The sequence below is a fragment of the Halichoerus grypus genome, chromosome 14 (assembly GCF_964656455.1).
Source record: "Halichoerus grypus chromosome 14, mHalGry1.hap1.1, whole genome shotgun sequence".
In the NCBI taxonomy this organism is placed as follows: domain Eukaryota; kingdom Metazoa; phylum Chordata; class Mammalia; order Carnivora; family Phocidae; genus Halichoerus; species Halichoerus grypus.
This window is the reverse complement of record NC_135725.1, coordinates 59,618,795-59,762,973: the sequence shown is the minus strand read 5'-3', so window position 1 is coordinate 59,762,973 and position 144,179 is coordinate 59,618,795. Positions and strand designations below refer to the sequence as shown.

At 41.1% G+C, this 144,179-nt stretch overlaps 1 protein-coding gene and 2 pseudogenes across 1 annotated transcript; all 3 read right to left on the bottom strand.

Annotated features, from left to right (window-relative positions):
- Positions 1 to 20,950: 20,950 nt before the first annotated feature.
- LOC118525417 (proteasome subunit beta type-5 pseudogene) lies at positions 20,951 to 21,974 on the bottom strand (annotated as a pseudogene).
- A 21,400-nt stretch (positions 21,975 to 43,374) lies between these two features.
- On the bottom strand, positions 43,375 to 124,822 carry MELK (maternal embryonic leucine zipper kinase). Its single transcript, XM_036076146.2, has 17 exons — positions 124,735 to 124,822; positions 122,437 to 122,522; positions 119,790 to 119,906; positions 117,222 to 117,365; positions 115,285 to 115,353; positions 113,447 to 113,539; positions 107,332 to 107,430; positions 88,605 to 88,673; positions 87,052 to 87,150; positions 74,743 to 74,829; positions 66,173 to 66,304; positions 60,950 to 61,072; positions 58,494 to 58,725; positions 54,958 to 55,054; positions 53,776 to 53,944; positions 46,043 to 46,146; positions 43,375 to 43,880 (listed from the first exon to the last, which is right to left on the bottom strand). The coding sequence occupies exons 1-17, from the start codon at positions 124,790 to 124,792 to the stop codon at positions 43,703 to 43,705; spliced, it is 1,956 nt and encodes a 651-aa protein (XP_035932039.2). The 5' UTR covers positions 124,793 to 124,822; the 3' UTR covers positions 43,375 to 43,702.
- On the bottom strand, positions 115,824 to 116,397 carry LOC118525407 (interleukin-1 receptor-associated kinase 1-binding protein 1 pseudogene; annotated as a pseudogene).
- Positions 124,823 to 144,179: the final 19,357 nt, after the last annotated feature.

The following is a 144,179-nucleotide window of genomic DNA, read 5'->3' as shown; positions in this document are numbered from 1 at the left end:
ACCAACCACAAAACTCTGCGATTCCACCAGGAAGTGGAAGTTGATGTACTTCCGGGTCGGTTACCTTTGGTCCCTACAAGTTCCCTGGGTTTTTCCCTTCCTGCCTGCTAGGTGTTCGGTGCTTGTCTTAGCTGACTTCTTTAAGCCGTGTGTGTGTGTGTGTGTGTGTGTGTGTGTGTGTGTGTGTCTAAAATCCTCTAAATTACCCAGGACCAGCCACCCCATCCAGGGGCTCAGGTCCTGTTTCTTAATGATGATTGATGGCTTTGAAGATGCAGTGGATCAATAGGGTCTGAATTCCTAAACCCTTGACAAGAACTCACACACATCTCGATGCCTGCCACACGAAAGCAGATGGGAGCCCTGTCCCTCAACCTTTTGCTTCTTCCATGGTCAGATCAACCAGGACGGGGCCTCGTGCCGTCAGAGAAATAGTTCCCAGTATTTGGTCTGCAGTGTGGCAGCGGTTCCTTCATTCACTCAACAAACACTTTGTCGAGTTATCTGTAAAGGATTGTACTTGGTGTTGGGGGTGGGCAGAGACGGGGGAGGGCGTGAGATGGTGAAGGCCTGGCTCCTACCCTAATGGACCTGGGAGCAGGGAAGGAGGTAATACCATCCAGCACTACCTGATACAGAGTAAGACAGATGCTGAGCACAAAGCTCTGCTGCACACCGGGCATCACGCCCAGCTTTCTACGCATATTCTCTCACACAACCTATGTCCTCACGACAAACCCGTGAGGCACGTATTGTTATCATCCCTGTCTTCTTACAGAAGGGGGAAAGGCCAAGGTCACAGAGCTAGGAAGTGGTGGAGGCAGGACGGGGGGCTAGAGTCCTCACCCTGGCACGAAGTTTTACAGGAGGGAGAGATTACCTGGGCATAGAGGGAGGAGAGATGTAATCAGGGAGGATGAGGCTTGTGAGCCATATCTCCAAGGACAAGTTGGATCTGGAAAAAAAAGAGGGAGAGCATTCTAACTAGATCCCATAACTGGAGCAAGGGCCAGGGGAAGCAGGCAGAAGGATTCAGAGAAGGAGGAGAGTAGATGGGTTTGCACAGAGCAGAGGCCACCGGGGAGAGCCACCAGCGCGGGACGACGCTGGAAAGGAGGTTCGGGGCCAAATGAGGCAAGACCCAGGAGCAGGTATTTTCCTGAGTGGGGAAAAGGGAGCCACAGAAGGTAAAGCTCCGGTGCAGGGGAGGAGCCCCACCAGGGCTGTGAATCCAGGAGTGCACCTGGAGGTGGCCTCAGCAGCTAGACCCGGTGAGAGAGCAGGGGCAAGGGAGAGATGCGGAGCCTCGCGCTGGTGTCGCTCGGAGGGCCCGGGCCTGTGGCCCGCAGCTCCCGCTCGGGGGCGGGCAGGTAGCAGGGGCCCCCGCGGGCGGCGGGCGGGGGCGGGAGGCTCCCCCTCGACAGGTAAGTGATTGGATTAAGAGGCCTGTCTGACAGGATGTCCGTTCAGCCGCGGAGGCTAATCAACTTCCCCATCCTGTCTGCTAATAAATCCTGCTCCGGGGACCACTCTGCCTGATGATCTCTCCTCGGGGACCGCCGCAGACTTCTCCCGGAGAACACTCCCGCAGTCTATTAAGGAGCCGCCTCGCGCCTGTCAGGCCCGCAGGCCCGGGGAGTCTCGGGAGGTGCCCATCACCCAGGTGCGCCCGCTCCGAGGCGGGCCGCCGGGGGCCGCGCGCTCGCCACCGCTCGGCCATTGTTCTGCCGCCGCGGGGTTGGCGGCGCCGGGCCGCCCGGAAGGGGCCGCCCGCCGCGGGGGCCTCCGCCCGCTCCTGCCCGCGGCCCCGGACCCGCGCTCGACCGCCGCCGCCGCGCGCTCGGGGGCTCCGCGCGCATAAATTAGGAGGCGGCAGTTGTTGGATCTATAATATCTATAGAGAAGATGTATAAATAAATTAAAGCTTTGATTATTTTCTTGGATTCGCTGCAGCCCAAGAGAGCTCGCGGAAAGCTGTCGGGGAAGGCTTGACTCTCCAGAAGCTGCTCTAGTTTGCTTAGCTGCAGTGATTTCTTCCCCCCACCCCCCAAAAGGCACCAGGAGGGGCAGAGAAACAATTTGCTTTGTTGCTCACATAAAAAGTACAGGCCTTTTGACTTGTAGACCCAGCTGCTTCCAAAATAGGATGGGTCCCCACCCCCAACACCACACACACACACACACACACACCCCTACCACCAGCGCTCTTTTCTGTGAATAGTGTCTATGGGCAGAGTTCAATCCCACATTTCATCAGATCTGGAAGAACCTCCAAGGGCGTTATTAAATATGTGAAATACGCCAGAAATATTCAAGCAATCCCCATCTGGCCCTGGGAGGGAGGAAGAAAGGACTGGGAAAGTAATAAAGTGTGTTTATTTTTTAATCTAGATGACATGTTTTACATCATTAAAAAGGACAATTATTTTTAAAATTCAGCCTGCACGCTTCAATGGTTCAGGAGGCCTGCCGCCTTGGAATCCATCAGAACCTCCCTCCACAGCCAGGCCTGGGTCCACCCTCAAGGCCAAGCTGCATTTTTAAACATTCAAAACCATGGACGCGATTGTGAGTCCTTTAAAAAGCCGTCATCTCTAAATCACCTTTCTCCGGGAAAAGGGGGTTTCTGATCTCAAGGCTCAGAGAGTCCTAAGCTCAGGGAAAGAGTTTCAAAGGTGGATGGAAGTTGGACAGTGTTCAGAATGCCCAAGCCCTAGGCAAACCACCCATATCGTTGACCAAACACCGGCAGTCCCATTACGAAAACCCTGCTGATTGCTCTCCAGAGTGGGTCTCACCTCGGTGCTCTAACTGGTCCAGGGTCACCCCTAGTGCGGGAAGCCGCTGACGCTTCTGCCCCATCATCTGAAGCCAAGCCCAAGCCCCTTTCCAGGACATCCAACAGCTGGCTCCTGAAACTCTTCCTCACCCTCATCCCTTGGTTGTCTTGGTCTGCTTTGGACACATGCCTGGAGGTCAGTGTATTAAAGTGTAGGTCTGCCTAAATGTATGCATCCTTTTTGATTCAGCAAACCCCTTTCTAGGAATGTCTAGGAATACAAGCAAGTCATTGAAACCACTATGCGAAGAGTAGTCTTAAGGATGTTCATCATAGTATTATTTACATCACATCAAACCAAATGAAATTGCCATTTCTTAGGTCAAAGACAACCAAATGTCAGAAATTTCATACTGTTCAGTTTAATAATATAAAAAAAAAATTAGAAATACCTAAATGTCCAATAAAAGGGATGGTTGGCTACATTTCAGAGCCTACTGGAATACGATGCAGCTGTTGGAAATGGTATCACAGAAGTATATTTCGTAGAATGTAAAGACTTCAAGATTGTATTAAATAAAAAATAATGCATACAGTCCAAACCGTTTTCTGTTACAGTGAAAAATAAACATGCAGAGATAAGGATAGACCCCAAGGGGGCGCCTGGGTGGCTCAGTTGGTTAAGCTAAGCGTCTGCCTTCGGCTCAGGTCATGATCTCCGAGTTCTAGGATGGAGCCCAACATAGGGCTCCAAGCTCAGCAGGGAGCTTGTGCTCTCTACTCTCTGTCTCTCAAATAAATAAATAAAATCTTAAAAAAAAAAAAAAATACAGACCCTAAGATGTTAGAAGGGTTTTCCCTTGATAAAGTGTTTTTAAAAACCACAATAACAAAGTATGAGGCCCAGAGCTGAATCGGAGATGCTGACTGAGCGAAGCCGAAAAGAGGAGACGCGCCTGGCGCAGCCCCCCCTGCACACTTGCCTCCGCACTTGGTTGCTGCCTGGAGGCAGGCCGGGGAAGCGGGTCGGGACTCTGAGGAGCGCCAATAGACTGGGGTGGTGCCCAATCTACCCTCTTGGGCCACATGATCTGGGCAGTTTCCAGGACTATGGGAGCTGCCTGGCTGCCCCGGGTTTGGCTTTAGTTCAAAAGCAAGAGGAATAGGAAGCCCATGTACAAGGATGGTTTTCATGTGAAGAAAAGCTGGATTTCTAGCATCTGAGTGTGGCTCTGAGAAAGGCAGAGTGGGTAAACCAAGGTCAGTCACAGATCTGCTGCCAGCTCAGTACGACCTCTCATCTCCATGCGGCCAGATAACATTCGGGCCTTTCAGTGGGGCGTTGGCTTCCATATTTCCTTATGACTTCTGCTCTTGCCTCACTCACACTGCACCATAGGCAAGAAGGTGGTCAGAGAGCAATTAAAAAGAACAAGAAAAAAGTATAAGACAAAAAGATTGAGAATGATGCCTCATTTGTCGGAGTCATTCTTTTTTTTTCCCCCCCACCCCTAAGGACATTAAAAATTGCCTGGGCTGGGGGAGAGAAGAGGGTCAGAGGTCAGATGCTGGAGGGGTCCCTGAGAAGGGCCTGGAACCCAGCTAAGCCTGGGCTCAAGGGATAACAGAAATCTCAGGTGGATTTGCAGAGATCTGAAAGTGAGGGTGGCCTGAGCCTCTTCTCAGGAGGATACCGGGGAAGCAGGAGCCTGGCAGAGCTCCTACATGGGAGTGGGGATGGAGGGACAGAGCAGACATGGCTATGTGGTGTGCCTGAGCAGAGAGGGCCTTGGGAGGCTGGGGAGCTTCCTGCCTCATGAGAGAACAGCTGGATTTTCCCAGGCCCCCAGCAGATTCTAATGTAGCTGAGGTCACACCACTTCTGGAGAGATCTGCCCTGGGAGAGAGGGCTGGTGCAGCCACAGTCTGTGGGCATCAGCGCTGACACCAGTAGGACCATGTGTCTCAAAGACTGACATCTGGGATGGGTGTCTCTCAGAACACAGACAGCCACCAGCTCTCTTATGCCAAAACACTAAGTGAGCCCCACCCCAAATTTAAACACAGTCTAATGGATGAAGAGTGGGGAGAGAGACCCCAGATTAATGAGATTGCTTGGAATTCACTGAGATTACCTTCTATTCGTGCAGCTGAATGACAGCTCAAAAGAGAAAGTAAGCCCTGGAGATAAAAATAGTCACTTTTCTTGCCAACCAGAGTTTGTCACCTGAGATTCGGTGAGCGGAGGTCACTCACTGAGGTCCCACTGAGCACCATGTTTGTATGTCTCCATCTTCTCAGGCATTCGGGAACCCAAGAAGCAGGAAAGGCCAGGCAACAGATGGACAGGGCAGGCAGACCTACAGACCTGGAGGGGCCCTTGGAAATTATTATGCCCAATATCCTGGCTGGATAAGTGGGGAAACTAAGGCAGAGAGAAGCAGGGAGGTGCTTAAGGTCATAGGTAAACCTACGGCAGAGCCAGGTTTGGGACCCAGCTCTTTCTAACTTCAGGCACCACAAGTGGCCACAGTGCCAACAGGGGAGAGTGGGGTGGATGTACGGGCACTGCAGAGCCGCCCCCAGGGGGCATGGCTGGGCGGGTGAACAATCCCCCCCATCCAGTCAGCTCTCAAAGTCTAACCCTGACTTGGGGTCTCCAGGTGCTTGCGTGCGTGCTGAGCCAGCTGTCTTCAGCCATGGTGTCCTGTTAATAATCGTGCTAACTGTCCCCACACCCGTCAGCACTAATCTCCCACACAGCCTTCCAGGACCTGATTTATCAGAATGGAGGGCACGCTCTTACAGGGTCACAGCCCACCGCGGATCTCCAGCTCCTTCAGCAGTAAGTGGCGGAACATATTTTCTCTGCTAACACTACTGTATGTTACAGGATAGATTATTTTAAGAATCAAGACTAAATTGAAACAAGGCATGCTTGATTTTTTCCCCCAGAACTATAGGAGAGGGTCATCTATCAGCAGACGCAGTGGGCACAGTGCTAGAAAGTGACTCAAAGCCCAGGATGGAGGTCTCAGCTTCCAGCACTTAGGTGCCCAAGTGACCTTGGGCAAGTCACTTATCCTCACTGAACCTCAGCTTCCTCACCAATAAAAGGCGTCACTAGTTCCTGTCCTGGTATATCAGATGGTCTTACAAATATACCAAAGAAACACAAACCAGACATTTTGCCAGGAAAGACACACAGATACACATATACACATGGCCTATAAACCCAGGATAAAAATGTTCAAAATCCCAATCATCTTAGAAATACAGATTAAGGGCGCCTGGGTGGCTCAGTTGGTTAAGCGACTGCCTTCGGCTCAGGTCATGATCCTGGAGTCCCTGGATCGAGTCCTGCATCGGGCTCCCTGCTCGGCGGGGAGTCTGCTTCTCCCTCTGACCCTCCCGACCCTCCCCCTTCTCACGCTCTCTCTCTCTCAGTCTCTCTCTCTCAAATAAATAAATAAAATCTTAAAAAAAAAAAAAACGAAATACAGATTAAACCAGCTGGGGGACATTTTTGATTATCAAATTGCAAAAATCAAAAGATGAGAAAAGCCAGCATTGGTGAATGTGGGGAGATACTCGTGCTTTCAAACACTGTTGCTGAGAATTTAAATCAGAACGACCTTTGTGGAGGGCAAATTTGGCTGTTACAATGAGGTTCCCCTCTGACACAGCAACTCCAAACCCAGGCATTCGTCCTGAGGAAATAATGAACTGAGTGAACAAAGAGGTAAGAATTTCAAGAATTTTATTCCAGAATCTGCTTTTAATAGTTTTAAAAAAGGAAACAATGTATCTGATTGTTGGTAATCGGTTAAAGTATGAATTTTATGTATCCAATTTAACATTTAGCTGTCCAAAACCATTAGTGACACAAAATTATTCATTGTCTAGTTTGGTAAAAAGGCAGGCTACAAGACAAGAGGTAGCACGACATCCATGTAGAAAAAAAACACTATGGGGTGCCTGAGTGGCTCACTCGTTAAGTGTCTGCCTTCAGCTCAGGTCATGATCCCAAGGTCCTGGGATCGAGCCCCACATCGAGCCCCGCATCGGGCTCCCCGCTCAGCAGGAAGCCTGCTTCTCCCTCTCACACTCCCCCTGCCTGTGTTCCCTCTCTCACTGTCTGTCAAATAAACAAATAAAATCTTTAAAAAAAAAGAAAAAGAAACACTAAAAGAAACATACCAAATATTGACAATGGCGAGTCAGTGGGCAATGGGCTTGTAAGCCATTTTTTAATTTCTTCTTTGTGCTTATTTGCATCTTCAACATGTTCTACAGTGGTCATTACATTCTTAATTTGAAAAGAATCAAAGTTTTTTATGGTACTAATAACTATCCCTACTCTGTCTCCCCAGGGTGGGAGTGAGGTTCAAACTGCAGATGTAAGGGAAACTGGACCACATGGAGGATTAGGAGTCCACTGTCCCCCCTGCGGCCCCTGCGCTGAGTCAGAGTTGATCCATTATTTCTCAGTGTCCCCCATTCACCTGTTTCTGTCTCTCTCCTGGTTCTGGACACTCACTGCCTTCTCTTGCCTTATTTACATACCCATCCCTCCTCACAGCCCAGAGGTCACTGAGGTACAGAACACCACACCTTGCCATCACCACCCACTCAGAGCTTGTCCTAAAACCACTACCCAGTGAGCACACGTTGAATTAATCTAAGTGACCACCAGCTAGAACTAGTTCTCCTTGGATACACCTCCCTGCCTGCTGGCACCTTCCAGAGGGGTCAGTTGCCCTTATCTGATATGCGCCAAGCCCAGAAAAGGCCCACGTGCAGCCCCTGTCCTCACCTCCATTCATCCCGAAGGCTGCCTCCAGCTTGCTGGCCCATTGAAATCTCACCTCCAGCCCCTCCTCTGTAGGCAGTGGGGGTAAAAGACATGATTTCCTTGGAACCTCATAACAACCCAGCAGGGTTAAGGGTTCTCAGCTCCATTTTACAAACAAGGAAACAGAGGCTCTGAGAACTGTAATGACTTGCCCATAGAACTACTTAGAAAAGGAGCTTGTGCTCCCAGACTCAAGTCCAGTGCTCTGACCTCGTGCTCAGAGCATGCTTTCTTAGATCAGGGCAGCAGAAACCCAGACCTGAATGGATATTCTGAAGCCTGTCGATAGATAATGTCTCAGAGGGTTGTGAGGGATTACATCAGAGGGGGGAAGCTCCGCACACAGGACCGAGCTCATGCAAGTCCCTCCAGACACTGCTGCCCGGCTGGGCCTCCTTCTGTGTCTCTCCATGGGAATGGCCCTGCCTCCCACGTGCCTCGAGTTCAACAAGAAGCTGATGGCAGACAGCCTCTTCCTCTACCTGTCACCCAGAAAAGGGCTCCAAATTCCTTCTACCACTTCTTTACTGAGCAGAGAGGGAGCATGGGAATAATGAGAACAAGAGAGGAGGCGACTGACAGAGTGTGTCTCTGCCACTGACTCGCTGTGGACATGTCACTTCGATAGTGGGATGAGTATGACCCCCTCAAAATATCAGATCTAACCCTTGAATTAGATTGCAAATCTTACCTTGCATAGCAAAACAGACTTTGCAGATATGACTATGTTAAGGATCTGGAGATGGAGAGATTGTCCTTGATTATCCAGGTGGGCCCTGAATGCAGTCCCGAGTGTCCTTATAAGGGAGATTTGACAGATAGGAGACAAGGCAAAGTGACTGCAGGCAGAGATGGCAGTGATGCAGCCACAAGCCAAGGACTGCTGGCAGCCACCAAGAACTGAAGTGGAAAGAACAGGTTCTCCCTTAGAGCCTCCAGAGGGACTGTGGCCCGGCCAACACCTTAACTATGGCCCGGTGAAATTGATTTCGGACTTCTGGCCTCAAGAACCATGAGAGAATAAATGTTGTTGTTTGCAGCCGCCAAGTTTGTGGGAATTTGTTACAGGAGCCACAAGAAACTAGTACACTTACCTTCTCTGAGCCCATGGGAAAGTTCTGGGATCCCAAGCTTTTAAACCCAAAGGGCTAAATGAACCTTCCTGTTAAGTAATGAAGAAAGTGACTCACTTCTGGATTGTTATCCACTTGACATCGAATGTACCCTTCTTGACACCAGAGGCCAGTACAGGAATGAGCAAAACCTCAGTGTCCTAGAGATGGGTTAGGAGTTCTCAAAAGTGCTCCACCCAGCCCGGGACCCCATGACTGGCCCAACTTACCTGCATTCTTTTATATGTGGGCTGCTATGTTTACTTTTGTTTAAGAAAAAAGTTCTCATCTCAAAAAAACACAAACAAATAAAAACAGTTTTGGCATAGTCCCCGAGAATGTAATTTTAGGAGATGAAACAGCAGTGGAATGAATGTAAAAGCCACTGGTCTACCCGATGCCTTCCCATACAGACCAACAAACCAACACCCAGAGAGCTGAAGCAAGGGACTCACCCAGGGTCCCATGGCCAGTCAGCAGCCTCCTGGGGCTACGACTCAGGCCTTCCAGCAATTCCCACTCACACACATTCATTCTTTCTCTCTCTCAGTCAGATTCCTAGTTCTCCTGGGCATGCCACCTGTCATCCTCAGGGAGCCATTGTAGTATTAGTTTCCTGGGGCTGTTGTAACAAATTACACAAACTGGGTGGTTTGAAACAACAGAAATGTATTCTCTCAGAGTTCTGGAGACCCGGAGTCCCAAGTCAAGGTGTTGGCCAGGGCCGTGCTCTCTCTGAAGGCTCCAGGGGAGAATCCTTCCTTGCCTCTCCCTGGCTTCCGCTCATGGCAATCCTTGTCAGTCCTTGGCTTATAGATGCATCCTTCCAGTCTCTGCCTTCATTGTCACAGGGCCTTCTCCCATGTGTGTGTGTGTTTTCTGTTCTTGGAAGGACACCAGTCGCTGGATTGAGGCCCACTAGCATGATGCCATCTTAACTTGAATACATCTGCAGAGAACCTATATCCCATTCACAGGTTCTAGGACAACACTATTCAACCCAGAACAGCCATCCATTTGGGCTCTTTATCCAAACAAATGAATATCAGGGGCTTGAGAACGCAGCAATAGCCAAATAACTAAGCATCAGAAGCACTTCCTGCCCATCTTTCTCTCTGCTCTGGATGGTAGTACCGTGTGGCCCGTTCTGCCCTTTCTAAACTGTGTGCTCCTCAAGGGCAACATGAGTTCCCAGCTCGGGCATAAAGGAGGACCTTGGGAACATTTGCTGAACAAACGAATGAAATGAGACATTTGGAAGCATAGCCCAAAGTATGTAATTTCCAATGAAACAGCAGCCACTTCACAGCCTCTCCTAACTTGCTGGGTTCTCAGCGGGCAGCTGACTTGCTGTGAGCCCTGCAAGGTTCCAGGGCCTCTCCCGGCAAGTCATGAACGGGACTGGCATCTGGTAACTGGCCAGCAGGGGGCAGTGTGGCCTAATGGATGGAGCCCCAAAGGGTTGAGCTTGGCTCCACGCACACCCAGCAAGCAAAGGGTTGCAGAATCTCAGTGCTTCTGATTGCAAGGACTCTGGGGGGAAAAATCTAGTCCAACTTCTCTCTGTACAGATAGAGAAACAGGCCCAGACAGAAAGAACCTTGCCCAAGTTCACAGAGTGAGTGAGGATCCAGAGCTCCAGACTCCATTCCCTGGGCTGATTCTCATGCTGTCAGTCTTCCTGTGACCCATCCTTAACACATGATAAAAGAGCTTATCAGTTTAACATCTGACTTTTAAAGGGGCCCCTCCTGATTTAATTCTCTGTACACAATGTATGTCCCTTTGACCTAGTGATGCTTCCAGACATGTACCCCATATATGCATAAGGATGTTCATTGTGGTGTTGTTTATAAGAGAGAAAAATTGGAAAACAGCATAAATTTCAACAGTAGGGATCTGGTTTAAGAAATGGTGATAGATCTGTTGTATGGAATATTGCTAAAAATAAATACTTTCAGAAGAATATTTATAAAGAAAATGTTCATGACTGAAAATTGGGGAAATAAGACACACACTATATATGTATATTATTATACATATATATCCTTGGACTTTATACCTGAGCAAGGGTGATCCCTGCCTTGGGTCCCACAATTGAGGGTGTTCTGCCTCTCATAAACACACACGTACACACAAATAGTTATTACAGAAGACATGGGCACTTCTGTTACTTAGGATCTGGTGCCCAGCATTGCATACATAGCATGACCCGAAACATCAACTCCCCACTAACATCACTCAAGCCCCAGGAAATGTGTCTGCACCTCTTGCCCTTTGTCCTTGAAACAAAAGTGCCACAACACTGGGTGGACCGTGCTGCCGCTGACATCGGAGACAGACACCACTGCAGAGTGCAGGGAAGATGTGAGCGGTGGACGTGCTGAAGTAAGAGAAAAGACAAATGAATTTGTCAAACATTTTCTCTTAGATAGCATGAAATGCAAACCTTTCTTGCATAACCTAGTATCATCTCCCAGTAGTGCCAAGTGTCCATCTCCTTGCTTTTCTTCATGTTCTAATTCATGGTTCCAGACATACTCACTAATTAGCACAAGACTTGCAACAGCTGTACATAACAGCTTAGGAATATTTTGCAATATCAAATAATTCATTTTACCCTTAAATTTGTATATATGTAGATTTAGACAAATATGGATGAAGCATAATACCAACCCTTTACATTGACAACTAGATGAATGTTGGCCATTAAAAGAGCAGAGTTTTGGGGCACCTGGGTGCCTCAGTCAGTTAAGTGCCCGACTCCTGATTTCAGTTCAGGTCATGATCTCAGGGTGGTGAGATGGAGCCCTGCGCTGGGCTCCACACTCAGCAGGGAGTCTGCTTGGGATTCTCTCCCGGTGCCTCTCCCTCTGCCCCTCCCCTGCCCCCCCGACTCTCTAAAATATATAAATAAATCTTTAAAAAAAGAGAGCATAGTTTTAATATTTTTAATATTTAACTTAATCAACTGTTTAAAAATTTAAAACCAGCTTTATTGAAATAATTTTGATCTAAATTTTTAATATTTACTAATTATAATTTGAATTTTGCCTTTTCATCCTAATAATTTTGCATATTTTAGAATTAAAATAACTTTTTTTTTAAGATTTTATTTATTTGAGAGAGAGGGAGAAAGAACATGAGCAGGGGGAGTGGCAGGCAGAAAGACAAGCAGACTCCCCACTGAGCAGGGAGCCCAACTCGGGGCTTGATCCCAGGACCCTGAGATCATGACCTGAGCCAAAGTCAGATGCTTAACCAACTGAGTCACCCAGGAGCCCAGGCCTGTGTTTAGAAAAAGATCCTGACAGAAAATACACCAGAATTTTGAAGGATGGCTTTGGATTGTAGGGGTTGCCAGATTTTTATTTTATTTTAAAATTTATTTTTCTATTGTATTTTTTCCAGATTTTCTATAGTAAAAACAAAACAAAACAAAAACAAGAAAACATCAGGGAAAAACCCCACAGTAAGTGTATAGTTTCAAGGGTTGCCTCTTTACCAGGGCAGCTCTCCAACCCCACCCCCACCTGGAACGACTTTCCACCCTCAACCAGGATCCCGGTGTCCTGGGACGGGCTTCTAATTCTGTCCCTCTGCTCCCACAACCACCCCAGACTTTCAGCAGGAGAGACCCAAGGGTGGCTCCACTCTCAGGCCACACTGAGCGCTTTCCCTCTTTGCCAGCATCCGTGTCCGTTAATGAGACTACATAAAGCCGCCCCTGAATGCCTTGTGCCGCTCTCCTAGCAAACAGCATTCTCAGCCTGGGGCTCCCCCCACCCAGCAAAGCATTTAACTCAGAGCTACAAGGTGAAACCCAGCACCCTCCCTGACATCTCCCTCATGACAGGGCCAAACGCCCCAGCACCTGACCTTCCAGGAGCCTCTTCAGGAAGATGATCAGCACACTAGGGGGAGGGGGGTGCTGTTAGGGTTCTACGGATCAGTTCTTGAGGCCAGCTGATGCCATTTCCCCATAAAGAGACCAGACAATGAAGGGAAACACCTGCGTTTCTCCAGTGACAACCGCCGTGGGAACAGAGAGATGGAGAAGGCAGGACGTTCTCACTGGTTCCCATCCAATCCCAATGGAGCTCTGACACCTGTCGCTACCCTCCCAGTCTGGGGGCTGGCAGTGAGTGCGGGCTGCACCCCCCAGCCAGGCAGTCTCACTGGTAGAAAGCGCTTCCTGGAATTGGGAAGGAGGCTGCTGTGACCCTGTAACCAGCCTTGGTAAACTTGATAAACCAGCCTCCAGGAATGGAGGCCAGACGTCTGCTTCTGAAGTCAATTCCCCTGGTGGTTCTGGTACATGCTGAGTGATGAACCGCAGCTGAGGACAGGGACAGAAAATCTCACGGCCCTGCTTCATGGCACCTCACGCCAAGCTCTCCTGCAGCTGGGCCCCCACTCAGGTGGGTCCAGACTCCGAGTGCCCCAGCCCGTGGGACCCTTGACCCCAGCTCTTTCCTCCTGAGTCTATCAGCGCTTTCCCCACGGTTGGACAGGAGCATTAAATAGCTCCTTTCCCACTCAGGGGGCAATAGCTGTGGCCCCTGGGAAGCCTGCAGCCACAGTTCAAGTACTCAGGAGAGCGGCTACCCGAGCTGAGCGCTACTTTACTTGTGACGGGAGGCCTCTTCGGTGCTCTGTCCCACCAGCTTCCCTGGGACCTGGGCTCCCCGCGCTGTCTGCCCCGCAGCCACACCTGCCTCTGCCTACCGTGCTCTCCCCTCTCCTCACCCGGTACACCCCCAGGGTGCCCCGAAGCACATCGTGGACTCTCTGCAGTCCTGGTAAATTTTACATGAGTAATGAATATGTTGATATATGTCACCCCACCCTGAGCCCAACTCCGTAAATACAAGGATGGGGCCTGGGGTTTGCTCCCTACTCTCTCCTCAGCTCTCAGTACAGTCTGCCACACTGCAGGAACCTAAGAAATAACTGAATAAATGGATATATGAATAGATGCCCACATTAACCTACGAAGCAAGAACTATTATCCCCACTCTTACAGCTGAGGCACTGAGGCAGAGGTTAAAGGCATGGACTCACACTGCCGAGCTACTAATTGGCAGAACAGCTCTGGACCCCACTTTGCCGGCCCCAAGCCCTCAAGCCCTCAAGCTCTACCTCTGCCTCGGGAAGGCTTCAGGAGCAGCTAGACCCGGGGCTGCTTTGGGAACTGGTTTGCCGCCTGTCCTGAGTCCAGGCAGTGTCTTCACTTGCAAATTCTCTCTCTTGTTCTTGCTCCTAGAGTTCCGTTTCTGCTTCTCTTTTTCTCCTCTCTCTCTTCTCTTCCCTCTCAGACCTCCCTTGCCCACGGTGTCTGCAGCCCGAGAGAGTTATAAAGACCCGGTGAGCCCTTAATGGGGAACTTCTCAAAATAAAGGCAGAGTAGTGCTGGAGAGAGAAAAAGCCCACCATCACACCCAGGTGATTTGCTAGCCCTGGTGAGTCAGGGAAATAGAGGCACAGAAATATTGAAAAGAATTAGTGCTTTTTTTGTTTAAAGTCTGTCTTTGGGATAAAAGAAAAATAAAATTTTTAAAAAAATTTAAAAGAGCTCCTGAAGATGAAGAAAAAGTATATTTGGAAAACTTGGAGAAACAGATATAATAATGATAATTGGAAACTGGCTTCTACCCTTTATAGCAAATCCTGATGAGATGCATCCTGAAGTGTAAACAGATTTGAACAATAAACTTATTGAACCATATACAATTATTTCTGGAGAGAAATGGATGAGCGGTTGGTTAGACAAATGGAAGAGGTGTGAATGATTCTTAACACTCTGATCTGGCAAAATGGTCCTTGGAAATTAATGGAACAAAAAATTATACCGGGGAAGAGAAGCATCATCAGGAGAAAGCACTAAACATAGGAACCATGAAATGAAAACGCATTCTTATGAATAAGAGAACTAATGAAATGAATTTAAGAAAAGGTCAAATTGGGGAGACTATCAGATGGGCTGCAGCTCCACAAAGCCCCTAAATTTACTGTGGCATTTGAAGCACAGGATTTTGGAAGAACAAAGTCCCCTGAGAAATCATCCATTCCTTGCTCTTTTTCTATAGTTGAGGAACCTCAGGTCCAGAGAGGGTGAGTGACTTGCCCAAGGCCACACAGCAAGGTGGCTACCGGTCTTTATGTTGCATTAATGCCACATGTGGATCTAATTGCGGTTCCATCTACTTTGAGCTGTGTTTAGTGATAGATGCTTTATTTTATTTTTTTTAAAAGATTTTATTTATTTATTTGCAAGAGAGAATGAGAGAGAGAGAGCATGAGAGGGGGGAGGGTCAGAGGGAGAAGCAGACTCCCTGCTGAGCAGGGAGCCCGATGCGGGGCTCGATCCTGGGACTCCAGGATCATGACCTGAGCGGAAGGCAGTCGCTTAACCAACTGAGCCACCCAGGCGCCCTAGATGCTTTATTTTAGAGGGTGCTGGCAGGTAGGAGACAAGCCTAGTTCAAGACTCTCTGTGCAGAAAACACACTTTCTAGAGTTAGTCACTGCTTTAGAGTCAAATTCTCACCCTACCACTTACCAGCTGTGATCTTATAAGTCATTCCATCTTTCTGAACTTCAGTCTCATCAGTGAAATGGGGACAACACTGCCTACTTCGCAGAACGAAATGCGATATCCCAGGAAAAGTACCTAGTACTTGGTAGGAACTCAATAAATGGCACTAATGTCATAGGCATGACCAAAATCCATTACCTTACAATCTACAGTTACCCAAAAAGAAAAAAAAAAAAATTAATGGCAATAAAAGGAAAAAAAAATCATGACAGAACTAGAAGTTTGACAGAAAGAAATTAAGAATGAAGTGTGGTCCAACACTTTATCTTTCCTCAGAGAAGTCAAATAACCCAGGATTGCAGAAAAAATACACTCAGACAGCGGGCCTTGCCTGAGGAAGTGCTAGCATCTCTTTCCCAGCTAGGTTCTTGAGATACTCCTGAGGACTAGGACCTCCATGAGGGTGCCTCTACAGAACTTGGCCCCTGTAACTGGCCACTCCCACTCTGCAGGGGATGGGGCTCACTTATCTGGGTGTGGTTCACGGAAAAAGGGCAGGAAGGGCCCTGGTGAGGAGGCTCTACTTCCCACCACAGGGGGCACCAGGGAGGCACCATCCTCCCAGGGCTGGCTCAGGAGCAGTCCTGGAGGGGCTGTCTGGCTAGGGCATAGGATTTTGTGGAGGTCAAGTGAGGTAACACTCTGGGGCTCCTGAGGTCTGCAGAGCCCTGAAGTGACTCCACTCGGCAGAGGCCCCTAAGTAATCCGACTTGCAAGGGAAATGAGGAGAGAAGCCTAGTCAAAAATGAATTCTTGTCCTATTCCTGTGAGAAGCCAAAGTATATTTAGCTGAAATTATTTTCACAAAATAATACCGTGAAGAGCTTCATAGTATACTGCCCAATGAGCTATTATGCTCAGCACTCTACACAGACATGACCTAGAAACTCCCAGTCAGCACGTCAGAGAGGCTCAGGCACTCCAGGCTAAGACCATATGGCCACATCTCTCTAGATTCTTCAGACCTTGTCGCCTGTTTTGACTGAATTAACTAGACAGCAGTGATACCCCAGCTCAAGTTCCGTCATGTTCATACAATCTTCCCGATACCCCCATCACAATCAACTGCCTCCTCCACCTCCTGTGACCCCATGTTGACCACTGTCTTTATGGAATTTAAGATAAGACTGAGTGTCAAGTGGCAATAACTGAGGTCAGGGACCACTTTTCCCTTCGTGCCCAGTGTCTTTAGCAGCATCTAGTTGGGTACCTGGCACATGGCCAGGGTTCAGAAGCATTCTCAGCATTAAATTAAATAATCGTGGAAAATGCGGGGCTGGGCCAGATGGACTCAGAGGCCAAATTTTCTAACAGTGGTTTTATTGTCTTTATATCCCTTATTCTTTGTAGGGAAATTCAAGGTAGTTCATACCAAGGAGCTTAGAGGAAAGGTAATGGACTCTGTTCAGTCATGGGCTTGGCAGTGGCTGGAGAGCTGGCATCCCAGCCCAGGAAACTGCCTCCAGGAGGGGAAAGAGGCTATTCCTTTGGGATGGACAGACCCAGAGTCAAACTCCAGCTCTCCTGCTTATTACCTTGGGCTTCATTTTCTTCATCTGCAACAAAAAGATAACAGTATTTACCTTGCAGGATGGTAGTGAGATTTAAATGTGATAATGTGCAAAGCACCTGGCTCCTAGTAGGTTCCTCAGTACAATAGTTCCATTCTCTTTTCATGCTTTAAAGAGACATGGTGGGATAGGAAAAGGCTCAGGCTTCAGAACTTCGCTGACCTGGACTAGGTCTGAAAGCTCCCTTCTCCATGTATATGTGTGTGACTTTGAGCAAGTTATTTCATAGATGTAAGCCTCTGTTCTCTTGTCTGTAGAATGAGAATAATAGAACTTACTTTATTAGGTTTGAGGGAAGATTCAATGAGATTAGTAAAATGCAGAGAATACTGCCTGGAATTTACTCAGTTCTAAACAAGTGGGTACTATATTATGCTCTTCCTTAGGATGGTATGAGGCATCTACCAGGCCCACAGACAGGGTTGGGCTTTGTGGTGGGCTCAATGGAATTGGGGATCCTGGCTGAGAGGGCCTGCCAAGACCAAGAGGCAGAGTTTCTGGTTAATGGCAGAATGCCTCCTGTCTGGCCAGCACAACAAAGAGCTCTGCAGGCACCATTGGCTGGACTGTGGAGATACCCCAGAGATTCACAGCCCCCTGGGGGTATAAAAACTTTCCAGGGAATATCCAGCAGGGAATCAATTTCCTGGTTCCCACCTTCCATGTGAATTCTTTCCTGAAACTGATCTGCCTTTGGTGGAAACATCATGCCAGTTTTCCATTCCCATCCTCCCTTCTATAATCCTTCTTCTACTGTATAAACAGACTCATGTTATCTTTTCACCTGAATATTACTATGGTTATGTTGTCCTGTTGAGTCAAAAATTCTGGGGCATCAAATAAAGGGACAATTCAACAAATGGTGTTCTCAATGTCACCTTTAATCAAGGCACTATAACCACCACAGTCCAAATCCAGGCCCACCACATACAGTTGTGCAGGTTGTTCACTGCATAATTCCAGGGGTTGCCATCTACATCACAGTCTATGTGAACATCTCTCCCTGGAGTTTTGTAGTGCACAGACAACAGGGCTATATGCCCCCACCCATCTCATTAAGAGAAGCTTTTCTGATAATTTTTAACTCTTTAATAATTATTTATCAAAATTTGCAGTACATTCATGTTATTTTTATCAGGTTTGTATTACTGATAGTTGAAATGATAACTCAATCCAAAAGAATTTTTTTTTATTCTTAGAGGCTTATGGCCATAGGAAATTAAAAAATTCAATTTATATACATCTTTTTTGTTGCAGAGAAGTATGATAGGAAAATCAATAAAAGACTTTCAAGCATAAAAATACATTACATTAGAATAAAATTCTGTGGGGGAAGTGGATTGGAAATACAATTTCCTACTGTTAAATAAGAGCTCATTCGTGTATTTTTTAAAAGGATGGTGGTGGGTATCAAATTGCTATGATATGTGTATTTTATTGGACACATTTAAACAGCGATGTGAGAGTTTTATCTCACAATTTATATATTTATAATATACCAGACATGATATCCTTTGTAATTATTTAAAACTGTATATTTAAAATTATTTAAAATGCTTTATTATATTCTAGATGTCAACATTAAAATGTTCAAGTAGGGACATAGATTATTTTAGGGAACACTGAGCAAAAATGGTTAACCCCACTGATGCCAACCCCATTTTATTTATTTATTTTTTTAAAGATTTTATTTATTTATTTGAGAGAGAGAGAGAGTGCACAAGCAGCGGGAGGGGCAGAGGGAGAAGGAGAAGCAGACTCCTCGCTGAGCGTGGAGCCTGATGCAGGGCTTGATCCCAGGACCCCGGGATCACGACCTGAGTCAAAGTCAGACGCTCAATAGACTGAGCCACCCAGGAGCCCCTCAACCCCATTTTAGACACCAGCCTGCTCCAGCAAGTGGATGCATCCTCTCCACAGCAGAACACATAACACCTTTTGGAAGGGTGAGGATGAAGGGGTTCCATCAGGCCTCTTCCCACACAGACCCTCAGGACTCAGGTGTGGTTTAGAACTCTGGTTTCTCCTCCACACTGTGCCTGGCACATAGTAGGCCTAAACCCCAAGTATAGAGAGATCTGCCTTTTGCCAACAGAAAGTTCCAAAACAAAGCTTTGACCAACTTGCATGTATCAACTTTTAAGAATATAGATGGGATAGTCAAAGGTCTGCCTATTTAATAAATTTAAAACTTTAATTTCACATAAAGTAATGTATATAAAATATATTAGTATACCAGTGTAGTAATTATAAGTCATATGTTAATTGAAACTTAACATACTAATATAAAGTCTCATATTAATTGGAAGGATATTTAGAAACATTGCCTTTTTTCATGCTCACATGGAATCCATGAAACAATGATACTCATCCTCTTCACATGCCTCTTTGACATTGGTATCTTTGTCATCACCAGAGCCACTTCGCAAGTCACCTAACACCACTTTCCAGAGCACATCACCTTCACTTCCATCCAAATCATTTAAGTTACAGGATGTTTTGCACCCGTGGATGATGCTGTCACTGGAAATTACACTCCTAGCCCCAAGTACCCATTCTCTATTCATGAGCTCTGCAAAGGAAACACTTAGTGTATTGTTTTTTAAAGTGATCTTTAAAAGGCTTGTTTATAACACCCAACACGTGCAATTACATGGAAAAATGACTAAATCTCTGCTTAGTGTTTCTGTCTCCATTTTTACTCCAGGAAGGGACCTTTATAAGCACTGGAAGCCTAGCATTGATTGAAGTTATTGGGGATGAATATGTCATCCCCAAATAGTGCTTTTGGGTCAAAATTAAATGAGAACAAGCCCCATAACATGAGAAACTTAGGAAGGACTTGAACAGAAAGTAAATCTCCCTTTTCTGAGAGATGATAATGGGTGAGTGGCTGGGTGGATGAACAGTGCGATACTGGAGTCTTTAGAATTCAAGACCCCCCCCCCAAGGTCGGGGCTCAATAGGGGCTACCCTCCAGGTCCCTAGTTTCTTTCACTGGAATCTCCTCCAACTAACCCATCAGCATGATGGGTTCCAGTTTGGGCAGAGGGAGATGGGTGGCAGGGCTGTAATTGCAACACTGCCCAAAGCCAGAGAAAGGAAGTCATGTGAACCATGTCCTTCCTCCGTACAGAGGACTGCAGCCTTCTCCTCCAACACCCTCCTGTCTCCCAGCCAGGCTGTGAGGTGGGTGTTTACCAACATTGAGCCAACAGAAAATAGAAACTCTAGGCATTTTTCAACTGCATTTATAGAGACACAGAAACTTGTCTTGCCAATAGTTAATCTCCCAAGTGGTTACAAATGTCTGCCCAGTGGCTCAGAACTAGAAATCCCAGGTTGAAAACTTTGTCCTTCCACTTAGAAGATATATGACAAGTGGTGATTCATTTAATCTTCTGGTCTTACTTTTCTTACCTATAAAATGGAGGTGATAATATCTACCTCATAGTTATTGTGAGGATTCAAATAATGGTACCCAGCCCAGAATCTGGGACATCATCATAAGCTCTGACTATAAGAACCTGGAGCTGCCTGACTCAAGCTCTGAGGGTAGAGAGGGTAATACAAAAAGAGAACCAGTTGCTCCTGGACACAGCTTTCCCTGGACAGCAAGCGGCCGCAATGCTTATCTCTTGTGAAATGCCAAGAAAGACAGTACCCTGGCCGCCCAGCCAGACACAGCACCAGTGATGCTAGCATGGGTCTTGGTGTGTGACAAGCATCTTAAAATCCACATTTGTGGCTTGGTTCTCTTATTACAAAAATGATACAGTTCATTATACAGTGGAGCAAAAAGAAAATTACAATCAACTCTAATTCCCAGAGATAACATCAGTTAGTACTTTGGTATACATCCTTCCAATTCTTTTTTGTTTGTTTGTTGGTTGTTTTGTTTGCTTGCTCTTCCTCTTCTAATTGCAAACAAAGGAGCATACTCTCCGTATCATTTTGTCACTTGCTTTCTCACCCTGTGGACATCTTTCTGCACATTAACTATTATTTCACAACATTTTAATGATTACATAATGCTTTCTTTTTTTTTTTTTTTTGAGGTCGAGTAGTGTAATGTTAACATCCAAGAAAGTAAAATCACCTCTGCAGCAGGTCATTAACAACTAGTAACACATAGAGGTCAACGGCACCAGAGCTTAAAAAAATTATCAATACAATTGAGGACCCCTCCACTAGAGGATAGGGAGCTGTATCCACATTACCAGCAACAGTCCCCCCATGAAATGCAAGCAGCCACATCCACCCTCCTTCAAGGGGTAGAACCACTATATTTGTCATGTAGGTCAGCTACATTGTCACTGGAGACTTGGATCCAGCCATCCTCCCGGACATGGTAGAGGTTGACTGCACCTCCTGAGTAGGCATCTCTATAGGTGGCTTGGTAGATGGCTCGATGGGCCAGATCATAGGCCTCTTCCACCTCTAGGTCATAGGAGTAATCCTGATCCATGACCCCATAAGCATACACAGAGCCAGAACCTACAGAGAAGGTGGCCCCCGAGATCCAGTTTCCTTCACTGTCCACATAGTAGAGGCCAGGGCCTCTCTTATCCCAGCCACAGATCATGGTGCCCATGGACAGCCCCATGCCTTTATACTGATACACCATGTTGGCAAGCAGCTTGGAGGCAGCTGCTACTGAGATGCGTTCCTTGTTTCGAAGCTCATAGATTCGACATTGCCGAGCCAACAGCCGCTCCCAGAAGCTGCAGTCCGCTGCGCCCCCAGCCATGGTGCCCAGCAGGTAGGGATTGATCTCTATCACCTTCTTTACTGTCTGGGAGGCTATATAGGCACCGGCTATGGCCCGAGAGTCCGCTGCAACAATGACTCCATGTTGAAACTTGAAGGCCAGGGTGGTGGTTCCATGAAGCATTTCAATTCTCAGCTCCTCCGCGACACCCCAGTTGGGCATGGCCAGGCTCAGCCCATCGCTGGGACTCCCTGGACCCAGGTCCAGCAGATCTGCACAACCCCCGAGTCCGAAAAACCCGAGCCCGTTCACCGGTAGCGGCCTCTCCAACACGCTGGCCAGTGCCATGTCTAGTAAGGGCACCTACATAATGCTTTCTTAAGTGATTTGCCATGCCTTTGTTTCCAGTCCCCTTTCTTTGGAGGTTTTTGAGTAGTTTCCAATGTTTCCCATCACAGACTAAAGTCTGTTCAAATTTTATGGTGTACAAAGCACTTACTCCCATCACTTTGGATCTTCTCATTAACTTGGAAAGAGGGCAATGAGATCATCACTCTTTCCATTTGACAGGTGAGAAAACTGAGGCTCATGAAGAAAAAAGTGGCTTGCCCAAGGTCGCTCAGTAACTGATAGAGCAGCTCCCAACCTGGGTCTTTTGGGCCTCCGGCCAGACCAATTTCCTGATACTCTTTTCCCCACCGCTACCCCCATGGAGTAATGAATCCTCCAAAGGATGATTGTGTCTCTTCTGCCTCTTGTCCCCCAGGAACATCTGGCCTTAGAAGGACCCCTTAACCCAAACCAGAAACCCTGGCCTCCCAATCTGAGTAGTTCCTCAAATACTCTCTAACCCATCACCTAGTTTTATTTTGATTGTTGTTATCACGATTTATTATTTTCTTGTTTATTTACTTGTCTTTTATATAGTCCAGTGATTCTCAGTGGCGGCAGAACCAACCCCCAGTGAGGAAAGGCATAGGTTGTCTTGCAAACTTACAACATCTGAATCTTAACCAGACATCTGTGTGGGTCAAAAAACGTTTATAGTCCTCTAAATCTAGACTCAAACTCACAAAGGACAGCATGCTTGGTTTTAATTTACACTGACTTTCCCAGGAATGCAACCATTATTGAAACACAAAGATTATTTTACTTCCTTCAATTCGGAGTTTTCTCATTTCAGAAATGACATCACCCACGGTGGCACCGTTCATGGTATCTGAGTCTTGTATCAGTCTGCACTTGGAGCTTTCACATTCCAAGCAATTCTAAGTATATTGACCAATATCTTTTTTTTTTTTAGCCCTATTTCAAATTGTCAATGAGAAAGAGAAAAAGTCGTCAACAGTTGGACATTATCTCTTTTTTCTTAAATTCAAACATTCATTATAAGTAAGTATGAGCATCTGAATGTTTCATGATGCTTTCTCATGTACTTATGACCAAACATTTGAATAATGAAATACATATTATTTTATTACAATTACTTTCATTTCTTCATTAAATTACAGTGAAGATGCTATACTGATTTTTTTAATTATGCAAATAAGTGTAATGTATTATCTGTGAATTTAATTTCAGGATGATAAAGGAGCCATTCAAAAGATTGGAGTTACAAAGGGGCTTTGGGTCTGATTGTATTGAGAATTGTATTGTATTGGTGTGGTCTGTCTCCCCCACTGACTCCCCCCTCTGACAGATCAGCTCCATGAAGGCAGGGCCTGGTCTGACTGAATCTCCACTCTGGCCCCCAGCACCCAGACCAGTTGAGTAAAGCAACGATAGAGGCATTTTGGGCATTGTAAAAAAAAAAAAAACAACACAAAACAAAACAAAAACTGGGGTCAGGGAGAAATTTATGGGCAGAATTCAGCCTTCAACAAGTTGATTAGGTAACATTTCTGAAATTCCTTTTCTCCAAGTACCAATTGGGGTAGGAACCCTGACATGCCTGGATACTAAGAAGGTTCAAAGAGATCAAAGATCTGAAGACTCCTCGCACAGTGCCTGGCCCAGGGGAGGGCTAAGTAATTGATTGTTGTTATTGTTTTTGTTGTCCTTAGATTTCTCAGGCAGTAATCCATAACTCTCTTGCCCCCTTCTCTGTTCAAAATCTGGCAGTTGTTATTAATACATTTTCCTAAGAACCTCCTATTCCCATTTATTCCCTCCCACCTCCCCCACCCCAGGCCGAGCTCCCTTCAATAATCTCAGTCTAATTGGAATTGGGACTGTCAGGATGACTTTCCTGTCCCCTCCCCAATTCTCACCTTGGTCCCATCTCTGACAGATGCCACCATCCCCATGGCTCCAGGCAGAAGCCACGGGAGCAGGAAGGTGCCGTGCTGGCCAGACTCCCCGCAGGTGCCATGGCGGGGCAGGTCCAGTGCCCCAGACTTCAGCTGCCACGCGGGCAGTGGACCTGGCACCCCTGCCAATTCTCCATGATGAAACGCCACCACCCCGGGGGAGCCATCTCCAGCCTTCCACGGTGGCTCGGCGGCAGGTTTATCACACTCGCTGAGAGAAGACATAATCAATTCCCCAGCTGGCACTTTGTGCTGAATACCCACTTTTTCAGCTTGATAGCAGGACTAAATTAGTTATTTAGCAACTAGGCCCTAATTTAGAGCGAGCGAGAGCCTTGACAAGGATCATTGTTCAAGGCCATCCCCCCTTTGCCTTCAGATAGGAGGCCCACAAATCCCCAGAAGGTGATAAATAGACAATTAGAAAATAGATATATTTGGTTAGATCTACAAGGCTCCCCGGTGCTGTCAGGCTCACAATGAAGGGGGCCGGGGTAAATTGGTGGCCAATGAACGCCAGCTGCATGGCCATCCGTCCTGCAGACACTCAGCCATATGTGGCCATTTACAGGCCGTCCTGAAGAATAGATCGGACCAATAAGACCAGAGGGAACTAGAAATACTTGACAAAGTTGGCTGCTCTTCATTTAACAAGAATAAAATATCTAATGGGGTGTAATGGAGGCCATCAATCACCTACTGCCAGACCCGGCTTAATACCACACTTTTAACTATTAATGCAACTTTTTTTTTCCTCTAATAAGTGGGACAGGCACATCCGCTTTGTACACAGGGTGGATGTTTGGGGAGTGGAGATGAATGGGAGATGCTGGAGGCAGAGGATGAATTCCGGCTTAAAAATAGAAAAGGATGATGGGAATGTAAAATGGGACAGCCACTAGGGAAACAGTATGGCGGGTCCTCAAAAAGTTAAATAGAATTACCACACGATCCAGCAATTCCACTCCTAGGCATATACCCAAAAGAACTGAAAGCTGGGACTCTTAACAGGATGTACACATGTTCACAGCAGCATTATTCACAATAGCCAAAAGATGGAAGCAACCCAAGGGTCCATCAATGGCTGAATGGATAAACAAAATGTGGTGTGTACATACAATAGAATATTATTCAGCCTTAAAAAGGAAGGATATCCTGATACATGTTGTAACATGGATGGACCTTGAGAACACGATGCTAAGTGAAATAAGCCAGATACAAAAAGATAAATATTGTATGATTCCTCTTATATGAGGTACCTAGAATAGGCAAATTCATAGAAAAAGAAAGTAGAATGATGGTTGCCAGGGGCTGGAGGGAGGGGAGGCTGGGAGTTAATGTTTAATGTACAGAGTTTCTGTGTGACACGATGAAAAAGTTCTGGAATTAGAAGTGATGGTTGTATAACATTGTGAATGTACTTAATGCTACTGAATCATAAACATAAAAATGGTTAAGATGATAAATTTGTTATGTTTTTATTTTATTTTAAAGAGTTTGTTTATTTGACAGAGACAGAAAGAGAGCGAGAGAGAACACAAGCAGGCGGAGTGGCAGAGGGAGAAGGAGAAGCAGGCTCCCCGCTGAGCAGGGAGCCCAATGAGGGGCTCGATCCCAGGACCCTGAGATCATGATCTGAGCCACCCAGGCGCTCCATGTTTTTATTTTATTTTTTTATTTTTATTTTTCTTTTAAAGATGTTTATTCATTTATTTGACAGAGAGAGACACAGCGAGAGAGGGAACACAAGCAGGGGAGGTGGGAGAGGGAGAAGCAGGCTTCCCACTGAGCAGGGAGCCCGATGTGGGGCTCGATCCCAGGACCCTGGGATCATGACCTGAGCCAAAGGCAGACGCTTAACCATCTGAGCCACCCAGGCAGCCCCCATGCTTTTATTTTAAATAGGAATAGGAGAGCAGGAGAAACATTCCAATTTGGCTTAAGAACAGAAAAGTACTGTGGATTCAGTTAATTTAGGAACATTAAAAAAATAATAATAAGTCGCCCAGAAGACTGATCTTCTCTTGGGCAAATCATGCTTTCTTGGGGTCTCGGTTTCCCTGTCAATAGATGATAGATAACAACCCTTGACCCCTCTACCTCCCAGAGCAATTTGTGAGGCCCCAGTGAAATGAATGGGAAGGACATGGGCACCCTTTGTAAACCATTAAGCACTGTTGTCTAACTTGTCAGTCCATACCTGTTTCCAGCTAATAAACATTTCAAGAAACCTACTAAAGGAACCTCATCCATATGGACTGAGCCATCAATCTGAAAGACCCCACAGATAGGAAAGTCGGGTCCCCACAGATGGAGACCAGACCCTGTCCTCAACCCACCACCCACTTGGGGAGGCTCCTCCTTGGCCACTGCTGGTTTCATGCATTATTCAGTCACCAGAGTCACCCTACAGCGGCCCTAATAATGTCCTTCACACAGTCTGAGTGTCTCCAGGTAGGGCAGATAAGGAACAAGGAGCGAAATGACTTTGAACACACCTGCAGAGTGCAGATGAGCCAGGTGCTGTGGCAGCGTGGGACTGAGTGCTCTTTGCAGGGAAGGCAGGAGAGGTCTGGGTGTTCGAGGGGATGATGATGGCTGCAGAATGATGGCCATCAGATTTCATGGTAATGCCTGTGGTTTGGCTTCTTGTAGGCTTTTACCGCCCCCCATCTCCAACTGCATATTTTGGGTTTATTGAAAAGATTCCTTCTATTTCAGTTTTTAAAGCACATTTATGCCTCCTGACTCATTTGATCCTCAAAACCACTTTGTACATAAATACAAGTCCATTGGCAAGACAGATCATATATACTCATGATAACAAATTACAAGTTTTTGCAATTGAGGTATCTATACATTACAGGAGGAAGATAGGATATATTTATACAGGATACATGCCAAAATAGGTCAGGAAATATACATGTGTATCTTCTGTCCTAGTTTGGATGGATGAGATGTCTTCCCTGAGGAAGTGAAGTTAAAGCCTTGATGAAGGATGAGCAGTGTGTATCTGGAAACTCTGCTGAGTACTCTGAGAAATTTAAAGATGAAGACCCTATCTTTAAGAAACTTCAATCTAACAGGTCAGTGTTTCCTGGAGAGTTCCAGAATACTGGATGCACAAGTTCCTGGTTTATATAAAAGGTTCTATGGTCAAATACATCTTGGGAACACTGGGTTGGATAGATAAACTGTTCTCTTTGCTGTAGAACTTGTTAGCAATTTTTATATGCCAAGGTGCCCTGGCAATCTCCATAGACATTCTCTTTTCCAATCAAGACAAACCTTTGTAAGTAACAACTTAAAATGCAAGCAGAAGTGTTCTGTCAGAAAACCCTATCAATTTATGGAGGGCAAGAGACCTGCCCAAGGACACACAGCTCATTAATGATAGAATCTAGACTCTATTGACCTTTCCACCAGCCTTTCTTCTCCCCCATCGGATTCCCTGCATGATGGAGGTTGTAGATGCAAGATAACCATTCTTCCAGCCTCCTTTATAGCTATGGATGGCCATATAGCCCATTTCTGCTAATGAGATGTTAGAATTCTGCTTGAAGGCTTGTGAGAAGGACTTTGCTCCTGATATAAAGAGAGACTGAATAAGAGGAGTTCTCTCACTGCCATCCCTTCCTACTTCTGGACTCTGTTGACAGAAGGCATGGTATCTGGGCTGCTGCAGTCATCTTGTGACCATGAAGGGAGACAACACCAACACCATGAGTTGAGTAAAGCATCAAGCAGGTGGGAATAGCTATAGCCCTTGATTACAACATTACGCTGCTGGACCAACTCTGTGACCATCCACCTCTGGACTTCTTGCCACGAATACCCACTTTAATGAGGGAGGGTATTGTGTTACTTGCAGCCAAAAAATATCCTTACTAATTCAATTCTCAAGCCTGGTTATCCACCTTGGACTTTTTAAATGCATTTTTATTTTTATTCTTTTTTTAAGATTTTATTTGAGACAACAAGAGCAAGCAGGGAGGGGCAGAGAGAAGAGAAAGAATCTGAAGCAGACTCCGCACTGAGTGCAGAGCCAGACGCAGGGCTCGATCATAACCTGAGCCAAAACCAAGAGTTGGATACTTAAGCGACTGAGCCACCCAGGTGACCCTAAATGCATTTTCATTTTTTTAAAGATTTTATTTATTTATTTGAGAGAGGGAGAATGAGAGAGAGAGCATGAGAGGTGGGAGGGTCAGAGGGAGAAGCAGACTCCCCGCTGAGCAGGGAGCCCGATGCGGGACTCGATCCTGGGGCTCCAGGATCATGACTTGAGCCAAAGGCAGTCGCTTAACCAACTGAGCCAACCAGGCACCCCCTAAATGCATTTTTAAGTAGAATATCTCCCTGTTTAGCATTTCCCTGCTAGAATGCCCCTCAGAATAGGAATGACCAAATATCATAGAATACACATATCTTTCAATATAATATTTAAGCCAATATTCACAAAGGAAAAATTTTTCATTCATTAAAAAATATATCACAAAAACTGTGACATTGTGTTTGAGAAAAGCCTCAAGTTTCTTCCAACTATAATTGGTAGACCATCAGAATTGAACAAAATTTGAACAGCGCATCAGGAAACAATAAAAAGGAAGTGTGTCTCAGATGGGGCTAGTCCTAAAAGAAGCTTTGTCACTGAGCACAAATGACCGTTAAAAACCTATGTATCATTTAATGACAGGAAGGAATGTTGTAAGCCTTTTTACATCCTAATGTGGTAATTTGTAACTTAAGTTTATAAAGGAATTTGACTGTCTCAGTAAAATTTAGTTGAGGGATTTGGGTTGCATTTAATACATTGTAATTTTTTCCTATTTAAAATAATAAAAATTGGGGGTGCCTGGGTGGCTCAGTCCTTAAGCGTCTGCCTTCGGCTCAGGTCATGATCCCAGGGTCCTGGGATTGAGCTCCGCATCGGGCTCCCTGCTTGACAGGAAGCCTGCTTCTCCCTCTCGCGCTCCCCCTGCTTGTGTTCCCTCTCTCGCTGTCTCTCTTTCTCTGTCAAAAAATAAATAAAATCTTTAAAAAATAAATAAATAAAATAAAATAATAAAAATTGGCTCCCAGCTAGCATGTGTATGCAAAATGTCTGGTTTTTCAGGAATGGATTACTCAAAGTACAGATGCCTGTAATTTTATGTGGCAGGAAAACTGGATTTGAATTGTTTTAGAAATGCCTTCACTGAACTACAAATCAATACTCCTCTTATATTAAGAATCAATATGATAATTGGTTGTATAAAGAGTTTCTGTATCTTCTGCTGAACAGCGATTAGTCATTTGTTCTCTGTAAGGTTCTACACCACTAACCCACAAGCCTGGCTGTGCATCAAACCCACCTGAGGAGCTTTTAAAAAAAATATTGATGCACACGTCCCATCCTAGACAAGTTAAACAGAATCTCCAGAGGCCAGATAATTCTTAAGTGTACTCAAGTTTGAGAACTACTGCTCCAAACAACAAATTCCTCCAAGAACTTAGGAACAGGAAGACATTGATATGACAAGATGTATGAAACCTACCAATTTCCTTTTTATCCGACTACCTGGAAGCTCAACCAAACTTAGTTATAGTAACTCTCTTGCACCTGGTTCTTACTTCAGTTAACTCTCTCCATTATCCAGATGTCCAGATACCACTTCTTTTATCTATAATTCACATGTATTACAATAAAATCCCAAATCTCCTGTGTTCTACCAACCACTCTGACCAGCCATTCTAGCATACACGACCACACACACACACACACACACACACACATCAGGATTTAGCCTACTCCAGGTAGCTACATCTCCTGCTTTTGACTTTAATCTTTTTTTCCCCTCCAGAAGTTTTTGATTGCCTTAAACATGTTCTACAGTGGTTAAAACCTTGACTAATCCAATTTTCTATGAACCAGGGCTATCAAATATTAATATCAACCTACTTCCTATGGCTAAAATTTTTTTTACATTGGGAACAAAATATATGGCCTCATTTATGCCTGAGTTCATCAACCAGTTAAAATTTTTTGTGTTGTTCTTTTCATCAGCTCTGACAAAGTGATACGGAATTAGACACCCTATGAACTGTTTCTTTGCTCTAATGTGTGAGCTGCGCTTCACTAGAGGGAATAAAATAATCCACTGTCATTTCTGTTTTTATCATATTCATTTTTGGCAGAGAATTTATTCACTCTTCTCTATACAGTTATTTATGTGCTACAATCTTGCATTTTTGCATTCCCCAGAGAACGCACCATTAAAACTCTTAATGTGACACCTCATATTTTTAGTAGACTAGAAAATAGTTACAATTTTAATTTAAATTGAAATGACTATGTAATAGCTGGACAAATCAGTTTGAGATCCCCAGAGCTCTTAATTGTAATTCTCCATTGTTTTCTATGCATAAATTTCTTTTCCAAAGTGCTCATTCTGAAATACTCACTCATTTTTTTTTCAGCTGTTCCATGCTCATTCCAAACTCACTTATTTAATAATTTTCTATGGTTAACAACTTCATGATTAAACTTTAATGTTAAATATAAATGGTTGAAATAATAAGCATATTAGAGTGTTTTAAAAAGAAAGAGTACTGGACATTTAAGGAATGATGAATTTAAGTATCATGTATAAGAGAGATTCAGTCTGGCCAAGAACAAAGCAGAGACCTGGATTTTGATAGCGTAAATGTATCTATATTAGATATACCTATGGTAGATATGAATGTCCAAGTCTGTTCCAAGCAATGGGCAGAGGACCCTTAACATGATGGGACTCAGGGCTAGACACAGCGATGAGAGTCTCTAGCCTACTTATTTTACAAATAAGGAACACAAAGAGCAGAAAAACGGATCCTTTTTTCAAAATCAAATGATTTCTTCGCCAAGACCAGGCTAAGAGAAGAATTGGAGGTGAACTAAAAGAAGGAGGAAAGACTCCACTGAAGGCAGGTGGCCTCTTTTTCAGAATCCCCATGTCCAGCAACAAGATGTCAGATCGAGCAGTAAACGATATGCTAGCCTTCCATGACCCGCTTGCTGAGGCTGTGTTTCACAGCATCTGATTCTCATCTTGATTTAGAAACAATAACAAAAGACACCACCTGAGTTACTGTCAGATCAGATTTTATTTTAACCTGGTCTGGCAATGTTAAGAAGGTGAAAATGTCTCCAAGAGAAAAGTGGTATAATGCCTCTCAAATAAGCCTTGACGGGTCTCCTCAGCTTCTTTGAACACTGTTGGAAACAAGAATATCGATTCTTCCCCTCCATACCACATCCCCAAACCCTCAGGGGACACACACACACACACACACACACACACACACATATACACACACTAAGGGTCTAATGAAGGCAGACTGCTGAGTTGTCCCTCTACTTAATGAAGAAGATTTAAAACACCTAGAAAAGAGCCTTTGATAGGTTTTGGCAGATCTGGGGTCCAGTACTGACCTGTCACTAACTGGTCATGACTTTGGTCAAGTCCATGCACCATTCTGGGCCTCAATTTCCTTATCTATAAAACGAGAGGATAGGCCTAAGGGCCCACCCTTTCCAGCTCTAATATTCTATGGTTTCTAATTCCATCCCTTAACTCCATCTTCATGTCCTTTACTTGACATTTATTGAGCATCTTCTATAGACCAGGTTCTGTGCTTGGCACTAGAATATCACAGTGGATAAGACTCTGTCCCTGCTGCCCAGGGGCTCAGTCCTCTGGAATGAGACAAACAATACAGAATGTGGGAGTTAAGCAAATTTATCCTAAGTGTAGGATAAATATGAAATTTCTGGCATGGGCATTTAAGTGACTGGTCATGCTACCGTCCAAAATGGATAAAGTGATCTTATAATGTATCATTCAAACCAGAACATTTCTGAGAGGAAAAGGGAGATTATTAATAATTATGTTGGGACAACAGGCTTAAACTGAGACTATTTCAGCAACCAGGGATGTATGGTCACCCTAAAGATGGGAACAGTGGGGAAAAAACAGTCTGAGGGGGTATAAGTTTGGGTCTAGATATGTTGCCTTTTGGGTGCCTATGGGACATCCAAATGGAGCTGTACAGTGAAAGTGGACTGAGTAGAAGGACTTAGAGCTGAGGAGAGGTCTGGGTCAGAGATGCAGATTTGGGAGCCATCATGAGCCACAGGATAGATGAGAACATCTAGAGAAATGTGAAGAGCAGGAAGAGAAGTGGGCCAGAGTCAGAAGCCTGGAATTAACATCTAAGGGGCAGACAGAGGAAGAAGCTGAGGCATGGTTGGAAAACCAGAAGGGAATAAAATCAAAAGCAGAGAGAGTTCCAAATGGAGGAAATGGATAACAGTGTCAGGGGCCAGGAAGAGCTAACACAGTCATCGAGTTCAGCTACAAGCATGACAATGGTACCCTTAGAGACTTGACCTCTGGGCAGTTCCCTCTACAGCCACACTTCAATATCCCTTGTAAACCAAAGGATTTCTCACCTTCTATTTAAACCTAGTCCCATCTGCATGGAGTCTATTTGTGGATCTGAGAAACAGAGATGCGCTCGCTCTCTCTCTCCCTCTCTCCCTCTCCCCTACCCAACATCCTTTCTTCCTCCAACATCAGCTATTTCTCCTCATCTTTATTCCCCTCCCCATCTGCCTTCGACCTTCATCTTCATAGGTCTTACCTGTCTAGCCTCCATCCCATCATTCTTGCAGCTAAATCCACGAGCATGGAATCTGACCTTTTTGCCTCTACTTCTCAGCAATTCTCTTGTGTTCCTGAGGTCAAGCTTCTGCCCCAGCACACTCTTGCGTTCCTACTTGAAAGATCCAATGCCACCTCTCATTCCTTAGCCTCCTTGACCTCTCAACAGCCTCCAGGACTGCTGTCTATGCCTCTTTCAAAGGCCTCCTCTCTTAACTTTGATGACTAATTGTTTCCTCTCCTGTCTCCAGCTCCTTCACCTATTCCTCAGATGTTGACAATGGCTGAAGTTTGCCTGGGGCTTAGAGCCACTCATATAACCCTGGGGCCAGCTGGAGATGCTGGGCCATTGGAAAAGGCCATTTTCCCCTTCCTAAAGCCAGATCCTAGACTTGAGCTTTCTATCAAGAAACCCCCGGGACTTCCACTCTACAATGTAGAAATGGGATCAAGGATTCTCATATCAAGAACCTTATAGAATTATTGCCCCTTGAGGTTAGAAAGGAGCCTCAAGTGATTCATTTCAGACATCACCTAATCTTTACAATCCCTCCTCAACAGTCCCAGTTGGGGGACTCCCCTGCTGCTGCTGGAGCACTCCAGGGATAGGGGATTGGCCACTTCCTGGGCAAGCATGTTTCCTTCTTAGACAGCTAAGAAGGCCTACCTCATATCAAACCAAATCCAGCTTATTATACCCATAAATTTGGTCTTCTTTATACCCGATAGGACTACCCAGAAAAGTTCAAATCCCTCTTCCACGTATCCTCAGATTTGTGAACATGCCTGTCACATCTCCTCCTCAGTCTCATCTCCTCCTGCCATTCCTCACATCACACAGCTTCAAATCTCCTCATGATCCTGACTCACTTATCCAGGTGTAACCATTTCCAATAGTGAAGGGGTGTGTGTGGGTGTGTGTGTGTGTGTGTGTGTGTGTGTGTGTGTGTAAGTGAACAAAGGGAATTTCTTCTGGTTTTCCTTTAAGTAGTTCATTTTTGCAAACATCAGGGAACAATTTCTGAGAGGCAGCATGACATATGATGACATAGGAACAAGGTTATCCAGAGCCCAGCACATCAGACAGTCTGGAAAACCCTTAAGTGAAGAATGCTTGTCTCCATGAAACCTTGATAATTTAAAAGGGACAATGACTATCTGAAGCAGTCAAGGTCTCCGTTAAATCCAGCAAAGCTAGGAGACTGGAAGGGGGGGCTTCTCTGCAAGGGGACCCTTTGGTCTTTAGCGACATCATTATCTGTGGGTTATTATCATTACTACAAATACTAATACACTTTTATTAAGCACTGGCAATGACCCAGGGCAAGTGAGTTTAAGTTCATATTATATCCATTTTCATTATCGAGAGAAAAGAGGAGAATGAACAAAGGACTATAATGTGAAATTCTAAAGTAGGAAAAATGAAAAAAGGTTAATTAAAAAAAAAAAAACACAGAGTAAAGAGAAAGGCTCCAACTGTTCGTGGTCAGGAGCCATGATGGATGGTGGATCTTGTCACCCTGGACTTGTCCCCTATGATTTCTTTCCATCTCTCTCTCTAAAAAAAGATCCTCCTCTCAGCTAAGGACATGGCAGGGACAGGGTGGGGTGGAGAGAGGGGCAGTAGTCTTTTATCTCAAGGGCCCTTTTCAGCTCTGAAATTGTATAAATCAATATTTCCTCATTCTAATATCTAGCCCAAAACAGAATCAAATTTAACATTAAAAATACATTAAAATATAAAAATAAAAATATTAAATCCTGAGAGATATCCCCTTCCTCAAAGGTCTTTTTTTTGCACCTCTGACACGAAAATATCAAAGTGTATCACTCTCACCTCTGACTACACCCTGGCCTTCTGGATGGTTTAGGTCTTTTAAGACAAATGCAAGAAATTTCCCATTAACCACCAAACTTCATTGAAAGTCTCCCTTGGAATTAAATCTTCCTGCTCTGTAACTCTGCTTGGTAATTCTAAATATTTTTCTGTGCAAGTTATTTCTCTCCATCAAGTGAATGCCTGAGGCTTCTCAGAGTGTATAAACCAGACTGGGAATTCAGAACACCAAGCAGATCAGCAGATCAGCAGAATGAACACCTAAATATAGAGGAAGTGTTGTCCAGGCCAGTGTCCTTTGTAAGGAGTGTTGTATTTTAGGTATATACTTATGTCACATGGTGAGGTGTTTGTAGCTACTCTGTTGGAGCTACTTATCTTAGCCAAAACTTGAAACCATCACTCCTAATTACACATCAAACCTCGACATCATTTGTCGTATCAGCTAGGAGAGACCCTAAAAGAGGTTTGTATATGTTTGCATGTGTGTGTCATGTTTATAGAAACAAACCCAGAGATGGCCAGTAACTTACCCAAGGTCATAAACAGAATCAGCTCAGGAGTCCAAAGGCCTGAGTCCCAGAATCCAGCACTCTTCCTGCTCAAGTGCACAGTCTTTCTGATAGTGATACAAAAAGCTACAGCTGGACTTAGCTAAGTCTTCACAGTGCATTAAAGTAGGAATAAGAGGTCATACCCTAGACCCTTTTTCTCATATGCTATGAGAAACAGTTGCCTCTTGGAAAGTTGGCTTAGAGGATCACGTGGAAAAGTGACCCCCCCCAAACCCCATGTGTGAACTTCAATGCATCTTGTTGCTGCCCAACAGATTTCTCATTGAGACCCTAAGCACCCTGATGGCAGGAAAATACATGTATTCTTTCCCATATCTCACCTAGCACCAACATGAAGTTCTAATTCAACAAGTGTTGACTGAGTAACTGAACTAAATGAAGTTAAAAGTAAGTCAAGAATGAACACATATTCAACAAATGGCCTTGTGTCAACTGGCTAATCATTTGGGGGCATACATACCAGATTTGTGTCTTGACAAGACCACTCGACATAGAGCCCAGTTAGAAGGATACTATGAAGCTCATCTTCTGGGCTGACTTTGGACAGACCCAGTATCATGAGTGCACACATATTCTGACAATTCTTACAACTTGCCCCTGAAGAGGGCACTGTTTTTTCTGTTTAACAGCTGAGAACCTGAAGCTTTCAAAGGCCAAGCAAGTGCCCAAAGTCTCTCTGCTCAGACACAACGAAGCTTTTACAATAACTACTATTTCAAACAACTTAGATTTTTAAAAATCTGCCAACAACTCCAAGTTCTCTCCACTCGACGACATATTCCCATCAATGTGAGTGTGGCTGTTGTTAGCACTTCCTTACTTCCTGGCACTATGCTTCAGACTCATCTTGCATATTTCCTGTCCCAGTCCTAGATAGAACCAGCTATTTCTCCAAGGAGTCCTGGTTCCTTTTATTGGAGAATGGTAATGGTATTAGAAACAAGATCCGGGCACTGCGTCCGCTTATTGCTACCAGGGTATCTTTCAGACCTTCTCAGCTGACAATAAAAGAGAAATATATGTGCTGATACTAAGTTGTATATATATACATATCTATAAACATTTCTATATGTAACCATCTGTATCTATATTAAGGTAAATGAGTTCTGGGAAGCCTGGGTGGCTCTGTCTGTTAAAGGGTCTAATTCTTGATTTCAGCTCAGGTTATGATCTCAGGGCTGTGAGATTGAGCCCAGTGTTGGGTTCCTCGCTGGGCGTGGAGTCTGCTTAAGATTATTTCTCCCTCTGCCCCTCCCCCACTCTCCCTCTCTTAAAAGAAAAAAGTAAATGAGTTCTTACTGATGTCTCCTTCCCTAATCCATCACCACATGGACATGGATCATTCTAGCCTCCTTCCCCTGCTTATCTGTAAATTCCCACTCCAACAGTTAGAGATCTAGCTTCTACCATCTACCATCCATTTACTTCAATTCCAGTATACAAGCACCGGAACTGTTAACTTGTCCTCTCAAGGGAAACAATTTTATTACCTAGAGTACAATGCTTATGTGTGGTTCCTTTTGTTTTGAGTCTTACACACTCTCTTCATTTCCAAAGTTACTCAGGTCAGCAACTTTTCCCCCTCCCCCTTCAGTGAGGTTATTTCATACATTTTTTAATAGCTAGATTCTCTTGTCACAGTATACATTCCTCCCTGAGAAATCCCAACTTCTTAAATGATTTAATTCACGAACAATAATACTGCAGATTGAATGTTTGTGTCTGCCCCCCATCCCCAATTCATATGCTGAAACCTAATCTCCAATGTGATGGTATTTAGAGGTGGGGCTTTGGGAGGTGATCAGGTGGAGGGATGGAGCCCTCATGAATGGGATTCGTGCCCTTACAAGAGAGACCGGAGAGCTCCCTCACTTCTTCCACCATGTTACATCACAGTGGGAAGAGAGCTGTCTGCACCAGGAAGCAGGCATCTGCCAGTCCCTTGATCTTGGGGAGTTCTCAGCCTCCAGAACTGTGAGAAATAAGTGCTATTTAAGCCACCCAGTCTGTGGTACTTTGCCATCGCAGCCTAAACAGATTCAGACAACTAGAGTTTATGCTTTGTGCTGTCAAGTTCTATAGGCTTTCACAAACGCATAATATTCTGTACCCACCATTACTGTATCATAGAGAATAGTTTTACCACCCTAAAAATTCCCATGGGCCATTTATTCAACACTCCTTCCCATCCCACTGGCAACCACTGATTTTTTCCATGTCTCTTTAGTTTTGCCCCTTCCAGAATGCCATATTAATTATAACCGTACAGTGGGTAGTCTCTTCAGACTGGCTTCTTTCACTTAGTAATATGCAGTTAGTGTTCCTCTAGGTCTTCTCAAGGCTTGATGGCTCATTTCTTTTTTACTGTTGAAAAATATTCAACTGTATGGATGTACCACAGTTTAACCATTCACGTATTGAAGAATATTTTTGTTGCTTCCAATCTTGGGCAATTATGAATAAACATTCACACGTAAGTTTTTGTGTAGACCTAAGTTTTCAAATCCACTGGGCAAAGACCTAGGAACACAATTACTGAATTATATGGTGAGATTATGTTTAGCTTTGTAAGAAACTATCAAACTGTCATCCAAAGTGGATGCGCTATTTTGCATTTCTACCAGCAATGAATGAGAGTTCCTGTTGCTCCACATCCTTGTCAGCATTTGGTATTGTCAGTTTCTTGGATTTTAGCCATTCTAATAGGTATGTAGTGGTATCTTGTTTTAATTTCAAATTCTTTAATGACAAATGATGTTGAGCATCTTGTCATACATTTATTTGCCATCGGTGTATCTTCTTTGGTGAAGAATGTGTTCAGATCTTTTGCCAATTTTTTAAATTGTGTTGTTTTCTTCTGGTTGAGTTTTAAAAATTCTTTTTATATTTTGGTTACAAGTCATTTATCAGATATATTTAGTAAATATCTTCTCCCATTCTGTAGGTTGTCTTTTCATTTTTTTGTGATGGTATCCTCTGAAGCACAAAAGTTTTTAATTTTGGTGAAGTCCAGTATATCTATTTTTCCACTTGTTGCTTGTGCTTTTCATGTCATGTCTAAGTAACCATTACCTAATCCAAGACTGCATTTACCCCCACACGTTTTTAAAATGAATTTTATCATTTTAGCTTTTACATTTAGGTTCTGATCCATTTTAAGTTAATTTTTTATATGGTATGAGGGAGGGGTCCAACTTCATTTTTTGCTTGTGGATATCCAATTATCTAACATCATTTGTTTTTGTTTTTTTAAGATTTTATTTTTAAGCAATCTCTACACCCAATGTGGGGCTCAAACTCACAACTCTAAGATCAAGAATCACATGCTCTACCGACTGAGCTGGCCAGGCGCCCCTGAACACCATTTGTTGAAAAGACTATTCTTTCCCCCACTGAATTGTCCTGGTATCTGTCAAAAATCAGTTGATCATTGTGATAGGCAGAATGCCCCCACACCACAGACATCACATCCTAATTCCTGGAATCTATGAATATGATATGTTACATGTCAAAGGAGAATTAAGCTTACAGATGGAATTAAAGTTGCCCAACAGCTAACCCTAAGACAGGGAAATACTCCTGCATGACGTGAGTGGGCCCAATGTAATCATTACAGTGTTTAAAAGTAGAAGAGGGAGGGAGAAGAGTTCAGAGTCAGAGGGAAATGTGACTGTGGAAAGAGTAATATGATGTGAAAAGGACTCAACTTGCCTTTGTGTGAAGACGGGAGGAAGAGGGCCATGAGCTGAGAAAGGTGGGCAGCCTCCAGAAATTAGAAAAAGCAAGGAAATGGACCCTAACCCAGAGCCTACAGAAAGGCTTTTAAATATATAATTCTATAGGCCTATATTACATAATAATCATAGTCATAAAAATAAGCTCTTTAAAATGTACAAAATCACTGTGGAACCAAGAAGCTGGCAGTCTTTCAATTCCTATTTCCTTGGTAGACTATATTCTTCTTATGCAGAGGAAGACACTTTGAATTTCTTATTTTCATTAGGAATCACACAACAAACTCAACTGTAATAAGGTCTGGATTAGTGAAGTTTTCCTACATCTTAACCAGTTTGTGTAAGATTGCTGCTTTAAAAAAAGCAATCTTTTGATGAGTATAATATATAATCATGCTTTTCTATATGGCACAATTTCAGGAGAGAGGTATTACACCTATTTCTAGTATAGGAAAGAACATGCACTTTGGAGCCTGTCATGCCTGATTCAAAGCCAATACACTTACAAGCTTTATAACCTTGAGAGAGTTATTACTTTGCCTCTCTGATACTCAGCTTTCTCCTCTGTAAAAAGGGATACCACCAACCTTGCAGAATTAGTGCAAAGACTAAGTGAGTTAATATGTATATGATTTGAAAGCACTTATTTAAATCTGGGGTCAGCAAACTTTTTCTGTAAATACTTTATAATAGTAAATACTTTATGCTTTGCAGGTCATACAGTCTCTGTCAAATTTACTCAACTCTGCCACTCTAACACAAAAGCAGTCATAGATAATATGAGCACAGCTGTGTTCCAATAAAACTACCAAAAAAGACTACAGGGCTACAGGGTGGTCCACAGGCCGTAGTTTGCTGATGCCTGATATAAATCATCCAGTGCAGTGTCTGGCACACAGTGGGTGTTCAATCCTAGGTAGTTACTATGATCATTACTTTATTTCTCTCTATCACAGCCAAGAAACACAACCTTTTATTGCTCCTTCAACTCACTCACCATTCTATCATCCCCAATTTGCAAAATATACAAAATTACCTAAAATGCTGCTGCTAAAGCTTCTGCAGTCACTCTACTCCCAATATCCAAACAATTGATTATCTTCCACACTGTTACTGGACAGATAGGAGCTTTAGGACTATTGGTTTCAGTTCAGTACTTAAATCCCTTCTATGACGTTTCCTATGAATGGCTGTCCAACATGTCTGAACACCTCCAATGACAGGGAAGCCACTATATTCCTGGGCACCCTCTCTTGTCAGGTAGCTTGGAGTTTTTCTGAAAGCTCTTTATCGTGAGCTTAACTTCAATATGGTTCAACTTTATAAGTATATACTGAGTCCCTGCTGTATTCTAGGCACTACTAAATGCTAGGAACACAAAGATGAATAAGATATGACCTCTACCTCCAACTTCTCACTGGACTTTCTTTGCCTGCTACTATCACCAAAACAAGTCTCCTATTTTCCCCTCATGATAGACCTTCAGGTATTTGAGGGTTAACACCTTAAGTGTTCTCCAGGTTCCAAACTTTCAATTCCTTCAACCATTCTTCACAAGTTCCTTCATCACTTCTTCACACTGCCATCCTCTGGACATAAAATTCACACACACCCTCCAAAGAAGTCCATGTGTGGCTGCACAATGGAAAGGGAAGCCAACTTAAAACTATGCAGATTTAGTTTAGTGTCAACAATCTAAACCATATTTGCCTCTTAGGAACTACCCCAGCCTCATTTACAACTCCCAACTATACCCCTTTAATTTTCCAAATGGCTCTATAAAATTAGAGCTAAGTGATAGATTTTAGATGCTATAGCAACCATTAACATTTATTTGTCCTTAAAGGAAAGCAAGATAGGGGCACCTGGGTGGCTCAGTCATTAAGCATCTGCCTTTAGCTCGGGTCTCGATCCCAGAGTCCTGGGATCGAGCCCCACGTCAGGTTCCCTGCTCAGTGGGAAGTCGGCTTCTCCCTCTCCCACTCCCCCTGCTTGTGTTCCCTCTCTCGCTGTGTCTCTGTCAAATAAATAAATAAAATCTTAAAAAAAAAAAAAAGGAAAGAAAGAAAAAAGAAAAGCAAGATTTAGCTTAAATAGCAGTCAGGGTACCTATTTTTACTTGATCCAGTCTGATGGGTAGTAGAGCCAATAATAACATTTCTAGGCTGAATTAATCCCCAAAAAAGAGATTTAAATTTTTTTAATTTTTAAAGTAAGTATACTAAAAACTCCAATGTAAAGACTGCAATTGTCAGACTAGATGTTTACAAAAGGAAATAGAAAATAGTATCACATTTATAGTAAGGCTAAGCAGTGTTTTATATTTATGTGTGATGCATCCCAAAGTAAAACGGACTTCTTACTGTGGTTCATGGTCAAAAGTTTTTGTTCCAGACTCATCTGACACAGGAATACAGGAGTGATTCTTCTCTTATGTTTTATAAAAATAGCCGGATTGGGCTTTAGAAAATTAAAACTTTGTTTTTCTTTTTTTTCTTTCTTTTTTTTTTTTAAGATTTTATTTATTTGACAGAGAGAGACACAGCGAGAGAGAGAACACAAGCAGGGGGAGTGGGAGAGGGAGCAGGCTCCCACTGAGCAGGGAGCCCGATGTGGGGCTCGATCCCAGGACTCTGGGATCATGACCTGAGCTGAAGGCAGACACCCAAAGACTGAACCACCCAGGCGCCCCAAAACTTTGTTTTTCAAAGACACCATCAAGAAAGTAAAAAGACTACCTACAGAAAGAGAGAAAATATTTGCAAATCATATATTTGGTAAGGGACTTACACCTAGGACTATAGAATTCTTGCAACTCAACAATAAAAAGACAAACAACCAGATTCAATATGGGCAAAGGGTCTGAATAGATATTTCTCCAAAAAGATGTATGACCAATAAGCACATGAAAAGATGCTCAACATCATTAGTCATTAGGGAAAAGCAAATCAAAACCATAGTGAGATAACACTTCATAGAGCTAAAATAAAAAAGACAGACAATAACAAATGTTAAAGAGAATGTAGAAATATTAGAACCCTCATAAATCACTGGTGGGATCATAAAATGGTAAGCAGTTTGTCAGTTCCTCAAAATGTTAAATGACTCAACAATTCCACTCCAAGATACATATAAACATAAGAGAACTGAAAACATGTCCACACAAAAATTTGTATGGAAATGTTAATAGCAACGTTATTCATAATAACCAAGAAGTGTAAACAACCCAAATATCTATCAACTGATAAATGGATAAATAAAATGTGACATATCCATACAATGGAGTATTATTCAGCTGTAACATGGAATGAAGTGCTGACACATGTTACAACATAATGAATCTTGAAAACATTATGTTAAGTGAAAGAAGCCAGACCCAACAGGCCACAATATTGTATGAATCCCTGTACATGAAATGTCCAGAATACTCAGATCCAGAGACAGGAAGTAGATTAGTGGGAACCAGGAACTGTGAGGTGGGCAAACAGGGAGCACCACTAATGGATGCAGGGTTTCTCTTTGAGGTGATGAAAATGTTCTAAAATTAGATTGTGGTGAGAGTTGCACAAATGTGAATAAAACCCACTGAATTATATACTTTAAAGAGGTGAATTTTATAGTATGTGAATTATATTTCACTAAGCTGTTCTAAAAAAATTTAAAACCCTTTGAGAGCTTCCCTTTGCCAAAACACTTTAGTGGAACATTTGAGTTCCTTCAAGTTCTTCCATCACTTATTTCCAGCTAAATGTTCAGCCCTCAACTCCAGCTATTTCCCCCTTGCACCACCTTCTGCCTCCACCCTAAACAAGGCATGACATTTCATAATTCCACGCCTTTGCACATACTCTTCTTGCTGCCAAGAATATCATATTCCCTCTTCTCTTTCTGATGAACACCTATATATCCTTTAAGAACAAATTATCCCTTACTCCTCCAGACAAAGTTGGTCATCCCCTCTACGCTATAAATACTAGTTTATGCATCTGCCCCTAATAGATTCTGAGCTCCCTGAGTTTACTAGACAGCATCATCTTCAGCCCCTGAACCTAATGTTTGTAAGCACTTAGTAAATGTTTACTGAATAAATGAGTGACAAAATACTCCCTCACTACTGACTAGAAGTAGTGCTATTTTTCTCCAACTAGTTTAATTGGTAAAATCCACACAAATAAAACTTGAGGGCTAGCCTTTAGAGACCAATAAAATGAAATAAAAATACAAATTTGGGGCCAACATCGAGACTTAAGGAAAATTACCATAAAGTAACATTTCATGGGGGTTCATAGTTCAGATACTTATTGTTGACCGAACACACTTACTGAAGTCAATAGTCTTTTATTCAACATATTAAATGTGTTGTTTAACTCTGGTAACCACAGCTGTGACTTAGTTAACGATCTCAATAAATCCTACTTAAATCAGAGACAGGGGGAAAAATTATGCAAATGAATTCTTATCTGTTTTTCTGCCCAAGGCATATTTGATAACAGATAAAACATCTCCAAATAGTCTCTACTTAATAGTCAGGAAGCCATTTGAGGTTTTATTTGGATCAAAATCAAATACAAAGAAGAGGAGAAGCCTGCTATATTCACAAATGATTTTATTTCAGAAAGAAATTACACATTTAAAAGGAGACATAGTTAAGAGCTTACTTTCACATATGGAAGTGAATCTAGGAAAGTCAACAGTTATTAATATACAAAACCACATGATTAAAAAAGACAGTAGTAGATAATGACAGATGGGCACACCTTAGATTCATCTGCAAAACATCTTTTGTTTAAAAACAAAAAGATATCGGTCTTTAAGACAGCTCTTTAGAAACAAGTCTGTAGTTCCAAAGAACTTTAAAAATCAAACCAATCACACCAGTCTCCATACAGGCTGTATCACACCCATATTCATCCATTGGGGGGGGAACCATCCAACAATTATACCTTGCAGCTAGACAGGATGTCTTCCACTAATCTCTTGTAAACCCAGGCATCACCCTTAAGCCGCTGCCTCCTGATACCCACCACATCGGGTTTTTGAAGCTGGCACACTTCTAGTTCAAACTGCATTGTCACTTTACCAAAATCTGACTGTGTTTGACACTTCAGTGTATAGCTATGAAAAACAAGATAAGATACCAGTTAGTAGGAGCATCATGAATATTCTGTATAAGAGATTTCTAAGCCTCCAGGAGGCCAGTGGAGAGAATGAACCATTATGTCACATTAAGCAATCTATTACTGCTTACAGTTTCCAAATGATTTAGCTATACCTTAGTCATGGAGCATGACTGGTGTTTTCCCAGAAGCTGAACTAGGATCTCAAGAAAGAATAAAGATGAAAGGCTCTATCAGAATTTTCCCTTGTCCAAAGAAAAGCCCTTCGTTTAATAGCTACCCATGCCATTCATGCTCAAGAAATCTTCTGGCCTTCTTTGTGCATCTCTTTCAACAGTGTAATCTTTGAACATTAGGCCATTTCCACAATGTTCACAACAAAGGAAAAGTGCAGGGAAGATTAAGAATATATTTTTGTGGGCACCTCATCAGAAAATTTTGTCTTTCATATAAATAAAGCTGAAGCTACCAACCTGTCAGAACGGCATATGTTTTTGAGATTTTTCTAATAGTAGTAAGAATTTATTACTAATATCTGGAAGCATGGTTACACTTTATGGCAGAATTATAACAGAAAACCCATGGAGATGGTATATTCCCATGGTTGAAACACATGGTAAATATAACTAGAACTGCAACATAACAACTCTGATGATGGAAGGGCCCAGTCCAAATGAAGCCTTAAACGCATCTTAAGAAATAGGTATGTACCTGCAAAGTTAGATAAATTGAATTCATGTAAATCAATTTTTTAATTAGTTTGCATGATATTTTAGTTTGTCTTACTAATCTCCAATAAATAAAAAACAATAGGATCAATTTTAAATTTTAGTTCCCTAAATATTTATGATTAGGCAGTGTTCCACAGAAGTGTAGACAAATTACTTGTATCTGTTATGAGGTTTCACAAAACATCATCCTTTTTCTTACTAATTTAGATCTGTGTTTGGGGTCTTGATCTCTTAAAAATGAGCAATCATTATCAGAAATAGGAGTACCAAAAGGAGTACCCTATAGTTAAGGTTCCTGATGGGAAGATGAAGCATAGAACAATTCAGTCTATGGAAGAGAAAAACCAATTCTTCTGGCTTGGAAAAAGATCATAAGGGAATATATCCGAGGTTAGTAAGATCACACCACTAAAAAACTTAGCTTTTATTGCTCTGCTTTTTCACAAAGTAGTTAAAAACAAACAGAAAAGTTAAAAAGGAAAAAAAAGGATCAAGGCGGAGACTTTGCAGCTGATCAGGAAGTTAGAAGAATAAATTATTGGCTAGCAGCTAGTTGGTGATCGGAAAGAGAGATTATACGCTGAAGGAAAGATTACTGAAAGCTTTCTGATATAGATTTGGCTAGAGGTTCTGGAAGCATCGCTAAAGCCCAAGCATGAAGAATGAGCCAGAATGAGTTATATGTGTTCTGATGACGCCTAAAGAAGAAAGCCAGGGTTCAGGTAAGGAATGCTTGCCAACATTTACAGATAATGAAAAATAAAATTATTTTTGCAAAAGACTGTTTCTTAAAATCTTACTCTACATTGAATATTCTAGTTAAATATTTTGTTATATCTATTAGTAGCTCTTTCTATCTGCCTTAATAATGAAATTTTAAAGAGACATAACTGGAAATGCTTAGAAAATATGAACATCTTAGGTAACGAGAAGAGGTCTGGCCATTCAGACCATGAGATCACAGCCACGGAGGCTTTGCTGGCAGCTCACTCAACAGTGGGAGAGAGTTCAGGTGAAATAATTTGATAAAGTGCTGAAAACCCAGTCCTATCCAATAGCAAGTCATAAAGGAAAGGGTTCTACATAAATCCCTAGTTGGTTTGAGGTATCTCATAAATTTAGATTGCAGTTTATAAATATTATTGAAAATATCGGAGGAAAATAGAGGACTGAAAAGAAAACTGGAAGAAGTTCGGATTTTTCCTATTTTGAAAAGTCTAACTTTGAAAGTGGTGACAATATGGCGCTAGCTCATATAACACCAACAAGACTAAATTATGAACAATGACACTAGCATAAAAGCTTTTTTGATGAAAATGAGGTGGGAGAAATATTTTTTAAAAAGAGAAGTGAAGAATCAATACATGTCTTCTCAAAGTTCAAAAGACATCAAGCAATAAATGCAACAGCCTCTAAGCGTGCTTCTTACCCCTTTTGTACAAAGTCAACGTGCTTCTTTGGAAGAATAGACATTATTTCATTCAAGAGTTGATCTGGATTCACTAATCTGGTTGTAGTCACATTATAGTGAAGCTTAAAAAAGAAAAAGAAGGGGTAAGAAGTAAATCTTTACATCAACACAAAGACCATTCTACCTAATTGAGAGATTCCCAAACTCATTATAGTACCAGTTCAAAGGGAAACATTTCCAGAAAAATACAGAAACAATTTCCAACAACTCTTGGTAAGCTGAAATAAGATGGCACTGAAGAGCTTGGAGAAATAATATTCACTAGTAACTCCATCCATATCATCCTTTTTAACCTTCCATCCTCCTCTCCTACCAATCTTTTTAAAGAAATACATAAATATTAATTATTATATCTGTATGAGCTTTGCTCGTTTCTCCCTTCCCATGCTATGCTAGAGATAGTAATAGTCCTAAAATGTAAACTGTGGGAAATGAAACAAATGCCCTAGGAAATGTGGTTTGTACATATAGTTGACCCTTGAACAACACAAGGGTTAGGGGCACTGACCCCCTACAATGTCAAAACTCCACATATAACTTTGGACTCCCCCAAAACTTAATAGCCTACTGCTGACCGAAAACCTTACAGATATCATAACAGTCAATTAACACATATTCTGTATATGTATTTTTTTGTTATTTTGTTTGGTTTTGTTTTTTAGAGAGAGATAAGAGTGTGTGAACACGGGCTTGGGGGCGAGAAGGGGCAGAGGGAGAGCGAGGAGAGAATCCCAGGCAGGCTTAGCCTGACGTGGGACTAAATCTCACGACCCCTGAGGTTCATGACCTGAGTCAAAATCAAGAGTTGGACACTTAACCGACTGAGCCACCCAGGCGCCCCTATATGCATTATATACTATACCCTTACAATAAAGTAAGCTAGAGAAAAGAAAATGTTATTAAGAAAATAATAAGGAAAAGAAAATATATTTACAGTACTGTACTACATTTATCAATATTGTAAGTTTACATTGTATGTTTACAAGATGAATCTTCTATCATCTGTTAGTACCTACACCAATAGTCTTATATGACACAAAACACTATAGATATTATATGTATTACTAACACTAGATATCAAAAATGAAAAGATGTGAAAAACAAAGTTGTATTCATTTACAGGTATAGTGATTCATGCATTGATAACAAAGCAGCAGCAATAGGATTGCTTCATGGTAGCCTAGTGTAATCAATATGATTGCTTCACAGTAGCTTAGCCTATACACTAATGAATAAATGGTCTTACAAATTTTATGGGATACAGTAATAAAGTCATATTCATAATACAGTATTAGAAACTTGTTAGATATTTTTTTAAACTACCTGCTGGTGATGATAGGCTGATAAGCAGTTTCTCCAATAACAGAAGCATACTGAACAGTAACATAATTCTTTGAAAGCAAAGTTATACAACAGTAAGAAAACAAATACATTATTAATTTTATATTAAGTATCACTCACCTTATGTCTAAGTAAAGATAGACAATCCACTTCTGTGAGTCCTGCACACAATGTTCTACATGATGAATACTTAGGTAATGATGATGACAAAAAATGTCTCATGATCCTTATACAGCTATTAGATGTTCACACAAAGACACACACATACACAATATGTAAGTTTATTAACTGTACGGCATGATGATTGTTTACTGTTCGTTAAGTGAAAATGGATCATCATAAAGGCCTTCATCCTCATCTTCATGTTGAGTAGGCTGAGGAGGAGGAGGAGGAGGAAGAAGGGTTGGTCTTGCTGTCTCAGGGGTGGCAGAGGTAGAAGAGTTAGAAGGAGAGGCAGGAGGAGAGGTAGAAGGAGAGGCAGACACACTTGGTGGAACTTTTGGAAATACATCGTAATTTCTGTCTGACTTTATGCTTTTTCATTTCGCTAAAAATGTTTCTGTACGGTGCCAATCCTCCTTCCACTATTCGCTTTAGTTTCAGTGTTCATATCATAAAAGGGTCCAGGTCATAGAAGAAATCCAAAGTAGTCTTGAATAATGGAAACCCTTCGGCCAGATTGCCTAATGTCAATGTGTTTTCTGGCGCTGCTTCTTCTACATCTTCTTCCTCATTATCTGCCACTGGTTCAGAAGCACTTACCTCCATCAACTCATCTTCCGCTCATTCTTCTGGTGTAGTGTCTATCAGCTCTTTAATTTCTCCAAGGCCCATATCTTGAAACCCTCCCCACACATATCTTTTTTTGCCATATCCACAAACTCTTTCATGATCTCCTTGCCTGGCTCTGTCGTAAATCCTGTGAAGTCATGCACAACATGTGGACCGTTTTTTTCAGCAGAAATTTATTGTTTCGGGCTTCATGGCTTTCATGACTTTTTCTGTTACAACAATGGCATCTTCAATGATGAAATCCTTCCAGACTTTCATGACGTTCTCTTCCATAACACTGACAATCCTTTCCAGAGAGTACTGGGTGTAATGAGCCTTAAAGGTCCTTATGACCCCCTTTTCTTGAGGCTGAATTAGAGACATTGTGTTTGGGGACAAGCAGACTACTTGGACACCTTCAGTGTTGAACTCATGGGGTTCTGGGTGACTCAGCAGCATTGTCCAATATCAAAAGAACTTTATAAGGTACTCCTTTCCTGGCAAGGTACTTCTTGACTTCAGGGACAAAGCACTGATGGAATCAATCCAGAAAAGGGATTCTCGTCCAGACCTTCTTGTACTGGCAACTTGGTGGGCATCTTTTCCCTTCAAGACTTGGGAGTTAGCAGCTATATAAACAAGGGCAGTCCTGATCATAATCCTGACTGCATTGCATGAAACAATAGAGCTAGCCTATCCCTCCCTGACTTAAATTCTGGTGCTCGTTTTTCTTCCTTACTAATAAATGTCTTTCGTGGCATTTTTTTCTCCCCAGAATAGGGTATTTTTGTCTGCATTAAAAACCTGTTCAGGAAGATATCCTTTTTCCTCAATGACTTTCTTAATGGCATCTGGGAACCAGTATCTACTGCCTCTTGGTGGGCAGAAGTTGCTTCTCCTGTGATCTTGACATTTTTTTAAACCAAACCTCTTTCTAAAATTATCAAACCATCCTTTGCTGGCATTAAATTCTCCAACTTCAGATACTTCACCTTCGTTTTGCTTTAGGTTGTCATAAAGACTTCATCTTTTCTCAAATCATATTAAAGTTTATAGGTTTGCCTTTCTATCTGCCTTTCAATCCTGCACCCACATAAAAGCTGCATTTTCAATATGCGATTAAAAAAAAAAAAAGCATTTTGCAAAAAGTGCAAGATTTTTGTGCCTGTTGGCATAACTGCAGCAAGGGCTTCACGAATTTCCCTTTTTTTTTTACACAATAGTCCTTTTACTGGATTTATTTATCTTGAAATGGTGGGCGACCGTAGCTGCAGACCTCAATCTATGGTATATATCAGGCAATTCAACTTTTCCTTGTAATGTCATGACTTTTCTGTGCTTCTTGGGGGCACTTCCAGCATCACTAGCAGCATTTCATATGGGTCCCCTAGCGTTATTCAAGGTTTATGGCATTACACTAAAATGATGAAAAAATATGCAAGAACCACCAGAGATCATCTTTTACTGTGATACGCAATTTACTGAAGAGACGAACTGCTCACATGGAAATGATTAGCATCACACAGTGTTTTTCATGGAATTTTATTTAACTTCATTTTTTTAAAGATTTTTTTTATTTATGTGAGACAGAGAGCACCGGCAGGGGGAGGGGCAGAGGGAGAGGGACAATCAGACTCCATCCTGAGCAGGGAGCCCAACGCAGGGGTCAATCCCAGGACCCTAAGATCACAACCTAAGCCGAAATCAAGAGATGGACATTTAACCCACCGAGCCACCCAGGTGCCCCATATCACACAGCATTTTAAGCAGATACTCAAAACACAAGCTCACTGCAAGAGCAACAGAAGGTAGCTATGAAATTATTATAGTAGTACAACATGTATTACAGGTGATTTTAATGCAATTATGATTTAATACTGCACCTTTAAGTTTGTTCACATTTCTCTCAACTGTGAATGGTGCCATGTACAGTATGTTTGTGTCCATAAGTTTTGATAAATTTTAACTTTTTATAATATATTTGTTTATATCTTATGGCAGTAAATGATAAGATAGACTAATATCTACATATATCTTATGCATTCATGACATACCTTTCTCTTAATTTTTTTGATATTTCTAGGCTATGTGGTTTTTGATTTTTCCAAATTGTCACAAATCCCCCCAAATTTTCCTATATATTTGTTGAAAAAAATATACATATAAGTGACCCACACAGTTCAAACCCATGTTGATCAAAGGGTCAACTGTATTTTTATTTTAGTATTTATGTATTTGTTCCAATCTGATTTGGAAAAACCTAATTAGCAAAAACTAATAATATACAGTTTCTTTAAAAATAAATTCAAGGGGCGCCTGGGTGACTCAGTCGGTTGAGCATCCGACTCTTGATTTCAGCTCAGGTCATGATCTCAAGGTTGTGAGATCGAGCCCTGCGTCTGACTCCCCACTCAGCAGGGCGTCTGCTTGAAAATTCTCTCTCCTTTCTCTCTGTGCCCCCCTCAACTCGCACACACATGTTCTCTCTCCACAATAAATAAATCTTTAAATAAATAATAAAAAAATAAAAATAAACTCGGGGCCCCTGGGTGGCTCAGATGGTTAAGCGTCTGCCTTCGGCTCAGGTCGTAATCCCAGGGTCCTGGGATCGAGCCCCGCGTCGGGCTCCCTGCTCAGTGGGAAGCCTGCTTCTCCCTCTCCCTCTGCTGCCACTCCCCCTACTTGTACACACTCTCTGTCAAAAATAAAAATAAAAACTTTAAAAAAATAAAATTAAAAAAAATAAAAATAAACTCAAGTTTTTTATTTTTTTTTTAAATTTTAATGATAATTGAGAAATGTCTCTTTTTTTTTTTTTTTTAAGATTTTATTTATTTATTTGAGAGAGAGAGAGAGAGCACATGAGAGGAGGGAGGGTCAGAGGGAGAAGCAGACTCCCTGCTGAGCAGGGAGCCCGATGCGGGACTTGATCCCGGGACTCCAGGATCATGACCTGAGCCGAAGGCAGTCGCTTAACCAACTGAGCCACCCAGGCGCCCAAAATAAACTCAAGTTTTTAAAAAGTTAGCGATCTTGGGGCGCCTGGGTGGCTCAGTCATTAAGCGTCTGCCTTCAGCTCGGGTCATGATCCCAGGGTCTTGGGATCGAGCCCCGCATCGGGTTCCCTGCTCCACGGGGAGCCTGCCTCTCCCTCTCCCTCTGCTTTTTTTTAAGATAGATAGATAGATAGATAGATAGATAGATAGATAGATTTATGTATGTATGTATGTATGTATGTATGTATTTATTTATTTATTTATTTATTTATTTATTTATTTATTTGACAGAGAGAGACACAGTGAGAGACGGAACACAAGCAGGCGGAGTGGGAGAGGGAGAGGCAGGCTCCCGGCGGAGCAGGGAGTCCGATGCGGGGCTCAATCCCAGGACCCTGGGATCATGACCCGAGCCGAAGGCTTAACCAACTGAGCCACCCAGGCACACCAAATCTGTTTTTTTGTCTTTTTTTAAAGAGTCAATATAAAGAAAATGCCAGATAAATAACAGTGTAGATGATATGCCGAAATGAAGGTGAGTTACATGACTGGAGTTTAGGAACCCAGCTTCAAGTTATAGGACCCTCTGTCTGCTGGATTCCCATCCAGGGCTATTTCACCAAACTAAATTGGCTTTGTCAAGATAATAAGCAGAACACTTCTAAATCACAATTTTAGTGATTCCTTTTGTAAAATAAAAAATTAATCCTAATCTATTTAAATTTCAGATTTTTACAGATTGCTTCCTACAAAGAGGGCTTAACTACATATGATTTGCTCTCTTAACAACCTAAAGTGTTCTTTGTACCATGTACCATCCTTTTAAATTTTCTGTAAGTTTATAATTTTTTAATACAAGAGGTAGGAAGAAAAAAATGAAACTAATTTCCTAAAGCAAGCTCTGCAGTTCTGCAAAAACTTAAAGCATTATAGTCAAAGATCCAAAGTTAGTCAAGTTTCCAATGTTAGGTGTGTGCTAATTAGGACTGTGGTTCTGCTCCATTGGGGTTAAAATGCTCAACATGGATAGAAACAATGCTACTCAACATTGGAGCACTTTTTATAATAGAGCATTTCATGTTCATCTCACAGAGACAGCTTTGTTTACATATCCCAGCTCTGTGAAGTTGCCAGGGTAGAAATTATCTCCAGTTTTTACAAATAAGGAAATTGAGGCAGTCAAGGATAAAATGACTTATCCAAGCTACACAGTACGAAGCTGAGGCTAGAACCCAGGTCTTTTCATTTCCAACCTATATCCTGGAAGTATTAGGGAATACATGGAAAGCCAACTAACACAGCAGTTCCTACTGGAAAATGCATTAGGGTTCCATAACAATTTACACAGGTGAACACTTTTGGCATATTATCCAGCAGTATTTGATACTGCTTAGCCTCTCAGTAATGTATATGATTGGACAGGTTTCCGTAATTTTATCTAATGTTTTTCAGAGAAATGACACTATGGTTTTCTTAATCCCAATGTCAGGGTTTGAAATATTTCATAACTGTCTCCATCTAGAGAAATCTTAGAACAAAAGGACAGTGCAAAACTTCTCAGTGCATTATACAAGTTCAACAAGGCAACAAATATTAATGGAGAAGTCCTATCTTCTTCCACTTTAACCAGGACATAAACGAACATTCTCCCCTGAAACACACTTCTGCCCAACAGCTCATCATTTTCCTTCCCTAAACCTGCCTAGATTTGCTCTCAGTGAGATTCTCAGTGCAAAAACTAAACACAGACCCACTCCCCAAACCACAGGGAACACTGCCATCTTCTCTGCCCTCCTTCGTGCCCCACACCTCTTGGGACATGTTTTTCTCACAGCACAGAGCAACATCCCTGCCTGTCTTCACTGCCACTCTACAAGATCCTCAATGACATGGGCTGTGTCTTATTCATACCTTTACCTCTTACTTCCCCCAAACAAACATGTCATTCATTAGATGTCTGAAGGAATGCTGAGAGAATCCGAGAGAGTAAGAAGTATTTTATATCCACTAATAACTTCTTTTTCCTTTCCTTTACCAATATTTACCATATTGTCCACATCACTGACACAATAAGCCTTTTAAAGCGTAACAGGACTATCAAATAAGGTCCAAATCTCTTAGGCCTGTGAGGACCTCTTGGCCTAGCTTCCCAGTCTGCTGCTCACTATTTTCTTCACATATACCACATTCAAAGTTCAAATTCACTTCCCATGCATTGAAATATTTTTTGAGGGCCTACAAAGGTATCCATGTGTCAGGGACTCTCCTATAATCAGAGATATGACAATTAAGCTCAAGTCCCCATCCTCAAGGCAGCTCTCAGTTCCCCATCTATACCCATGCTTCCCCACCTCCATGTTGCCTCTGTGATTAATCGCTCTGAGTATTTTAATTATAGTTATTTGCTCCTTGAAAGGAGCAAGTATATATAATTTACCTCTGCACTCTCAAAGCCCACTGCATCAAAATGCATAAAATAAAAAATAATCAATTCATTCATTCAGTACTTCTCTTAGAAAAAAAAAAAAGTCCAGTTAGCAGTCAGCCTCAGAAATCCATATTAAAGAATTCCAGTCCACTTACCTTTAGTCTTCTTGGCCCATCTTTGGCAGAGCCCTTCCTTTTGCTCCTGGTAAGCACAGTGATAACCTTATCCAATCCCCTTTCAAGGCTCCCAAACACTTTGGTTCCTTTTCTCTTTGGAGTATCCTCTACATGTGCTTGGTTGAGATCCAGTTCCACTGAGCGACATCTTAAAAAAAAAAAAAAATCCACGAGTAAAGCTGGGCCTCCTGCCAGTTGGGGCCCTCAAAGGCCACTTGAGCATGCCAAGGCCGGACCACCTCACTCCCCAGGGAGTACAAAAGCCATCTCCCACTGGAACGTAGTCATCACTCCTCCCCTCAGCCAACTGCCACTTGGCAAAATTATTTTTCCCCTAGCTTTTTTTTTAAAGTCAATATACAGAAAAGTTGAGTGAATAGTACAGCGAACAACCATATATCCTCTTAGATTCAATAGTTGTTAATATTTTGCCACATTTGCTTTCTCTACGTATATAGATAAGTAAATACATTAAATATATGTGCATCTTTGCTGAACCATCTGAAAGTAACCTGACTGAAGATATCATGAGACTACACTCTGAAACACTTCAGCATACATAACCAATGAATAAGGACCTTTTCTACATAACCAAAATACCAACATGACACCAAGAAAATTAATAATAATGCCATAGTACTGTCTAATATCTAGTTCATGGTCTAATTTCCCCAGCTGTCCTCAAAATGGATACTGCTTTAAAAAAAATAGCTATAAAAGACAAGGAAGGGTCACCAATGCTGCACAACTGTCCATACAAGAGGAATGAGTTTTCTCTGAAGCACCCATTGGTATCTTTACTATTTGAGTAACTGCTATCTGTTAGTGGATATCTATATTCTACTGGCAGAAGCATAGGAAGAGATGGGCCTCAGAAAGGGTACTATGTGGCTGGGGCCAGGGCCACTGTCTTCCCAGCCTGCCATATGGTAAGGTGCCAGTCCCACTCCTGAGGAGTTTCAGAATTCTACCCCATGAGGAAGGCAGCAGCAACGGCTCCAGGAATGGACACAGACCATCGTCATTCAGCTAGACATTCCTACAGTCTCCAACATAATTTATACAATGGTTTTATACCTTAATGGGGTTTATCATACATGAAAAAAGGAAATCTGGTTACATATACTGAAGATCAAAGAATCTAAAAAACAGAACACTTACCGCCTCTCAGGGCTAATGACACCTATCATGAACTTCTCTGTTCCTGCTGAATTTGTTGGCATTTTAATTGGGGTTTCTTTCAGGCATTGGTTTCTGGCTATTAGAAAAACAAGAAACACAAACCACATGCAGGTGACATATTACAGTTTCAAAACTTCTATCAATAACGCATACATCACTTATTCATTGACTCAGAAATACTGTAATCACTTGGCCAGTGCTGTTAAGGCTCTAATTATTTAAAGAAATGTTTCCATGTGGTTTATAATAAAAATAAAATCATTTTGCTTTGCATGTGTAGCTCTTCTTTTTCCTTCACTGCAAAACTGAGGCCATGCTTAATATTATATGACAGGGGCGCCTGGGTGGCTCAGTTGGTTAAGCAACTGCCTTCGGCTCAGGTCGTGATCCTGGAGTTCCGGGATCGAGTCCCGCATCGGGCTCCCTGCTCAGCGGGGAGTCTGCTTCTCCCTCTGACCCTCCTCCCTCTCATGCTCTCTGTCTCTCATTCTCTCTCTCTCAAAATAAATAAATAAAATCTTTAAAAAAAAAAAAAAAAATATTATATGACAAATTTAAATAGATCATATAAATACAGATTTTATGACTACTGATTCTCCTTTCTATAAATAAGTCGATCTGTATTTATACAAGGATCCAATTTATGCTTTTAAGTGAAACAGTATTGAGAGGTGTTAATTCAATTCCTAGTCCTAGTCAACTCCTGTTAGGCAAAGAGAACAGTCCCTGTGAAGTCTTGACAAAAGTTATTAAACAGCTGTGAGCTTTGGTTATTTTTATATTCCCTATTCTAGAATTTTGTGTTTGATTCTACTAGGGTGTTTCTATCCAGTCCAGACAAATTCGCAATAACAAATCTGGCTACCACTGATTAGTTAACTTTTTGTTCATGATCTAAAAGTTACATGCCCTTTAGAAGTAATAACACTTTATAATAAGTATAAGATATCAAGTTTTTAAAAAGACATTAGAGGTGTTGTTTTGTTTACGACTATTCAGCACTGTTTTCATTGGTTCTATAAGAATAAGAAAATAAGATCACTCATGGGTATCTCTGAAAATAGTTTTCATCTTTGTACACAAAGAGTATCTACTACTACACACAGTTACTCTTTGACAAATTGTCACTAACTGGATTGTACAAGATTCAGTAAAGTGATTACTGCTAATATCAAAAATGACTCAGAGTCAAAGTCAAATGCAAAGCACTAATGGAAGCTATCAATTAAGGCTTCAGCCACTAGCTTCCATAGGTGGCTCTTATGTTTAAAGAAAAATAACCAGGGGCGCCTAGGTGGCTCAGTCTGTTAAGTGTTTGCCTTGGGCTATGGTCAGGATCCCAGGGTCCTGGGATCAAGCCCCACACCCCCCCTCCCTGCTCAGCGGGAAGTCTGCTTCTCCCTCTGTCCCTCCCCCTGCTCATGCTCTCACTCACTCTCTCAAATAAATAAAATCTTTAAAAATGAAATAAAGAAAAATAGCCAATAATTCCTTTTGACTGATACAATCTTTCTCACAGGGACAAGATACGCAAACTGATGACACTTTAACACTATAAATTCCAAACTATCCATATGTCAAAACCTTCAGAATTACATAAAAAGTTAAAAAACACAGGGGCACCTGGGTGGCTCAGTCAGTTGGGCAGGCGGCTTGATTTCAGCTCAGGTCATGATCTCGGGGTCCTGGGATTGAGCCCCATGTCAGGCTCAGTGCTCGGCAAGGAGTCTATTGAGGATTCTCTCTCCCTCTGCCCCTTCCCCCAACACGCGCGTGTGCACACACACACACACACACGTGCACACTCACACTCTCTAAAAAATAAATGAATAAATCCTTAAAAAAATTTTCAAGTTAAAACACACACGCAGTAACAGAAGGGATATAAGCATCAAAGTCTTAAAAAAAAAAAAAAGCCCTCAATGAGCCAAAGTCCACTTACCTCCCTACCCAACTCCCTGACTCACATAGGATGTTGTAGCTATATTAACAAATAACAGAAGAAACAACCCCATTAAGAAAAACTGCAATAGCAGCTACTACTAAGGTGCCACTCTATCCAGACTTAATCTTACCTCATAACAACCCCAGGCAGCCACAAATGCTTATCATACCAAACTAGCCTCACAATTCTGGGGAAAGTATTGTTTGAGTTGATGAACGAGAGAATGCCATTAACATAATAATAGAACTTCCAGTAAATATTCTGACAAAGTTTTTCATACTATCTGTATAAGAAATAGAGCTCTGGAACTGGCTATCAGGCCCACTAGTAAACTGGAAGCACAATGGCAGGATGTGATTTAGCAGCAGTTCACATGGCAATGTTTCAGAATTTCAGTTCATGAGGCTCTTAACATAAAACAAGAGTAGGTCGGGCTCCTAGGTGGCTCAGAAAGTTAAGCCTCTGACTCTTGATTTCAGCCCAGGTCATGATCTCAGGCTAAGCATGGAGCCTGTTTGAGATTCTCTCTCCTCTCTATGCCTCTCCCCACTCACACGTGGGCTCACGCTCTCTCTCTCTCAAAAAAAAAAAAAAAAATATATATATCACAATTGCTGGAAAAAAGGCCAAAAATGTTTAGGGGTCATTTTAAAAAGTGACATAGACTATATCATGGTAAATAAAACCCCTCAGGCTCTAATTTATTCATTCCTTCATTCAACAGATATGACCCTACCATACACAATGCATTGGGCACCTACTATATACCAGACAATAAACATGGCCCCTACTACATACTATACAATGTTGCAATGAGCATGGCAGACAGAACTTCTACTCTCACAACACTTGTTGTCTTATCCGGATGAGACCCAGTACTAGAAAACTGGGTTCAGTCCTAAGCACTGTGTTTTAAGAGGCACGTTAACAAAATAGAATGTGCTCAAATGAGGCCAGCAAGAAAACACTGAGGTGTCATAAAGGAAACAGCTTACATAATTGGTGCTGACTGAGCTGACGAGGAAACCAAGGGCAATGAGAAAGTTGTAATATCCAGACATAGATCTAGATATCTAGAAGGACATCACAGGTCTCGCCTGTCTGTTGGGATATGGACAAGAGCAGGATCAGATACCAGAACTGGATATCTACATGAGTAAGAAGGGCTCAGCAGAGACTTTAGCTTTAGCCATGATAAGTGGGGGGAAAGGAGAAAGCAAAGTCTAAACCTGGATATATGACCTTGGGCAAATCACTTGTCTGAGTCTCAGGTTCTTCGGCTGTGAAAAAGGCAGGTGGATGAAATGAGCTCTAATTTGCCTTTTGGCATTGATATTCTATGATGCTATAATTCAACTCTATATATGTGAAAAAGAGAAAAAATATCACTTAAGAAAAATTGGAAATTGACTAATATGCTTTCATTTCAACCAATGCAAATAACACACGATAAAAAAGCAGAAATTTCTGAGGGCAATGCTAGTCATTTCTGACCTGTTATGTTTATTTAGATGGTAAGAAGAATGGAATTTAAAGTATTTTACCAATGATTAGTCCACATAGCAAATACCTTTTGAGGGTGTAGTGTAATGATTTGGTGTACAGAGTATTTCTCTCTTATACTGGTTCTTATTAACTGGAGTCTTTGGCTCAGGAAATACAAAGCAGTCATCATCCTTTACAGCAGACTTAGGCGTATATACATTCTCTTTGTTCTTTAATTTATTGGCAGATGCTCTGCATAATACTGGAGTTAATGATTTAGATTCCAGACCATTTGATTCTGTCCAATGCTTGGCAAACTGGAAAAAAAAAAAAGTTCCTGGATAAAGCACACTGACGAAGAAGAAAAGTCAATTTCTCTACAATATGCTTTAATCATTTGCAAATTACCTTGCACCATTTTTATTAAAATGAAATACTCTCAAAAGGATATTATTGGCAATATCAGGAAATTTGAAAATGGAATATTCAGTTCTCTGTAGTACATGTAGATCACTTTAGGCTGTTCTATTGACAGATCATTTCAACATGTTTCAGGTTAAATGTTAAACATACCCAGATCTCAGGCAATACTGAGAATGGCCACAAATAAATCCTAAGAATTGTTTCCCATGCCTAGATTGCCATGGTTTGTCTCAAGATGTACCAAAAAATAAAAGCTTAGTCAATGATTAGAGCAGAAAAACCATGTTAAAATACTCTAAAAGAAATGTTGGATACTGGGGCGCCTGGGTGGCTCAGTCGTTAACCGTCTGCCTTCGGCTCAGGTCATGATCCCAGGGTCCCGGGATCGAGCCCCGCATCGGGCTCCCTGCTTGACGGGAAGCCTGCTTCTCCCTCTCCCACTCCCCCTGCTTGTGTTCCCTCTCTCACTGTCTCTCTGTCAAATAAATAAATAAAATCTTTAAAAAAAAAAAAAAAGAAAGAAATGTTGGATACAAAATATTTATTAATCCTTTTGAATTTATGGTTGAGCTTGCCACAAAAGTAAGGAAAATCCTCAGAGTCCAAACTAAAAAGAGGAGCATGAATCCAGAGATGTAATGAAGACTGAAACTGTCCACTGCTCTAAGGGCATCTACCTACTGAAACTGTCCACTGCTCTAAGGGCATCTACCTACTATCTCGGAAAACTGACAGCGTGGGTTTCAACAGCCATGGAAGCCCTAGACCTAGAACCAAAGCTCTCAAGAAAAGCCAGAAGGGGCTTTAACTAAAAATGAAAGGGTGAATTAAATATAAATCTGCCTTGGAAAGGAGTTTGGCACAAAAATGTGTCTGTCCTGGCCTTGGCTCTAGAGAAGCAAAAGTCTCCTTTAATAATTTATAATTTCATATAGGTTTGGTAACAAAATTCATACTACCTGCATGGTCCTACCTGCATTCAAGGAAAATATAATCCCTAGCTCTTAAAAAACCATTCCAGGGAATAAAAAAGGAACACATCCCAATTCATTTTAGAAGACTAATATAATCACAATACCAAAATCAGGTAAGATTAATACAAAATGGGATGGAATGCAAGAAAAGGAGAAGAAAGCCTTTCACTCATTATTCTACATTGTTCTATATTGTTTGAATGTTTTGCAGGATGAATGTATCCATGTATTACTTCTGTAATAATAAAATTAAAATTTTCAGAAGAAAAAAAGTTATAGGCCAATTTCATCTAAGAACATAGAACCAAAAATTCTAAACAAATTTTAGCAAACTAAGCCCAGCAATGTGTTAAAAAAATAGTAAACTGGGCTTATGTAAAGAACAAAAGATTATCAAAAGGAGAAGAAGACAGATCAGTTGTTTCTCTGAGTTGGGGGGAATATGGAGTTGCCTGCAAAGAAGCATGAGGGAATTTGGGAGGGGCAACAGAACTGTTCTTGATTTTGATGGTGGTTACATGACTGTATGTATTTGTCAAAACACACAGAATTGTACACTAAAATGGTGAATAATTAACTACATGTAAGCTATACCTCATTTTTGGAATGGGAGAGGGGAGGGGAAGGGAGGGAAGGGGAAGAGGGGAAGAAAAAAAGGACAAGAAAAGCGAAACGAGGAGCAGTAAAGTGCTCCAAAATGGAATCTTGGCTTTCTTCAACTTGGAAATAACTGGCTTCTCTTTCATTCATATTCCAACAATCTCTCATTAATGTTTTCAATGGAATTAGGAATTCATTAGATTTGCAAGCACATACACAAGACTGCATATTACATGGAGCTACTACACATACTCACATTAGAGTCTAGATGTTTTTATAACTAAGACAACATACACTGCTTTAAATAGTAATACAAATAGGGGCGTCTGAGTGGCTCAGTCATTAAGCATCTGCCTTCGGCTCAGGTCATGATCCCAGGGTCCCGGGATCGAGCCCCGCATCGGGCTCCCTGCTCAGTGGGAAGCCTGCTTCTCCCTCTCCCACTCCCTCTGCTTGTGTTCCCTCTCTCGCTGTGTCTCTCTCTGTCAAATAAATAAAAATAAAATCTTTAAAAAAAAACAAAACAGTAATACAAATAACCAACCTGTGGTGTTTGAGGAGTGGCCACAACTGTTGATGAACTGTCTCCACACCAGTCATAGTCTATCAACCCAGCCACATAGTTTTCATCACTTGTCGTCATATCTTCTAGACTCAGATTCTGTGACTATTGAAAAATAGAAAAACTTAGAGACAACACCATCATGATTCAATTTTTAAAAGAGTATGTTTGAGGCACAGGGCAAGGCCCTGAAAGCAGAAACAAAGCAGAGATAGTATATTGAAGGAGCTCATCATCCAGGACAGAAAATAGGAAGTCAAAAAAATGCTAATACAAATTACTACATAGGAGAATCTCTTGACTCTCAAATAACATGTCTTGGAACATTTTTACATTATATGCCATACTATTTAGCTTATTATTATCAGATAATCACTGTAACACCAGACAAATAACAAATAAAAAGCTCTGATGGGGTGCCTGGGTGGCTCAGTCGGTTAAGCGTCTGGCTCTTGATTTCAGCTCAGGTCCTGATCTCAGGATCCTGGGATCAAGACCTGCATTGGGCTCCTCGCTCAGCGGGAGTCTGCTTTGGGATTCTCTCTCTCCCTTTTCCTCTGCCCCTCCCACCTTCAAATAAAAAAAATCTTTAAAAAAAAAAAAAGCTCTGACAAAGTAGAAAACAGAAGGGAAATGACTTTGAAATATAGGTTTCTTCGTTGTAAGTACATACAGAGTATGCAACAATTTCTCCTAAGAATAAACTAGCTTTATGAAACATCTCCTGGGGACAGGATCTTTGGGGTCCTGTGCTAACAATACCACTAGAGTTGGTTATCTTCCCTCATTCTTCCCCCTCTACAAACTAAGGGTATACTCGACACACCCTAAATCCTAAGTCTATGGAGTATAATCGGATTTTTTTATTTCTCCTTCCTTCCCTTCCCCTCAACATCGAGTTTAGCTGTACATACAATTTTACTTGAATTCTTCATCTCTCATCATTTACTTTCCAGTCCCACTGCCGTTGCTCTAATTCATGAACACATCTTCTCAGACCTGAACTATTCAAACAGATGGTATGGTCTGTGCCACCAATGTTTCCACCCTCTCAGCCAGAAATGACAGAGTTCTCCAGTTATCATGAACCAGAACTACCTACATGCAGTGCTAGGTGGAGAAACATACTAAAGCTAAATCTAGGTTCAGTGAGGGAAAGAACAGTGTTGTATGAATGATGGCTGTCATGGGCACTGCAGAAGGGAGTAACAGCACACACATCCCTAACTGAACAAATCTGGATAAATTTTCCGAAATTACAGTCATGCAAGTGACTTATCCTATCTTGTTCAAAAATCAATGGCTCCCATATCTATAGCATAAAGTCTAACCCTTCTGACACGACATTTCAAGGTTCTCTACAATCTAGATCTCGCCTACCCCCAGCTCACTTCCTCCTTCTCTTCCTCTCACTTTTTCCCTACTTGACCTCTCCATCTTAACCAAAGTCGAATGACTGCCAACAGAATATATCAAGCACATTTAGGTGCCTGAGATTTTGCTAATTCATTTATCCTGCCCTGAATACTGTGTTCCTTCTTTTCCATTTTTTTCTAGACTTGACTATAGATCCAGTTTGGGTCACCTATGGTGATCACTCCCTTCCTAAAGCCACTAAAGCACACCTCTAGCCCCTTGTTGGCACCAATCATCTATTATTCCAGTGTAGTGCTATCTTTATGTATGTCTTGCCTCAACTTAACTGTTATAGAGCAAGCATGGGCCTGAAAATGCTAATGATATGTTGATGATGTAGTCTTGTTTTTTTAAGATTTTATTTATTTATTTGACAGAGAGACAGCGAGAGAGGGAACACAAGCAGGGGGAGTGGGAGAGGGAGAAGCAGGCTTCCCACAGAGCAGGAAGCCCGATGCAGGGCTTGATCCCAGGGCCCTGGGATCATGACCTGAGCCGAAGGCAGATGCTTAATGACTGAGCAACCCAGGCACCCGATGATGTAGTCTTTTATGATTCTTGGATCAGACTATATTATTGTTTCACTGAAAACGCCATCTATTGATTAATAGTTCGAGATTACCTACCTTCTCATAAACAACACCCCGGAGAAAAGGGATGATTCTATCAAAGGGGAGAAGAGTACAAAGGAACCTTGTTTCAAGCTTCAATGATTTGCATAAAATCAGAAAACAATCCCAAATTTTATTTCTGCTCCATTTTTTGTCATTAAAATGTCTACCTATCATAAAAATTGATTAAATAACATAAATACCCAAATAATTACATGATCAGGGTCAAAGCTCATTAGTTGAAAAGAAGAGTAAGGGGTGCCTGGGTGGCTCAGTGGGTTAAGCATCTGCCTTCAGCTCAGGTCATGATCCCAGGGTCCTGGGATCGAGCCCCACACTGGGCTCCCCACTCAGCGGGGGTCTGCTTCTCTCTCTCCCTCTGCCCCTCACCCTGCTTGTGCTTTCTCTCTCTCTCACTCTCACTCTCTCTTATAAATAAAATCTTAAAAAAAGAAAAAGAGAGAGAGAGAGAAGAGTAAGTATCTTCCCAGATCTTTTCCATTTGAATACTTCATAAATGTTATAAGCAGATAAATTGAGATCAGGCCAATCCAGATGTAAGAAAATTCAATGGCTTAGGAAAATGTCTCAGGCCTGTTAACTAAGGTATCATAAATGAAAAATTTAGCCAAAGTTTATTAATAAAGTTTATTATAATTTAATGTGCATAATTTATATATAATTTAAGATTAAAGTTTATTATAAATACAGACTTATCTAATTCCTTTCTGAAACTACCTTGATCAGAAAAAGAGTTCATGATTTTGTGTCCTCCTGGACCTAAAGGTATTCACTTCAGTTTAAAGAGTCTGGCAATGTGGGCAGGATGAGTGACAGGACAATTCATGAAGTCCATGGGTAAAAGATCTGTCTGGGTATGGGGTGTTCACCAATCCAATAAAACTCTCCAAGAACAGGCTAGAAAACCAACTCAGGAATGACATTATCTCACTTCGAGATTCCTTTCCATAACAGCTACTGACACTTTTAGTGCTTAGTTTGATCAAGAGATCAACTAGGGAGGGAAGAAGGGACTGGCAGGGTCTGGGAAGAACATAAAATCCCCTATATTTGCAGCACATGACTGACAAGTGCCAAAGAGATCTAAATGAAGCAGTAAAGGAATTCAGGGGGGTCAGAGGGAGATTCAATACAAGATCATGAAAAAGATGGTTTTTTTTTTTTTTAAGATTTTATTTATTTATTTTTTTTTTTTTTTAAGATTTTATTTATTTATTCATGAGAGACAGAGCGAGAGAGAGAGAGAGAGAGAGAGAGAGAGAGGCAGAGGGAGAAGCAGGCTCGCAAGGAGCAGGGAGCCTGATGCGGGACTAGATCCCAGGACCTTGAGATCATGACCTGAGCCGAAGGCAGACGCTTAACCATCTGAGCCACCCAGGCACCCTATTTATTTATTTAACTGACAGAGAGAGAGAGGGAGCTAGAGAAAGAACACAAGCAGGGGGAGTGGGAGAGGGAGAAGCAGGCTTCCCTCCAAGCAGGGAGCCCGATGCAGGGCTCGATCCTAGGACCCTGGGATCATGACCCACACTGAAGGCAGCTGCTTAACCAACTGAGCCACCCAGGCGCCCCAAGATGGCTTTTTTTAACAGAGGTTTGAGACCTAAAGAAATAAAATCACTTCACCTACATAGTCATTTGGGCTATACTGGATTCTGTAAAGAGAGCTAACTACCTCTCTCTGAGAATAATAAAAGTACAATTTCCTAGTGCTAGAATAACTTAAATAGCAACCTAAATTAATCAAAGGGAAGGCTTATTGTATTACAAAGTTCTACACCCAGCCAGCAAAGGATTCAGAAGGCAGAATTTTAGATAACAAAGAATCAGACAGAAGACAGAGACTAATGTGAACTCTTAGGAATGACATGGTGCTTCCAAAAATGTAAAGCTTCTCTACCATTCTAAATGCTCATGACAAAGAAAAATGAGACAAAGAAGACAAAAATAGAAAAAAATTATATGGTCACAACAAACTCATACAAGGAATTTGAGTTACATAAGCTCAAAACAAACCTAAACAATCAACATAAATGAGTATCAAAATATTCATTAAAATATTTCATGTTGGGGCACCTGGGTGGCTCAGTCGGTTAAGCGTCTGCCTCCAGCTCAGGTCATGATCCTGGGGTTCTGGGATTGAGCCCCGCATTGGGCTCCCTGCTCTGAGGGAAGCCTGCTTCTCCCTCTCCCTCTGCTTGTTGCTCCCCCCGCTTGTGCTCTCTCTCTCTCTAATAAATAAATAAAATATTTTAAAAAATAAAATATTTCATCTCATATAAAGTAGAATATATCCTCTTTCAGAAATCTTAGTCCCAACAATATTTAAAATTTTTATCTACAACCCAATAATACAGTATCTTTTAAAAGTACTTGAATATACATAAATTATATAAATAAGCATACTATAAAAAAGACTGGAAAGACACAGTAAAAAAAAACTTATAAGCAGTAGGTTCATAGATAAGTTCTATTTTCCTTTGGCTTATCTGTGGCTTAAAATTTTTCTGCAACAATCAGAAATTACTTTTGTGAAAAACAGGGGAGGAGAGAATTATTTCAATGCTATGTTTACATTCAAATTTTTAGAGTTCAAGTTCAGAATTTCCCATTTTCCTCACCAAAAATATTTTATTTATTTATTTAAATTTTATTCCCCCCCCCCAAAATATTTAAATCATAAAATGTCTTGCCTCTGGCTCCTTGATACCAGTGGTGTATCCACTCATGAATGCAGCAGGCACAAGGCAAGAGCCATAGGTGTTTGGGGCGCCTGCGTGGCTCAGTCCATTTAGAGTATGACTCTTGGTTTCAGCTCAGGTCATGATCTTAAGGGTTGTGAGATGGATCCCTGTGTTGGGCTCCATGCTCATCGGGGAGTCTGCTTAGGGATTCTCTCCCTCTGCCCCTCCCCCCATGCGCTCTCTCTCACTCTCTCTCTACATATACAATAAATAAATAAATTTAAAAAAAGATTCTCCCTCTCCCTCTGCACCCCCTCTTAAAAAAAAAAAAAAAAAGAACAGTAGGTGTTCACACAAAAAGTCCTAACATTTCTCTCCCTCTGCCTGCAGCTCCCCCTGCTTGTGCTCTCTCTGTCTCTATCAAATAAATAAATAAAATCTTAAAAAAAAAAAAAAACCGTTCTAACATTTACCTTGATGTTTGTGAATGGGGTGGTATTGGCTAGTCCACAGGAAAAAGAAGTAAGTCTTAAACGAACTGGTTTTCCCCGAGCCTTCTTGGCTAGAAGCAGAAGATAGGTAGCGGTGAGGTGATCATACTGCCACTGGAAAAAAGAAAATCAAGTTGTTTAGAAGACTAAAGTTGTTTTTAGAAATAACGTTTTATTTTACATTAATTTTTTTCCATTCAGGAAAAAAAAAAGCAATCCCCTATACCAACTCTCTCTCTCTTTCTCTCACACACATAGTTTCTACTCCTCAGAGGGAACCACTTTTAAATATTTTTAGCTATTTCTTCTTTGTTTCTCCGTTGCTTATATAGCTTAAAATTTTTTTTTCCAGCTTCAGATATTATCTATGAATTTCCTAGTATGGAAAATAAGGATTTAGCTCTACTCCAACTCCTTCCTGCCCCATACATTCTTCCTCCTTGCATCCTCCTACTATACTTTTATCACAATTTTTAGTTAAATCAATATTTACACTATTATGATTATGTAAATTAGTATTCACAACTGAATAGGGGTAATGTTCAAAATATTTCATTCATACCCTGATTCTATGCAATTAGAACAGAGGCTGAGAGGTGAGTAGGGTCCTGGGGCATCCCTACCATGAAAATTATTCGACTTTTAATCACCAGGGAAGACTGGAGGAAGGTGCCCAGGGGACCTAAGGGAGGTAATGGACAACAGGGAGGGCACTCAGAGTAGGAGTTCTTTACTAATGAGTAGATAAATATTCTAATATCTTTTTTTTTAAGATTTTATTTATTTATTTGAGAGAGAGAATGAGATAGAGAGAGCATGAGAGGGGGGAGGGTCAGAGGGAGAAGCAGACTCCCTGCTGAGCAGGGAGCCAACGTGGGACTCGATCCCAGGACTCCAGGATCATGACCTGAGCCGAAGGCAGTCGCTTAACCAACTGAGCCACCCAGGCGCCCCATAAATATTCTAATATCTTAACAACCAGTATGGAACTGCAGCTAAACCACGCGGGGTACTACCCTTGCATTTCCTTCTTTTGTATCTTGGTTTTTCCTGAAGTTAAAAATAAAAAAGAGGTAGGGGCGCCTGGGTGGCTCAGTCGTTAAGCGTCTGCCTTCGGCTCAGGTCATGATCCCAGGGTCCTGGGATCAAGCCCCGCATCGGGCTCCCTGCTCCTCGGGAAGCCTGCTTCTCCCACTCCCCCTGCATGTGTTCCCTCTCTCGCTGTGTCTCTCTCTGTCAAATAAATAAATAAAAAATCTTAAAAAAAAATAAAAAATAAAAAATAAAAATAAAAAATAAAAATAAAAAAGAGGTAGTTGCTCGTCTTACTAATTCAACTCCACACTCCCCAGCACTCTTCACCTCCCCTCAGCATGTCCACACACACCAGCTAATCTGTTCCCTCCTCCATTGCCCTTTTGGAGACATTCCACCTGATGTCTGCATTCCATGCTCCACTCTGGACTGGCTTCTTTCTCAACCTACAATTCAACTGCTGGTTTAGGGATTCTCTTCACCTCTATTCTACAATGTATCCCCAGTTTCCCAGATCCTAAATATTCCTCTTTCTTGGTTACTTTCTTGTTTGGGTGGAATATATCCTCCAGTAACTTCCTGAGGATGGATGAATGGGAGGTAAATTTTGTGAGATCCTGCATGTCTGATCAATGACTGCATTCCCACCTCACACTTGATTCTGGTTGGGCCGAGTACAGAATTCTAGGATGACAATAATTTTCAGTTTTGAAAAAATTGTCCCATGGTCTTCTCACTTCTAGTATGGCTACTGAAAAATCCAGAGTCTTTCTGACTCCAAACCTTTCTTTATGATCTTTTGGGGGCTTTTTTTTTGTCCCTGGAAACTTTTTGGATATTCTCTCTCCCCCGGTTTTCTGAAATTTCACCTTGTGTAGATCTATTTTCATCCTTATTTCTAAACCCTGGCTAAGCCCCTTCATTCTTAAAAACTCAGTTCTACTAACTTAGAAACCATCAGTTCTGGAATATTTCTTCTTGTATTATTTCTTTGATGCTTTCTTCCCTTCTTTCTTCTGTTTTATCTTCCTGCAACTTCTATTATTTGTATGTTGGACCTTTCTTACCCATTCTCTTCTATTTGTGCATCTCTTTGTCCTTAGATTCGACTTTTGAGAGATTTTCTTTTAATTGTACTTTCAATCATTTCTACTAAGCTCTTTATTTCTGTGGTCATATCTTAAATTTTCAAGAGCTATCTCTTGAAATGTTCCTTTTTAGTCATCTTATTCCTATTTCAAAAAAGAAATAGCTTCTCTTATCTCTGGGAATATTAATTATCACTTCTAGCCATTTTCTTCCACTCCCTGCATTATCTTTTATTCCTCAGTATCTTTACTTTTCTTCCTTCTCCCCCACCTCACCACCCCCACCATTTGTTTTGATCTCTGATTTTCATGTTAGAGGCTTTCCTCAAATGTCTGATAAGCTTTGGCTGCCTGTCCCTAAAGATGGGGAATTATAAAGCACAGTTAATTAAAGGCTCTGTGTATAATTTGAGACTGCTCATCACCTTGGGGGCTTCTCTCTATGGTGAACAGACAGGAAGCTGAACTCCCAACCACTGGTATAGTAGGTCCTCTCTCTTGGCTTTTCCCTAGAATTGAATCTTCCAATATTTTCCCCACCCCCACTGCAAACAGGATAAAATCCTGGTTCCAGCATTCTCAGAGTTGAATAGGGAATGTGGTTCACTACTTAATATGAAGACTGCATGTGGCCATTCATCCATTTCAGAATGGCTCATCACCCCTACCAGAGCTGCGTACGGTACACGAGTTCCCCTTGTTCAGTGTCTCCCATCTCCTGCTGGGGTAAGGAAGAGGTGGCTATCATACAGCACAAGATAGAGAAAGGAACCTGGGGTCCAACTGCTTCTAGTACAGACTTTCAACCAATCTTCCTGTTTTCCACCCTACTTACTTCCCTAACTTCAGAGGCTCCTAGTACCTCTGATTCCTAAGCCTTTCTGGAGCCTAGGGCTCTAATCAATTGCTTATTTTCTTTTCCCATTGCAGGCACTTAGCTTTCAGCTTTCTCTGAAGTGCTATGTCAGATGCCACTTACCTATTTTATAATTTCTCAAATCTTATTGACATTACTTTTGTCTCCTCTTATATCCTCAACATCCTTGTGAATTTTTTTATCTTTTTATCCCTTTATTATTTTAGTGAGGCTTTAGGGAAGGGTTGGATGTAAACATACCTGTTCAATCCACTATGTATAACTGAAAGTTTCTAAATAATGGACTCATAAGACTAGGTGACTCTCTATCCTACAAGAGTATTAAATTTTAATAATATTCAATAATATTTAATGCATGTATCTCCTCACAAGGCACATAATCCAAAGAGGCCTACGACCAAAAAGGTGTAAATAAAAACTGTTTTTATTAATAAATTTTATCTGTTAATATTTTAGATGGCCACAATCATCATGTATGCTTTGAAATCTATATAATGGACCTATCAATCTAGTGGAAGAAGTATAAAATACTGTGATAAATTATTACAGAATGTTGCCTTTAATCCAGACAGGATGGGTTGGAAGGAAGGGCAGAAAAAGTTTCATAAAGAAGGTACTTGGGAACTGGGTAAAAACTAAGCAGTCACAATCACTCTCCATTATGACAGTCCTACCTTTTTGAAAGAGATGCCATAAACTGATTACAAAGAATGGCTCTGAAACAAGTTGCCACTTGTTTATCAACAACAGTATGGCACAATCCAGGCAATGTAAGCAATACCTGGACAGTTTTAGATGGAGTCCTCTAAACCTGCATAGGAGTTTTATAAACTCTAAGCCCTCTTTATCCCTAAGCAAAAAGACATCCTTTTAATAACTTTTTTGCCATAGCCACTTCACACTACTCATTACAATTAGATACATGGGGGAGTTGTGTGTTCAATAACAGATGAATCAGCACATTAGTTACACTTTCAGGTGACGTCAATCCCAAGTCTAACACAACCCATGTCTCCCTCATCTTTTAAGCAGCTCCCTGTTTTGAAAGTCAAATGTCTGAAAGTAAAGCAATAGGTTTACCTATCATAAAGAAGACTCCATTTCTAAAAAAAAAAAAAAAATTTAATCCCCAGTTACTGTTCACGCAGGCTACATGTTAAAGAACTGCCCAGGCACCTGGGCTGAGGGCAGGCAGTTACTGGTACAGAGCGTTTGAGAAATTGAGGAATGGCTCACTATCCTTCCCCTGACCTTGGTTGTGAGGCCCTCAATCTTTAAACTTCTGCCACCAGAATACAGGGGGATTTGTACTGCAGGGGTGGGGGAAGGGACTGATCCGAATAGGTTCTCATATGCACATGTAACCCTCAATGAAGTCCTCCTACCAGATGACTGGCTGCTCCCACAATTCACAGCCACTCACAGCTGGAAAAATAGGAGGAAAGTAAGGAAAGCAATCAGGTGGAAGGAAGCTCTAGCAGCACTACTGGGAGTCTCAAGAGGGCTATGGTGAGATATCTTGAAATCATAACACACATGAAACTCTAACTTCTGCATATAAAAAGCAGTTTAGAGTGCTCATGTTTAGGGGCGCGTGGGTGGCTCAGTCGGTTAAGTGTCTGACTTTGGCTCAGGTCATGATCTCAGGGTCCTGGGATCTAGCCCTGGGTCTAGCTCTGAGTCAGGCTCCGCACTCAGTGGGAGTCTGCTTCTCCCTCTCCCTCTGCCCCTAACCCCACTTGTTCTAGCTCTCTTTGTCTCTGTCTCAGATAAATAAATAAGATCTTTAAAAAAAAAAAAAAAAAGAGTGCTCATGTATATGATATAAAAGTGGGAGTTCTAGGAGTCAAACATTTGAGAATAATATTGCTTCTCTCTCTGCACAGAGATCAGCAGCACCATACCAGCATAGATCTCACTAAACTGATCTCTCCCTGTCCAGTCTAACCAGCCCCCAAAATAAAGGCAAAGCTCCCAAAGTGCCAGAAAAAGTGTGACAGACCATAGATGACCTCAAATCTGGGTCCCCTGAGGCTATTTAAACTGGAAAGTACCAAGTAATTTACAAATAATACATCATATGTTAATAAAAAAAAAGAAATCACACTAGCTATTTTACCATAAACAAAGTAATTTACAAATAATACATTATGTTAATAAAAAAAAAGAAATCACACTAGCTATTTTACCATAACAAACTAATTTACAAATAATAGGTTATATATTAATTAAAAAAAAATAATAGGGGCGCCTGGGTGGCTCAGTCGTTAATCGTCTGCCTTCGGCTCAGGTCACGATCCCGGGGTCCTGGGATCGAGCCCCGCATCGGGCTCCCTTCTCCGCAGGAAGCCTGCTTCTCCCTCCCCCTCTCCCTCTGCTTGTGTGCCCCCTCTCGCTGTCTCTCTCTCTGTCAAAAAATAAATAAAATCTTAATTAATTAATTTAATTAAAAAATAATAAATAAACTGGAGAGTACCTAGGACCAACGTGAATTCTCTGGGACTTCCTAAACCAAGATTTCTCAACCTCAACACTACTCATCTCTGGGCTGGATAATTCTTTCTTTTTTTTTTTAAGATTTTATTTATTTATTTGACAGAGAGAGATAGCAAGAGCAGGAACACAAGCAGGGGGAGTGGGAGAAGGAGAAGAAGGCTTCCCGCCGAGGAGGGAGCCCGATGCGGGGCTCGATCCCAGGACTCTGGGATCATGACCTGAGCTGAAGACAGACGCTTAACGACTGAGCCACCCAGGAGCCCCCTGGATAATTCTTTCTTGTGAGGGGCTGTTCTGTTGTGGAATATTTAGCAGAATCCTGGCCTCTAACCACTAGATTCCATTAGCATGTATACACACCCCAGTTGTGACAACCAAAAATGTCCCCTAAGAGGCAAAATCACTCCCAGTTGAAAACCACGGACTTAGACCAATGCTTCTCAAACTTTAATGTACATGTGAATCACTTAGGGATTTTACTAAGATGCAGATTCTGATTCAGTAGGTCTGAAGTGGGGCCTGTGAGTCTGCATTTCGGACAAGCACCAAGTGACGCTAATGCTCCTGGTCAGAACATACTTTGAATAGCAAGAATTTAGAGTAGTACTACTCAACTCCTGGCAACATACTGCAATCATTTGGGAAGCTTTTAAAAATTCTGATATCTAGGCCACACACCAAACCAATTAGATCATAAGCTCTGGGGGTAGGACCTAGGCATCAGGATTAGTTTAAAGCACCCAGGGGACTCTATGTTCAGATGAGGTTGACAAGCTCACATTTAGAACGCATAGCCTGTACACTACTCATCCCTAGGCCTGGGAAGTAAGTATAAACAGGCACAGAAGAATGAGGGAAGAGTACAAAAGAAGAAAAACCATTACTTTCTTCACAGCATCCTTGATGTGGTTCATGTCTAGCTTTTATTTTTTATTTTTTATTTTTTTAAAGATTTTATTTATTTATTTGACAGAGAGAGACATAGTGAGAGCAGGAACACAAGCAGCAGGAGTAGGAGAGGGAGAAGCAGGCTTCCCGCGGAGCAGGGAGCCCGACGTGGGACTCGATCCCAGGACCCTGGGACCATGACCTGAGCCGAAGGCAGACGCTTAACGACTGAGCCACCCAGGCCCCATGTCTAGCTTTTAGAATCACTGAGATCTTTAGAAAGATTAACACCAGGAAACAATCTCTATCATGCTTCATTATCTACTTTTTCTGTATCAGAAGTAAACAATTCCTATTTCCATTTCACTTTTAAGTTTGAAAACTGTATGTAAAGACCACATAAAGGATATTATTTTAAGAACTTTTCTTCAATAGTTCTTGAAATTCCAACGTGGGGCTCGAACTTACAACCGCAAAATCAAGACCTGAGCTGAGAACAAGAGCCGGATGTCCAACCAAGCCATCCAGGTGCCCCACCAAGTATATTACTTTTAAGATTTAGATTTTAAGTCTGTGGATCTCACACCAAATTTTTTCTCAATAAAATGACAGAACGTCTGGGACTAGCTTTGAAATATCCTAGTTTAAAAGGGCAGATGGGAGAGGGTGATGGGATACAGAGAAAACTGGCAAAGTGTCATTAACTGTTGAAACTAGATGATGATTACATGGAAGATCACTGTTAAACTACTTTTTTTTTCTTTAAGATTTTATTTATTTATTTGAGAGAGAGAGAGTGAGAGAGAGAGCACATGAGAGGGAAGGGTCAGAGGGAGAAACAGACTCTCTGCTGAGCAAGGAGCTCAATGTGGGACTCGATCCTGGGACTCCAGTATCATGACCTGAGCCGAAGGCAGTTGCTTAACCAACTGAGCCACCCAGGCGCCCTAAACTATTCTACTTTTGTAGGTGTTTGAAAACTTGTAAAGTAAAAATTTTAAAAGAAATCTTACGTATCTGAAATATAGTCTTCTATTAAAGATCGTCCTAAAGAAAAAGTCATTCTTTTTTTTTTTTAAGTTACTTCAATGGAAACTTCAGATTTTCATTATAAAAGACCTTGCAACAATTCCCAATTCTTGCCATTTCTTTAAAGGCATTATCCGGGGCATCTGGGTGGCTTAGTCAGTTAAGCATCTGCCTTTGGCTTGGGTCATGATCTCAGGGTCCTGGGATTGAGCCCTGCACTGGGCTCGTTGCTCAGTGGGGAGTCTACTTCTCTTTCTCCCTCTGCCCCTCCCCCCCCACTCATGCTCTCTCTCTCTCTCTCTCAAATAAATAAATAAAATCTTTAAAAAAATAAAATAAAATAAAGGCATTATCCATGAAAAACTAAATTATCATTCTGTTTTCCAGACACATTCCAGAACCTTGGTTATTATGTCATTCAAAAAAATCCTTTATACCTCCTCACTGAAAAGAATTGTGGCTTAGCAAAGCTTTGTTTAGTAAAAAAATTTTGCTTAAGGCCTTTACCTTGCAAATTAGAAAAGAGGAAAAAACACAAATCATAGAGGATGAAAGACACAGTACTGAATCAGGAGCAAAGTTAGGCGCAATCCCTATCAGGTTAGATTATACTCAGGGTCAGCTGTGAGTGCCTCCATCCCTACGAAAAAATCTAGAGATTAAGCAGCTGAAAGAGCTAAAATGATCCAACACAGAAATCATGATAATGATATCTGTATGTTTCATAGGCTTACGGGTGATGTGATGCCACAGGGTTGCTTTTAGGTAAGAAGAAAAGTGCTTTGTGTTTACCTATTCCTACAAACAGAATCATAGTTCTATGTTAGAGAATTTCAAGGAGTAAAATCAGAACTCTATCAATTCTCTGTGGACTAGTTTCTTCTGTTTCTTCATTTTTTCCCCACTATAATTTTCTTTAATCAATGTCATTTTTAAGAGGATATCCAGAAGACATGAGAAAAGAATTGAGTGAAAATCATACATAATTATAATATTTACACCCATGATAAAATCCTAGGTCTGACAAATGCTATACTATTTTTAATGTACTTTACCAGTACATTTATTGTATCAATAAAGAAAAATAAAGAACAATAAAACAAGAGATATTAGTCTCAAATTCACATTGTATTTCTTACCGATGAAATTAAATCCTCCATTGTTTGCCTGTTATTTCTGTGATGTACAGAAAGTTCTGTTACACAATCTTCATCGAGGTGAATAAGCTACAAAAAAATATTATAAACATTATTAACAAAAAATTACAAATATATTCATTGTTTTCCAATCTTAAAGTTAGCATAATTACTTTGTAAAATCAATACCAATGTGTAAAAACAACATGAGTTCATCAAATTCTTAAGTGAGAATAAACATTCTCCGTAAGTTTTAAAGATGTCAGCAGGTGACAATAAGCAGTTCACGAAGAGGAGCTCTTGCCTAACCCTTCACATCCCATCACCACCTGATTGTTAAAATTATGTAGCCAAGGCACTCTGTCCTTCTTCCCATTGTAGGACCTGCATGGCATCTTCATCAAGGAACAGTCACTAGGCACTAACATCAGTGGCTCTACAACAGGCTGGCAAAAGAGTGGCTCAGACTTGTAGTGCAGCGCACCTCAAGCTACATTAGGGTTTAGCACCAATCCAAGGAGTCCTCACGATGCTGAGGGTACTGGCAAAGCACAGTTTTAAAAAGTGAGATAGTCTCTATACAAGCTTTATTTTGCTTCAGGAGAGAAATTATCCAAGTATTCGGACCCATGCATGAGGGGCCAGAAATAGGTTCTGAGAACCAAATCCAAATCAGTGAGAACCAAAAGGCCGAAGGGGCCTAGCCTGGACCTGGAACAGGAGTTCAGAAGACTACAGTGGAAGAGATTCATAAGGAATGTAATTTTAAACTCATCTTTGCCATGTATGAATTCTCTTCACAACAACCCCAATCAGTGGTCTTTCACTTTCTGCCCTAAGTCCTCCTTTCCCAGGAACAGAACAACTGGGATGGCTAGCTTCTCCCACCTGCCCCCTAAGGTCTGTCTGCCTATGATCTCCATTCAGTGTCAGTACAATCTAGGCTTTGGAATTAGGAAGACCGTGGTTTGAGTTGTGAAATCACTAAATAACTATATGACCTTGAGTAGGTTATTATACCTCTCGGAGCCTCAGTTCCATCATCTGTAAAATAGAAATAGAACCTGCCTTGCAATACATGTAACATATGTGGAGAGCCTAGTACAACATCTAAACAGAGTAGACCCTCAAAAAATGGTTTACTATTTTTACTAACAGTCATAATTTTACTTCCTCTTTGGTATAAGAGCTTTTCAGAAATTTGAATATCCCTATTATAGACAACCTGTCCTCTCCAAGTTTTCTCTTTTCCAGTTCCTTTAACCACTATTTCAATGATTACCACCCCTTACCATTCTGGCCCTTTCTTTAGATCGCACACTTTAGGTTGTCACTGGCCCTCAGCGTGAAGTGTTCAGAACCAAACATAATATACCAGGAGAGGTTTGCCCGCCACAAAACAGAGCAATATCATGAACCTTCCCTTGTTCTGGACACCACACTTATAGTAATGGATTCAAAAGAAAGTCATGCTGCCATCATGAACACAGAGGAACACTAGAAACAACGACCTGCATCACTGGCTGGTGTAAGCACAACCTCATGGGTTACGGAGAATGTGGAGACCACAGAGACTTACACTAATGGTACTATATAAAAGTCCAAAATGCTAAGATAAGTTTTCACTGTGTTGCTTTGACCTTAGCAGTTCCCCCTATTGTAAATTCCCCCTTCAGGAAGGTCCCAGCCTTAGAAGCTCAGACACTTTACCACCAGTTGGGCATCTTCTTTGACACCAATTGAGTGACTACTGCTCAAGTGAGAAGATTTCTGGGGTTCCCTCCATAATCTTAATGTTACTCTCCTAAAAACAGGGCTGCTTGGGTGGCTCAGTCAGTTAAGTGTCCGACTCCTGGTTTCGGCTCAGGTCATGATCTCAGGGTCCTGAGATTGAGCCCCGCGTCAGGCTTCGCACTTGTAGAGCCTGCTTAAGATTCTCACTCTCCCTCTCCCTCTGCCCTTCCCCCTGATCTGCTCTCTCTTACTCTCTCTCTATCTCAAAAAAAAAAAGTTACTCTCCTAAAAACAAACAAAAAAACCCTTTCTCTCTCTCCCTAGCCTCCTGCTTTGTACCTTTACCACAAGGTGTGTGTGGGAAAGGAGAGAAGGGTAGGAAGAAGGTGCTAGCTTCTTTGCTGGACTCCTGAACTGGAGAGAATAAAGAGTGGGGTGGACAAGACACCAAAGTCTGAACCATATGGCTTATCTCAAGCTGGGTTTTCCAAAGAGACTCAATACTTTAAGTATAGATGGTCCCAGACTTACAACTGCTCAACTTACAATTTTTCAACTTTACCATGCTGCAAAAGCGATACACATTCAGTAAAAACCATACTACAAATTTTGAATTTTGATCTTTTTCCTGGCTAATGATATACAGTATAATACTCTTCTTGATGCTGGGCAGAGCAACAAGCTGCCGCTCCCTGTCAGCCACGTGATCATGAGACTAAAGAGCCAATACACTTAGAACCATTCCGTACCCATACGATCATTCCGTTTCTCCCTTTCGGTAATCAGTAAGTTACATGAGATACTCAACACTTTACTATAAAATAGGTTTTGTGTTAGATGAGTTTGCCCAACTGTACCTAATGTAAGTGCTCCAAACATGTTTAAGGGAGGCGAGGCTAAGCTATGCCGTTCAGCAGGTTAGATGCATTAAATGCATTTTCGACTTACAGTATTTTCAATTTACGATGGGTTTATTGGGATGTAACCCCTTAAGTCAAGGAAGATCTGTACTCTGAATTCTCAGCCACACATACTCAAGTTAAATTAAGTACAAAAATGAATACCAAAAGCTAACCAATTATTTTGGATTATCCGTGCCTACTACATTTCCTGTTCAGTAGGGCAGAAAATAGAACTGAATATAACTTCTATTTGATACAATACTTGGGTACTAGAGCTATGTGTGAAAATGATAGAAGGAGATCATGCATAGAGTTATAGAATAGCACCTATACATTAAATATCCAAGTAAATTTGAATTATTTTTTATAATTCACTCTTGAAGAAACAGAAAACCGAGGGGAGAAAAGCAAATACTTTGAAAAGCAACAATCATTGCTTATAGTTCTCCTGTATATTACTCATTTGATCCCCAAAGCAGTACTGTAAGGCAGGCAAGACAGATGAACGATATAACACATAAAGGCACTTTATAAATGGCAAACATAACCCAAACATACATAAGAGGCTGACAGCAGAATACCCGTATTGGAGGTAAGAAAATGAAGACTTGGAAAAATTCCTGCAATGTGCCCAAGACTGGCATTTTTCATTACTAGCCCAGAGTTTGTTCTACCGAACCACAATGCCACCTCTTAATAGCGACAAGACAAGCAACCCTCATCCCAAAGGCCACAGCTACATAGGATGCAGGCCCTAGATTTGAATGATTTGACCTGTCAGATCCATCACATTCTGGAGCCCTTATGTCTAGGTTCAAATCCTGGTTCTACACTTACTAGTTGTTTGATCTTGGGGAAGTTACTTTACAACCTGTGTCTCAGTTGCTTCATCTGCAAAATGGAGACAATAACAGTATCTACTTCAGAGGGTTGGTATGAAGATTAAATGAGTGAAAAGAATTAAAAACACAAAGCCCATAGAATAGCACCTGACTCTCAGGTGCCTGGGTGGCTCAGTTGGGTGAGCATCTGCCTTCGGCCCGGGTCATGATCCCAGGGTCCTGGGATGTAGTCCTGCATTGGGCTCCCTGCTCAGCAGGGAGTCTGCTTCTCCCTTTACCCCTCCCCCCTGCTTGTGAGCTCTCTCTCTCTCTAATAAATGAATAAAATCCTTAAAAAAAAAAAAAAAAAGAATAGCACCTGACTCTTAAAGGGAATACCCTAAGTGCTCTATATTATACTCTAGTATAATATAGAGTTCTTACTGTAATAGCACACTATTCAATGATAGTAAGTATTCAGTAAATACTAGCAATTATTATACTAAGATATAAGGAAAATTATATACTTTTTTTGAACACTCAAAACCATATATTTTACTTTATACTGCACCCAAATTTAAAATAATTTTTGTGTTGGTATTATCAGAGACTTTCTTCATGTTGGCATCTGTTCTCCCACAAGCAGTAGTGTATCCTATCCTATTAGGATCATGGCTGAGAAGACACGCAAAGCCCTCCCACACATGGAGAAATGATGACCCCCAATGGCTGAACACAGGCATCTGCACCACCCACCCCCCCCTTAAGGGACACATACCCACCTGCCTGGCCCTGCTACTGCACCACCCACTCCCCCCCTTAAGGGACACATACCCACCTGCCTGGCCCTGCTACTGCACCACCCACCCCCCCCTTAAGGGACACATACCCACCTGCCTGGCCCTGCTACTGCACCACCCACCCCCCCCTTAAGGGACACATACCCACCTGCCTGGCCCTGCTACTGCACTGCTCACATACCTGCACCCTCTGCTGTCCTGAGGCTCAGTACTGATAGTCGCTAGAATGAAGCTGCTGCTCAACAACCTAACCTTACAGCTAAAGCAGCTAGAGAAAGAACAACAGGGGAAGCCTAGAGGCATCAGAAGGAAGGAAATAAAGGTAAGAACAGAAATAAATGATACAGAAACTAAAAAAAAAAACAACACACAATAGATCAATGAAACCAGGAGCTGGTTCTTTGACAATTAATAAAACTGATAAACCTCTAGCCAGATTTATCAAAAAGAAAAGAGAAAGGACCCAAATAAACAAAATCACAAATGACAAAGGAGAAATACCCAACAACACAGAAATATAATTATAAGAGATTATTTATGAAAAACTATATGCCAACAAATTGGACAAGCTAGAAGGAATGGATAAATTCCTAGAAACATATAAACTACCTAAACTGAAACAGGAAGAAATAGAAAACTTGAACAGACCAATAACCAGCAAAGAAATTGAATCAGTAATCAAAAAACTTCCAACAAACTAAAGTCCAGGACTAGATGAGATGGCTTCAAAGGTGAATTCTACCAAACATTTTAAGAGTTAGGGGCGCCTGGGTGGCTCAGTCAGTTAAGCATATGACTCTTCATCTCAGCTCAGGTCTTAATCTCAGGGTTGTGAGTTCAAGAGGCTGACATCTTGAACGTTGGGCTCCATGCCGGGCGTGGCGCATACTTAAAAAAAAGGGGGGGGGCGCCTGGGTGGCTCAGTCGGTTAAGCGTCTGCTTTCAGCTCAGGTCATGATTCCAGGGTCCTGGGATCGAGCCCCGCATCGGGCTCCCCACTCAGCGGGGATCCTGCTTCTCCCTCTACCTCTGCCTGCCACTCTACTTGTGCTCTCTATCTCTCTGTCAAATAAACAAATAAAAATAATAAAAAAAAAAAAAAAAGAAGAAGAGTTAATACCTGTTCTTCTCAAACTATTCCAAAAAATAAGAGAAGGAAGGAAAACTTCCGAATTCATTCTATGAGGTCAGCATTACCCTGATACCAAACCAGATAAAGGCACCACTGAAAAAAAGCACTACAGGCCAACATCCCTGATGAACATAGATGCAAAAGTTCTCAATAAAATACTAGCAAACCAAATCCAACAATACATTAAAAAAATCATTAACCATTGGGCGCCTGGGTGGCTCAGTCGTTAGGCGTCTGCCTTCGGCTCAGGTCATGATCCCAGGGTCCTGGGATCGAGTCCCACATCAGGCTCCCTCCTCGAGGGGAAGCCTGCTTCTCCCTCTCCCACTCCGCCTGCTTGTGTTCCTGCTCTCGCTATCTCTGTCTCTGTCAAATAAATAAATAAAATCTTTTAAAAAAAAAATCATTAACCACAATCAAGGAGGATTTATTCCTGGGTTGCAAGGCTGGTTCAATATTCGTAAATCAATCAACATGTTACATCACATCACTAAGAGAAAGGATAAGAACCATATGATCATTTCAATAGATGCAGAAAAAGCATTTGACAAAGTACAACATCCATTCACTATAAAAACCCTCAACAAAGTAAGTTTTGAGGGAATATACCTCAACATAATAAAGGCCATATATGAAAAACCCACAGCTAACATCATCCTAAATGGGGAAAAACTGAGAGCTTTTCCTCTATGGTCAGGAACAAGACAGGGATGTTGACTCTCATCACTTTTATTCAACATAATACTAGAAGTCTTAGCCATAGCAATCGGACAACAAAAAGAAATAAAAGGCATCCAAATTGTCAAGAAAGAAGTAAAACTTTCACTATTTGCAAGTAACATGATACTCTATGTGGAAAACCCAAAAGACTCCACCAAAAACTGCTAGACCTGAGACACAAATTCAGTAAAGTTGCAGGATATAAATTCAATGTACACAAATCTGCTGCATTTCTATTCATCAATAATGAAGCAGCAGAAAGAGAAATTAAGGGGCGCCTGGGTGGCTCAGTCAGTTGAGCGTCTGCCTTCAGCTCAGGTCATGATCCTAGGGTCCTGGGATCAAGCCCCACGTCAGGCTCCCTGCTCAGCGGGGAGCCTGCTTCCCCCTCTCCCTCTGCTGCTCCCCCTGTTTGTGCTCTTTTGCTCTCTCTCAAATAAATAAATAAAATCATTTAAAAAGAGAGAGAGAGAAATTAAGTAATCAATCCCATTTACAGTTGTACCAAAAACAGTAAGATACCTAGGAATAAACCTAACCAAAGAGGTAAAAGACTTGTATTCTGAAAACTATAAAACACTAATTAAAGAAATAAAAAATGACACAAGGAAATGGAAAGACATTCCATGTTCATGGATTCGAAGAACAAATATTGTTAAATGTCTATACCACTTAAAGCAATCTACACATTTAATGCAATTCCTATCAAAATACCAACAGCATTTTTCACAGAGCTAGAACAAACAATCCCAAAAATCTGTATGGAACCACAAAAGACCCCAAGTAGCCAAGAAGTCATGATTCTGGACTTCAAGTTATATTACAAAGCTGTAGTAATCGAAACAGTATTGTACTGGCACAGAAATAGACACATAGATCAATCGAACAGAATAGAAAACCCAGAAATGAATCCACAATTATATAGTCAATTAATCTTCAAGAAAGCTGGAAAGAATATCCAATGGGAAAAAGAATGTCTCTTCAACAAATGGTGTTGGGAAATCTGGACAGCAATATACAAAAGAATAAAACTGGACCATTTTCTTACACCATAAACAAAAATAAATTCAATAATGGATTAAAGACCTAAATGTGAGACCTGAAACCATAAAAATCCTAGACAAGAACACAGGCAGTAACTTTTTTGACATAGCAACTTCTTTCTAGATATGTCTCCTGAGGCAAGGGAAACAAAATAGTAAATCATTGGAACTACATCAAAATAAAAAGCTTCTGCACAGTGAAGGAGACAATCAACAAAATTAAAAGGCAACCTATGGAATGGGAGAATATATTTATTTGCAAATGATATATCTGATAAAGGGTTAGTATCCAAAATATATAAAGAACTTATCCTACTCAACACCCAAAAGATGAATAATCCAATTAAAAATCAGCAGAAGACATGTATAGACATTTTTCCAAAGAAGACATACAGATGGCCAACAGACACATGAAAAGATGCTCAACATCACTCATCATCGGAAATGTAAGTCAAAACTACAACAATGACCTATCACCTCACACCTTTCAGTATGGCTAAAATCAACAACATAAACAACAGGTGTTGGTGAGGATGTAGAAAAAGGCAAATGAATGCTCTTGCAATGTTGGTGGGAATGCAAACTAGTGCAGCCACTCTGGAAAACAATATGGAGGTTTCTCAAAAAATTAAAAATAAGGGGCACCTGGGTGCCTCAGCCGATTAAGCATCTGACTCTTGGTTTTGGCTCAGGTCATGATCTCAGGGTCCTGAGATCGAGCCCTGCACCAGGCTCCACAATCAGCAGGGAGTCTGCTTGAAATTCTTTCCCTCTCCCCCTCCCCCTGCTCACGTGTTCTCTCTCTCTCTCAGATAAATAAATAAATCTTAAAAAAAAAACAACCTTAAAAATAGAACTACCTTACAATCCGGAATCACACTATTTAGCCAGAGAATACAAAAATACTAATTCAAAAAGGGGGCTGGCTGGCTCAGTCAGTGAAGCATACAACTCTTGATCTCAGGGTTGTGAGTTTAAGCCCACATTGTGTGTGGAGATCACTTAAAAATAAAATATTTTTTAAAAAGGGGGAAACAGGGGTGCCTTGGTGGCTCAGTCATTAAGTGTCTGCCTTTGGCTCAGGTCATGGTCCCAGGTTCCCGGGATCAAGCCCCGCATCGGGCTCCCTGCTCAGCGGGGAGCCTGCTTCTCCCTCTCCCACTCCCCCTGCTTGTGTTCCCTCTTTCACTGTCTCTCCCTCTGTCAAATGAATAAATAAAATCTTAAAAAATTTTTTAAAAGGGGGGAATACATGCACCCGATGTTTATAGCAGCATTATCTACAATAGCCAAATTATAGAAACAGCCCAAGTGTCCATCGATGGATGGATGAAGATGTGGTGTATGTGTGTATATATATGTGTGTGTGTGTATATACACACACACACTGAAATATTACTCAGCCATAAAAAAGAATGAAATCTTGCCATTTGAACATGAATGGAGCTAGAGAGTATTATGCTAAATGAAATAAGTCAGTCAGAGAAAAACAAATACCATATGATTTCACTCATATGTGGAATTTAAGAAACAAAACAAACAAGCAAAGGGGAAGAAGAGAGAGAGAAAGAGAAGCAAACCAAGAAACAGACTCTTAGAGAACAAACTGATGGTTAGCAGAACTGATGAGAACAAACTGTGGGCTAGCAGAAGGGAGGTTGGCAGGAGGGTGGATGAAACAGGTGATGGGGATTAAGGAGTACATTTGTTTTGATGAGCACCAGGTGATGTACAGAAGTGCTGAATCTATATTGTACGCCTGAAACTAATATTACACTATGTTAACTGGGATTTAAGTAAAAACTTAAAAAAAAATTAAGTTGCTGCTCTAACTGCATTTGCTCGATAGATACTAAAGATGTCATGGAGGACCAAAGGGAATATGGAAAAGAAATTTTAGGAGCTGGCAGTCAAAGGAGAATCAGAAGGGATTTCGTAACAGTGGGCAGACTAATGAGAAGGAGCTAAAAACAAGCTTACTCTGTTTTTCCAAGACTAGTTGGCTATTGGGAAGAGTATTTATTTATATTTATTAGTGTGATTATTCCAGAAAGCAAATACCTCACAGCTCTACTAAGTCCGCATTGTGGCATGTCTGAAAAACCTCCAAGCTATTCTGTTGACCCATGCACATACCCCCTCCACTGCAGAAATTTTAGTGGATTATCAGAGAACGTGCTCAATTATCTGAAAAGGGCATTAAAATACTTCTCCTTTAAAGTATTAAATTACTTTTCTAACCACAGATCTATGTGAGGCTACATTTTCTTCATATGCTTTGATCAGAACAACAAAGCAAAACAGACTGAATGCAAAAACAGGTAAGTATCTAAGTGTCTTCTATTAAGCCAGGTTTAAAAGTAATCTGCAAAGATGTAAAGTGATGCCACTCTTCAAAATTTATTTTTTTTAACTGTTATTTTTCATTTCTTGATTTCCTTATCTATATTTTAGGGAATTGTATTGACTTAGAAGGACACACCTTTCACAGTGGTTCCAGGCTCTGCCATGTGGTTTGCTTTGGTGAATGGGCTATTAGCAAACACGATGCAAGCAGAGACTTGAAAAATGCTTGAAAAATGAAGGATTAGAATTTGCCCACTTTCTTGCCTCTTTTGGAATCCAGGCGGGATTTCAAGAAGCCCAGACTAGCCTGCAGCAATGTAGCCCAACAGACAGATGGTACAAATAGCTACATCCCGCTACAATAAAGTCACCACATGACTGCAGTCACATGACGACTCCAGGTAAGGCCTGCACAAGAACTGCCCAGTTGAGCCAGCCCAAATTGCTGGTCCACTGAATTATAAGTTATTATTGTTTTAAGTCATTAAATTCTGAGATTTCATTTTACACAGTAATAGTTAACTAATATCAAAATATACATATCCTTTAGTAACATTCACACTTTTGCTAAGTTCAAGTTGCCATTTGTTAAAAAAAAAGAGAGATTTAAACATTAATGCAAGAATAATTATTTAAAGAACTGCTTAAACTCATATAGGACTGTTTACAGTTTTTTCATACATATATATTAGACCAGTTCTCAGGGTATAGTCCACAGAGCCCTGAGGATCTCCAAGATCAAACCTATTTTTATAATAATACTGTTTTTCATTTTTTACAATGTTAACATTTGTGGCGATGGTGCAAACGCAATGATGAGTAACACTGCTGGTGCCTTAGTATGAATCAAAGCAGTGACACAAAACTATATTAGGATACCATATTCTTGGTCATGCACTTACAGTTCAAAGAAAAATTTTTTAAGCCAGTTTCAATTAAGAATATCATTGATGTAGTAAAAAGTACTAATTTTATTAAACCTTGGCCACTCAGGACACTTTTTTTTTTAAGATTTTATTTATTTATTTGACAGAGAGAGAGACAACAAGAGAAGGAACACAAGCAGGGGGAGCGGGAGAGGGAGAAGCAGGCTCCCTGCCAAGGAGGGAGCCCGATGCGGGGCTCGATCCCAGGACCCTGGGATCATGACCTGAGCCGAAGGCAGACGCTTAACAACTGAGACACCCAGGTGCCCCAGCACACGTGTTTTTGATATTCTATGTGACAAAGTGGGAAGCATGCAGAAAGCACTTCTGCACACCAAAATATGGTGGCCATTTAGAGGAGAAGCACCTGTGCGACTGAGTTATAAGTTGAATCACCTGTTTTCTTCCTGGAATGCCATTTTCAATTGAAAGACAAAATATATTTACACTTGGGTATTTAGCATTTTCTCAAAAATGAACAAAAGGAACTTGTCACTTAAAGGAAAACAAACAACTGACAGTATTTGTTGCTAATGATATAATTTGGGCTTTCAATCAAAAATTATGATTTTGGGAGGCACCTGGGTGACTCAGTCAGTTAAAGTGTCCGACTCCTGGTTTCAGCTCAGGTCGTGATCTCGGGGTCATGAGATCGAGCCCTGCGTTGGGCTCTGTGCTCAGCGTGGAGTCTGCTTAAGACTCTCTCTCCCTCTCCCTCTGCCCCTCCCCACCTAAAGAAATAAATCTTTAAAAAGAAAATTAGGATTTTGGAAAATTTGTACCTGCCACCATTAGTTTAACAGCTTTCCTATTTTTTTTTTTTTTTACAGTTTTCCAATTCTTAAAGACTCTTCTAATGAGATCAATAGTGACTTTAAGGAATGTGAGGGTTTTTTTCTAATGTATAATGAAAGGTGTTAACTTTTGGAACATCTGAATAACTCAGCAAAACAATATTTTCCAAATGACCAATTCATAATGTTACGTGGGGAAGAGATCCAGTGGAAAGACCAATGGATTTTAATGTAATAGAGTACAATAACTTCATTGATTCCACAAGCAACTAACCCTTAAGAAACCACTATTTGTCAAGTATTAATGGACTATCACAGAATATCCCTAATTATCTTAAAAAGCTCTTAAGGTGTTAATCCATTTTCCTAGTACATATCTGTGTGAGGCTGCTTTTTCTTCATATACTTTAATCAAAACAACATATCAAAACAGACAGAATACAGAAGCACATGAGATCCTAGTGTCTTCTATCAAGCTAGACTTTAAAGGAATTTGAAAAGATGCTACCCCTCTCATTAAATTTATTTTTAAAGTTATTTTTCAGGAAAAAATTAACTTGAGATAAAATGTAATAGGTTTACTACTGTTACTTTTAAATGAATCAATAAATAAATATTAAGAGTGTAAAGGAGTCCTCAGACTTAAAAGTTTGAGAACCGCTATAACTTCATAACTCCTCTGGGAAGTAGACAGAACTGTTAATCTACTTTTTACAGACGAACAAATAGATTTGGCAAAGTTAAGCGACTTGCCTGTGATTTCCAGAGCACTGTTCACAATCCTGACTACATGTAAGAAATACCTGGAAGCTTTTAAAATTAACCACTAATTGTTCTGGGATCAGCACAGGCATTTTTTTTTTTTTAAGGTCTCAATGATTCTCATGTGCAGCCCAAATTAAGAGCCACTGTCCTAAAGATTAACAGGCAAATGTATAATTAATTAGGTTACAAGCCTCACAAACCCCAATCTGATAAACAAGTCTACAAAATACATTTTCTTTTATATTTAAACCATCACTGTAGGTCCTGAATCCACACAAAGATCAAACAAAGTTTTTGTGAAAAATTCTCCTGGACTTCATTTTACTTACAGATTTCTTGCTTTGCCACTCAACAGGACAGTTGTAATCGTGCATGATCCAGGGATGGCTCAATAGATTTTTCACAGAAATCCGTTTCTTTGGGTCCACCTAGTGGCCGTTGAGAAGTAGCTAGAGATTAACATTTCAAATAGAGAACACAGAACTCCTTTCCTCCTGAGAACTCAAAATTCATCAGAACAGATGTAAACTTTATCATCACAATAATGCTGTCAAAGACCTTAAAATGGCCTTGGAATAAATTCTTTAAAGAAGGCAATAAAGGTAAGAAAACTACAGGAACCAACACGCGCTTAGAAGATAAATGTTTAACAAACATGAACTTCATTGGTATGAACATTATTCATGAAGTTCAGTCAATCTATTGTATGATGTAATAGTCTTTGCTGGAAAACCTATTCACAGGAAATATTCACCAATTTAATATTCAAGCAGCCACAATGCAGGGCCTTCATAGTGAATATGCAATCTCTACCTCCAATGAGCTTACAATCACATAGAACAAGTTGAAAAGCACACCTTTCTTTTCCATTTGTAATTTTCAAATGTGAGGAGAGGAAAATTAATCAACAAAGATTAAGTTTTTTGGAGTTTAGAAGAAAGGATGAGGTGTTTTCAATCTCATTATGGAGATTTGGTGGTCTGGCCCTACTTAATCAAGGTGGGTGAGCCTGAGAATTTAAATTCTGAATAAAAAGTGGAGATGGCTTAATAGATGGGAAAACTGGAAGATACTCTGAATACATAATAATGAAAAAAAATATTGCACTAATAAGGTACTCATATTTTCAAAGTGTTTCCTATTTATCTCATTTTATCCTCATAACACTACATAGCAGTGAGGCCAGGCTCAGAATCCCCATTTGACAAATCAGAACCAGGTTAGGTGGCATGCCTACCGATTGGCAGGGTAGATACCTAGATTTCAGCACTCCTACCTTTAGCCCTCAGAGGCCATTCCCCTAAATCAGTGGTTCTCAAAGTGTGGTACCAAGACCAGCAGCATCAGCAACATCCGGAAGCTTGTTAGAAAGGGAAATCCCCTAGTCCTGCCCCAGATCTATTGAATCGGGAACTCTCGGGGTGGCACCCAGCAATCTGTGTTTTAACAAGCCCATCTGGCAATCTTGATACATGCTACAGTTTGAGAACCATTGCATGAGGTCATGGGGTCCACTCGATTATCCATCAGCTCATTCAAGCATGTACTCCCTGTCTACTCTACACTTAACATGCAAGAGTGGGAGCAAGAAAGGGGAAGAGTGTAGAGCAAGAGCTGGTCAGAGAAAACACACGATGCTCAAGAAAAAGGAAGGAAAACCACATCAGCAAAGACATATGGTAGAGGTATGAAAGAAAATGCATTTGCAACACAATTAAGACAGCATCTAGAGAAGGGCGGTAGATATAATGAATGGAATTTTATTAAGGTAATAGAAAAACAGCACTGTCCTCCAAATGAAGCAGGACCACAGTCATCTTAGGGTTGGATCAAACAACTGCAGTAGACTTCTATTATTTAAAAAATAAATAACAAAGTTTACCTGTAGCATTTGTTGAAGAAGCAGAATGCTACTGGAAGACAGCCACTTAGGAACCTCATATTTCCCTCTCTACAAAAAACAAGAAACATTTAAGAGATTTAGGTTCAATCAGCCTTGGCATCAATTTCTAAGATGACAAAATGCTGGAGGTTTACTTCCAAGCTTGAAGACTTAACCCAAATATAAGATTTGGTAAACATTATTAACAACATAAGGAACATATTTTTTGCCCTAAAGAAGAAAATCCAACAAATTACATATCGTCACCTCTACATTATCCACATATCAGAGAAGGACTAGAGCACAGAGAAATGACTGGAATACATAAATGTGGAGGGCTTTGGGATCTGTAATGTGAATAAATGACAGCCAGTACACACTGTAGTCAATTTTCATATTGCTAAAGCAAATTTTAGTTTATTATCTCAGAACAATTATCAGTTGACAAAATGAAGTAGCAGAAAACACATTTGGTGGCAGGACATAGGCTGTGGTTAAAAACAGGTCACATATCATCCATAGGACAGAATTCACAATCATTGAGGGAAACTGATGCAGGCCATTTTCTAAGTCAAGTACATGTTCTGGGAATGGAAGAGGTTCAGGAGACAAATGTTTACAATCTAGGATACTCAGAAATTATAGTTACCGAGTCATCAACCTCAACCAAAGACAAAACCAAGGGCTTGCTAAACACTAATACGTAATAGCATATCTTTTTACACAACCTGCCACATACCCCTCTTTCACAATTCAGAGGAAATGATACAACCATTTCTCTTAACAAAGAACAAATTGTTTAATGGTGCTAGGATAACAGATTAATTATTGAAAGTTCAATCAATTAAGATTGAACTTTAATTTACAGTTTATACCAAAATTAATTTCATCCAGATTAAAGAGGGAATGGAAATACAAAACCATAGAGTACTTAAGTAAAGAAGAGGTGATTATTTTTAGAATTTTTCTAAACATGACAGCAAACCCAAAAACTATAAAGACTAGTTGACATTTCTATATAGCAAACAGCACTAACAAAGTTAACTAAAAACAGAGGAAAGAAAATTTTTCCACCTAAATGACTAAATATTAATAAACTTCATCACATAAAAAGCTCTTATAAATCACTAAGATTTCACAACCAGCCAACATGTGCTGCCCACATTTTCCCCCATCTCTACTAATGGCCAGAAAACAGAGTCATCTTTAATTCCTCTCTCTCTCAGAACCTCACACCTGATCCATCAGCAAAATCTATTGGTTCTATGTTAAAAATCTATCCAGAACCACTTGTCACTATTTCCACCATGCCACTAGCATCTCCCATCTGGCATATTGCAAGAGACTCCTAACTGATGTTCCAGATTCCACTACTGACCCTCCCCGACCCCCAGAGGCTAGTCTCCACTCACCACCACCCATGTTCTCTTAAAACATCGGTTCAGGTCATGCCACTTCACCACTCAAAACTCTCCAGTGCTTCCCCAGATCACTCAGAATAATGTCCAAATACCTTATTCTGGTTCCAAGGCCCTGCATGCATGTTCCATATCCCCACAACCACCCAACTCCTTGCTACCTCTCAGACTCACCTAACTCTTCCCCTTATTCACCAAACTACAGTCACATGTCAAACACAGTCCAACCTCAGGGCCTTTGCACTGTTTGTTTCTTCTGCCTTATAATGCTTTCCCCAAACACCAGCAGAGCTTTGGCCTTAATCTTCAGGTCTCCACTATACACTAGTGGTATCAGTGAGGCCTCCCACGACTGCTTTTATAACATAGCATCCCCCACAATCATTCTTTACCTCCCTTTCATACCTTATCCCCACTCATCATATTACATATTTACTTATTTATTTTCTGCCTTACTACAATAGAACATAAGCTCCTTAATCACAGGGATTTTGTCAGTACTGTTTTCCAAGAACAGTGTCTGGCCCTAGCATATAAAAGGTATTCAATTAATATCTGTGTAGTAAATAAAGGAATGGGATGAAAAGCAAACACACCAAAAGAAAATGAACAAAGAATATTCATGGATAATTTCCAAAACAAGAACTTTTAAATGGCCATAAACATGATAGTATGTCCAACTAATCTAGTAATAAAAAAGTAATTCATTTAAACAAAATTACGATACCATCTGTTGTCTATCAAACTGACAAACTTAAAAACATTATCCAGTGTTAATAAGAGTTCAGGGACAAGAGTGCTTATATATACAACTAGAGAATATAAGCTTTCCTGGAGAATAATTTAGAAATACACATAAAAAACATTCAAAATCGCGTATCTTTGATCCAGCAATTTCACTTCAGCAATTTATCCTAAGCAAATAATTTGGCATATAAAAATATATGAACAGTAACATTCATCACAGAATTCTTTGTGATAACTGTGGGAACGAAGGAACATAGTCTGCTGGCAAATTCCAGAGGGTCCCCAAAACTAATGACGGAGGGGCGCCTGGGTGGCTCAGTCGTTAAGCGTCTGCCTTCGGCTCAGGTCATGATCCCAGGGTCCTGGGATCGAGCCCCGCATCGGGCTCCCTGCTCGGCGGGAAGCCTGCTTCTCCCTCTCCCACTCCCCCTGCTTGTGTTCCCTCTCTCGCTGTCTCTCTCTGTCAAATAAATAAATAAAATCTTTAAAAAAAAAAAAAAAAAACCTAATGATGGAAAACAAAAGGCACTGAATAAGGCTCCTGAGTCAGAAATGTAATATAGGTCCAGGGAGACAAGGATAAGCACACATGGACACATACGTGCATGCATAAAACCTACAGCAGTTAAAGAAGGCTAGAAGGGTGGAGACAGGTAGATGGAGAAGCCATCGACTAGCCCAAGCATTGGGGTTCTCTGTTCTTATAAACTGTCTAGGACATCATTCTCACAGAAATCAGCCCAGTTCCAAGGCGAGGAGAGAAACAGACACATATGGGTTGCTCAGAGTCCTAGGACTACATGGCAGTTTGGATTTTGATTATGTTAAAGAAATAAGCAGAGTTCCAAAGAAGCGTTATCAAGCAATAAATTTAAAAAGAAAAGGTGTCAATGTCAAAACAACTCAATCTCTGACTCAGCCTCTCTGATGAGAGCAGAGAGGCTGGCCTACAAAGTATTTCCCAGAAAGGGCAACAGCTTTCTTTCACTTACAAATAACATTTAATGTTATTAAATTTTTCAATCTCCTTTATCCAGAGCACTCAATATCATCCAGAGAGCCCGCTCTTATTTACACCTTGCCAGTGCACCTTAATACTAGCCAGTGCTGGAAACTGAATTACAGTGAGAAAGCCTTTAATTCACTTCTCCTTGCTCTGTGCAGGCCTATCCCTAGAAAGGGGGCATTTTTAGATGCTTCAACCAACTCTCTGGGCCTGAGCAGTAAGTCACAGTTGCCGTTTGACTGGTCCTGACCTAGTTGGCCCCACCCTCCTATCTGAGCTTCTCCTTACTCCTGAGATCAAGGCCTCTCATGATTCAAATCCTGGGTCTCTTAACTTCTGCTCTTTCTTAGCAACCTGACCATTTGCCTGCTCTCTCAAACAGTTTGGCTTGCTTTTGCCAGAGTCCCAGAGAAAGTAGAGACCGGCCTGGGGTAAGGACTCTCCTACCTGCTTACACTGATCAAATGGTTATGACCTACCTGAATCTGCAATCACAACCTGTACCTACAGTGTCCTCCGTCATGTTTCATTCACTGGTCAGAATCCCCACGAACTCTGGGAGTCTCCCCTCATGCTGAGAGTGGAGCCTTTTGCTGCTTACTCTTTGGACACCATCCGCACCGGGTGCGGTCCCAAACGCATGTCCACCCAGAACGTGCGAATGCATTCTTATTTGGAAATAGAGTCTTTTGCAGATGTAATCAAGTTAAGATGAGGTCATACTGAGTATGGGTGGGCCCTAAATTCAATATGACTGGTGTCCTTTAAAAGGAGGGAAATTGGGACACAGGGACACAAACACAGGGAAGTAGGCCATGTGAAGACAGAGGCAGAGACTGGAGTGATGCAACTACAATTCAACGCTTTCCAAGGATTGCCAGCAAACACCAGAAGCTAGAAAGAGGCAAAGAAGGATTCTCCCCTAGAGCCTTCAGAGAGAACATGGCCCGACCGACACCTGACTTGGACTTCTAGCCTCCAGAAATGTGAGAGAATGAATTTTTGTTGTTTTAAGGCACTGCCTTGTAGTACTTTGTTACAACAACCCTAGGAAACTAATACACCATCTATAAGGGTTTAACTCCTCACATACCTCTCTCCCACCAGCACCTGCCCACCCCAAGGATAAGTCTGGTTCTAGGTTCTAGCCCTTTCTGGTCTGCTGCAACACAGATAATAGGCCCATCACCAGATCTATCAAAATAAAAGAAATGTTATGCCTTTAAATTCAGAAAGTATCACCCAAGACAAAAGTACTCTTAACTAAAAGAAGCAGTATTCTACAGAAACCAGATGTAAAAAGAAATAATCAGAACAAAGTACTAAATAAGAAAAGCTCCACCAGACGTTCCTCTTTGCCTCATTTTATCACCCCTTTTATCATCCCATCTTGAATTCATGATGTATCTTCTAATAGATCCCCCTACCGGGCTAGCCTAAGTTCCCCCACTAAGTTAGCACCACCGAAGCTACCCTAGCCAGAAAGAGGCAAGAATGGGTCAATGAGAAGCATGGTGCTTGGCACACTGGAAAGAGTGATGGACGGGAGTCAACATTACGTGTGAATCCCAGCCTGCTTCTTAGTAGCTCCATGAACTTGTACAAGTTATTTAATTACTCTGGACCTGTTTCCTAAGACAGCAGTCTCTGGAGACAAATTTCCTAGATTCAAATCCAGAATCTACCACTTCCTAGTCATGTGGATGAGCTATTGAATCACACTGTGCCTCAGTTTCCTCATCTGTACAAAGAAGCAAAATAATAGTACCTACTATGCTAGGATTCAGTGATTTAATACATATAAAGCACTGAGCACAGTGCCAGGCACAAAGTAAGAACTCCACATGTTAGTTCTATTACTGCTGCCTCTATGACTAATGCTACTATTACTATTACTATCGTTGCTATCTGTAAAACAAGTAATTCCACCGAGAGAATTCTAAAAGGAATAAAAGAGAATACATGAAAGCACTCAATACAATGCCCTGCACGTAAGAGACAACAAATGTTTGTTGAATCTGAAAGAAACAGGTGGGAGAGAGGGATGCCCAAAATAGTAACAGACCAGAGATGGGTATGTTAGCCAAAACCATGCATGCCAGAATGCTAAATGCTCAGTACTGTAAGAAAAGCTAGAGTCATTCTGAGGAATGCCACATGTCCTCCCAATGGAGCTATGCCCCCATTGCAGCTGCCTCAGGACTGCCTGGTAAGGAACATATCATCTAGTCAAGCCCTGCTCCCATTACATCCTAAAGTGTACCCACCCACTTTCCCTGTTTGGACAGAACAGCCCTGTAGAGTACCATCTACAGTAAGTCAGAAGGCCTGTGACCCATCACCAAGGCCCGACATCCTCAGCTTCACTCTCTGCACTGAGATACTGACAGTAATAGAATTCAGAGCTGAGTTCTACTGCCAGGCTTAACCCAACCTCTTACTTGTACATAATACTTTAAAATACACAAAACACTTGCACAAATATTTTATCCTGTGCCGTAAGCAAGGATTATTAACCACATTACAGAGATGAGGAAACTAAGGCTCAGCCAGGGAAATCAAGCACTTGTTCAATATTATAAGGCATTGGTTCTCAGCTGGGAGTGATTTTGTTTCCCAGTACACATCTAGCAGTGTCTGGAGACCTTTTTATGTGTGCAACAAAGGATTTATTATATGTATATATTATGAAATGATTACCACAGTAAGTTTAGTGCGTATCCATCACTACACATATTTACAAGTTTTGTTCGCTTAGTGTTTTTCTTGTGATGAAAACTTTTAAGATCTACTCTCTTAGCAACTGGAGACATTTTTTATTGTCATGACTTGGGAGCTACTACCGGCATCTAGTGTAACAGGGCAGGGATGCTGCTAAACATCCTACAATGCACAGGACAGCTCCCATAACATAGAATTATCTAGTCCAAAATGTCATAGTGCCAAAGTTGAAAAACATTGTTACAGAGCAAAAAAGAGGTGGACATGGGACTAGAAGAGATATACGGTACTTTTTCTGTTGTACTGTGCTGGAAAGTCTAAGAAAGCCTGGAGGTAAACGGGGAGAAAGCTCCTTATTTCAATATTGGAAGTATACCCAAAGATCTAATGGAAAAGACCTTGAAACAAGCAATTCTGTTGGGGAAGAGCATCTCCATAAAAGGCCCTCTGTCAACCAGGGCTGTGCAACTTAACCCTGGTTTCTGCTCAGTCTTTAGAGAATTCTTGTTTATTTAAGGGACGATTACCTTGCAAATGAGAGCGAGAAGTGGGTAATAGAGAGAGAAACCAAGCAGGAGGGGGGAAAAAAAAACCCTGTGGGCTAAGCAAGACAATCCTGGGAGTTCTAGAGAGCTTGAAAGCTAAGAAAGGCAGGCGATCTCTCCAACAGATAATTACAGTATACAGTCACATCAATAATTGTAAAATATAATCTCATAAAAAGATAATGTGCCGGGGCGCCTGGGTGGCTCAGTCGTTAAGCGTCTGCCTTCGGCTCAGGTCACGATCCCAGAGTCCTGGGATCGAGTCCCACATCGGGCTCCCTGCTCCGCGGGAAGCTTGCTTCTCCCTCTGCCGCTCCCTGCCACTCTGCCTGCTTGTGATTCCTCTCTCTCTCTCTGTGTCAAATAAATAAATAAAATCTTTAAAAAAAAAAAAAAGATAATGTGCCAATTTTCTTTAAAATTATAAATTATACTTGTTAGAAAGCAATTTTACTTGCAAGCTATTCAACTTTCATTTACTAAAATTATTTATACTTCCTTAATATTTGTGTACCCAGAACCGGAGTACAGTCATGCTTGTCTTTGAATGCAGTGATGGTAAATGAATATAGGTGACATTAATAAGATTAATACCCAATCTGTTGGTAATCATGCTAGAAACTGTGATTGAGCATTTTGGTTAAAATAGTCAACAAATGCAAAAGATAAACACAGTCTGCCTCTTAAACAAGAGTTACATACTGTGTGTCAAATATTGCTGGGTTTTTCAATCAGACCAAGAAGAACTGAAGGAAGTGTTATTCCCAAGTGAGGAATTTTAGAACATTCTAGGCAAAGATACATACTGCATGCAAGTGATACGACACCTTAATTAGATTCAACCAGCAGACTGTATTACACTGCGCCTCGGAACAATAGTTCTGAGCCAAGATTACAATAAATTTCAAAATCTATAATGTGTGAAATTAAATTCCACAATAATGCATAAAAGTCCTAATTTGAATCAATTTTCAACTTGCAAATACATGAAAAACTAAAAAATGAAATTCAGAGTAGGAGAAACAAAGAATCTACAGTATTAGTAAATAATATTAATTAGGAAGGTTAAATCTCTACTGAACAAGAATTAGGTATTTTCTACCATATTCATTCCACTGCATAAATATCTGATTTACCAAAAATATCGAAATACCCCCACAAAGGATACAAACAAATAAATGTAGAGAACACTGAAGATTGTATGTTGGTACATTCACCTTGTATTGGAGAAATAATATATTAATAATCAAGGGCATTGATTCCATGGCTGCCATATAAATATGAACTTGAAGTAACAGCAAGTGAAGGCAAATAGGCAGTATGGAAACCTAGGTCCAGACAGGTTAAAAAAAAAAAAAGAAAGAAAAAGCAAAGCTTAAAGTTAAGCCAGTAAATGAGGAACACCAAGGATCTAATGTAGTTCAATTTCCGTAAGGCATTAACAGTCACTCAGTTTATCTTTGTGGATAAGACCACAAAACCTTGGTTAAGTGTACCTGATAGAGACCAAAACCCAATTCTCAAAACACCTATTCTATTCAGTTTTTTAATTGACAACTTGGATTAGAGATATTTAAGAAACGTGCAAAGTGGCACAATGCTGGGAGAGACAGCTGATATTTCATGAGAGCAGAATCAAGATTCAAAATTTCAACAGAAATGCTAGGCTGAAACAAACAAAGGAACCCAAATGTGAACAAAGAGAAGTCAGACAACTTACAGCTACTCAGAGCTGGAATGGACCTTGAAATGACTGATGACTGCAAGGCCCTAACACTACTGAAGAAAACGAGGACCCACCTAAGTTGCTCTGCCAGGAGTGACACCTAAAGTGAGTAAAAAAGCTGATGCACAATAATATGAATTCGGAGAATTAACTTGTAGTTTTGGTAAATTTGACAAGTTGGGGCGTCTGATAATATTCCCAAGTGAATGGACACAAAAAGAAGTTTGGGGTAGGGGTCACTTTCCCACCGAGGAGTCTATGATTCTCTTGAGACTAGTAACTACAAAGTTGAGAAACAGTATTTCAGGATGGTTATGAGAACTAGCTCTGAGCTTGACAAGCTGAGTTCAAATCTCTCTGCCACTTACTAGCCAAAAGACTCTGAGTAAGTTATTTAAGGTGTCTGCCCCTTAGATTCCTCATCTATAAGAGGGGTACCGTAATAGTAACTACGCCACTTAGAATCTGACAAGAGAAGCTCATGAATGTTAAGTACTACTTTTGTAACAACAGAATAAGAATATCCGTGCCAGCAAACATTTTATTTTTTCTGAGACTCCACATGAAAGGGTCATGAAAATACAAAGCATACACATTTCAGAATGCTCTATCTCCTTGGAAGGAAAAAAAAAAAAGAGGAGTAGGGGGAAAAAAGCACAAAAAATCAACAAGGGGCGCCTGGCTGGCTCAGTCAGTGAAGCGTGTGACTCTTGATCTCAGGGTTATGAGTTCGAGCTCCACGATGGGTATAAAGATAACCTAAAAAAACAAAATCTTTAAAAAAAAAAATCAACAACAAAAAGATTGATGCAGACGCTCTAGACAGAAGAGACTTCAGCATACATACATACACACATACATACAACTCCACTGTTACCAACAGACTCAGACTTCACTGGAGAAGGCATCCCCCCACTTCCCACAGCAGTTTTAGGGGTTTAAAACTCACAAAGAACTTCATCATTCCACTTTTTAAAAACTTATTACTAGCAAACCAAATTCAACGGCCTACTAAAAGAATTATACACCATCACCAAGTCAGATTTGTTCCTGAATGCAAGAAAGGTTCAACATACACAAATGAATACATGTGATATACCACATTAACAGAATGAAGGAGGAAAAAACACAGGACCATGTCAGCTGATGCAGAAAAGGCATTTGACAGAAATCAAAACCCTTTCACGATAAAAACACTCAATAAACTAGAAATAAAAGGAAACTACCTCAATATAATAAAACCCGTAAATGAAAAATCCATAGCTAACACCACACTCAATGGGGAAAGACTGAAAGCTTTTCCTGCAAGATCAGGAACAAGACAAGAATGGCCACTCTCACCACTTCCATTCAACATAGTACTGGAAGTCCTAGCTAGAACAATTAGGCAAGAAGTAAAAACTTTACATGATTCAAAATTTAAAAGAACATAGAATGAAAAGTCTTCCCTTCCATTCCTCTCTCCCAATTTCTCTCCCCAAAAGGAACAGCAACTACTACTTGTGTCCCTTTCTATGTGTAAGTAATACAAATATGCCTCCCTTTCTTTCATTTTTACAAAAATAACAGAACACTACACATACTGTTCTAACCTTGCTTTTTTCCCCCAACAATCTATCTTGGATATCATTCATATCAGTATTTAAAGAGCTTCCTCGTTTATTTGTATGGCTGTAGAATATTCTATTACAAAGATGTACTATAATTTAATACTAGTGTTTTTCAAAAGAAAAAGAAAGCACTAATAACACTCACAAACACACAAAGAATTAAGAAATAAAAACATGGGGGTGCCTGGGTGGCTCAGTCATTAAGCGTCTGCCTTCGGCTCAGGTCATGATCCCGGGATCCTGGGATCAAGCCCCGCATCGGGCTCCCCGCTCAGCGGGAAGCCTGCTTCTCCCATTCTAACTCCCCCTGCTTGTATTCCTCCTCTCGCTGTGTCTCTCTCTGTCAAATAAATAAATAAAATCTTAAAAAAAAAAAAAAGAAATAACATGGACAAGCAGTAAACAAGTGTGTTTCTAGGCTATGAAAATAAAGACCCTCTGAAAGGACTAGAATTTCATACAACTGAAAGAACACCCAAGGCCAGGTCAGCAATCCTGGCTCATTCATTTTCCATTATTAATACCACAGATATGTTACCAAATCATCCCTTTTTAAAATGTAATAGACTTTATTCCATCAAATTATGGACCCATTAGCTTTCCAAACATTCCATTTAAACAGTACACCAGGGAAAAAAGTCATAACAGAATAGCCAGAAAAATTCTAGAGGAAAAACAGAATAATAAGAAAAGACTAATTCTACCAGACATAAAATAAATGGTATAATAAAGATACAGCAACTAAGGGTGCCTGGGTGGCTCAGATGGTTAAGCGTCTGCCTTCAGCTCAGGTCATGATCTCAGAGTCCTGGGATCGAGTCCTGCATTGGGCTCCCTGCTCCTTGGGAGCCTGCTTCTCCCTCTGCCTCTCTCTCTCTCTCATGAATAAATAAATAAAATCTTTAAAAAAAAAAAGATACAGCAACTAAAACAATTATGTATCAGACAAGAATAGACAAAAGGATTGGGCGCCTGGGTGGCTCGGTTGGTTGAGCGGCTGCCTTCGGCTCAGGTCATGATCCTGGAGTCCCTGGATCGAGTCCCGCATCGGGCTCCCTGCTCGGCGGGGAGTCTGCTTCTCCCTCTGACCCTCCCCCCTCTCATGTGCTCTCTCTCATTCTCTCTCTCTCAAATAAATAAATAAAATCTTTAAAAAAAAAAAAAAAAAGAATAGACAAAAGGATAAGTACAATAAAATAAAAAGCCCAGAAAAAGAAATATGTAAATGTAGAAATTTAATATATAATAAAACCATCCTTTCAAATCAATGGGAAAATGAAGGATTATTGAATAAGCAGTCCTGGGACAACCAATTACTTATTTTAGAATAAATAAGCAATTATTTATTTAAAAATAAAAGATCCCTAGAAATTATCACAGATCAGAGAGAGCTAAGAAGATATGACAACTAAATATAATATGGTATCCTGAGAGAATCCTAGAATAGAAAAGGACATTAGAGAAAAACTAATGAAACAGGAATAAAGTACAGAGTTTAGTTAATATTAATGTACCAATGATGGTTCTTTAGTTGTAACAAACTACCATAGTAATGTGAGATGTTAATAATAGGAAAAACTGGGTGAGGGATATATGGGAATACTGTACTATCTTTGCAACTTTCCTGTAAATCTAAAACTATTTTAAAATAAAAATTGTACTGGGGTGCCTGGGTGCCTCAGTTGGTTAAGCAACTGCCTTTGGCTCATGTCATGATCCCAGGGTCCTGGGATCGAGCCCCACATCGGGCTCCTTGCTCAGCAGGAGGTCTGCTTCTCCCTCTCCCTCTGCCTGCAGCTCCCCCTGCTTGTGCTCTGTCAAATAAATAAAAATTTAAAAAATCTTTAAAAATAAATAAATAAAAATAAAAATTATACTGAAAAAGAAAAAAGCTGGGTCTCTATTACTTCTTACACCAATATTAATTTCTAGTAGATCAAAAAATTAGTATTTAAAAAATTTAAAAGTATTGGGGTGCCTGGCTGGCTCAGTTGGTGGAATGTACAACTCCTCACACTCAGGGTTGTGAGTTCGAGCCCCATGTTGGGTGTAGATTACTTAACAATAAAATCTTAAAAAAAAAGTTAACAATACTAGAAAAAAGCATGAAGGAAAAAAACTGAAAAATATAGGGATACCTGGGTATCTCAGTCAGTTAAGCGGCTTCCTTTAGCTCAGGTCATGATCCCAGGGTCCTGGGATCAAGTTCCGCTGAGCAAGGGAGCCTGCCTCCCCTTCTACCCCTCCCCACTGCTTGTGCTCTCTCTCTCTCTCTCTGTCTTTCTGACAAACAGATAAATAAAATCTTAAAAAAAAAAAAAAAAAACCCTGAAATATACAGATTTTAACACACAGGACAAAACGTTAATTTCCTTGGGATGCTCTATGACATGGTAGTTAGGAATACAGGCTCTGGATGCAGACCACCTGAGTTCAAATCCCAATTCTGTCAATAATTGTTGAATAACTTCAGGCAAATTATTTTCCCTCTCTCTGCTTCACTTTCCTCATCTTTAAAAAGGGTATGATTACAGCACCTACCTCAACGGACTATTGTGTGGATTAAATGAGCTAATCCATGTAGAATGCATAGAGCAACACTTGGCACATAGTAAATACTCAATAAATGATAGTAATTATTATTATTCCTTATTGTAGAAGCATTCTTATAATTTAATAAGAAAAAGATTTTTGGGGGGGCGCCTGGGTGGCTCAGTCGTTAAGCGTCTGCCTTCAGCTCAGGTCATGATCCCAGGATCCTGGGATCGAGCCCTGCATCGGGCTCCCTGCTCAGCGGGAAGCCTGCTTCTCCCTCTCCCATTCCCCCTGCTTGTGTTCTCTCTCTCTCTCACTGTCTCTCTCTCTGTCAAATAAATAAATAAAATCTTTAAAAAAAAAAAGAAAAAGATTTTTTTTTAATGAGCAAATGCCATGAACAGGCAGTATGCAGAAGAAGAAATAAACTTTATATATATATAGGTATATATATATATATATATACATACACACACATTTAAAGTAAGTTCAAACTCAAATTTTTAAAGACACATGAAGAACACATCAGATGCCATAAATTTTTAAAAAATCAGATCCCGTTTTCATTTTTTTTTTTTTAAGATTTTATTTATTTATTTAATTGACAGAGAGAGAGAAAGAGAGACACAGCAAGAGAGGGAACACAAGTAGGGGGAGTGGGAGAGAGAGAAGCAGGCTTCTGGCTGAGCAAGGAGCCCGATGCGGGGCTCGATCCCAGGACCCTGGGATCATGACCTGAGCCAAAGGCAGTCGCTTAACCAACTGAGCCACCCAGGCGCCCCTCAGATCCCATTTTCAGACGCCATTTTTACCCATTCAATTGACCAAGATCCAAAATTTTTGTAAATAACAATGTAAAAGACAGTGTGGTGAAACAGCCATTCTCATACACTGCTGCTGGGAGTATAATGTGGAAAAAAATGCTGGAGCACAATTTGACAATATCTGTTAATTTTTCAAATGTTATACCCTAGGATCCAGCAATTCTACTACTTGGTACATATGTCCAAGAAGATATGCACAGGGATGCTCACTGAGCATCACTTAAATATTAGTGAAAAAATTAGAAGATAACCTAAAATATTCAATAAGAAAATGGCTATATAAACTATTTGTAAAAATGAGCTAATGTTATATGTACAATGGCACATACTGTTGAGTAAGAAAGACAGATACAGAATTATATTAGTATGATACCATTTATGTTAAGAAAAAATACAAAATACTACAAATACAAATAAAAGTTCCAAAAGAACCAAAGTGATAACAGTAATTACCTATGTGAGAGATCAAGAGAACTCCAGTTATCTGTAGTGTTTTAATTCTTTATACAGAGAATATTTTTATGCACTACTTGTGTAATTGTGTAATTAAAAATTAATTTTTAAAAATGATGTACACAAACTTGGAATACAAGAAATTTCACAATACATACTATGCAGCCATTTAAAAAAACAATGAAAACCTATACATGTTGCTATGTACCGATATGAAACAATAGTCAAAGTAAAGCATTAAATCTAAAAAGGAGGGGCGCCTGGGTGGCTCAGCCGGTTAAGCGTCTGCCTTCGGCTCAGGTCATGATCCCAGGGTCCTGGGATCAAGTCCCACATCAGGATCCCTGCTCAGCGGGAGCATGTTTCTACCTCTCCTCTCGGATCCTGCTCTCTCTCTCTTGCTATCTCTGTCGTTCTCTCTCTCTCTCTCAAATAAATAAAAGCTTTAAAAATTAATTAATTAATTAATTAATTTTAAAAGGAGGGGGGTTGCGCCTGGGTGGCTCAGTCATCTGGGCGTCAGACTCTTGGTTTCAGCTCAAGTCATGATCTCAGGATTGTGAGATCGAGCCCTGCATCAGGCTCCGTGCTCAGTGCAGAGTCTGCTTGAGATTCTCCCTCTCCCTCTGCCCGCCCGTGCTCGCTCGCTCTCTAAAATAAATAAATAAATAAAATATTTAAAAATAAATAAAAAGGAGGAAAGGAGAAGGGGGCGAAGTCCATTCACTGTGTGGATTATACAGTCCCAAAGGATATATACAGATATATAAAGGTTTGTATAAGTACAGGTAATTCCTACAAATGTATAAAAGAAATTTCTAAATAGTTTCTGTGGAAGAAAACAGAGGGTTAGGTGAGCAGCAAGTTTTTTTGTTTGGGGGTTTTCTTTTTTTTATATACTCCTTAGTAATGTTTTAGCTTTTTACCATACATTCTCTGTTTTTCATTATAAAAACAATTAACTGAATGTCAGTTTCTTGATGAACTACAAGCCTGGGTATTTTAGACCAATATTCTAGAAAGGGAGAAGGCAGGCTCTGGGGAGGATCATTCTACTACAGATCACGAACACTAAGCCAGGAGTTAGCAAACTTTTTCTGAAAAGGAACAGATAGTAAATATTTTTGGTTTTGTGGGCCATACAATCTCTGTCACAACTACTTAACTCCACCAACTGTTGTGCAAAAGCAGCCGCAGACGACACATAAACAAACAGGGATGGCTATGTTCCAATAAAATTTTATTTAAACAACAGGTGGTAGGCCAGATTTGGCTGGTAGGCCACAGTTTGCCAACCTCTATATCCCCTGGCCAAGAAGACTGACTGAAGTTTTAACCTCAGCACAGATGCCTAGCTATTCACACATCTGTAAGAACTACGCATCACGCTACTAACTCATGAGTCAGAGTTGGTAGGAACAATTTCCTGACAGATCAACTACTATTTCCAATAGGATAAGACAACAATATATCCCATCCTCAACCCCTGGTCCACCCACCCCTTCTGTTTAACTTGTCCCTACTGCCTCGGTATTACTTGGGAGAGCTGAACGCATGTCCTCCTGCCAAGTAGTCTTCCTACATGTGGATTACATTTTAACATTGCAAATCAAAGATTACAGCCTGTCTAATCATCACTATAAGAAAGAGATATAATTATTCTAAAATCAAAGTTTATAGTTGGTAAATGCATACAGTACCTCATTTTGTTTTACCAGGTGGATATCCGCGGGGTATATGGAAGTTAGACTCTTCAAAGTCAGACATCTTTACTGAGCCTTTGCATGGCCAAGGTGAATATTCAAAACTTTTCCTGGATACAATTATTATAGTGATCTTTTACGGCATAATGTCTTACTAAGATTCCCATATACTCATCATCAAGAAGTCAAGTATCTCAGAAGTCTCCGTGTTCACAAAAGAATGTCAATCCTAGCTCCAATTATACTGACAGTCATTTTGACCCTAACATAGCCATAAGTTCAGGAAATTTCCACTCGTGTGTGTGAAAAAATTGGAAAGGGAATAGCATAAAGAGATACAATATAAAATTCCTTATATATGTATAATCTGAAAAAAATACATAAAAATCTGATATTATACTTTGACACTGGTAAATAATCTTATACTAATAATTTTGAGAAATTGGACAAAATGGGCACATTCTTTGTGTCCAAAACTGAACTCCTGAAACTCATTTGGGATGATCAGTTCAGTTTAACAAAACAGCAAAAGGAAGAATACCTTTCAATTAACTTTATGTGGCTAGTAAAATCCTGAAGCCAAAAACAAACAAACAAATAAAACAGTTTAAGAAAAGAAAGTACATATTAATCTCTGAACAAATTTTAAGTCCTGGACAAAATACTGGCAAACCAAATTTAGACATGTGTGTGAATAATAATAGCAAACATTTATTGAGCACTACTCTAAATGCTGTGCAAGGCTTAACTCACTTAATCCTAACAACCCTATATTGTAAAAACTATCATTCCATCCATTTTACAGAGGAAGAAACTAAGACTCAGAAAGGCTCAGTAATTTGCCATATTCTGTCCACAGACAGAAAGCAGAGATCCTGGGATTTTAAAAATACCAATGAGATTCTGATTTAATTGCTCTGAGGGCTGTACCCAATATATTTTAAAGCACCCCAAATGATGCTAATATGCAGAGAAATTACATGGACATAGCCAAGGCAGATGTTTTAGTCAAGATTTAAATATGAAACAAGAAGCAGAGGTGAGAAAACATGATTTGTAAGATCCTTTCCAATAGCGAATTTCTATGATTATGTGTCCCCACATTGTCTTTCTAGAATTGTAAATGGTATAAGATTCCGTGCTATACCACCTAACAGATCTAATTCTAGTTCATCTTAGGAGAAATTTGTCTGTCAGTTTATTTCTCTGGCATGGAATTCCAAAAAAAGAGTGGGATAAAATATACTAGTAGCTTACAATACTAAAATTACTCTCAGAACGAGAAACATAGCTCTACTACTTTACAGAAAAGAGTAGCAAAAAGAGTGAATTATTGAAGAGCCCAACCTAATTCTTTTTTTAAAAAGCATAGCTAGAAAATTGTTGCTGAGCTGCCCAAGACCAGCCTCCATCCCACTGCACTTCAGTTTTGTTTGTTTTTTTTTTAAATATTTTATTTATTTATTTGAGAGAGAGAAAGAGCACATGAGCAGAGGGAGAAGCAGGCTCCCCGCTGAGCAGGGAGCCCGATGCGGGACTCGATCCCAGGACCCTGAGATCATGACCTGAGCTGAAGGCAGACGCTTAACCAACTGAGCCACCCAGGCGCCCCTGCACTTCAGTTTTAAGCAAAGCTGAAGCTATAAAGCGATCCTAACGCTACTCTGTCCTGTACGACAGAGTAGGGTGCGGCTCTACGTAGTCAGAAACTGCGGTCCCAGTGAGCGAGCAGAGCGAAAGCAAACACTGCTACCCTGCAAAGCTTAGGGAAAGCTTCCTGAGAAGGGAGAGGAGGAAATACAGGCTGTTGGCTACCTGCGCAGCCAGTCTCAGGAAGCCGGCTGCCAGCCCACCGTCCCATCTATCTCTGCTTCCCAAGGAGAAGCACGGGCCCACACAGTTCCCCAAAGCAGTGTGAACAGCTACTGTGAACCGACTTCATTTGACTGCAGAATCAGAGCTCCTTAGCCTTCAAAGAGTTGGAACTACTACCATTCCATCTCTTCCCAAAACTACTCTTTGTCATTTGGGCATGGATTATAAAGGTTTTTCCAAGGTGGGATATAGGAAATGAGTATTAAGTCAAATAAATTTAAAAATTGAAGATTGAACTCAGTGCCCTTAAACTTAATCTATAGAGCAAAAAATCAGCCAACTGGGATTACCACTTTCAAGTCGGTGTACCACGTCCCAAGAATGAGAGTTGATTTAGGTAGTCTCCCTCCCAAAAGGGTGCTAGAGACCCAGTGGTCCAGCCACAGAAAACGCCTGACCATTTTCCCCCACGCTTTTCCCATCTTCCCTCATGCTTCTCCCATCTTCTGTCTTTGCTCACACTAACAGCATGCTCTCTCCCACATCCCTTTCTGAAGCACTTCAACCCTTTTTTGAAAGCCCTGTATCTGTCTTCAACAAGTAATCAGGCCCTGGTGGACAATGATGAAGTTTCACAGATCCTTGTTCATGCCTTCCAGTATCTCATACAAAGACGACCTTTAGAAATATTTGTTCAACAGAACTGAATTCAAACTACATGGAGAAAAGCTGCTCTGCTGGTCTGACTGGTTTGCTAGGGAGACAAAGCGGTGCTCTTTCTTACTCTTTACATATCTTCTTGTGTTAACTTGCTTTGAACATGGAATCTTTAAAAAGAATTTTACTGTTTTCCTTGCTATATGTGATTTTGAGGATTTTTTTAATTGAATATAATTCACATAACTTAAAATTCACCCTTTTTAAGTGTACGGTTCAGTAGTTTTTAGTATATTCACAAAGTTGTGCAATCATTACCACTATATAATTCCACAATGCTCTCAGCACCCCAAAAATAAACCCTATATCCATTAGCAGTCACTCCCCCACTGCCACTCCATCCCCAACCCCCACAACCACATATCTGCTTCCTGTCTCTGATAGATAGGATTTTAACAAAGCTAACAGTACTCTTAACTGTAGTTTTATTATACCTTAAAGCCAAATGTTACCTTCAAAAAGAAACAGTTTCTCTTATTTTACCAGAATTCAATAGGAGAATGTGATTTAACCCAGTAAATTACTAAGGCATCATTTCAGGATACAAAATAAAAACCCTTAGCCGAAAAATCATCTCACATGTTTAGTTCCCCATTTGTTATTGTCTCGCTGAGCTATTTACTGAAGCAGTATAATATACACACAGAACAGTATACATATTATGAGGGTACACCTGGACAAGTTTTCAAAAACTGAATATACAAGTATAACTAGCACCCAGATCAAGAAACAGAACAGAACCACGCCACACCCCTCTTCCAATCATTCCCTCCTCCAAAGCATAACCACTATCTTGACTTCTAAAAGCACACATTACTTTTGCTTGTTTTTGTACTTCTATGGATAGAAGCAAATAGTATGCAGTATAGAACTTTTACACTGAAATTCTATGCCTTGTAATACTCACCATAATCTTCTTGTACAAAGCCATGACATTATCATCATCAAATGGTAGAAAGCCACACATAAGTACATATAAGAGTATGCCCATACTCCAAACATCTGCCTGAGAGGGAAGAAAAAATAATTTTAAAAAAAATTTAGAACATAGAATGGCAGTGCACTTAACAGAATCACAGAATCTTCACAGCTGAAAAAGAGCACAGAGACCATCCAATTCAACGTGCTCATTCCACAGACAGCGAACCTAAAGCCCAGAAAGGAAGGCTTGTTCAAAGTCACCCAGTCAGTGGCAGGCCACCCGGCTGGGTCTCCTGACTTTCAGTTCAGTGCACTCTCTTCCAATGCTGGATTCTAACACTTAAGAGAAAATAATTCCCAGTTGGCTAGGCTGGATTGGACATGATAAGGAAGGAGATAAAGCCAGGTCTGATTCTGAAAGACAATTCTGTAGTGCTACTGAGGGTTTATTACATGTGAGGATTATATCAACATGCATGAGGACGTCAAAACAAGCCTTAAAATTTACTCTTGATAATCTGCAAATGTGACTAAACTGTGCTGTAAAGTCCTCTCTATGTAAAGAAACCTTAATAATTAAGTTCAACGATTGACTTCTCAAATACAGAGGCCAGAAGTTAGCCTGCCAGCACAAACACCCCTACAAGTCTCAAAATCCCAGAAAGGAGCTTAACCTTTATGTAAGATATCCATGTGTCCCATGAGCCCTAAGCACTAACTACTTATTCAAGTGGTATTTGGCCTTAGTCAATAATGACACCACTGTTGACTGAGGACAAGTCACAGCTCCCACCCTCGTTTGAGCCTTAGGAAAATTTTAGGAGGTAAAAGGGGTAGTATTTTTTTTTTAAAAGGCAGGAGGGGTTAGGCAGAGGAGAGAAACAGTTAAAATAACTCAAGCAGCATCACATCTAGGTAGTGCCTGTACTAAGTAACCCAAATCTAACTCAGTCCTGTCTATCAAATCACATCAAATTATTAAGATGTCCCAAGTAGGGCGCCTGGGTGGCTCAGTTGGTTAAGCGACTGCCTTCAGCTCAGGTCATGATCCTGGAGTCCCGGGATCGAGTCCCGCATCGGGCTCCCTGCTCAGCGGGGAGTCTGTTTCTCCCTCTGACCCTCCCCCCTCTCGTGCTCTCTCTTTCTCATTCTCTCTCTCAAATAAATAAATAAAATCTTTAAAAAAAAAAAAAAAAGATGTCCCAAGTAAATAATCTACTTTCAGGCAAACACCTGATTTTTTTCTTCCAAGTTGCAGGAGGTCAGAAATTAACCATTTACGCCTCAGAGATGTCAAATAATTAATCTATAAATTAAGCCTTGATAGCATAGCACTCCTGACCAGGGTGTTAAATTCAAAGCAAAGAGGCTGCACAGGAACGAGTGGGCTAGCATGGCTTCATCAAATGCCATAAGAAGAGGACAACAGAGATTATGTCTGAGGTTAAATAAAAAGATAAGGAAAATAAAAGTAACATCCCCATAGAAATCTACCAAAGCCTACTAGAGAGAAAAAAGCAGAAGAAGTATTCCTCAGTTAACTCATCCAAACACCTTCCCCTCACTGATGTGAACTGGATATGAGAATAAATTAATCAAGTAAAATCGTAAACCAAAGCAAATGCAAGTAAATCCATAAGCTACTAATTGCCAAATAAAAAAAATCAGAGGGAGGAGGGGTTTGAAACCATTTCCTGTGAGAAATCCCTGAAGGAATTAGAGATATTTACTATGCATGGGACATTCCTTAAAGCATGATCTGGACCATGAACAACAGAATTACCTAAAGTACTTATTTTAGAATGAAGATTCTTTTTCTTTTTCAAGCTCCACCTTAGGAAACAGAACCAAATCTGTTACGCATACAGGACTGAGCTCTACCTCTTTTAACAAGTGCCTCAGACAATTCCTTGGGACACTGTCCTAGAAGGATAGAAAGTCAAATTAAAACAAGAGGGGTGCCTGGGTGGCTCAGTCAGTTAATCGTCCGACTCTTGATTTCATCTCAGGTCATGGTCTCAGGATTGAGAGAATGCGCCCCACTTTGGTCTCTGCACAGGGCTGCTTAAGGTTTTCTCTCTCCCTCTTCCTCTGCCCCTCCCCCCAATCTGCTTTCTCTCTCTCTCTAAAATAAAATAAAATAGACAAGAAAACACCTGAAAATCCTATAGGAAAATCTCATAGGCATTGAAACCAGCAAGGCCTCATCACCAGTCCCCTAGGAATCTTGTGAGCATTAGGCATATGATTACCACTCCTCCTGGGAGACTGGCTGGAACAGTGGAAAAAATACAGGTATACAGTGAGTGGAGGGATGGGTGAAATAGGTGAAGGGGGTTAAACAGTACACTTATGATGAGCACTAAGTAATGTATAGAACTGCTGAATCACAATACTGTACACCTGTTATTAATATAACACCATATGTTAACTATACTGGAATTAAAATTAAAAACTTTTTTAAAATGTAAAAAAAAGTCTATTAAAAAATTATTATGGGGGCACTGGGTGGCTCAGTCGGTTAAGCATCCGCCTTACACTCAGGTCATGATGCCAGGGTCCTGGGATTAAGCCCCCCATCGGGCTCTCTGCTCAGCGGGGAGTCGGCTTCTCCCTCTCCCTCTGCCCCTGACTCGTGCTCGCTCTCTCTCTCAAATAAATAAATAAAATATTTTTTAAAAGTTATATACTAAAAAAGAGAGAGAGTAGGGGTACGCAGTAAAGCCTCACTCAGTTCAAATCCTGAAGTGTAGTTACCAGCTGTGTGACCCTGAGAAGGCACTTAATTTCTGATCCTCAATTTCTTCAACTTTTTTTTTTTTTAAAGATTTATTTATTTTGACAGAGAGAGAGAGAGTGAGAGAGGGCACACAAGCAGGGGGAGTGGGAGAGGGAGAAGAAGACTCCCCACTGAGCAGGGAGCCCAATGTGGGGCTCGATCCCAGGACGCTGGGATCAAGGCCTGAGCATAAGGTGGATGCTTAACCTACTGAGCCACCCTGCGCCCCTATTTCTTCAACTTCTTTATCTCAATGAAATGAGTAACAGTACTCATTCCAAAGGATTTTTGTGGACTTAAGAGATTTTATCTACCTATCTATCTATCTATCTATCTGAGAGAGAGAGAGAACATGTGTCCTGAACGTGAGCGGGGAGGAGCAGGGCAGGAAAGGGAGAGGAAAAAAGAATCTGAAGCAGATTCTGTGCTGAGTGCAGAGCCCAGACACAGGGCTGGACCCTTCTACCAAGAGATCATGACCTAACCCAAAACCAAGAGTAGGAAGTTCAACTGACAGTGCCACCCAGGTACCCCAGAATTTTTGTGGATATAAATGAAAATTATAAAAAGTATCTAGCATAAGGAACCCTGTAGACTTGTTGTAGGAATGTAAAATGTTGCTGCCACTATGTTAAACAGTATGGCAGTTCCTCAAAAAATTAAAAATAGAATTACCAGGGCACCTGAGTGGCTTAGTCGGTTAAGTATCTGACTTCAGCTCAGGTCATGATCTCAGGGTCCTGGGATTGAGCCCCATGATGGGCTCCCTGCTCAGAGGGGAGTCTGCTTGTTCCACTCCCTCTGCCCCCCCCCCGTTTGTGCACACGCTCTCTCTCTCAAATAAATAAATAAGATCTTAAAAAAAATAAAAAAATAAAAATAGAATTACCAGATAATCCAGCAATTCCACTTTTGGGTATATATCTAAAAATATTGAAAGCAAGGACTCAAAGAAATATTTGTTCCTCTGAGCATTATTCACAATAACCAAAAGGTGGAAGCAATCCCAGTGTCCATCCATGGATGAATGAATAAACAAAATGGGGTATATATACACAATGGTATATTATTCAGCCTTAGAAAGGAAAAAAAATCTTTTTATAAAAGATTTTTATTTATTTATTTCTTTGAGAGAGAGAGAGAGAGTGAGCAAATGAAAGAGCAGGAGCAGGGAAGAGGCAGAGGGAAAGGGAGAAGCAGACTCCCCGCTGAACAGTTTGATCCTGGAACTCCGGATCTATCTATCCGGAGATGAGGCAGATGCTTAACCAACTGAAGGCAGATGTTTAACCAACTGAGTCACCCAGGCGCCCCTAAAAAGAAAAACAATTCTGACACATGCTACAACATGGATAAGCTTTGAAGACATAATGCTAAGTGAAATAAGTCAGTCACAAAAAGACAAATATTGTATGCCCCCACTATATAAGGTACCTAGAGTAGTCAAATTCACATAGAAAGTAAAAGGGTAGTTGCCAGTGATGAGAGGAGGGAAGAATAGAGAGTAATTATTTAATGGATGCAGAGTTTCATTTTGCAAAATGAAAAGAGCTCTGGAGACTGTTTGCACAACAATACGAACATGCCTAACACTATTGAACTGTACACTTAAAAATGGTTAAGATAGTTTAAAAAAAAAAGTTAAGATGGTAAATTTTATGTTATATGTATTTTTACCACAACTGAAAAAGAAAAGGACCTAGCATGATTCAGAACTATGTTAAATGCTCAGTAAAAGTTTGTTCCTTTTCCTACAACTCACTAAGAAGGCCACAACATCCCCTTTGGGGTATATCTACCAAAAATGCATAACCTGAATCTAATCATACACAAATTCAAAATGAGGGACTTTCTAAAAATAATGGGCTTCCTCAAAAATATCAAGGTCAAAGAAGATGGAGAAAGGCTAAAGAACTCTTCTAGATTAAAGAAGATCAAAGAAACACAACAACTAAATGCAAGACATGATCCTGAACTGAATCCTGGACTGGAGGGAAAATACAGCTAAGGACATCAGTGGTACAATTAGCAGCATGGGAATATGAATTACGGATTAAATAAGTTGCATCGATGTTAAATTCCCTGATTTTGAGAACTAAAGTGTAGTTATAAAAGAGAAGGTCCTCGCTTTTAGGAAATATATATAGTGCTTAATGATAAAGGGGTATGAGGTCTAACACTTCCAATTGGTTCAAAAAAAGAGTATGCATATATACAAACAGAGAATGATCAAGCAAATAGGGAAAAATGTAAACTGTGAATATGACTAAACATATACAGAAGTTCCTCATTCCATATCTGCAACTATTCTCTAAGTTTGAGATTATATCCAAATAAAAAGTCACCAAAACAAGTCAGTTCCCAACTTCTCTTGTTATAAATTAAGTAAATGGACATATGTCAAAGTTTCTCTGACATAACACTAGCTCCAAAAGATGCTCCACATAAAAAGGGGACTCTGTAGGCAAGGCAAATCATGACCAGCTGCTCTCTGTGATGTTCCCCAAAGGACAACATTGTACAAGAACGTATTAAAGATTTGGAGATGTCCAGGGGCCCCTGAGTGGCTCAGTTCATTAAGCGTCTGCCTTCAGCTCAGGTCATGATCCCAGGGTCCTGGGATTGGGTCCCGCATCCCTTCTCCCTCTCCCTCCGCCCAGCGCCGCCCCCCTCTTGTCTTCTCTGCTCTCTCTCAAATAAATAAATAAAAACTTAAAAAAAAAAAAGATTTGGAGATGTCCTGAACTGAAGAAAACTGTTCAATCCAGCATTTCCCAAGCTTTTGATAACTAAACCTTGTTTGCCTTATGATATTAATATCAGCAAAATTAGTACTCCAGAGACTGGAAAGGACTGACTAGCTTGTAGTAGCAAATGGTAAGTAAAAGAGGCAATTCCCAAGCCTTTGAGCCTGGGCCTCCTACACAGGACTGCCGGCCTCAGATAGTTGGTTCTGAACAAAGTACAAGTTTTCTCAGAGCTAGCCAGCATCTCTGAAAACTGAGCCTACAACCCTGGCCTCGTGCTCTAGCTGGCTGGACCTACCAGTCTAAACTATGGTACTGTTTAACACAAAAGCAACCACAAAAAGGACACCAGAAATGTATCCTTTCTTCAAAGTATACTATGTATTACTATATTTATTGCAAGGTATTCATTTCATGTGTTACTTTACATCATACTCTCTGAATAAACTGAACCCTTTGATGAACAAGATTATTTCTTACCTTATTGTAATATCCCCAATGCACAATGCCTGACTTACTATAGGTACCAATAAATGTATATTGATTATATACTGAATTAATCAATGAATGATTACCTCTGACCCCAAATAGGATTTGCCTTGTATTAATTCAGGTGCTGCATAAGCAAGACTCCCACAGCATGTCTGCAGATGGTAATCCTTGTTACCCTGCCAATAAGAAAAAAATGAAAGACTCATTAGTTACAGCACTTAAGAAATTAAAACCTTGATAAACATTCTTTCAGCACAAAGAGAAGCTAGATGAAGAATTAACCCCGAAGAATAAGAGACTCTGCAGCCAACCCAAAACTCGGCCTATATGCACGCACACACATGTAGTTCCCTCTTCTCTGGATTTCCAATACAACTGCAACCTGGCATGAACAAAATCCTTTTCTCCTTAGCTCAATCAAGTCAGGTTCATACTTTCCTAGACGTCCATTCACATACTAATCAGCTTAGCAGATATCCAAGCACCCAGGTCTTCTCACCCCCCCCAAGTACTCAAAGAAAAGGGACTATTTTTTTCCTGGACCCTATCTCAAATACCAAATCTTTACAAATACAGAAGCTTCTCTTCCCTGAGAGGGGAGAGAGGAATCTGCTGCATAGAATAGTGTTGTAGAAGTCTGTTTTCTAGACGCAGTTATAACGCAAATCACAGCCTGAGCTTCCAGACCTGTGAAAATGAGGAATTTGCTCAACATCCTCTGCTCTCCCACAGAAATATCGAGATATAATGAAAATGATACAACTACCCAACGCTTGTGGAGTCTTACAACTTGCAAACGACTTGGGAAGTTGCAAAATTTCATTTACAACTGCAAACACATGCCCAGAAGTGAACTCCTCGGCAGAAAGTGGAGGCAATCCTCTCCCAGCCAACCCTGCTTTTTTTAGATGGTGTCTGTGTGGGTCGAATCTGTGGCAGCCATAAATAAAAGCTAATGGAGTCTGTCACAAACCTTCTCCATTGCCTCCTGTGGAGAACATGACTTAAACCAGTTTATCTGCTTGAAGTATGTTTTATCTTTATATGGCTGCCGATCAAAAAAATGCCTTACAGCATTTGGCTCCCAGACACAAGGCTCCACTGACAATCTCTGAAGAGCCAAGGGAAGGAGAGGAAAATCAGAAAGAATCAAACATTCAGCTGAAGGGGCAAAATCTGCTTCCTTTTGCATTTAGCTAATTCTGAATAATCATGGGACTGCAAAGGGCTGAGACAGGTCTGCAATTTCAACATTCTTAATGAGTGTAGACAGCTCATTTTAGAGACTGTGAGTGCCATCATTAGAGAACTCAGGAGGAAGCCTCCAACAGGCAGCCACACAGGAGCTCTGCAGACAGCACAGCTGGAAAGTTCAAAGTCACCTCAAAGAGAAGGTATACTGGAGAACACCAGTGCTTAACTGTGGAGTGCAAATTAAGGAAATATATAACAGTATAAATTTAAAAGTGCATATGCACTTCTTCCTTCTTCTTTTATAAAGAAAGCGGATTGTCTCTCAAAATGTAACTGTTAGTATATAACCATTTGGATAACAAAGAAAGATTTGCACTAAATTCGCAAAACTCCTATTTAAATGAACAAAAGCATCATCTAGTGGCAACATACTCAAACTGCAAACACATGATCAATTCAGAATTCATGTTGTAGTGACCTCATGTCACCTCGGCACTGCAAATTCTCTCACAGCACACCCATGGATCTCCAGCAGGACCAACCCTGCACCTAGAGCAGTGGTTCTCAATCCTGGCTACATATTAGAGAACTTCTAAAAGGGAGGAAATTTAACATTCTTAATGGATGCAACCAGGCTCAATAAAGGCTAAGTGGAAGTCATTGCAAGATAACATACTAAGAGGTGCATTTACAAAGGAAATAAATGCATTTTGATTTCTGTAATTACCTTGGGTTTCGCACAGAGACCAAAGTCAATCAGCTTTACTTTATGATATTCATCAAACAACAAATTTTCCTGGGAAAACAAAGATATTTTCATTAACTGTGTATTGACTTCCTTATATCACATCCTATCTCTAGCCATTTCTAAAAACAATTTCTAAATAAATAAGATTTTTTTTCACATATAAGACATTTATTTCCACAGTATTTCCTATAGTAAGCTTTTAAAAATAGAAAGGAAATTTAGGTATTCTGGGGGACCTTATTCAAGGATTGACAGATTTTTGGGGGAGAAACACTTTATATACTATATAGTATATATATTCGGGACAAAAACAAACATTATAAAAAGTATAAAAATAGGGCGCCTGGGTGGCTCAGTTGGTTAAGCAACTGCCTTCGGCTCAGGTCATGATCCTGGAGTCCCGGGATCGAGTTCCGCATCGGGCTCCCTGCTCGGCAGGGAGTCTGCTTCTCCCTCTGACCCTCCTCCCTCTCATGCTCTCTGTCTCTCATTCTCTCTCTCTCAAATAAATAAATTCTTTAAAAAAAAAAAAAAAAAGTATAAAAATAAAAAGATGAAACACAATATATTTTGGTTGGAATTTCAGAGATTTTTTTTTTCTTCTCTTTCCCCTTTACTTCAAGAGTTATACTTTTGAAGCAGCATATTTTGCACTTATGGTTTTTTATTATGCAGTTAATGAACTTGAGAATCTGGACGAGTACGGTATCATCTATTTAGCCTTTCCATTCTTTTGTTTCTTCTTTGATGAATAAAGGTTTTCCTAGAGTTTGGCCAACAAGGTTACGGACTTTTTGAGCTTTACACCACACGTTCACAACCAGACAGGCTTGCCATCTGAGATTCTCAACAGAACCTGGAGTATAACAGAACTGGAGTGGGCTGATGACCGCAGAGCTATCTAGCTCTTCAACACAAGAAAGTTACAAATACTTTGCATTTTTCCAAATTCAGTAAATGTAATGCAGGCCTCTGCTTTCATATGATAAGCATTTTCCACTCTTCCAAAACCCTTTGTCACAGTTACATTTCTGCCTGCAGACCCTGCCGCTGAAGGTTCTGTGTGATGTACCAGGCAGCAGCAAAACCAATAAATAAGATTTAAGATTGTTTATATTACACAGCTGCGGAACAACAGAATGAAAATCATTTAAAAAGAATGAAATGACAAGAAGTATAGAGGGGGAAAGAAGAGGAATGTTGATAACTGTCCTGCTTCCCCTCAAGACACTTTAGCATAAACCATTTTCTCCTTGGTGCTCTCAGGTTCAACTACAAGCAAACATAACGTGTGCCAAACCAAAAGAATGAACTCAAATCAAAGGGTTGGGTATAAACAGAGGGAAAAGGATAGTAACATTGCCATATTTTGCCAACCAATTCTAGGTCCCTGACCCTAATATCAAGTAACATAAAATCCACGTTCACCAACATCCATATTAGTCAGAGCCTGCAGACTTAAGAGTATTCACATTTTTATTCTGTTCCCGAAAATTAGAGTCTGTTCATTCCACTGGACTGTTCTCTTCTGAGGCATAATGGAATTAAAATTAAAGGAAAATGAGAATAGGAAAAGAGTACTGAAGGGAAAATATTCAATGACAATATTCTCGAAGAAAATACTCAAAACTCTTCTTTCCGAGAGATAAAATCCTGAGGTTTATATTCCCCAGCTGATTACAAAGACATTCATAATGTTGCCCACAACTGACAAATATCTAGAATGCCAATAATCAAGTACATCCAAAAAAGCCTACCAGCAGTCAAAACAAAAAAAAGGAAAAAAAAAGTGATCCATTATGAGTGGAAGAAAAAAAAAGCCAAGATAGATTATAAAAGGAAGAACATTTGGAAAACTAGTAATTACTGGTAAATGGTGTTGAACTCTCAGGAGAGCATGTATGACAGGCACTTACTGGTTTGAGGTCCCTGTGAGCATAGCCCTGGCTGTGCACGTAAGCAACTGCAGAAACTATCTGACGGAAGACCACTCGGGTCTCCTCCTCAGACAGGCGATCCTGGGAAATTATGTAGTCAAACAGCTCTCCTCCGGGGCAATACTTCAGTAACAACAGAGACACACAGATATTGTTACTACCTAGAAAAATCACTTTAGGGGAATTAAAACAAAAAATTATACTTAACTCAGAGATATTATTAATTCAACTTAAAGGCAAGGAAAACAAGTGAGGCATATTCAAATATATCCTCTCAGGATCAAACAAATCAACAATTACTCGAGGAAAGAGATCAATAGCTATTGGTCTCAAGCAGTTTTATGACCAGTAAGTAGAAGTAGAACCAACTAACACTGTGATTTTTTTTTTTTTGAAAGATTTATTCATTTGAGAGAGAGTGAGTGAGAGCGCAAGAGCGGGGGAGGGGAGACAGAGAGAGAGAGAGAATCTCTAGCAGACTCCCCACTGGGTGTGAGGCCCAACACAGGGCTCCATCCAGAGACCCTGAGATCGTGACCTGAGCTGAAATCAAGAATCAGATACTCAAGGGGCGCCTGGGTGGCTCAGATGGCTAAGTGTCTGCCTTCGGCTCAGGTCATGATCCCAGGGTCCTGGGATTGAGTCCCGCATCGGGCTCCCTGCTCAGCGGGGAGCCTGTTTCTCCCTCTGCCTCTCTCTCTCTCTTTCTCTCATGAATAAATAAATAAAAATCTTTAAAAAAAAAAAAAAAAAAAAAGAGAAGAATCAGATACTCAACTGACTGAGCCACCCAGGCACTCCAACACTGTGATTTTTAAATCCATTCAGGGTTTTATATTTCTATAGCAAAGTACTAAAACCCATTCTCATCTTTTTAATTTATTTATTTTTTTATTTTTTGAGAGAGAGAGAGCATGCAAGCAGAGGGAGGGGCAGAGGGAGAGAGAGAGAATCCTCAAGCAGACTCCCTGCTGAACACAGAGCCTGACACAGGGCTCAATCCCAGGACCCCAAGATCATGACCTGAGCGGAAATCAAGAGTCGGCTGCTTAACCAACTGAGCCACCCAGGTGCCCCAACATTACGAATTTTAACATGTGCTTTTGAAATGCAGCTAATCTATGAAAATGATATGCAGTTATAAATTATTTGGCTGAGACTAAAGAAAATGAAATGAGATAAATGATGGAAGTTCTAAAGACTTTACATTTCAGGCCCCAAAAGGACAGTTGAAACTTGAAAGAGTCTGATTCATATAACACATGTGTTGAAAGCTACCTATAGGCTGTGAGTTGAACTATGTCCCCCAAAAAGATATGTGCAAGTCCTAACATCTGGTACCAATGAAGATGACCTTATTTAGGTCTTTGTAGATGTAATCAAGTCCAAATGAAGTCATACTGGGTCAGGGTGAACCCTAATCCAATGACTGTGTTGTTACATGAAGAGGGAAATTTGGACAGACACAGACACACAGATAAGAAAATGCGATTTAGAGACAAAGGCAGAGATTGGAGTGGTACAAGCTAAGAAATGCCAGAGATTGTCAGTAACCATCAGAAACTAGGTAAGAAGCACAGAACAGATTCTCCAGAAGAAACCAACCTTTCCCGCACCTTGATTTCAGACTCCTAGCTCCTAGAACTGTGAGACAATAAATTTCTGTCATTTTAAACCACCAAGTTTGTGGTGGTTTGCTATGGCAGCCTAGACTAATATGCCATATAAAACTGAAATGGATCCTTCCCTCTAGGAACAAATTCTAACATATTCTGTTCATTAATCTTAACTCCATTAGGAGTATATTGGAAAGTGGGCATTTACAATGAATCTCCAACTTATTATATGTCTACTTAATCTAAATTGTTACAGACGGTGCCTGGGTGGCTCAGTTGGTTAAACGTCTGCCTTCGGCTCAGGTCATGATCCCACGGTCCTGGGATAGAGTCCCGTGTTGGGCTCCCTACTCAGCAGGGAGTCTGCTTCTCCCTCTGCCCTTCACTCTGCTTGTGCTCTCTCTCGCTCACTCTCTCTAATAAATTTTTAAAATCTTTAAAAAAAAATAAATAAATTGTTATAGACAGAACTCAAACAGGTAAGCTGCTTAACATTTATTTTAATCTTTTAGGTGAAACATAGTTTTCCCTTAACTATTGATAAAGTGAATGGAAACGGTCTGAATATTTGATTTCCCTCCAAAATTGATATGTCAAAATCCTAACCCCCAAAAGATGATGGTTCTAGGAGGTAGAGCCTTTGGGAAGTGATTAGGACATGAGGGTGGAGCCCTCATGAGTGGAATTAATTCTCTTATGAGATTCCAGAGAGATCCGTTGGCCCCTCTACTGGTAAAGACACAGCAAGAAGGCACGAGCTATGAATCAGGGAGAGGGCCATCACGTGATCATGCCAGCACCCTGATCTTGGAATTCCCAGGCTCCAGAGCTGTGAGAAAAAAACTACCCAGTCTGTGATATCTGTTATAGCAGCCCAAACAGACTAAGACAGTGATCAAATACCTTTAGATCTCTAGACCATACTACTAACCTCAAGAACCATGAATATTTTGTTGGCTGTCTCTAGCACATGGTAGAGTTGACATATATGCTGATGTCTCAGGTTCTTCAAGGCCTCAATCTCTGTTTTGACCCGGGGCAAATCACTCTGTGACAAAACACATTACATGAGCAATAAACCTATTTGGGAAGTACACCAAGCATTAATATCAACAGCTTTAATACTGAGTAGCAAAAACAACCAACAGCCTCAAACTGTTCAAAGCATAGAAAAATATAACAAAAATTATTTGTATGTACACATACACACACACACACCCAAAAACCTTGATGGTTTTACGAAAGACTAGTTTGATATGGGTCAATAGTACAACGTCCAGAAAAATCAAGAGTCTCAGACTCCCTTAGAAGGTTAGCATTCCAAACAAGGAAAATAACAGAGACATGCCTGCACTACCATTTTCGGTCTTAGCAGCATCCCTTAAGAAGCATGCTGAGCTAAAAACTGGTGATGTAGGGGCGCCTGGGTGGCTCAGATGGTTAAAAACTGGTGATGTAGGTGAAAGACACGCAGGTCTTCACTGTCTCAATCTTCCACCTTTTCTATGGGCTTAAAAATTTTCAAAACAAAAAGTTATTTGGAAAGGAGGAAGAGCCAAGCTGAAAAAATTTCCAAGTCCATATTAAAGACAGAAATCTAGATATCCATGAAATAACAAGTAAAACTTTATTGTAAAAAGAGGCTCAATCTAATGATCAGTGGCTTAACATCCAATTTTGTAGGACCATACAGATGTCAGGTCTTTTTTTTTTTTTAAAGATTTTATTTATTTATTTGACAGAGAGAGAGACAGCAAGAGAGGGAACACAAGCAGGGGGAGTGGGAGAGGGAGAAGCAGGCTTCCCGCTGAGCAGGGAGCCCGATGCAGGGCTCGATCCCAGGACCCTGGGATCATGACCTGAGCTGAAAGCAGATGCTTAACGACTGAGCCACTCAGGCGCCCCACAGATGTCAGGTCTTGACCAGGATCAATTGTAACTTTGACTATTTCAAAATGACAATCTTTTTTTCTTTTTTGGGAGGAGTGGGAGTCTGATGACTAAAACCCTGGGAGTAATAAAAACATTATTAAAGTCCTAGGAAGCAATTAAAATAAGCATAAGAACAACAAAAAATACAAAAACAAGTTTAGGAATAATGAATTAACATCATTATATTGATGCTTTAGAATAAGTTTTGAGTATCAGTGTGGTAACACATTTTGTAACAAACAGTTCACATTCTGTTTGCTATTAAAGCATTTGTAGTGTTCACATGAATAAGGCACACTAAAGTTATAATTGAACTTTAAATTGATTAAGGGAATTAATCAGATTTGTAATCTGCTTTAAATGCTCAGGAAAAATCGTTTTTAATGCCTTTTTATTATCCAATTTATTTATACAATATTGAACAATGAAAAACAAAAATACTGAAGGAGAACCTGAATTGTTGGTTGATAGATTATTAAAACTAGGTTCTGATTAGGTCGCTGTGTGATTCTGGCATTTATCTTGGAAGGAGTTCAAAGAATTGAATGACACTGCTATAATAAAATTCCTCACGTTCCCTCTGACTTATTTACGTATGTTAATCAGCACTTATATCCTTAAAAATAAAAAATAAGAAAAATAAATAAAAATAAATAAGGTAATAATTAATGTTAAATTCTGTCTCATTTCAACAAGGGAGACCAAAAGAAGTTCAATGTGACTAATTTTAAAATGTATTTTCAGTAAATTGTTATTTTTTATGTTTGATAATTATCAACATTTATACAATGTTTGTGCTGTTTTACTCAGTTGTACAATACTAATAATTATAATGCTAACTTAATCCACAAGAAAAAACATTTTAACACTCAGAGATTTTTGGTTAGAGAAAAAAATGATTTTTTAATGTTTTCTAATTCACGTCAAAAAAAGAAACGGCCACAGATCCATACTACGAGACTAGTGAATTCCCAACAGAAGGAGACCAGAACAAAGAAAAACAAAGAAACCAAACCATATGAGGGATGGTAAAAGAATTAGAAACAAAAGACCACTCAGGTGACTTCAAACACTAGAAAGGGTATAACAGGCCCAAAAAGACCATCAAAAGAGACACGTCTTCCCTTAATACAAAAACAAAAAACTTTAGGTACTTTAGGTACATTAAAACCCAGACCACATACTGATTGAATGGGCTGCTTTTGGAGGTAATGAGCAGCTCAATCCTGGAAGCATCCATGTAGAAGAGAAAAAGGCTGATTACAAAAAGGATTTCATGAGATAACTTCTAAGGTCACTTTGAATAAAATTCTAGGACAAGACCTATCGATAGTAAAAAGAGATCAACGTTTAGTACGGGTGTCATGGGGAGATATTAATATCCAGAAACACATGTATGACTATGAAACAACTGCAGGAGAATGGATCCTACCGACTCCAGATGGGTACAACTGCCCAGCATTAAAATTAAATTGCCCTTCCCCCAGATTACTTTATACATAACTGGCAATTTTTAAAAAAGCCAAAAAAAGAAAAGCTACAGAAAGATGATTCTCATAAAAGTAGTAACGAGGACATTTGAGCAAATTCAGGTTTTAATTTACAAAATTCATCTATAAATATTTTTTAAATAATCTTACACTTACCCCTAGTGCATTTTTATCCATGATTTTTATAGCTACCATTTCTCCGGTGAGGATATGGCAGGCAAGTTTGACCTTTGCAAAGCCACCTAAGTATAGGAAAACGTATTATAAAGAGATAAGCAAGAGTAACCGAAAATCATCATCAGAGCAACCAGAGGACTCAGGCACAAATACCTTTCCACATGCTTTTATTTTCTGTCTTTTAACATTTTAATTTTAAGTATCCTCTATACCCAATGAGGGGCTCAAACTCACAACCCCAAGATCAAGAGTTGCACACTCCAACTGAGCCAGCCAGGCACCCCTCCATATGCTTTTAAAAGGCTCTATCAATCCAGATTTTCCTGGAAATTTGTGGCTCTTTCTTCCTGTTGCTTCCAAAGTGTTAGCCATGACCCTAACCTCTCCTCATCCAATGCCTAGCAAGATTATTTTTTACCATGATAGTATCTTTAACCTTGGGTTGAAGAAAATAGGAAAACAGAAATCGCTGCTTAGAAATCTGCTTTACAATTAACATTGCAATTAAATTCGTTTTATAATTAACACTAATAGAACACAATATAAAGTTGCTGAGAAAAAAAGACAACAGGAAACATCCGCTCAGTTTTAAAACTGGATCAAAAGCAGGATATTATGTTTCAAAACTGGATCAAAAGCTGGATAAATGTCTATACATCAGTATCTAAAAGAAATTGCCAACTTGGGGCACCTGCGTGGCTCAGTCGGTTAAGCATCTGCCTTCAGCTCAGGTCATGATCCCAGGGTCCTGGGATGGAGCCCTGCATCGGGCTCCCTGCTTAGCAGGGAGCCTGCTTCTCCCTCTCCCTCAACCCCTCTCCCGCTGCTTGTGCACTTTCTCTCTCAAATAAATAAATAAAATCTTTAAAAAAAAAAAAAAAAAAGGCCACTGGGTGACTCAGTTGGTTAAACGACTGCCTTCAGCTCAGGTCATGATCCCAGGGTCCTGGGATCAAGTCCCACATCAGGCTCCCTGCTCAAAGGGGAGCCTGCTTCTCCCTCTGCCTCCACCTGCCAACTCCCCATTTGTGCTCTCTCTCTGTCAAATAAATAAATAAAATCTTAAAAAAAAAAAAAAGAGAGAGAGAAATTGCCAACGTAACATTTCTAAAAAGAAGCTCCTGGTGGTCCCTCTTATGGTCTTCCCCATCTCAGTAAATGGTAACTCAACATTTTCCAAAAACCTGGGAGCCATCCTTAGCCCTTCTCTTTTGTCACACACTCCGTATCCAACCCATCAACAAATCCCATTGGCTCTGTCTTCAAAACACATCAGTGTTACCTTGGGGGAAAAGAGGCAGGTACTGACTGGAAACTTTCTGTCTTAATCTGAACAGGGAACATGTAGGTGGATGTGTACATAAAACTCCATCAAGACTAGTATATTTTGTATATTTTATTGTGTTGCACCCCAATAAATTAAAATACACATACACACACACACAGTGTAAAGAATCCCACCCTTTCACTACCTTCACTGCTATCACCCTCATTCAAGTCCCCATCATCTCCAGCAACACTCACCTGAATTATTGCAATAAACTCCTAACATCTCTCTGCTTCTGCCCCTGCCTTTCCCAGCCCAAACTTTTCACAGCCAAGCAGCCAGAGTGACCCTTAAAAACAAAGGTCAGGGGGCACCTGGGTGGCTCAGTCGGTTAAGCATCTGCCTTTGGGGGTGCCTGGGTGGCTCAGTCGTTAAGCGTTAAGCGTCTGCCTTTGGCTCAGGTCATGGTCCCAGGGTCCTAGGATCGAGCCTCACATCGGGTTCTCTGCTCAGCGGGAAGCCTGCTTCTCCCTCTCCCACTCCCCCTGCTTGTATTCCCTCTCTCGCTGTCTCTCTCTCTGTGTCAAAATAAATAATAAAATATTAAAAAAAAAAAAAAGCATCTGCCTTCGGCTCGGCTCATGATCCTGCTTAGCGGGGAGCCTGCTTCTCCCTCTCCCTCCCTTCCCCCACTGGTGCACACGCACACGCACGCACTCTTTCTCTCAAATAAATAAATAAAATCTTAAAAAAAAAAAGAAGAAGAAGAAAAAAAAAACAAAGGTCAGATAGATCACTCCTTGGCTCAAAACTCTCCAGTAACCTTTATTCTAAATAAAAGGACCCACAAGGTCTCTCCTATTACTCTCCTCTCTCTTGCTCTACTTTTTCTTTCTAAAGTAGATTTAAGAATTTTAAAATTAAACTGAAAAGCTCATGACTGCCCAAATGCACTATATTCTCAAATAGTTGATCTGTCCTCTGCCTCCAGGGAAAAAAATAACAATTACCTGTCCCAATAGTTTCATATAATTCATAGTATTTGAGAAGTTCATCATAATCTTTCATAGTCCTCCTGGAGGTTTATACAATATTACAAAAAGAACCTGCAAGATAGAAATAGTACATGATCAAAAAAGGAACTACTATGAGATTATCTCCTCCACTCTTGTAAGTGCATATATAAATACATCATAGGCATATAAATGATACCAGAAAAACTGATTAGCTATATGTTTAAGAAAAAAAAAAACACAACTGGCTTCTATCTCATACCATATATAAAAATCAAATTCAGATCAAGGAAAGACTTATATATGAAAGATAAACCTTTAAAAAAAATTTTTTTTTAAGATTTTATTTATTTATTTGACAGAGAGACACAGCGAGAGAGGGAACACAAGCGGGGGAGTGGGAGAGAGAGAAGCAGACTTCCCACTGAGCAGGGAGCCCGATGTGGGGCTCGATCCCAGCACCCTGGGATCATGACCTGAGCCGAAGGCAGACGCTTAACGACTGAGCCACCCAGGCGCCCCTAAAATTCAGAACTTTTGCATGTCTAAAGATATCCTTTAAAAAAAGAAAGCCATAAATGTGAGAAAATATTTGTTAACACTTATAAACAATGGATTTTTATCCAGAATATACTATATACAATATAGAAAAAGACAACCCAAAAGAAAAAAGAAGCAAATAAAATAAAAAGGCATATCATAAAAAAACACAAATGACCAATAAAAACATGAAAAAACGTTCAGTTTTATTAGTCATCAGGGAAATGCAAATTAAGATTCCAATGATAAACAATTTTAAGAAACATATGAGATAGACACATATGTTATTACTATGCTCCACAATTTACATGTGTTACATATACAGTTGGTCCTCGAACAATACAGGGGTTAAGGGCAAGGACTTCCTTGCACAGTCAAAAATCCACATATAACTTTTGACTCCCCCAAAACTTAACTAACAGCCTACTGTTGACAGGAAGCCTTATCAATAGCATAAACAGTCAATTAACACATATGTTGTATGTCATATGTATTATATACTAAATTCTTACAATAAGGTAAATTAGAGAAAAGAAAATGTTATTAAGAAAATCATAAGTGCCCGGGTGGCTCAGTCGGTTAAGTATCTGACTGTTGGTTTTGGTTCAGGTCATGATCTCGGGGTCCTGGGACTGAGTCCCCCATCGGGCTCCTTGCTCAGTGGGGAGCCTGCTTCTTCTCTCTCTGCCTCCCACTCTCCTTGCTTGTGCTCTCTCTTTGACAAATAAATAAATAAAATCTTTAAAAAAAAATCCATGTAGGGGCGCCTGGGTGGCTCAGTTGTTAAGCATCTGCCTTCAGCTCAGGTCATGATCCCAGAGTCCTGGGATCGAGCCCCACGTCTGGCTCCCTGCTCGGCGGGAAGCCTGCTTCTCCCTCTCCCACTCCCCCTGCTTGTGTTCCCTCTCTCGCTATCTCTCTCTCTGTCAAATAAATAAATAAAATCTTTAAAAAACAAAACCATGTATAAGTGGACCCGCACATTTCAAAACCATGTTGATACATACTCTTAAGTATGTATCAAAAAGTATATATAGGGGCGCCTGGGTGGCTCAGTCGTTAAGCTCAGGTCATGATCCCAGGGTCCCAGGATCAAGCCCCACATCGGGCTCCCTGCTCCACAGGAAGCCTGCTTCTCCCTCTCCCACTCCCCCTGCTTGAGTTCCCTCTCTCGCTGTGTCTCTGTCAAACAAATAAATAAAATCTTTAAAAAAAAAAGTATATATAAATTAGCTGTAAAAAAAGTCTTAGGTAGTTACTATTTGATTTTTTCTGTTTTAAAATTAAGTAGAATTACAAAAAATCATGGGGATGAGTAGGGCCCTATTGTGTACATGAATACCTAAGGTCACACTCATACCAGCTTTGTGTCATTTGTGGAGGATATGCTGTTAGTTGACTTTAACTAGAGATTAGCAGTATATCAGGCAGAAGTGCTAGTGCAATCAGACTGTCAACCCTGAATTTTCTTTTTTTCATTTATCATACAGATGTGCTTACTGAGCACCTATGCTGTGTCAGACCTGTGTTTTACACTAACTCTGTAATGGAGAAGAAAAGAAATGTGCTCCCTGCCCTCATGAATCTTGCATTCCAGCAGAGAAGACAAAAAGCAAATAGATAATAAATAATTAAAAGTTGTCACAAATACTGAGAAAGAAATAGGCAACAGTGGTCAGAATGGGTTGCTGAGAAGGTAATATTTAAGCCAAGATCCAATTCAAAGGATGAAAAGTGAGAAAAAGAAAATCAGCCCTCAGGTAATCAAATTGGAGGGACTGTTAAAATGATAATGATCCTGGGGCGCCTGGGTGGCTCAGGTGGTTAAGCATCTGCCTTTAACTCAGGTCATGAGCCCCTCTCCCACTCCCCCTCTTGTGTTCCCTCTCTCGCTGTCTCTCTCTCTCTGTGTCAAATAAATAAATAAAATCTTTAAAAAATAGTAATAAAAATTAAAATGATAATGATCCTTTCTTAGACTGACTGGTGTTTTCTGACCAATGTTGTCCTCCCACCTCCTGCTTCCTTAAGATACCCACCTGCTGAAATGCCACAGCTCTTTGACAATATCCATTCTAAAACTGGTCCTTGCTTCTCTAATCCTTTCTTAAAATCACCAGCACAGTTCAAATCCTATAAGCCCCTTTTCGGTTCCTAGGGAGTATGGCTTCTCTTGCTGCAGCAAGCTAAGAAAACCTAATGTTTTTGTTTTGTTTTGTTTGTTTTTTCAAAAATCAGGTAAGCTAATATATATCAATAAATCTATGAAAAAAAAAGAAACACAAAAATCAGGTAAGCTTCCTAATGTTTTTACTCCAGATGTGTTTAGTGGTCTTTGGTCAGTAGGCCTCAACAGGAGTTGGGAGCCCAAAAAGAAGGAGAGAAAAAGTATTCCAAAAAGAAGGAATTTAAGTGCAAAGATCCCAGGGGTTAAAAAAAAAAAAGATCTACATGTACTGAACTGAAACTGCTTTTAGGGGTACCAACAAATGGAAATGCAGATTTGGAGCTGGGACAATTGGTTAGCCACATGGAAAAAAAGAATACTGGATCTCTCATACCACACACAAAATCAATTACAGTTAGTGTAAAGACTTAAAAGTGAAAGACAAATCTTTAAAATGTAGACTGCTAAGATCTTACCCATACCAGGCCCATAGCTAAGAGTGGGAAAAGGCAGAAAGGAAAAAGAAAAGTAAGAATTAGAATATAGTTTCATGGAAGCCAAAAAGGAAGAAAAAAGTAAAATGAGTAAAAGAAAGTTTCTAGGAAGTAGATTTCTAAAATTTTCTAAAAGTGTTCATATATAGGTCAAGTCCTAGGACATGAGTCTCAGTACTGCAAAGTGGAGATTTCTTTATGGGTAGACATGGGGTGAAAGATCTCTGAACCTATACAGAAATGGCTTCTCTAAGGGGCTCTCCTGCTCAGAGGCTGGTGTGGAAGGACAGGGCTACGGATTTCAACCGTGGGAAGAGATGTCCCAACACCCCTTAGAAAGCCAAGCAGGAATCAGGAAGCCCAGGGAAGTGGAGGTCACTGAGTCAGGCACAAAGAATCTCCCATATAATCCAGCACAGCACCCCAGGACTCTAGAGTTCACAAAGGGGTTTGAGGCCAATACCCAGCTAGTAACGAAATCCTCCTTTGCCTGGCCTGACCCCTGTGCACAAATCTTCCTTGGTCACCTGCAGCGGACTACCTGTGGCAGAACAGGGTTCTGGATCCTCAGACCCCATTCTCTCTAACATCTCAAAAAATTAAGTGAGTACATGCATATCCAACTCGGACTTGGGAAGTTAAGTTCCACCTGGAAAGGGCAAAGCTTATCCATCTTGATTGCCATCTCTCAGTAGTGGAAATCTGGTGTTAATGCTCATTTCTAGGGCCAGATAGTCTCCCTTCACCAACAGGCAGAGCTCTAGCAAGCCCGCCAAAGGCTTGGGATTGATGAGTGGCCAGCACCATGTTCACTACCTTCATGTTCTCTGTTCCTCATCCTCTCTCATCCAGAGCTGAGTGGCCAGCATGTTACTCAGCCTTAAAAGTGGTCATGACTTTGGAAGATCTAGAATGCGAGTTCTACCTCAGGAGTGTGGTGAGTTTATTTAAAAAACAAACAAACAAACAAACAAAAACAGGGTAAAAGGAGAGATCCTTACTACAGTGAGGATGGGGCACCTTCTTAAATTGAGGTAGAGAAAAAACAATGAAATAATCAAAAGCCCAAGAGCTGCAAAAGATATTTTTTCAAATATCCTTTTAAATCTCCTTTTAAAATGCCTAAAGCACTCTGATTCAATGAATCATTTTACTTAGAGATAAAAGATAAATTACTGTCAGCAAGTAAAAAGCCTTCAAAAATTTGGTCAGTGAACAGAACACTAGAACAGAAGCTTTGGAAGGAAAATTAAAACTCAAGGAAAATATCAGCCTTAAGAAAAAAAAAACTAAACAGTTTTAATCTCAACGCCAAAGCTATTATAGCAAGAAAGATAAAAGATCATGGACAAAAGACATTCTGATCCAATAAATAGTAGTTATTTCCTAGGAAGAGACGGCATTGGACCAACTTAATTAGGTTGAACTTTTAATCTAGCTGAACCTGCATGAATGGGGTAAGGCGATGGAAGAAGCAAAGTCAGGTCACAGAAAGCTGGGATATAAAATATTCTGCTTCCGCTGCATGGCAAAAGTTACTCCAGGGAAGGAGACATCACAGAGGTGATGCCTGAGGCATAGGATTAAAAATATCCTGGGCGCCTGGGTGGCTCAGTTGGTTAAGCGACTGCCTTCAGCTCAGGTCATGATCCTGGAGTCCCTGGATCGAGTCCCGCATCGGGCTCCCTGCTCGGCAGGGAGTCTGCTTCTCCCTCTGACCCTCCCCCCTCTCATGTACTCGCTCTCTCTCATTCTCTCTCTCAAATAAATAAATACAAAATCTTTAAAAAAAAAAAAAAATATCCTTAACAGCAGTACTAATTCAGAAATCTTTTAAAGAGTATTTGTCAGTGGGGCAAAGGTGGGAATGAAGTGGAACCACACCCCAAAAAGACAGGGCTCATATGACTAAGAAATTTCAAAACAGACAACAGCAGTAAAAGTACAAGTCAACACAAGAAATCTTTGGGATTCCGGGGCGCCTAGCTGGCTCAGTTGGTGGGGCATGCAACTCTTGATCTCGTGGTTGTGAGTTTGAGCCCCACACTGGGTGTAGAGATTACTTAAAAGTAAAATCTCTTTTTAAAAAGGGGGGGGCACTTGGGTGACTCAGTTAAGCATCCAACTCTCGGTTTCAGATCAGGTCATGATTTCAGGGTCATGGGATCTAGCCCCACATCTGGCTCCGTGCTGGGCGTGGAGCCTGCTTAGGATTCTCTCTCTCCCCTCTGCTCCTCCCCCCTGCTCCCGTACACTCTCTCTCTAAAAGAAAGGAAAAAAAGAAAAAGAAATCTTTGGGATCCTGATGAGGAAGAAGAGAAAGAGCAGGAGATTAGAAATGGGGGCATGTCAGGCTATGAATCTGTTCAAAGCCCAACTAAGGCAGTATTGGGGTATTCAGAACACAGGGGCTAAAAAGGAAACACAAAAAGACATTTCAAAGCTTAAGAACCACGAGATGGAAATGGACAAAGGCCTCGCAAAATGTAAGACTCCTAACTGCCAACTGCATGTGTCTAAATTCCATACAAAGGACTGGGCTTTGTTGCCATACTCAAAAGGAGACAACCATTTGTATGACATTGGAATTCACTTCCCCAGATTAGAGATATAAGAATTCACAATTAACTTGATAGATTTCTCCCAAATGAGTTTTGAACTTCCAGGTCATGGCCTCAAGTCAACTAGCAGAGATCAACTTGTGCCAATGTAAGACAAAACCAAGCACCTTCTCTTTCTCTTTCTTCCTTTTTCTTTATCTCCCACCTGCCCCCTCAAATTATACCATGTTTTTGGATGGGTAATACAAATGTGGGCCTCAATTATATCTACTGAATCCAGGGAACATCATTTTTGCTACTGTAGAAGGAAACTGGTGTTTGCATTGCAAACTGCTATAATGACAGCAGAGTTTACTTGGTTTTTAAATTTTGTAGAGCTGGTCTAAATATTCTTAAGTGCCCTGTTTATCCTTTAGAGTTTAGAAATATAGAGCATAGGAAGGATGGGACTGGAGTAACCCAACTTTGTAGCCGCTTAAAGGAGGTATATGATCAATGTGGAAGGCAGCCTCTCAACTGTGGATAATGAAAAAGAAAACTGGACCCCAATCAGATACCTGAATGTCCTTCTCAGTGTGACTAAACAGAATTGTGGGCATGTACATTTGGGATCTTGAATTTCTCTGAGGCAACAAGGAAGTGCTTAGATAATGGAAGATTTATCATTAAATTTTATAGAAGAGCAACAAATTGGGGGCAATTTCTTACTAATGGTATTAGCTGGGCTATGCTATTACCTGCTGGGTAATACATTTACCTCATCTGTGAGCAGGATATTTCAAATAAGAAGTAGAATACAGAATAGCTTATAAGGTGGCCTTGTAATTGATACATTTAATTAACATCCTCTCCTGCTCCTTTGCAGAGGATGCTGGGAGCACCAACGAAGAGGCATTCATTCTTAAAGGCGTTAAGGGACTCATCTGCCCATCTGGTTGGTCCACAGTAGATACATAAAAAGTCAGATCCGCTGGTGAAAGAAGCCCATGATGGTGCAGTAGGGGAGTTTCCGATTTCTCCCAAACAACATAGTAAACAGAAACCATATTATGAACAAAAAAGTTAAGGAACACTGGCTTCTAAGCAAAACTCCAGGTACCTCTGAAACCCGCCGCCACTTTCCCCCATTCCACTACCAAAGAGAAATACCAAAGGTGAGGCTCAAGAACAATTACTCAGGCTAGCTGCTACAAGTCTGATCGCTTTCTTGGGATGCTCTCCTTCGGGAGTTTCTCTTTTTCCCACCAGTTTCTTGGTGGTGCTGCTTCTTTTACTGCTTTGGCAGGCTGGGTATATCCCTTTTAGTGTGAGCCTCTTAAGCCACTACTTTAGGAAGGTGAAGGAAGAGGAAGGATTTGGACTCTGAAAAGGGAGTGGTTAACACATAACGTGCAATGGGAATTCACACCTCTCGCAGCCTACTTAGTGGCAAACGCTTTGCCTGACCGTCACCAATAACCCTGAGGTAGGTACGATCATTATCCTCACTTACAAAGGAGAAAACCGGGGGTCGGAAAGCCTGACTATGTCATCCGAGAAGTGGGCTCACAAGGTGGGGCTCCGGGTAAATTCTCCAGTCTCCTGCGAGCCAGGAGCAAGCTGGGCTCACGCCGCCGGTGCCCCGCGCGGCGCACAGCCCGGACCCTGGTCCTACGGGGGGAGACACTAACCTGCGGGGCGGAGGGCCGGGCTGGGCGGGACCGGGTAGAAGAACACGGGAGCCGGCCAGCCGTCCCGAGCGAAGCAGCGAGTGTCCAAATCCCCGAGGAAGCTTTGGAATCGTCGGGTTCTGGCCGCTTCCGCCCGCCAAGGAAATCAAACCTCCCGGGCCGGAAGGGGCGGGGCGCTGCGGGGGCGCGCGCGGCGCTGGTCTGGGTGAGGCGGGGGCGCGCGGCTGAGTTCGGACCCGACGCCGGAAGGGCTGGACAGGGAAGGGGACCGCAGGGTGGTTCTGCGGCTGCCAGGGCCGGTGACGTAAGGCTTTGGTCTTCTGTCTGGGTATGCCTTCAGCCGAGGGCATGTGAAGGTTCTCCAGGGGGCGTGGACGTACAAAGTTTCCACATAATTCAGCCTTCTTACGCCCCGCTTCCTAAAATTGATCTGCAGAGAAGTTGCTAATCTTCACGGTTCTCATTTTGTCCTCTCCTTGCCCAGTGGCCCTTCTCTCACCCATCAAATACAAGTATACCTCTCCTCTCGCCAAATCTTACTAAAATGTGCTGCCACCTGGAATAAAACCCCCAGGGGCCAAATTAATTGTCCATTAGGTAACTCAAGGTACCATAAACACCAACCCGGCCTCACAGTGGAAGTCTTTCTAATACAGTTCACTGTCTGATCATTATGTGATTTTCATCTCTGTATGAATTACAATTGTAACGGTAACTCTATCTGGAAGAAAAAATAAAAAATTATGGCCACAGGAAAGAAAACATTAAGTATAAATTTGCATATGTATTTTTAAAATAGACATTACTTTTTGGGGCACCTGGGTGTCTCAGTCAGTTTGATGTGGGAAACAAAGGCAGAAGAAAAATTATTAAATTTCCTTACTACCTACAGCCCATTGACAAGTCCTTGAAACAGGCAGAGTGACATTCCTCTAGGGACTCAACTGCCTCAATGGTAATATTTTGCTAAGGGCAAAAGGCAATCCTAGTCTGACCGCTTCCCCCCGCCCCCATCCTGTAAATCTACTTTAATGTATAAAACTTCCTTTGGAAACTTCCTTTATATCTCTAAACCCCCCAAGATATGTGTTGGTAATCAACCCCCAAGCATATGGCCCACCGATATACATCTGAAAGGTCTCATGACTAAGGTTTTATTAGACGGCAATAAATGACAATAGCTAGCCCCCTCAAGGTCCTGGAAACCTTGCTTTCAAAATTCCTTAGAGACTTATGCTATCCCTAACCCCCTCCCAACTTGAAAGTATATAATGGGCCACTCCTCATGACCTCAGTGCAGCTCTTCCTGCCCAGGGGTCCTGTCCCCAGGCTTTAATAAAACCACCTTTTTGCACCAAAGACGTCTAAAGAATTCTTTCTTGGCCGTTGGCTTCGAACCCTAATGTCATCTTTCCTACATCAAGTTAAGCAGCGGACTCTTGATTTCTGCTCAGCTCATGATCTCAGGGTTATGAGATGGAGCCCCCAGTCGGGCTCCACCTTGGGCTTCTCTCTCTCCCTCTCCCTCTGCCCCTCCACCACCAGCTCACAGGCTCTCTCTCCCTCAAAAAATGAAATAAAAGAGACATTACTTTTTGTAGAGCAGTTTTAGGTTCACAGCAAATTTAATGGTAAGGTACACAGATATCCCCTAAAAATTCTGCCCCCACACATGCATAGCCACCCCCATTATCAATATCCCTCACCCAATCACCAAAGTGGTACATATGTTACAACTGATGAACCTACATTGACATATTATCACTCAAAGACCATAGTTCATATCAGGGTTCCCTCTTGGTGTGTACATTTTATGGGTTTAGACAAATGTATAATGACATGTATCCACTATTATAGTCCATGCAGAGTAGTTTTGCTGCCCTAAAAATTCTGTGCTCTGCTCTACCTACCCATGAAGCAGTATAGTTATATATTTTATATATATATATATATATATTTTTTTTTTTTTTACTGCAATGAAGTACAATAGGGTTCTAGATAAAAGATTTTCAAGCAGAAAAAATTACATTAAGATAACATTCTGTGGAATGGAAATATGAATCAGGAGAAAAAAAGAGGAGAAATGAGCAAGTGTTAAAAAAGAAGCTGTGTATTTTTGTTTGTGTATTTTTTTTTAAGATTTTATTTATTTATTTGTCAGAGAGAGAGCATAAGCAGGGGGAACGGCAGGCAGAGGGAGAAGCAGGCTCCCAGCTGAGCAAGAAGCCCAATGCAGGACTCGATCCCAGGACCCTGGAACCATGACCCAAGCCAAAGGCAGACACTTAACCTACTGAGCCACCCAGGTGCCCCTGTTTATGTATTTTTTTTTTAATGGCTGATGGTGGATATCAAATCACCCAGTATTTCCAGTCCATTGGATAACTTTAAAGGAGTGATGTTACAGCTTTATTCTAAGATGTATACAATAATCCAGCTTTTTAAAGAAATATTTACAATAATCCAAAAATTATATTCTTTGACCATTCAGGATTATGTGAAAATTTAGATGTCTACTTTTTCAAAATTATTTTGAGTGTACATATTTAAAAGAGTTTGAATTTAGGATAGTAATTATGCCACAAGGCAAAACAGTCCAGTGCAAGGAGGCAGCGCTCTGAGTTGTGAGGCCTGAAAGAAATGCCTGATCCAAACCAAAAAAATAATAATAATAAATAAAAATAAAAACTTCTCAGTTACAAGAAAGAAGAAGAAGGAGAAGGAGAAGAAGAAGAAGAAGAAGGAGAAGAAGAAGAAGAAGAGCCTGATCCTCTGCAGGCCTATTTCCTCATATGGATAATAAGGAGATTGGATTATGTTTGTGCTGCTCCCTGTTTCATGAGTCACTAACTGGGTGGGTCTGGCCATTTGGGATATAACATGTCTACCAATAATTATACCATTAGCAGCAATAATAAGACCCACTATGACTTTTTGAGCAGTTAATGTGCACTTATATGTATCATCTCTATAACCAAACGCCTGACCCTCTCACGTAGGGTAATGTGTGCTATTCATTCTTCCATCAGTCACCAGTGCCTACCCTATCCCAGACCCTGTTCAGGGCAATGCCAGAGAAAGGAGAAAAAGAGATACGGCTTCGGCCCAAGGAAGCTCACAGACAGAACAGCCAGATTCAGATTCATAAACAACCAACTCTAATAAAGGGCCAAACAAAAGTACTAAATACAAGTGCACACAACCATGCTGATTAGAGCTCAAAGAGGAGAGCAATCATTTCTGACCAGGGGATTGAAGTATTTCATACTGGAGTTAGGCCTTGGGGGAAAAAAAAAAAGAAAAGAAAAGCATTCTGCAGACAGGGCAAGGTACATGTGCAGAAGCCCAGAGGCAAGAAAATACAAGTCTCTTCAGAGCAAGGCATGTTGGGTTGAGCCACAAGGAGACAGGGGGTGTGGCAAGAAAGGAAGAGCAGGTAAGTGGAGACCCACCTCATCAGGCCTTGTGTGCCCGGCTAGAATTGGGTGGGGTGCTGACCAGGAGAGGGGGATGAGCAGATGTACCTTTCAGAGAAAGACCCACCCTGCCAGCACAGGAGTATCTGGGCTCGGCAAGGCAGGGTAAGAACTGTGCTTCTCTGGTGGTAGAATGGATGCTCGGATGTCAGCACTATATGTGGCTAAGTCATCAGTGGAGACAGGAAGCAAAGTCTTCAGTCCATTCACAGCAATGCTGCTTCCCTTACTAAGCCCAGGTTATAAGCCATGTCTTGATTCCTATATACAATCCAAGAGAAATTGGGAAGCCATACAAAATTAAGTTTTTGGCCATAGTCCTGCTAGAAAAGGGGATAGCTCTAAAAAAAAAAAAAAATCCTATTAAAAATACTTCACAGGTGCCTGGTAGCTCAGTCGGTTAAGCGTCGGGCTCTTGGTTTCAGCTCAGGTCATGATCTCATGGGTCCTGAGATAAAGCCCCATGTCGGACTCTGCACCCAGCATAGAGTCTGCTTGGGATTCTCAATCTCCCTCTCAAAATAAATAAATAAATAAATCTTTATTTTTTATTCTTTTTTAAAGATTTTATTTATTTATTTGACAGAGACAAACACAGCGAAAGAGGGAACACAAGCAGAGGGAGTGGGAGAGGGAGAAGCAGGTTTCCCGCGGAGCAAGGAGCCGGATGAGGGACTCGATCCCAGCACCCTGGGATCATGACCTGAGCCGAAGGCAGACGCTTAACGACTGAGCCACTCAGGCGCCCCAATAAATAAATCTTCAAAAAAAAAACTTCAGAAATTTGAATTTGAAAACTACCTTGGAAATTTGTTAAATTTCCTAATTTTGATCATTGAACCTGTAGTTATGTAAGAGAGTGTCCTTGTTCTGGGGAAAACAGAGAGAGGGAGAGAGAATGATGATGATGATGATGACAGTGACAATGATGATAGGGCAAAATGTGGAATTAGTGAATCTGAGTAAAAGATATGTGAGAGTTCCTTGTTCTGTTCTATTCTTGCAACCTTCCAATAACTTTGAAATTGTATCAAAATAAAAAGTAAACAAAAAATGTCAGGAATACATTTCTTATTTTTTAAGATTTATTTACTTATTTTAGACGGGGGTAGGGGCAGAGGGAGACAGAATCTCAAGCCGACTTGCACTAAGTGGGGAGCTCATCATGGGGCTCAATCTCATGACCCTGAGGTCAGGGCCCAAGCTGAAGCAAAGAGTCAGACGCTTACTTGAGTGTGCCACCCAGGTGCCTCAGGAATACATTTCTTAATTCTGTTTACCCTTAGCACCTACCACAGAATCTTAACATCACTATAAATAAACAATGGTTTATCTCTTAAGTTTCCATTCTCTGCTAGACACTGTACTAGGGGCTGTAGATACATTATTTCTAATCCTGCAGAGCAGATATTCCTATTCCCATTTTACAGATGAGGAAACTGAGGCTCAAGAAGTTTAGTTACCCAGTAAGAAGCAGAGCCAGGGATCCGAAGCTCAGGCTTTTTCAGCTGTAGTTCTGTTAATGTTTGCTGAACTGAACATGAGAGAAGTTTGAACAATTGAAGTTTAAGGTACATACAAATTTAAGAGACTTTATGAATTAATAAGAATGATAATGAACACTCTGATCAAAGAGAGTACCCTCATCAATAGGCAAAGGCTAAATATTACACATTAGAATACTATGCAACCAATTTTTCAAAAAAAGTAGATAAATATACTGCCATTAGGGTTTCCAAGTAAAAAAATCAACATAGGGACATATTTATACTAAAAAATTATCCAGTATTTATCCAAAATTCAAATTTCACTGGGCATCTTATATTTTTAATTGCTGTGTCTGGCAAACTTAAATGCCATGGAAGGATGTCTGCTTTTTAGGTGAAAAAATAAGCTACTTATATAGATAAATAGTACAGCCCCATTTTTGTTTAGAAAAATGTATAAGTATAGGAAAATGTCTGGAAGGATATATTGTAGGATATAATGTTTAAGTATAGGAAAATGTCTGGAAGAATATGTTGTAGTGTTAAAATTCCCTCTAGAAAATGGAATTAGGTTATGGAGAGGAGACTCTTAGTTTTTACTTTCTATGCTACTATATTGCATGGATTTTTAATTGAAATTTTTATTGAGATAATTATAGATTCACATGCAGTAGTAATAAGAGATAATGCAGAGAGATCCCTTATATGCTTTGTTCAGTTTCCCTCTAAATAAGTAAAAAAACCTCTTTTTTTCCTCTTCTTTTTACTACTCACACTAAACACTCTGACACCAGCTTAATGTTCACAATTCAATTCAATTCTGACACTATCTACCTAGAGTTAGCATTAGACAACACATTAGACACACTAAGGTTGGTCCAAAAAACTGCACCCACTTCAGATGCCCATCTGGAGTCCGGGCCTCCTGCGCTTCAGACCAACCAGCTATAAATCAGGGGTTCCCATGACCCCCTACTCGGGTTTGATAATTTGTTAAAGCAGCACACAGAACTCAGGAAAACAGTTTACTTACTACATTACTGGTTTATTCTAAACGGATACAACTCAGGAACAACCAAACAGAAGAGATGCATAGGGCAAGGTATGTGGAAAGGGGCTCAGAGATTCCATGCCCTCTCCAGGCGAGTCACCCTCCCAGCACTTCGATGTGTTCAGTGACCTGGAAGCTCTCTGAATGCTTGGCTTAGGGTTTTCTATGGGGGGTTCACTATGTGGGTATGATTGATTAAATCACCAGCCACTGATCATTAACTTCCAGCCTCTTGGCCCTCCCTGGAGGCTGGGGGATGGGGCTAAAAGTTCCAATTCTCTAATCACAATGTTGGTTCCTCTGGCAAAAACCAACCCCTCCATCCTTAGGGGCTTTCCAAGAGACTCCAGCCAATAGTCATCTCATTAACATATAGAAATACACTTATTGCTTCAGAGATTCCAAGGGTTTTAAGAGCTGTGTGTCAGGAAAGGGGGAGGGGGGAAGGCAGACAGCAAATATATATTTCTTATTATGCCATATCCCCAATGATAACATTTTGTAAAACAGATTCATCCAAGGTGTTGCGTGTTATCAATGGTGTATTCCTTTTTATTGCTGAATAGCATTCCATGGTGTGTGTGTGTGTGTGCATATATGTGTGTATATATATACATTCACATGCTGAAAGACATCTGGGATGATTCTGGTTTGGAGCTATTACAAATAAAGCTGTTATGAACATTTGTGTGAGGGTTATTGCATGCATTTTTAAACGAATTTTTAGATCTAAAAATAATAGACTATATAAAAATGTTAAAACATCAACATGACAAAAAAAAAACACGCAAATAAATTGAAAAGCCAGCCACAAACTGGGAAATATTTACAACTTATTCATAGACAAAATAAACTGGTAGCCGAGATTACCTCTGGGGGAACTGACTGGCTAGAGGAAAGAAAAGGAAAGAAAACTTCTTTTTCACCACTTTGGCTTTGTACTGATAAACTTCATTGGTGCATCAGGACCCACAGCAGGGTGAGGTCCACGTCACAAATCTAAGCCTAAACTGGCCTGCACTTACAGGAAACACCTGTCATGGAAACCTATCTCCTACACCGACCCCAGTCCTCCAGCTCAGCTTTAGCTAGCTCACCTTACCCGAGAAAACGGGTCCTGTTAGCCCTATGAGGAAATCCCCAGCCTCCTAGCCAATCATGCCCTGTTTCGGCATTGCTGCTTCTAATGCTCTATAAAACTCCTTCTTACCCCAGATCCCACGGGAAGGGTGCTTCGCCGCTGGGGAGGCACTGTACTCCCCCCAATCCGTGGATTGTTTTCCTTTGCACAAAGAACATCAAGCTTGTTACTGAACTGTCTTAGTTTTGTCATTTGATAGTACCTTTTGAATTTTATACCAAACTTGTCTATTACCTTTTCAAAGCTGAATTGCTTTTTAAAGTAATATGTGCATTTTTAAAATCTTTTGCAACAGACATAATTACTTCAAATAAAAAAAAATTTACAAAATGATTTTCTGGATGAAACAAATAAGCTATATGCTGTGATTTCAGAACTACATAATCCTCTCCCAAAGGCCTGGGGACATGGGCAGGAGGTGTTTCCCTGATGAAATTAGTGCGAATGCACAAAAATATAAGAATCTTGCCCACCCAAGGAGCTAATGTGCACGTTGCTGCGGAAATAAAGATGTTTTCTGCAAGTCTTTACTGCAAGGGCAGAAACAATAAGCTAGGAAACTAAACTGTAGGTGACAGAAGTGGGGAAGGAAAGGGACCTACATGGAGCAAAGAGAAAAAAAGGTCACCTTTTAAGAAATGGACTCTGTAGGGGAGCCTGGCTGGTTCAGTCCGTGGAGTATGCCACTTGTGATCATAGGGTCATGAGTTGGAGCCCCATGTTGGGTGTAGAGATTAAAAAAAAGAGAGAGAGAAATGGACACTGTATTCAGTCCCTATAGATGGATGATTTGTCACCAAGGGAGAGACTGGGCAGGGCAGCAGGGAGAATTCTCCAAGTCTGAGCCCTTTCAGAGCTAGCAGGAGGGGACTGAGCCACAGCAGCATCCAGGCACCCTGCCTCACTGGAAGCTTGCATCCTCTAAGCAGCCTTCTGGGAGCGGAGGGTGGCCAGTTCCCGAAGATTTGTTGTCCTCGTGTGAATGAATCCACAAGCTCTGGCTTTTCCCTAGTAGTCTTCTGGGAGTTTAGTGACTGCGGTGAGCACCCCAAAACTGGGGTCTTCTGAGTGTGTGAAGCCTGAGCTCTCGTTCTCAGGAGAATGCACCCTTGGCCTCTGTGATCATGCAGCCTTAGGCACACACTTCCAGTAGTCCGCTGAACACCAAGGCTCACAGCCAGCTGCTCAAATGTTGCTGGGAGACTCTGGAATACTGGAGGCCAGAGACCATGTCTGGGAGCCTGCTCCCAGCCTGGCACACAGTAAGAATTCAATAAACTTTCTTTTTGAAATGTAACATGCTTGTGTGTGTGTGTGTGTATCTGTGTGTCTGTGTGTGAAAGCTTAGCTTAATTTTGAGTTTGAATTCACATTCTGCCAAAGGAGCAGAAACTTAATCTCAGGCTTTTGGAGTCCACCCCACAATTTCTCTTCCATCTCATTAAGATGATGGAGGTGAGCACCTGACCCTTCCTTGGTCATCAGCCCATGCCAGTGACCATCACCATTTCTCTCATTCCTGACAGCCAAGACCCTTCTGGCCTGGAAGCTCTCTTCCCTTTCCTGCCATCTGAGACTGTTGGGAATCAGACTCCTTCTCTGGAGTAAAAGAATCCCCAAGCTTCAACTTTGCCTCATGAGGCTCTGCCCAGAAGGCAGGGCTTGTCCCTCCACACACCACCAAGGTCTCTATCCCCATTACTTCCCCTTTGTCTTTTCTTTCTCCCAGCTGCAGGGAAACCTCTTCTTTGTTTGAGGGTGGGGTTTGGGAAGCCGGTTCTCTCTCAGAGAGATTTTATCTATTCTTGGAGTCTTCTCTACTTATGGAAGGGCATATATTTTTGGACACCAGAGCAAGAGAGACTCCTTTGATTTTCTTTCATCTCTATCACATCCCTTTCCTAGGGACATAGAAGACCAAAAAGGCAGCCCCTTGAATGGAGGAGGGGTAGGGCAGTAAATTGAGAGGAAGGTGATAAAGCACATGGTGAAAGGAATACCGTTAAACATCTCAAAAAATCAGGAAACAAACTGAGGGTTGCTGAAGTGGTGGGGGGTGGGAGGGATGGGGCGGCTGGGTGATGGACATTGGGGAGGGTATGTGCTACGGTGAGTGCTGTGAATTGTGTAAGACCGATGAATCACAGACCTGTACCCCTGAAACAAATAATATATGATAATTTTTTTAAAATCTCAAAAAACTGTATTCCAGCACACACAACAGCTCGCTACATTTTTAATGACACGTGAGTGAATGAGTATTCACACCTGCCAAGGGAAAAATTACCTTGCATTGTGTCCCGGCTTCAACCCAGCCGCCATCCTGTGTGTGCCTGAGAGCCATGACTATCAGAAGATGTCATCTGGAGGGTCATCTACGGTAACCGAGCCCACAGATCACCCTCCTTGGGTACAAATAAATCTTGAAACAGCTTTCACTCCCAATTCAGAAGCTATGCATGCTGGCCAGGATTCCCAGAATCCCTGAAGCTGGGTTGGGAGATGGAAATCCCAACCTGTTCCCTCTGAGGGGAGTTTCCAAGTTAAGGAGAGCCAGCAGGTCCGAGATCAGAACGTTTTAGGTCAGAACACTGGGAACAGGTGGACTGCTGATCAGGCAGCTTTGGGCCTGGCTGCTCCGCCTCTGTTGTGCACTCAGTCCCCTTGCCTCCTGTGACAGCTGCTGGAGACCCCTCCTTGCTGTGAGGTCCTCATAGCAGAGCTTCCTTGGCTCTGCCTCCCCATGGCAGGGCCAGCAGAGGACTCTGTGTGGAACTGAACTGAAGGACAAACAGGAGGATTTAAGCTAAGAAATGGGCATGTCCACCATAAGAAGGCTCCCTGGCAGTTCTCTAAAATCCCCAACCCCATGGCCAAAGCTATCACCCTGTCTTTAAGAAGGGCATTGTAGAGTGCTCAGGGGATTGCAGTGAGGTCACATAGCTTCAGCCCCCAAGGCTGAGAGGGGCCTGTACCAGCCCTGGAGCCTTAGAATCAGGGCCTGGAGTCCAAGGCTCTCCACTGAGCAGACGTCTACCAAACACTTGCTGTGTGTGGAGACAGAGATAAAAGTGATGCCACCCAACAAACATTTAATGGGCTCCCTCGAGTCCCTGCTTTCACAAAGCTTACCTTCTAGGAAGAGAGACAGAGAACAAACAAATAAACATATGAGTGGTTTCATTTCAGAACGTGACACTTGCTGGTTAAGAAAGCTACGCAGGGACAGGGAATGGAAAGTGACGTGGAGAGAGTCGTTATTGCAGACAAGGGTCTGAGGAGGCCCCTCTGAGGAGATGACAGGAGAGCAGAGGTCTGCAGGATGAAAAATAGCCACGTGAAGGTAGAAAAAGAAACATTCCACACAGAGGGAGCAGCAGATACAGGTTCTTGGTGTGTCCAGAGAAGGTCTGCATGGCGGGCGCAGGAGAACGGGAGGAGGACGGCGGGTGGTCACGTGGGGGAGGCGCCGGCGCTGTCACCGAGGGCATAGCGCCTGCCGCCCATGGAAGCACTTCAGATTTCATTCCGGGTGTGAGGTAAGGTCAACAGATGAACAGAGGGGTGACATGACCTGATTTACATTTTTAAAAGGCCAGAAGGCAGCTGTGTGGAGAACTGACTGGAAGGGAGAAGAGTTTAAGTAGTAAGACCTGTCAAGAAAGCTCTTGCTGTCACAGGAGATGACAGTGGCTTGGGTGTGGGTGGCAGTGATGAATGGTGAAAAGCTGTCAGGATCCTGGATATATTCCCAAGGCAGACCCCACAGGACTTGCTGATGGAGTGGATCTTGGGGAGTAAGGAGAGGAGTCAAGAATGACTCTAGGGGGCGCCTGGGTGGCTCAGTCGTTAAGCGTCTGCCTTCAGCTCAGGTCATGATCCCCGAGTCCTGGGATCGAGCCCCGCATCAGGCTCCCTGCTCGGCGGGAAGCCTCCTTCTCCCTCTCCCACTCCCCTTGCTTGTGTTCCCTCTCTCGCTGTGTCTCTCTCTGTCAAATAAATAAAATCTTAAAAAAAAAAAAAAATGACTCTAAGGTTTTGAGCTAGGCACGTGGGTGAATGGTGATGCCATCAGCTAAGTGGTAGGTAGTATGTGGGGTGGGGTGGGAGGACATCTAGAATCAGGAATTTATTTTGCAGTGGCAGGAAGGCAATTAGATATGTGGTTCTGGAGCTCTGGGGTAGGTTGGGACTAGAGGTAGACTGGGCAGTCATCTGTGCAGAGGTGGCATTTGAGCTCCAGGACTAGATGAGTAGGAAGAGAGTAGAGACAGAGAAGAGGTTTGTGAATTCAATGCTGGAACATGCCACCAAAATGTGGTCAGGAAGAGAAGGAGTGGCTGAGAAGGTACAAAAGTCAACCATGTCTGAAGGGAAGCCTGGGAAGAAAGTGCTTCAAGGAGCGTGTCAGAAGCAGCTCTTGCACAATCAGACATATAACTACAGAGAACGACCTGATGGTTGCCAGAGGGGAAGGGGGTGGGGGATGGGCAAAAAGGAGGAAGAGGAGTGGGAGATAAGGGCTGCCATTTATGGAATGAGGAAGTCACAGGATAAAAGGCACAGCTTAGGGAATACAGTCAATGATGTTGTAATAGCCTCCTATGGTGAGAGATGGTAGCCACGCCTGTGGGGAGCGCGGCATCACACATAAGCTTATCCAATCACTATGCTGTATGTTGTATCCCAAAACTAACGTAACATTGTAACGTAACGTAACTGTATTCAAATAAAAATTTTTTTCTTTAAAGCTACTAGTAGATTAAGATGAGAACTGAGAGTTAACCACTGGCTAGGAAAAGTGGAAACTGGTAACTTTTCAGTGAAATGCTGAGGTGCTTGCCTCACTGAAGTG

What these genes read in the sequence shown, in the direction of transcription:
- MELK (XM_036076146.2), bottom strand. Translation starts at nt 124,792, where the DNA reads ATGAAAGATTATGATGAACTTCTCAAATACTATGAATTATATGAAACT. An exon ending in GTCTCTGTGCGAAACCCAAG is followed by an intron (nt 113,540 to 115,284) that starts GTAATTACAGAA and finishes TCTTATTGGCAG; the next exon opens with GGTAACAAGGATTACCATCT. An exon ending in ATGGGCCAAGAAGACTAAAG is followed by an intron (nt 46,147 to 53,775) that starts GTAAGTGGACTG and finishes TTCTTTTTTAAG; the next exon opens with CTTCACTATAATGTGACTAC.